Source organism: Aquarana catesbeiana, linkage group LG01 (genome assembly GCF_042186555.1).
Source record: "Aquarana catesbeiana isolate 2022-GZ linkage group LG01, ASM4218655v1, whole genome shotgun sequence".
In the NCBI taxonomy this organism is placed as follows: Eukaryota; Metazoa; Chordata; class Amphibia; order Anura; family Ranidae; genus Aquarana; species Aquarana catesbeiana.
Genome location: NC_133324.1, coordinates 712828616 through 712972794, shown reverse-complemented (window position 1 = coordinate 712972794; position 144179 = coordinate 712828616).

The window sequence follows — 144179 nt, the reverse complement described above, 5'->3', positions numbered from 1 at the left end:
AGAAGAAAGAGCAAAAAAAAAAAAAAAAAAAAGCATAGGCACAGCACTCAAGTGACTGGATTTAAAGGGCTGAGGCAAACTGAATGTAAAACCATTTGAGAAGTACTTACTGGTACTTATTGGACTGTTGGGGATGAATTAAAACAAAAGTCATTGCAGGTTTAGAGGAGGAATTAGAGTCTTGTGTCAGATGAGCCCATGTCATTCACCAGGAGGACCTGCTGCTGCACTTATTCAGCTAGTCAGTGGGAGCCTCTCTACTGCTATAGTTACTGGTTTCTAAGCCTGACCCCTGACTGTAACAGGGGAATCCTGTTTTATAAACTATATTGCCACTAAAACCAAAGATTGTGTTTAAGGGAGCCCCAAACCCTTAAGCCTCGGATTTTCCGATGGGAAATGTGTGATGACAGGCTGTTGGCGGAAAATCCGCCCGTTTGTATGCTCCATCGGACAATTGTTGTCTGATTTTCCGCGGACAAATGTTGGATAGCAGGATTTAAAATTTTCCGCAGACAAATGTGTGTTGTCGGATTTTCCGAGCGTGTGTACACAAGTCCGTCGGGCAAAAGTCCAAAGTACAAACACGCATGCTCGGAAACAAGGATGAGCCAGAAGCGGTCGGTCTTGTAAACTAGCATTTGTAATGGAGAATTAACATTTGTGACATGGCAAATTATGAAATCTCCAAATGCTGCGCACAATTCTCTTCTTCTTTAATGGGATAATAGTGAAGCTGCTTTGCTGGTGATGCTGATGGAGTTATTGCAAACAAATTTTCAAAGGCTTTTTTTTTCTAGTGATATCAAGAATAATATTATTATGCTTTTTTTTTATTATTATTTGAGCAAGTTACCATAATACCATTATCCCCTAGTTTTTAAGATTAAAGATACAACTATGTTGGTGTCCCTTGTCAATTTTACGTTGTATTTTTTATATGTAACTGCCTACTCCCAAACTGTCATTTAAAGTAAAACACATAACCAAGTATTATTCTCCACAATATTTTTATTGTGCATTAAAAAATTAGACATGCTATCTGCCAATAGAACTTAACCAAAAAGTGCATTCTATGCATCCAAAAATATAGAAAATATACCAAATCAAATCATTATTCAACCAAAAAAAAATGCCAAAGCAATAACTCCAAGGCCAATAATAAATAACACATTATCTCCTCTGATTCGGCAACATGGTTGTCAGTGACATCACTTCCAGTTCCACGGTTCACATGATCAGTGTGAAGCTTCCTGGTTCCTGGAGAAACACTGTGACCCATTCCAGCCAGCTGCCTAATCTGTTCAGTTCACACCAGAACTTGCGAACAGGAACAAAATTTGTACGAACACGCGAACACCATTAAAGTCTATGGGACATGAATGAAAATGAAACATTCCTTTAAATATTGTGCCTGGAGGGTGTCTATAGTATGCCTCTAAAGTAGCGCAACTTTCCTGTGTTTAGAACAGTGCCACAGAAAAATGACATTTCTAAAGGAAAAAAATTCATTTAAAACTGCTCGCAACTGTAATGAATTGTCAGATCCCGGCAATATAAAAATCATTGAAAAAAACGACATGGGTTCTCCCCCCCAGTCCATTATCAGGCCCTTTGGGTCTGGTATGGATATTATAGGGAACCCCACACCAAAATGAAAAAAAAAACATGGGGGTCCCCCCACAATCCATACCAGGCCCATTAAGTCTGGTATGGATATTAAGGGGAACCAAATTAAATAAAAATGGTGTAGGGGTCCCCCCCAAAATCCATACGAGGCCCTTCAGGTCTCGTATGGATTTTAAGGGGAACCCTGGGCCAAAATTTTTAAAAAATGGTGTAGGGACCCCTCAAAATCCATACCAGACCCTTATGTGCGCATACAACCTGGTAGGCCGCAGGAAAAAGGGGGGGACGAGAGAGCACCCTCCTCCTGAACCGTACCAGTCCACATGCCCTCAACATGGGGAGGGTGCTTTGGGGTCCTTGTTGATGGGGACAAGGACCTCATCCCCACAACCCTTGCCCGGTGGTTGTGGGGGTCTGCGGGCGGGGGGCTTATCAAAATCTGGAAACCCCCTTTAACAAGGGGACCCCCAGATCCCGAACCCCTCCCTATGTGAATGGGTATTGGGTACATTGTACCCCTACACATTCACAAAAAAAGTGTCAAAATGGTAAAAATGACAGTAGACAATTTGGGACAAGTCCTTTATTAAAAAATAAAAAATATAAAGTGTCCAGCGATGTCCATTCATCTTCGATCACAGCATCTGATGACCCGAGAAAAAAAAGGAAAAAACTCTGCCTCCATGGGAGGCTCCCACTGACTGCAGGCTTTCTGCATTGACAGCTTTTATATAGCTGAGGGTGGGGCCACCTGGTGACATCATGTGATGTCATGTAACATCAGAGGGGGGTGGGGTGAACCCACTCTCAGCTATATAACAGCTGCCATTGCAAAAAAGGCTGCAGTCAGCGGGAGCCTCCCTTGGAGGCAGAGTTCTTTCCGTTTTCTTTTTTTCTCGGGTCATCGGACGTTGTGTTCGAAGATCAATGGACATCGCAGAACACTTTTTTTTTAAATAAAAGACTTGTCCCAAAGTGTCTCCTGTCATTTTTACCATGTTGACACTTTTTTTGATGAATGTGTAGGGGTACAATGTACCCGAAACCCCTTCACATGGGGGGGCGGGATCTGGGGGTCCCCTTGTTAAAGGGACAAGGTGCTTTGGGGGGGCACTCTCTCATCCCCCCTTTTCCTGCGGCCTGCCAGGTTGCATGCTCGGATAAGGGTCTGGTATGGATATTGGGGGGGACCCCTACACCATTTTTTTTATTTTGACTCGGGGTTCCCCTTAAAATTCATACCAGACCTGGAGGGCCTGCTATGGATTTTGGGGGGACCCCTCGGCCATTTTTTTTTTAATTTTGGCGCAGGGCTCCCCTTAATATCAATTCTAAACCCAAAGGGCCTGGTAATTGACTGGGGGGGGACCCATGCCGTTTTTTTCAATTATTTTTATCTATATTGCCGGGATCCAGCAATACATTACAGCCTCAAGCTTTTATCTTTCCAAATGTCATTTTGCTGCTCTCAAAACTATGCACGGCTGCTGTGTAAGCAGCCTTACATAGTGTGGGGCGTAGACTCAGCCCCCTGAGCCATGATTGGCCAAAGGAACCCTGCCCTTGGCCAATCATGGCTCTCGAAGAAGAGCGGTCTCTGATTGACCAAGGCATGCAGGTCAGGTGCATGCTTTGGCCAATCATCAGTCGTCAATGCACTGTGGTCTCGCAGTGCATCCACGGTCTCACCGTTGATTATGGCGCGTTCCGCAGGTGCTCGAGTTTCCCATGAACACCCCATAATGTTCGGTATTCTGCGAACACCCGATGTTCGAGTTGAACTTACATTGGACTCGAACATCAGGCTCATCCATATTTTCCAGCTATCTGGAACAGCGGTGGGACCCGCAGAGCCATGTGGAATGCCAGGACTGCACTTTACTTTGACGAGCATGCATCTTCTATCATCTTGTAAGTGTTTTTAATCTTTTCCTATTAAAGTCATCATTTTAATACTACAGTCAGGTTAGTGCCTCCCCCTCCCTGTTTTTTCCTAACAGTTGATGTTGGCAGTCCTGATCTCAGTGAAAGACATATTTGTAACTTTGCATTTTATATGTTGTAACTTTGTATTTTATTGCAAAGCATCAGACACCAGAGACTCTTGTTTGGGGTGAAGGACAGATTGGCAACTTTTTATTTTATCTGTACAATATCAGACATTAGAGATAGAGAGCTCCTTTGCAGCTTTGAAAAGGACACTTTTGTTGGAGTGATTATAATACACAGGTTGTGACAGTCTGGATAAGTTGCTGTTGGGAATCAGGCTTTATGTTGTTTTGTTAAGAGTGAGGAACAGTATATTATATTTATGTGTCTGAATGTCATGTGTGGATGGTAGAAATGCTTTCTAATAATTTCATGCTTTATATACGCAAAGGTCAAGAGTTTTGATATATCTGCATGTATGCGTGGTGAGCACAAACCTTAAATTGATAAAGGATCACTGGCAAGTTGTTGTATATACTAATACGATAATTTTATGTAAACAAACTATAGTTTTTTTGTATAATTTACTGGTAAGACATTATGTAAAACACAGTATTTGCAGAAAAGTTCTTTATTTTTGGGAATACAAATAGAGAAGCGTACTTTCACATAGTAAACATATTCTGGAATTGTTGGCTGATGGGGCTGGTTTTTCGGGCTACAGATCATTAGGGATGGGCCAAACGGACCCCTGTTCGGTTCGGACCAGAACTTCTGAATACTGCGAACGTTCGGACCCGGACACTGAACCCCATTAAAGTCAATGGGACACTAACGTTAAATATCAAAAGTGCCCATTTTGAAGGTTTAAATGCAAGTAATTAGGCATACAATGGTTATAGGGGTCCAGGTCCCTGAGGGACATGGATCAATAAAAAAAAGTTTGTGAAAAACGCAGTGATTTTTTTTATTTTTAAAGTGAAAGCCTAAAAATGAAAAATCCCTTCCAATATAGTGCCAGGGAGGTCCTCTTAGTCTACCTGTAAAATGGCAGATCTGTACCATGTCTAGAATCTGCTGCAGCACTAATTGAATTTATAAAGCCAAAAAAATGAAATTTTTCCTGCAAGCTGCCTTTTTTTGCTCAGCAACAGCTGGGGAGCCAGTGTGTATGATGAGGCCACAATGTAGTGCACTGGGAACAAGATTAGAGATTTTTTGGATACATTCTGGTGTCACTTTGACTTTGGATAGAAGCAACGAGTGCGTTAAAATAGGTCTTTGGGTGGCACCTTCCCACCGTAACCCTATAGAGATAATCTTGATGAAAGCAAGAATGTGGGTGGCAGGGACTGTATTTTTTTTTTCCACTGCAGAAGATGGGGCAGAGATATTTGCCGGCTACATTCTACAGCTGGTGGTGTACTGCTGGTAGATGAGCTGCTATGACCTTGGACACCCTGTGCTATACCATCATCCCTGTCAGTGGAGGCTGCTGAAAGGTAATGACTCAGTATCGCAGGGGCTGACTGAAGTGGGTAAGGAGGAGGAGGGACAGATTTGTGCCCCTTTTGTGTGGCTTTTAGGTGCTCTTGCCAATGGGCTGAGTGGTTGGATGTTAAATGCCTTGTTAGGCATGTGGTACCCAAATGGTTGGTGTTTTTGCCACGTTTGATGTGCCTGTGACACAGTTTGCAGATAGCAACAGTGCGATCTGCTGCAGATGTGCTGAAAAACTGGAGATAACAGCTGCAGAATGTGATGGAATAGGGTGGCTGCTCTCTACTCTTTCTTGATGCTGACCTCCTTGGGGTTGTGCCGCCTCACCTTCAGTTTCCTCCTCTGCTCTATCTGGCACCCAAGTCGCATCAGTGACCTCATCATCATCATCTCCTCCATCTTCATCATTACCACTGGAGACAACTCGGCAATACAATGCGGCTTGGGGAACATGAATGCCAATTTGTCTACCAGTGTTCCTCCCTCTCTCTAGGCTCATATTCCTGTCATCCTCAACTTCAGAACCATCATCTGAATCCAGTAATAGCTGGGCATCATCAAGGAGCAAGTGGCTGACGTGTGGTCAAATAACTCAGCTGACTCCTCAATGGCTGATGTTAGGGCTATGGCAGGAATAGATGTGGACAAGGAGGCAGGTTTATCCACTCTGGCAACTGCAGGGGACTGCACACTTGTTTCTGATTGTGTGACAGAGGATGAGGAGGATGAGGAAGGTTTAGTAAGCCAGTCCACCACCTCCTCTGCATGCTGTGGCTGTATAGCATGGGCAAACTCACTAAACAGAGGAAATGATACCCTGCCTGAAGACTGACCACCACATCCACCTTTGCCTGTGGACACATTTGTTGCTGACCCCCTTACAGTGCCAAGGGAACGTCTGCCTCTCCTTGTTCTCTTCCCAGATATTATTGGGAGGGAGGGAGTGGTGCTTATAAGCAAATGTAAAGGAGAAGTTGAAATCTGTATGTAGATGCACTTTAATCAATGTAAAGAGGTGTTTGGTGCCCTTTAATTTGAGTACTCACACTACACAGACACACTCCATGGATACAATATAATATCCTGAAATATAATGCGCCAAACATACAGTGATGCACAGAACTATATGGCGTTAAACTAGCAGTAACCCACGCAAAACGATATGGCGTTAAACTGGCAGTAACGCACAAAACTATATGGGGTTAAACTTGTAATAACGCACACAGAACTATATGGCGTTAAACTGGCAGTAACGCATGCAAAACTATATGGCGTTAAACTGGCAGTAACGCATGCAAAACTATATGGCGTTAAACTGGCAGTAACGCACGCAAAACTATATGGCGTTAAACTGGCAGTAACACACGCAATACAATATGGCGTTAAACTGGCAGTAACGCACGCAAAACTATATGGCGTTAAACTGGCAGTAACACACACAATACAATATGGCGTTAAACTGGCAGTAACGCACACAAAACTATATGGCGTTAAACTGGCAGTAACGCACTCAATACGATATGGCGTTAGACTGCCAGTAACGCACTCGAATAGACAGTGTTCAACCATCACTACACTGAAGCTATCTGAACTGTCCCTACTCTAGCTATATACTAATGTCAAGATTACTGACACGGTCTCACTACACTACACTGAAACTATCTGAGCTGTCCCTACTCTAGCTGCACACTATGAAAAGCTGAATGATGGTCCTCCTCACTACACTCACACTATCCCTAGACTGACACTAAACTAATATTCTACACTGACAATTGAAGCAAAATATCACAGTATAGCACACTAACTAATAGCACTAACCAGAGCCCTGTTTTATCTCTATCCACACCAAAATCACACTGAAAATGGCTGTGATTGAAAGAATACTTTTATACTGTGGGGCGGGAATGAGCCATGATTGAATAAAGTCATGATGACAGTGTCCAATCATGACTCTGACAGTGCTCTGTGCTCTGATTGGCTGAAGCTTTCACTGCTTCAGCCAATCAGGGCTTGCAATGCACTGTTCAATGGCACAATGCATTGTGGTCGATTCGGGGGGCCGAAAAATGGTCGAATGTCCCGTTTGTTCAGCTGTTCTCCAAATGTCCGAATAACGAAAGTTCGGCCTGATTTACGCAAAGACTTGGTTTTGCTATAGCTACTTTCTATTGAACTGGTTGTGGAGCAGTTTGGTGTTTCTTTCAGCAATAAGAAGGTTAATTTTAGATGTCACATAAAGGAATGGTAGTGGCCAATTAACAACATGTTTTTATAGATACCATGTTTGTGTTTGTTCACAGGAGGAGCATCCTGTCTTAAATGGATCTTTTTCATACTCTGGAGTGCTAAGAGAGCTGATGTTTGGCTGGACAAACAGCAACCCAAGAACCACTTGCACTTTTTAAAAATGATCAAGGTGAAACACACTTTCCATACAGGTCATTCTTTGAGGATAGTACTGTTCACTATACTTAAACAATTCCTATCTTTTTCTCTCTTTGTATTATACAAAATTGTAGATAAATGTTGCTTAAAGTGTATGTAAACAGTGAATCCTTGGAAGACTAAATAGACCAGCTACGTTATCCCTTAGTATAAGGAATGGCCTTCTTATATAAAAGATAACAAACATATTATACAGAAAGTTGAGAAATGTACAGTACATGGGATGAGATTTTAAGCCGTTGGTGTGTGATATCTCAGCGTTATATTCATGCATTCCCCACAGGTTAGTTTTGAGAGCCTTAGAACATCTTTTAAAACATAACACAGAATATTCAACAGACTTGATCATTGTTTGATGGGAGCTGGTATCTCTAGGGGAACCATTCAGCTCCTGAGCTTCCAAGGCTTCTACAGCTCCATAGGAGTTCCCAGTAGAAGCAAATGTAAACACTTTGCAATATTAGATGGTCTGGGTGACATTTGCGGTTTTTGAACAAGTGTCTTGTTCAAACCAACTTATCTTTATATTACACTAAAGATTTACGCAAACTGTTTTTTTTCCCTGTGTGCATCACTTTGTAGCGGTGAAAGGGGAATAAAACACTCTTAAAGTAAAAATGCATACATTCACTTTGAGTTTTACCTTCCTACTACATTGCATAAAAGTCTCACTGTTGAGTCTCACACACAAGTTTCACTCATGTGATATTATTTTACTCAACAGACTTTGTTGATTATATCTTGCTGTACAGATACGGGGGGAACAAATTATGCAAGCTATACACTGGAAAAAATAGCAGAATAACACAATGTTTTGAAATGTTTTTATCCAAAAAATAAAGCCCTAACTGTTCCAACATCCCCAACCCCCCCCCCCCCCCCAAAAAAAAATATATATAATCTACGTTAGGGTAGACTATAAGAAAAATGAAGGATTTTGGGGTTGATTGGGCAAAAAGGAGAAAGGCAAGGAGCTGAGTGGCAGGTGGCTGGGAGATTTACTGGTCCCTACTAAACTACCGATCCAGAAATACAGCTACATAGTTGTCCTTTTTTTTTTGTTTTTTGTGCTTGATCTTCTTAGCCTCTGTGAGTGTATATATATATATTTTTTTTTTATTCAATATTTTTTATTGAAGAATGTGTATGTTACAGATAATAAAACATCAAACCAAGCATCAATACCATCTTGGAGTACATTGCTAACATTGGCATACAGTAAGACTTCAAGAGGTGTAAAGAAGTCAGAACAATAAGAAAGAGAAAAAAAATAGAAAATCCATAACAAGACAATGCATATAACAATCATTTAGAACATTTAAAACTGTAGAAAGTTCTAGATCCGTAATGGGGCAAGTGGACTTGCTAAGGAAAACGTAATTGATTTCTGCTATATGTATCTTCTGGATATCGGGTATATTGCCGCATCTCCCACATACCCCTGTCGGGAACTAACTGTACATGGGGAGGGCGTCATCTGTCTGATATAGATTTGCCAACATGCCGGTATCTCGGATATGCAATGTGTGGTATATGAAGTGTTATGCCGCGTACACACGGTCGGACTTTTCGTCTACAAAAGTCCAACGGACGCTGACGGACTAAAGCTGGCTGGTAATCCGATCGTGTGTGGGCTTCTCCGGACTTTCAACGGACTTTTTCAGCCTCAAATCCGACGGACTTTAGATTTGAAACATGCTTCAAATCTTTCCGACGGACTCGAGTCCGGTCGAAAAATCCGCTCGTCTGTATGCTAGTCTGACGGACAAAAACCCACGCTAGGGCAGCTATTGGCTACTGGCTATCAACTTCCTTATTTTAGTCCGGTGTACGTCATCATGTAAGAATTCGACGGACTTTTGTGTGATCGTGTGTAGGCAAGTCTGTTCGTTAGAAAGTCCGCCGCAAGTCCGTCGAAAGTCCGTTGAAAGTCTGTCGGACAGGCTGTCGGACTTTTGTAGCTGAAAAGTCCGACCGTGTGTACGCCCCATTAGGGTATTTGCATGAGTCCCATTATTATTGCAAGTTCTTGGTGCAATGGTAGTCCACTAGACCCTGTCTGTAATACTAGTAGATGGGTAAGGGGAGGGAGGCAGTGATGGAAAGAGCGACTGAGGGGAGAAGGAGGAGGAAGAGTTACCATGGATAGATGTTTGTTTTGTTTGTTGTTTAACAATGCAAGGCCCCAGGTCAAGCTATGAGGAGTCTGTTAGGATGTTACGGTATTCCGTCGATTCTTTAAAGTGAAGCCAGCAAGCCCATGTTTTATGGAATTTTGCTGGAGTGTCTCGAGCTTGATGGATTAAATCTTCCATCTCAGCTATTTTCCCGTCTCTGCAGAGCCATTTGGCTATACTAGGGGGGAAGTAGTCCTCCAGTGAGTGGGTACACAGAGTTTTGCTGCATTGATGAGGTGTAGAGTGAGTGATTTTGAGTAGACCGATTGGGGAATGGAAGTATGGTGGAGTAGATATTGGGCTGGAGTGAAATCCGGGGTGTATGTTGTGATTTGTGAGGTAAGACGATGTACTTCCTTCCAATAGGGTTGGATTAGGGGGCATTCCCACCAAATATGCAATAGAGAACCATGAGCGGTGTTGCATCTCCAACATAAAGGAGGGATGCTGGGGTGAAATTTATGTATTCTGTCAGGGGTCCTGTACCACCTGGAGAATGTTTTGTATACGTTTTCTTGTGCAGATACATTCAATGACCCTTTATGTATATGGGTAAAGATTTTATTCCAGTCCTCTTGCGTGAGGTCTGTGATCAATTCTCTATTCCATTTTTGGCAGGACACATCATCTTTGATGGATATCTTGGTGAACAGTAAGGTGTACATATCTGAGATTATATGCCTTCGGGGTTCAAATCCATTGCATATGGCTTCAAAAGGTGTTTGGTCTCTGCACCACTGAGAGTGTGGAGTAGAGGTGAGTAGAAGGTGACGTATATGAAGGAAGTTGAAAAAGAGGATGTGTGCGTCAGGGAGTCTAGATGTGAGGGTTTTGTGAGTATATTTTTAATGTTGCCTAATAAAGTTATTTAAATGGTATCACATTATGCAAGATTATTTTTGGCTTCTATATGCTCACCCTGGGATTACTAAGTGGAAGGTGAAGGAGTACTACCCTGAATAAGGAGCTAGTGTAATTTCTATCTGGATTTAGCATGAATAAGCTTTGTTTGCCTATTCTTTAACAAGATAGGCATGCACTTTTGGTAAGTACATTTCCTAAGTGTAGTGAAGGGAACACTTTGGGATATATTGATGATTCCTATGGTGATGGAAATTTTAGGACAATATACAATTGGACTATACACGTATCTTGTTGAAGTAGTGTTTACATGGATTTTTGATTGTGACTTTTCAGGTTTGCAGGCTTTTCGTATCACAATTTTTCTCACTTCTTTTTTAGGAGAAATGTTATTGTTTATACAAGATCCTGTGAGTTACTGTGGCTATTAAAGTCTCATACCTCTACTCTTAGATGGCGCTGTATTTGTTTCTATTTTCTTCACTGCAGATACTTCTAGCTCCTCTACAGCGTCTGCCACTTATAGCATTTTGGACTTTTCTTCACGTGACTGTTTTGTTGTTTTATATATTTACCTAGTTGTTTTGGGACTGATAGCTTCTAGTGTGCTGGATCTACTTCCTTTTGCTAATTATTTATACATGTGTTGGCTTTGATTATCAGCACCGTATAAATTGAAATATATTTGTTTAGTGGTTAACTTTATTATAGCAGCTGAAGTTTTTTCTTAATAGCTTAGTGTTATTTACTGTATATATTTATTCATTGATTGTTTTTACCAATACACACCTTTTTAGGTTTTGAGCCAAAGTGTGGCAGGGTTGACACATTTTCAAATTGGCTGTTAGCTTTGCGAGGAGATTTTCACTTTGCAAGGGGATCTTCCCTTAGCTTAGTGAATATAGTGAATAAGGTCAAGCTCTTCTGACTTCTATAATCCAATCAAATGTAAGCATAATTTTTTGAAAAGTCATTTTTTTTACCAGATTTCCAAAGCTAATTGAAAATTCCCTTGCAAAGTTAACAGCATGTTTGCATTTAGTAAATCAACCCAATAATGTGTAGAACCAAGACATTCCTGAAAAAAAAGTCTTGAGAGTCAAGGGAATTTAGGGAGGAAAAAGCTTGGGGACTTAAGTGGTTAATGTGGTCTACCATTCAAAAATAGTGACAGCCAATAGCATTGTTTGTTTTGCTGAACTAGAACAAAATTCAAAAATAGCAAATATAGTCATGAACTTCATTCATTAAATATGAAAACATAGGGGTTGAGATACTAAAACTGGAGAGTGCAAAATCTGGTGCAGTTGTGCATGGTAGACAATCAACTTCTAACTTCAGCTTGTTCAATTCAGCTTTGACAACAACAACAAAAATGGAAGCTGATTGATTTCTATGCAGAGCTGCACCGGATTTTGCACTCTCCGGTTTTAGTAAATCAACCCCATACTGTTCAAAATTATAATCTACATAATCACAATCATGATCTAAATAAACAGAATCAACATCCTTTTTCATTAAATGTAAGTAGAATTGCAAATTTCATATTGTACCATCAATAAGTTATTGTGCAATAACAGCACAATAGGTGAATTCTGTTTGTGGCTAATAGTTGAATTAATTCTTGCAAATATTAGCTTTAAATATTTAGACTAAGAGATGGTGTGTAACTAGGCATGAGCATGTGCAGTCCAAGGTGGACAGAGTTGTGATAGCCAGGAGGCTAAAGAATTTAGGTTTTGTTGTAATGATGCTGAAAATCCCTGTTAAGAGATCTGTATGAATTTTTTGGAACTTTGCTTTTAAAGTCAAGCCAACAGGCCCCCCTTGCTCTCACTGGTGTTTTATATAGTGACCGTCCGAAGGACCATTTATAAAATATAAATTCTCAGAAAAATAGTAAACCATTTTGCTCATACACATGACTCCAATCTAGAGTCCATAAGGCAAGCGATAGGTGATGCTCTTTTTTTTTTTATTCAACCAGTGGTTTGAACCAAAAAAAAGCATTTGATTCCCCCATCAACATGCTTGGTGTTGATGGGGTAATCCCTCCTGTGGAGCTATTGTATTCTGACAGTGGGGAGAGTTTCCCACCATCAGAATACCATGAACAGTGTTACCAGCTTTAGCTTTAGCGGCACTGATCAAGCAAAAAAACATGACAGGCTGGTTGTACAAAAATTGATCGAGAAATCAACTACTATATAACCAGCCTGCCTATCTATGGCCGGTTTAAGAGTACATATTATGGAAAGAGTGAGTATTCCATTCAGAGGATGGTATTGTTTTTCTACTTTGAATAGAAAGGAATTTGAATTTTTAATAAACACTCATATACACCACAGATTAATTTTTAAATTGGCTGCTTCCCATTATTTTGAGTTCAAAGTAATGATTTTTTTTTTCATATTCTATACTGCCACGATTGGATATGCATTGCACAATGTCGGTTTTCAAGTTGTGATTGACAAAGATTTGCATTAATGGATGCCATCATTGGCAATAGATTTACATAGCTGATTAACATGGATTTACAATGGGATACATAAATATAATGTATTTTTGTCTGTAATGTACCCCTGTATTAATTGACCCGGGAGAAGGTAAAAATCTTTCCACCCCCATATTATATAGGTGCCTCCCAGATTCCAAGGTCCCTGATACTACCTCTACCTCCTTTTTGGGGCATTGGAGGTAGGGAAGGGGCCCTTGTCCCTCAACATTAGTACACAAATGTCTTGCAAGGATGAAGGCTTTGCCACTCCTCTTTAAAGGCATATTGCATGGTCTGGCACATGCCACCTGGCCACCCATGGAAGCTTTTGGTATCCCCCAAGAACATTATTTTATGGATTTATGGATCTTCAATGTTGCCCTTTAAGCTGCATGAAAATACTCTGTCCCGTATTTTTTACATATTTTTCTGCATTAGTACATGCCCTCCATACCAGTGGCCAACTCCCCATGCCGTTTTCTTAAATCATTGGCACACCCATCTAATATCCATAATACATACACGCTAAGGCTATTATTATTTTTTACTGAGTGAGTAAACCATTTAATCATGGGGAGGACATATAGTATATGCTGATGTTGTCCCAAGTTAATATTCCAAGAAGACAGAGCAACAATAAAATCTCTCAATGACACTTCTGCCTGTTGAAATAACTTCAGAATAGTTTAACATTTTAACAAATAAAATATACTTTTTAAAACAGTTATAATGGCTGGGCTAGGACTGTCACATATTATGAATGTGTTTGATGCAGTCATGTGGCATTCTCCCTGTGCATGAAGTGTGAATAATCATGCAGGTGCACCTCAGGACACCAGGGATGCTTCAAGGTATTTGATAGGCGTGAATGTTCCATCAGTTCAGTTTTGCAAGAAATGAACAGAGGTAATCCCATATTGCCATATAGTTACATTGCCATACATACAAGTAAATTCTTGCACAATGCACTGATCATTTTTAGTTTTCAAACGGATTACTCTGTGTATATTTACTTCAAGAGAATGTTTACAGCAAGGAAGTACATGTGAAGAATTATTTGACACAAGCTAACCCACAAAAATGGTTTGCTGGCAGTATGTTGGCTAAGAGGGTATCTCTTTTTAACTTTCAGGTTTAGGGTTCAATTCCCACCAAGAAAATTGTCTACACGGACTTTGTGTATTATCTCCATATTTTCATGGTAAACTCAGGCTACTTAAAAGGCAACATACAGGTGATGGCAGACAACCATCATATTTTTCACATCATTCATTTAAAAAAAAAGAAACTTCAGAGAGAAAAGTATTCTGAATCCCACTAATTAGACATTTTGTAAATCTATAATGTTTTTGGGTGTAGTCACAAAAATCAATTAAAAAAAATAAATAAAAATAATTCAACTGCAACGGTCATCCACTAGCTCAAATGTTGTGGCTACTGCCAATTTCTCTTATAGCAAGCTACCTTTCAGATACACTACATATGGGTGTTATGCTACTTAGGATCTCCATGACTTTCACATCAGAGTATGGTGTCTGGGTAGTGTAGATGAGCACCCTATTGAAATATTTAGAGCAGAATTAAAGGTGACACTATCTAAGTGTAGATGGTATTAAGGAGAGTGCAGAAGTATACTTCTAGGTATCAATGCCAGGTGTAACAGGAATCACTTGTGCATTTAAAACAGTGTGTGTGTGTGTGGGGGGGTGTACAATAGGGCCAAGGTATTTAAAGTCTAAACAAGATCAGGAGAAGCAAGGTCAGCAACAATCTCAATCCAAAGCATTAGCCAGAATCACTCCCTCTAACCACTACAACAAGCTACCAAATGTGGACCCTAGTGACATTGTAAAGGTGTATGTACCAATCCAGAGGTGTGCCAATTCACACTAGGGCTGGGATACACATAGCCATTGCCCCTAACGTGCAACTTCACCTTACGAAATAAGCAGAGAAAGTGTTCACATATTAGGACACAGAAAAGGAGTTTACAGAGCAAAATAATGTTACAGGAAGGGAGCAGTGGAAACAGCAGCACAAATAAAACACAGAGTAGGGCACAGGTGTAGCAGAAGAAGAAGTGGGAAGCCCAGCCTGGCCATGCCCCCAATGTATTATGGAGTAAAGGAATGTCATCAGCACACCAAGGATTCCTCAAAAGGGTCCAAAGCTTTTTTTTTCGTGGTCACCAAATAAACATACAGCAACATTTCGGAGCCACGTAGGGCTCCTTCGTTAGGCCTCACTTGCCTGATGAAGGGGCCCTGCATGGCTCCAAAACACTGCTGTATGTTTATTATGTGACCCCAAAAATAAAGCTTTGGCACTTTTGAGGAATCCTTGATGTGCTGATGACATCCCTTCACTTTGATCATCCACGGTTTCCAGTCTGTGGTCATTACAGCACCCAGCACTACTGAATAGCTGGTTTCTTAAAGTGTGCATGGGGAATATTGCATCTGGACCCAATGGACTATAATCCATTGCCACAGACAATTGCTGACTTTTCTCTCCATGAAGGTAGGCCCATAGCACTTATTATTGCTTTCAATCCCCCCCAAAAAAATTGGTCCTATAATTAGTGTATAATTATGACATTAGACTAAGCTAAGCTAAGCTACTACAAGCCATCAACTAATGCAAATATCTCAATATTTTCTTTAAAGTGCTACAGAAAACATATAAGTGATTAAAATAAACTTTGCAAACAACAGCTATCATCAAACAGCAGCTATCAAAAAAGGTAGCATAGCTTAATGAAGTAGAGAAGCCCTGCGCTGTACTTTGGTTTAATGTGAACATTAGGCTTCCTTATTTATGTGTTTATATCCTTAATAATTGAAAATTCATTTAAGTGCACACCTGTCCTCATCATAATACTTCGTTTACAGAATACATTTAAATTTGTTTATTTTCATGCCTTGAGGGAGTACAAATTATTGTCAGTCACATATCAGAACAGACCTTTAGAACTTCACCGAGAAACAATGTTTTTGCAACAAATTTATTTATGTTCTAATTGCATGTTAATGATTTTATACGGAATTAAACACTGATGAGGTAGACCATTTTCCAATTAAGCAGCAACATTAATTAGGCAATTGCTGAACTGAAAAGGAATCATTTCACAGGGATCATTGCTTTTCTTCAGAGCATAATTTACTAGGTTATTGCTGCATCACCTTTCTTCTAAATAGAAATTTACTCCCTGTACTAAGCAATCTCATGAGAGTGCCGCTCGCCAGAGACAAGCTGTGAAACACCTTTGTATTTTAACTGCCCACATTACTGTTTGAAGGTACTCTCCCTTGGCTTTCAATTATACAAAGCTGGAACTAGTAAAACCAAACACTCGGTGTGATGACACAGTTCAAAGTATAGAATGCTAAAGTCTATGTTCAATAATGGAAAGTAACAGTAGGATTTTGGTCTATTTAAGAGACAATTATGGCTTAAAGAATATCAATTTCAATATCAGTGATGGACAATATATGCAAAATATACACATGAAACACTCACCACATCATAACTGTACAGCACGGCCCCACCACTTTTAGCTATATAATAGACGATATTTTTTCACAATGTGGCTGTTCATAATAATATTTATTAATGTTCATTATGTTAAATGTTATAATCCAACAAGACAGTTGTTCTCAACCCTGTCTTTAAGTATTCCCAACAGGCCATGTTTGCAGGTTTTTCTTTATCTTCCACAGGTGCTTTAAATCCGAGTCAATGGCTTGGTATTTTGGACAGCTATTTTATCAAATGCTGCATACACACGGTCAGGATTTCCGTAAAAAAAAAGTGTGATGGGAGCTTTTGGTCGAATATTCCGACCGTGTGTATGCTCCATCCAACTTTTTCTGTCTGAATTTCCACCAGCAAAAGATTGATAGCTGGTTCTCTATTTTTCCGAAAAAGTTCTTGACGGAAATTCTGTTCGTCTGTATGCAATTCCGTCGTGCAAAAAAACGCACATAGTTATTCGACTCATGCTCGGAAGCATTGAACTTCATCTTCTCGGCTTGTCGTAGTGTTGTACGTCACCACGTTCTTGCCGATCGAAAGTTCAGAGATCTTTTGTGTGACTGTGTGTATGCAAGCCAAGCTTGAGCAGAATTCCGTTGGAAAAACCATCCAAGATTTTTCCGACTGAAATTCAGCTCATGTGTACGGGGCATTAGAGAAATTCCCAAAACATAACTTGTTGGGGGTACTTGAGGACAGGGCTTGGAACCACTACAACAAGACAGCAAATATTAAACCATGTTCCGTTCATAAACAAATGCACAAACACTCCCTAGTGCTCTCTTCCATTATCCTAATGCGGTTGATTTGCTAAAACTGGAGAGTGCAAAATCTGGTGCAGCTCTGCATGGTAACCAATCAGCTTCTAATTTCAGCTTGTTCATTTAACCACTTTAAATCTGCCCTATAGCAGTTTTACTGCTACATGGCAGCAGCTGTGTGCCGAATCACGTATATATATATATATATATATATATATATATATATATATATATATATATATATGTGTGTTCTGACACTTCCGGGTAGGGGGCACACATGTACAGAGCGAAAGCTGATCAACAAGTGTTGTGTACTTGATGTTCGCCAGCATCTGCCGATCATTAGGCAGAGAGACAGAACTGCAATCTGCCTGTGTAAACCAGGCAGATCACTGTTCTGACCGGTGGAAAGGGATGGAGTTTTTGTCCCTGCAAAATAAATTCCATCCCTTCCCCTAGAAAAAACACCTCACACAGTTCACATAAACACTGGTTAGGCATACAGTTAAAGAGGTTGTAAACACCAAAAAAAAAAACTAATAAAAAAAAGACAAAGGCATAATGAGCTAGTATGCATCGTAGTATGCATGAAATACTTACCTTAAAACTAGGCTGTTGCAGCGGTGCCCGCACACTGCTGAGACTGCTGACATCTTTCCCGGAGTTACTTCTGGGTTTGCGGGCTCCAGCACTGTGAGTGGCCGGAACCACAATGACGTCACTTCCGCACATGCGTTCACGCCACAGGGCTCAGAAGGAATACCACCCGCGGCTGTTCCTTCAGAGTGCATGAGCCAGTGATGTCACTGGCTGCTTGTAATGTAAATACCTTGTAAATGGTACACGTTTAAAAGATATTTACACTATCTATAGGTAAGCCTAAGGCTGGGTTCACACCGCAGCACAGAATGGCTCACAGCAGGGGTCCGGTGTGTCCCCGTTCACCGTTTCAGGTCCAATTTAAGCCCAAATTTTTGGCTGAATTCGGACCTTAAAAAGGCCAGAAGACGCACAGGAGTCCTGTGCAATTTGCACCAGAGCAACTCCGGAGATGTGTAAAGAAAAGACAGAAAAAGCAGGGTGTGACGTCAGGAAGGTCAGTTTGTGTTTTCCCCTGACCTTGCTGACGTCACACACTGCTCCCCGATTGGATCGTCACCATCTCCTTCGGAGGACACAGCCGGCTTCCTCTCCAGCTCCTTGCGGCTTCCACAGCCTGGATTTGGCATCACTCGGGACACGATCCAGACATCAGCCATACCTCATCATTTATGAACACATCTGTACTTACCCACATGTAAGTGGTGAGTACTTTTATTATGTTGCATTAAAACATTGCACTCAGAGGCACTGTTTCTGTCTTTTCTTTCCATGTTGATTCTGAGTTAGCTTCATTCCCGAGAAGAGCAGCCCTTTGTGCCTGTTTTGCTATAGGCTCCACCATCATCATCCAGTTCCCAAGATCTACTATTTATTGCCCCTCAGAATTGATTGGACTCTTTATCTAGCCTTGTTTTTACTACTGGATTTTTTGCTAGTTCTCATTTCACTAATTGTGAGCCACTATGCCGGTACCGTGAGCACTATCATCTGCTGTTGTGCTCCGGAGATGTGTGAACCAGCTCCATAGGGAGCCAGTCACAATCTCCTAACATGCGAACCGCAATAGTGTGAACCCAGCCTTATTATAGGCTTACCTATAGGTAAATGTCAGCAGAGGAAGTTTACGTCCTCTTTAACCCTCTGATTGCCCCTGATGTTAATTCCTTCCCAGCCAGTGTCATTACTACGGAGACAGTGCATATCTTTAGCACTGATCATTGTATTAGTGTCACCAATTCCCAAAAAGTGTCAAAAGTGTCAGTTAGGCTGGATTCACACCTAGGCATTTTTAGTGCTTTTTGCATTTTGCAGATTTGCACTATAGTCCATTTACCATGGTTTCCTATGGAACACGTTCTACAAAATGCAAAAAGCACTAAAAATGCATAGATGTGAATCCAGCCTGAGTGTCAGAATATCCGCCACAATATCGAAGTCCCACTATAAGTCGCTGATCGCCGCCATTACTAGTAAAAAATAAATAAATAAAAATAAAAATATCCCATAGTTTGTAGACTGTTTTTTTTTTTTTTTTTTTAGCAAAAAATATGTAGCAGAATACATATTGGTGTAAATGTATAAATACATTTGATCCTTGGAGTTTTTTTATTGGATATATTTCATAGCAGAAAGTAAAAAATATTTTTTTTTGTTTTTTTTTTCAAAATTGTCTGGTTTGTTTTGTTTATAGCACAACAAATTCAAAACGCAGAAGTGATCAAATACCATCAAAATATCTCTATTTGTAGGAAAAAAAGGACATAAACATTATTTGGGTAGAGTGTCGCACAATCGCATAATTGTCAGTTAAGGTAAAGCAGTGCCCTATCACAAAAAAAAATTCTATTCAGAGCTGCACCAGATTTGGTACTAGTTTTAGTAAATCAACCCCACTGTGTCTGATCAAAAACAACCAACCTGGATATTTTATATTAAATATATGTTGTTTTTTTTTTAATTTATTTAAAGGGACACAATCACAAAATATATTACTTTACGTATAAATAGTTAATACATGTAGTCATAATCTTCCATATGAAATTTCCTTACAGTTACATTTCCGAAATATATGTTGAAAGGAGTCCGTGGTTGAATAGCCACAGAAATATGAGCTAGGAACATCTGGGAAGATAAAATGGAGCCTTTGAGGTATATAATACCATCTTGTGTGTAGTTTAATTGCTGTTTCTCAAACTGTTCGAGAGCAGGAACACATATGCAGGTTATTGATTATGGTTTTTCATTGATGGGATGTAAGCTGTTGTTCACATACCATTTGTTTTCCCATAAGAGCATTGATGGAGTCATTTTAGGCATTTATTTGTTGAGACAGAGATATATAAAGAGCAGGGACATTGGGGCTGATTTACTGAAGATGAATAGGCTTTTCATTTTGCAAGAGAAGTTGAACTTTGCAAGGGATTTTGCCCTAGAGTTAGTGACCGAGATGAGGCTCTGCTGACTTCCATCATCCAATCACGTGCAAGCAAAAATTTTGTTTTATTGTCCTTACACATGAGTGGGTATAATTGCAAAGTGACACTTTGCCACATTCACGAAACTCGAGGATTCCCTTGCAAAGTGAACATAATCGCCTTCATTTAATTAACCCCAATGTCTTTGTTTCTAGAAATGTTGGACATATAATATAAAACTAAAATGTCTTTGTTTCTAGAAATGTCGAACATATAATATAAAACTGTGTTGGGAGTTGAGTGGCGAAAGAGTGGGTCTGAGGAGAAATAGAAATGTTTTATTTGGAGATATCAGCATCTTGTGTCCAGCATCTCATAAATGCAGATATTTTTGCAAATGTGCGTTTAATATATATATTTTTTTTTTTACTAGAGCCTGCAGAACATTACACCTAGATCAGAAGATCACATACAAGAATGTGCTGAAGAGTCAGTTGATGTTTGGGGAAAGGAGGGTGGGAGGATGGAAGACTGAAAGATTTATGGATCTCATATTTCTAGAAGTATTGCATCCCTTGCTAGTTTAAAAAATATATTTCTGGACTGCTGTTGATTGTTTTAAGAAATAAAGGGTATAGGCAGGTTGCCTACTCTTGGTTAGTCAGTTTACAAGTTGGGAGGGAATGGGTTAATACTTGTACCACCTTCCCTTTTGTGTTTATGGGTTTTCCTTAAGGGTCCAACCTCTCTCCTGTGTGGGTAATGTAGGAACCTTAAATGTGCTCGGCACGTACAGAGGCTCCGGATTGTGTCTTAAGAAGCTTGTTGGAACACCAATCTATCAGAATACTCCCAAAGACATGAACTCCTTTGTTCAAGCTATAACTATAATGGACTATAACTATATAATGGACTTCTCCAAAAGATGCTACACCCATACAGATAACCTGGGGCAGCTACGGTTAAGTTTAGTTAGAGAAAGGAAGTTGTTGTATGTTGTACATGTTCTGTCAAATGTTCGGTAAAGTTGTTTACATTGCTCAATGCCTGGTCTGAAATTACTCAAGAGGTGCAAGAAACCTGGGTCTGAATTAGCACATTGGAGTCTGTGAAACATCACTATAACCAAAGGATAACATGCAAAGAATTTGCTATAAGTAACCAGAAGGAATAACAGCAAACAGTCATTGGCATGGTACCTGAATAGCTGAAAGGTTCTCTGGTAGTGAGGGGGATCAGTATTTGGCTCCCTCCCTAGATGTCTGTCTCAGTCAGTCTCCAGGAGTGGATTAGCATTACAGAGATCTAATAGAGAAAATTGAGTACTGTCCGTGATACTTTTTTTATTTGTACTAACATACAATTTTTCAGGACAAGCTTTTGGGGTATGTCCCCTTCTTCAAGGTCCAAGCAGTACTACTTGGACCTTGAAGAAGGAGACATATCCCGAAAGCTTGTCCTGAAAAATTGTATGTTAGTGCAAATAAAAAAAGTATCACGGACAGTACTCAATTTTCTCTGTCACAATTGCACTAATACGGCTACAATCAAATCAAGAGATCTAATGCCTGGTCACTCGGTACAGAATGAGAAGGGTTACGTGGAGCACACATAAGGTCCGCACTTTTTGTACAGTGGAACCCCATTCTGTTACTGGGAGTGAGGTAACAGAGGTTCGCTGACTGGTGGAGTGGGCATAGAATCTGCATATATATAACAAATACTAAAGTGCTGATATGTTATAACGTTGTGACCCAGTGTTAAAAAATACAATACAAAGTGCATACAGTGCAAAAATAAGAAGAACAAATGCTGAAAATTTTTTTTTGAAAATTCAAATATGTATCAACAATCCAAAATAAAAAATAAAAAATAATAAATAAACGTAGGAAATACCCAAATGATTAAAAGCTGCTCTTATGGGTAAGTGCTCTGATAACCACTCAAGATAATAATTATGAATATATATTATAAGTGCATTACTAATCAACTCCCTACTAACCAAATGTGTATCCGTGAGAAACTAATAAAAAGATGCTTAATCAATGTAGAGAAATAAGAATTAAATATACTGCCCAAAAATAAATAGGATATCTTGTTAGAAATGTTCAATATAAAACAAATTCAAAACGTGAAAGAAATACCAGCATAAAGACACAGTCTCTAAAGTAAAACACTTGTTTTCTAATCATCAGCTGTATTGGGAACAATTATCTTCAGTAAATCGAAAAAGGTGCTGCACAGATCAGCCCTGCAACTCTCAGGTTCGCTTGATAATAGGGCGAAGTTCTCCCAGATCGTATTAAATAATGCAGAGAGAGAGGAAAGAAGATATCATTGCGCAATGACCATATACAAATAAACAGTCTGCATCCGCATCAAAAATCACTCACATAGTACAAGTAGAAAAACAGCGCTTCAGAAGCAATCAGACCGCAGTGTAAGATTCCGCTCACCGCTCACACAATGTGTCAGGTGACGTCACTGGCTCCTCCCAACGCGTTGCATCACATGTCACGTGACTTTATCAAGGGTAGCCATGTGGTCACCAAGTCTCCATTTATATGCTCATTCAAGCATGCCGGTTGCCAGGGTGACCTGCGGTGATCAACGGGATCATCATATTGATTCAGCGCTCCTTAAAAACTTTATTACAGTTAATTCATATACATATTTAAAAACCTTTTTACAAGTGCATCTTTTTACTAGTAAAAATACATAATAAAAACAAGCTACATAGCAATGAACAAATACAGACCAATTACTGAATATCCAATAATTTCTGAAACAACTCCCTCCAGTGGCCGAATACAAGTATTACCCATCCTAAACAATTAATAACATTATAGATCCTGGCACTGGATGTTAGGTCTCCATATAATAAATATAATCACAAAACGATCATGCTGACATAAAAAATATATGTGTACAATCCCAATTAAATATGGACAATAAATAAGGAGACTAAGAATATAAACAAGAAGGAAAGTTAGTAATATAATCGAATATATTTATTTAAAATATTATTAATATTAAAAATATTAAAAAATATTAAAAAATTATATTTTATTAAAATAATTATATTTAAAAATCAGAAATAAAACAATTCAAATCAAATTCAATGTTTAAGCCTCTGGGGGCAAAAGTGTCAATCTCGTATATCCAACGAGACTCACTTTTGCTCAATTCTCTTATTTTTTTGCTTCCTCTCCAGTGAGGCTTGTATTTGTCAATTGCCCAAAATTTGAGTGCTGTTGGGTCCTTATTATGATATAATGCAAAATGATGAGATACGCTGTGTTTGGGGAACCCACTTTTTATGTTTTTAATATGTTCTCTTAAGCGCTTCCATAGGTGACGTTTTGTTCTCCCTATGTACTGTAATTGGCTTGAACATTGAAGGATATAAACTACTCCTTCTGTCCTACAAGAGATAAAATCTCTAATCACATGTTCCTTTTTGGTACTGGTGGATACGAAACTAGTACATTTCTGACCATTATAATTCGTATTAGTGCATGCATAGCACCTTTTGCAGGGAAAGAACCCCTTCCCTGAAAAAAGGTCATCTGGTTTGATCCATTTGGGGGGTCCTTCACGTTTTTAGCTAACAGATCTCTAAGGGTGGGGGCCCTCCTGTAGACAAAATGGGGTCTCTCAGGTAAAACTGATTGTAATTGTCTGTCAGCCATAAGAAGTGGCCAATATCTCATAATAATCCTTTCAATCTCCTTATGTTGGATGTTATAATTCATTATCAAGGGGATTTCCGGAAGCTTATTTGTTGTCCTGTTTTTATCCTGAATTAGTTCTTGTACCCTTTCCAAATAAATTTAGTACCTATTTGTTTGGCTTGTTCCAAAAAACTTTTGTCATCAGTACAATTTCTTCTTAGGTGTACCAACTGGCCTTTAGGAATATTTATTAGCCATAGTGCATGATGGCAACTATCAACTGGAAGATAACTATTTCTCTCCACAGGTTTGAAATAGGTTTGGGTACTGATAGTGCCTTTTTCTAGTTTTATTGTTAAATCCAAAAAATTTACCTGACTTTTACTAATCTCGTAGGTCAAATGTATATTATTTTGATTATTATTTAGTTTTTCAAAGAAACCTAACAGGCTGTTTTCGTCACCCTTCCATATCAGGAAACAGTCATCTATGAATCTCCTGTAAATGACCAATTCTTCCGGTATGTCCTCATAAATCATCTGCTTCTCCCATTTGGCCATAAATATATTGGCAACACTCGGTGAAAATTTGGCCCCCATTCCTATGCCGTTGAGTTGTCTATAATATTCACCGTTATGCCAAAAATAATTGTGTTGAATACCATAAGCCAAACATCGTAGAATAAAACGCTTTTGTTTCGAGATAAGGTTACTGAAACGGTCCATCGCCCATTTGGAAGCAGAAATAGTTTCTTCATGGTCTATTATGGTGTACAAAGATGCTACATCTGCTGTAGCTAGGAGATATTTATCTTCTGATCCCAATTGTACACTGCTTAAACCTTGTATTAAATGCTTAGTATCCTTCAAAAAGGATCTTGTTTCCAGCACCAGGGGTTGTATGAAGTTATCCACATATTGGCCTATTCTAGAATTGATGGACTGTATACCATTAATAATGGGACGTCCTGGTGGGTGTATTTGATTTTTATGAATTTTTCGTATGGTATATATTATCGGGATCCTACATGTATCAGGTACCAGATATTTCGCCTCTTTTGCAGTAAGAATATTTTTTTGGGTTCCTCTCAATATTAATTCTAAAAGTTCTTTCTTGTACTCCTTTGTTGGGTTCCCCCTTAATCTGATATAAGTGTTCGTATCATTTAATTGATCCTGTAATTCTTTCTGATAATACTCCTTTGACAGAACTACAATTGCGCCCCCCTTATCGGCTGGTCTAATGATTATTTCTTTATTCATCTCCAATTCTCTAATTCCTCTTTTAATACTCTGTGGATCATTTTTCCTTTTAACTTTGAGTTTTTCCAAATCCTGTATAACCATCCGGTTAAACACCTCTAAGTGATCATTATTTGGATTTTGTGGATTGAATAGCGATTTGATTTCCTTAATTTACTATGTAGAATTCTTCCAGGTGTATCCACTTTATCTTGTTGGGTATTAGGACTTTGGTTCATCAGATATTTTTGAATATTCAATCTTCTTTTAAACTTTTGAATGTCCACATCCTCAAATGTATTCAAATTACGTTTAGGTGCGTATTTCAGTCTTTTGTCAAGAGTTAATAATTCAGTCTTTGATAGTTCAGTACCACTGAGATTATAGATGCCTTCCCCAGTTATTCTCTTTTTTTTTTGCGTTTCACGTCCTCCTCTACATCCCCTCTTGCGTTTGGGCTCCTTGCATTTATTTTTTGTTCGTATCGTGGTGGAGTTCGCACATCCCAGCGACAATCTAAAAAAGGTCTTGTTTGATCCTGATCCCTATAATCCCTTAGGGATTCATACCTATTATAGGTACTCACTGGGCTCCTTCTGATCTCATCTTGATAATGATCAACTGAATCATCTTTAGCCCGGTAATGATCTTGATGGTTATTATACTGTTGATTTTCACGATAATCAACATGGTAATTATCCCTATTATGTTGTGAATATTGGGAGTTATAGTGATACGAATCTCCCCTATTTCCATTCGAATACTGACGTCCCTACTGATCATATTCCCTCCTTTCAGAATGATTGTATGTTTGATAATTGTACTTATTGTCACTTCTGTTGCCCATATTCTTCCAGTAGGGTTGCCTTGGAGATTTGTTTTTATTGCTTTTATTTCTCCACCATGGCTTAAGGGTTCTAGGTCCATTTTCTTCTTCTCTCTGAGTTTTTCCTTGTATATTATTCCCTCTATCACCTCTGCGTGATTCCGGTGTTCTTTGTCTATAATCCGGAGTCCTCCGTCTGTTTTCCCTGCTAGGTGAATAATTCCTGGAGACATTCTCATGTGCAGTTGGTCTAGCTTCCCTTGCTGGGGATACAATCCTCACCTCCCTATCTGGGGATGAGACTATTGATCCCACTATCCTTTGTTGGAGCTGAATTTGCCAGCTCCAACAAGGGTAAAAAGATGCACTTGTAAAAAGGTTTTTAAATATGTATATGAATTGAATGTAATAATGTTTTTAAGGAGCGCTGAATCAATATGATGATCCCGTTGATCACCGCAGGTCACCCTGGCAACCGGCACGCTTGAATAGCATATAAATGCAGACTTGGCGATCACATGGCTACCCTTGATAAAGTCACGTGACATGTGACGCAACGCATCGGGAGGAGCCAGTGACGTCACCTGACACATTGTGTGAGCGGTGAGTGGAATCTTACACTGCGGTCTGATTGCTTCTGAAGCACTGTTTTTCTACCTGTACTATGTGAGTGATTTTTGATGTGGACTGTTTATTTGTACGGTATATGGTCATTGCACAATGATATCTTCTTTCCTCTCTCTCTGCATTATTTAATACGATCTGGGAGAACTTCGCCCTATTATCAAGCTAACCTGAAAGTTGCAGGGCTGATCTGTGCAGCACCTTTTTTGATTTACTGAAGATAATCGTTCCCAATACAGCTGATGATTAGAAAACAAGTGTTTTACTTTAGAGACTGTGTCTTTATGCTGGTATTTCTTTGACGTTTTGAATTTGTTTTATATTGAACATTTCTAACAAGATATCATATTTATTTTTGGTCAGTATATTTAATTCTTATTTCTCTACATTGATTAAGCAACTTTTTATTAGTTTCTCACGGATACACATTTGGTTAGTAGGGAGTTGATTAGTAGCGCACTTATAATATATATTCATAGGATCTGCATGCCCCTCTTAATGCAACACATACACTTGTTCAAGTGTGTAGGACAAGGGATAATATCTTTTGGAGGAACTCATCTGATCCCGGGCATTGGTGAGCACACCTTCAGGTAAGTTTTTACCCCTGTACCGATGAGTGGCCCCCTTCATTGCCTGGCGGATCCCAAAGTACCCACTCTTGGGTAGGTCACCTACGTGACCCACACTTGGCACCCAATGAGTTAATGGGGAAAATATGAAGGTGTCATTCACCTATTGCAGCATGCTTCCTACCCTTACAAGTGGCATGCCTGCAAGTGTATAATCAACCATATTTATGACTTTCATTAAAAAAAATTTTAATTCAGATTATACACTCATTCAGTTATTGTTGATTCTTACTAGACTAGATTTAGGAAACATACACTTCCATGCATGGGGAGCACATACCAGGAAATCAGTTGTAAAGTATGTGCGGTTTCAAACAAATCCTCATCTTTTATAGTCGGGTTGCTCATCTGTTCCTGCTGTTATCTATGAGCTAAACTGAGAACACCAAAAATTGGACCCATGTGCAACCATGGTGAATTTAGTTGCATTCTTTCTGTTATAAGTCACTCATCTCTTATGGGAAAGCTTTGAATGACACCCACCCAGAGCAGGGGTCAAGCCTAGAAATTATATACAAATAGCAATGATTCTCTATTGTGAAGTGGCGAGTAAAGGAGGGTGAAGGGTGGCAGTCTGTGTTCCATCCAATCTCAGAAATGACTGCACCCATATGCACAGCACTTATAATAATAATAATAATAATAATTATAATATAATAAAGATAATCACAAAATGACCACCACCATTTATCTAAATGTAATGGGAAAACACAATAAAACTAGCTTTTAACCAAGAGAAAAGGATTAAATCAGAGATATGTAATGTTAAAATGGCATTTTCTGGACAGTTATCTTCATTGTAAACAGCCTTAGGCAAGATGTAGTTCAACAAATATATATGACATAAGAACATCAACAGAAAAGTACAAAAAAGAAAAAAACTCTTACAGTTTTAATTCAGTATATCTGACCTATCTCCAAGCTGTGTGCATTGAAGAAAAAGAAACATGTCACTGTTCTGAAAATGTCTTTTCTAATTCACTGAATCCGTATATTGTTATAAATCTGTTTCCTTGTCTTGCCCAAGTCACTAAAAGATACAACCACAGGAGAACAAGTGCCATCATCTTAGATAATGAAAAGGTTCTCCACCATTAAACTGTCAGCTTTGTGAAAAGGAGGCATGCAAGGATTTAAATAGGCGAGCAATTCATACATTAATTATGTCTAGAATAGCAATAGACTGGCAAGACAATTCTTTCAATCTATTTTAGCAGTACCTGCAGGCAAAGCAGTATGCCAATTCACATCTGCTACTTTTAGGGAGGTCTAGGGATCTGTCTGTTTTGAAATGTGTTGGGAGGATTGTGATGGGTCTGCAGGTAAAATTCCATCATACACGATTCAGATGCTACCCATGTAGGCATAAGAATCACAGACCGTACTTGGGAAAATGTAAGCTTCTACGAGGGGATCATTTTGTTACAGCAGTATAAGAAAGATTCTGTCAATTCTATCCAGTACACAAAAAGAAATCAAGATGTCTAATATAAAAGGCTGGTTATGTTCAATTCAGACATTTTCTTTTGTACAGGACAATGTAAAAAGAGACATGCTTTTTATCACTAGCTATCTCCCTCTCTTTGTTTAAGCATAAAGCAGCATTTATTAAGTGGTTTAGGTAGTATTTTATAATGTTTATTGTTAACAATATTTTTATTAAGGAATAAGCCACGGTATAACATTATGGCAAAGTGAGAAAGCCATGTAGTAATGTGCCAAATAGATTCACACAAACAAGAGAGATATTTGCACATGCCCAGTTGATAAACTCTAGTAAAATGTCAATGTTAGCAAACGGCTCATCAGGGATAGCGGTATGTGTATACTCTCCATATTTCCATAGCCTTGCAGTCATAGCTCATTTTGTTAAAGCCCAATATGTTTTTTTTCACTTTTGTAAAGAGTGAGAACTTCTGCCAAAGTTTATTGACAATTGTTTCCTCATTGGTGAGATTTTCTCCCACTCTCCATACTGGTGACAGACATGAAAGGTGTCATTAGGATATAAATATAAAAGCCCTGGGTGCCATACTGGGGTGGAATCCTGTCCTTCCTCTGCACTGACAGCTCAGACTTGCAGATTGCATTGGGAAATTGCGACTACCCCTGTGTAAGCAGCAATACTCCACTCCACCAATAGTAGGGTTGAACTGGAGAGTGCACAATCTGGGGCAGCTGTACTGGGAGTCCATCAGTTTCTAACATCAGCTTGTTCAATTAAAGTGTTACTAAACTCAGGACCCTGCATTCACTATATATGGTCCTCTACAGCAGTGGTCATCAACCCTGTCCTCAGGGCCCAATAACAGGCCAGGTTTTATGTATTACCTTGGGGAGATGCAGACTAGAATACTGCAATCACTAAGCAGTAAATTATATCACCTGTGATGTATTTCAGTTATCTTGCAAACCTGGCCTGTTAGTGGGCCCTGAGGACAGGAGTTGATGACCACTGCTCTACAGTACACAGAACATGGAAATGCAATTATTTTAGTAAATATAAACTGCTAAATACCTTTTCTCATAAGCAGTATATAGCAGTCATGTGACTTCTATCAGTGTCCAGACAAGCACTTGTCAAAGCTTGTAGGAGGAGTTTTCTGACTGCCCTATGAGATTGCAAGGCCCATGACTCTCTGTCTGGACAGTGCTGATTGGCCCTGTGCCGATCACATACACTCTTCCAAAAACAAATAAAAAACCTCTCTAGCAATACACACCAAACTGAGTATGCACAGCCTGACTCCATTAGGCTCTGTGTTATCAGGAAATTATCAGGGGGCAGTGGAAGAAGGGGAGGATCTGTGCATACAAGATCAAACAGCCTTTTTACACAATAAGAAGGATTAACATCTTAGGTTCCACAGAGAGTATAACAAGCATGCTTTACTGCATATACAGACTGATTTTATGGTTGTGGGTTTAGTAACACTTTAGGCTTTGACAAAAAATCCTTGAAGTTGATTGGTTTGTATGCAGAGCTGCACCAGATTTTGCACTCTCCAATTTCAGTAAATCAACCCCAGTGTAACAGCCATCTGCCAGGGAACAGGAACTTTTTTGTTCACAGTGCCCAGCTGTCATAGAGCTCTGATGATTACACAGGGAGAGATGTGTTCTCCCTGTGTAATCTGCAGGACTGAGATAGTTTGAGAGCTTGGTTCATGCTCTGCATTCATGTACTGTATAAATTAATTCTACTCTCTTAATTTATAAATTACTGCTATGTGTAAAAAATATTTTTTATAAACAACATTTTAGCCACTTATTAGACCTTTGTGAAGCCTGATTCGTTTGTATTAGCTTCTTCTTCACTTAGGCCCCTTTCACACTGGGGCGGGGGGCGGCGTCGGCGGTAAAGCACCGCTATTGTTAGCGGCGCTTTACCGTCGGTATTCGTCCGCTAGCGGGGCAGTTTAACCCCCCGCTATCGGCTGAGAAAGGGTTAAAAACCACAGCAAATCGCCTCTGCAGAGGTGTTTTGCCGGCAGTATAGCTGCGCTGTCCCATTGATTTCAATAGGAAGGAGCGGTGAAGGAGCAGTGTATACACCGCTCCTTCACCGCTCCGAAAATGCTGCTAGCAGAACTTTTTTTCCCGCCCTGGTAGCGCACCACTACAGTGTGAAAGCCCCAAGGGACAGCAGCGGCTGTTTCGGGGCGGTTTGCAGGCGCTATTATTAGCGCAATAGCGCTTGCAAACCTCACCAGTGTGAAAGGGACCTTAATGTTTTTTAACTAATTGTTTTTTATTGTTTGTATGTAAACTTTTAAAACCCTTTATACCAGAAACATAACTCCAATGCCCTTATAAAAGGGACAGATTGCAAAATAAAATTTGTGGTTAACCTTAATTAGTTAAAGGAGTTGTAAAGGCAGAATGTTTTTTTGCATTCTATGCATTAAGATAATGTGTAGCAGCCTCCCCAGCAACCCCTAATACTTACCTGAGCCCCATATCTCTCCAGCAATGTCTACTAGTCCCTCGGCCGTCTGTGACTCTCCCTCCTGATTGGCTGAGACACAGCAGCTGCGCCATTGGCTCCCGCAGTTGTCAATCAAAGTCAGTTAGCCTATTAGGAGAGAGAAGGGGCAAGGCCAAACGGCAGCTCTGTGTCTGAATAGACACACGGAGTTGCAGCTCGGCTCGGGTGCCCCCATAGCAAGCTGCTTGCTGTAGGGGAACTTGATGGGAGGAGGGGCCAGGAGCAGCAAAGAGGGACTCGAGAAGAGGAGGATTCAGGCTGATTTGTTCAAAATCAACTGCACAGAGGAGGTAAGTATAACATGTTTGTTATTATTATTTTTTTTAAACGAGACTTTACAATCACTTTAATAACAATAATAATGTTTAACCCTAAAATATGTAGTCAGCATTTTAGTTAACCTTATTATTGTTATGAACTTCTCCAGTCCTTTGTTTTAGGTTTTGTTTACCATTTATAATTTCTGTTTTTGTAGCACAAAATGAAAGCTTCTAGGGAGGGGGTTGCTCTTTGACATCTTCTCCTTGAGTGTCAGAAGACCTTGTCCTGGCACTGCTAGGACCGGAAATACAATTTCATTTCCGTTTTCCACACAGGTAGCATTAAAAACTTGAGAAGTATTTTAACCCGTCAGTGCTACACTAAGATCCCTTTCACACTTGTGCTGTTTTCAGGTGCTTTAGCACTAGAAAAAGCCTCTGCTAAGCACCTGAAAACTGCCTCCCATTCATTTCAGTGTGTCTTTTCATACTGGGGCGGTGCGCTTGCGGGATATTCCAAAAAGTCCTGCAAGCAGCATCTTTGGGGCGGGTTGGGAGCTCTGTATTTAGCGCTCCCAAAATGCCTTGCCCATTGGAATGAATGGGCAACACTTTCAAAGCGCCTAAAAATCGATTTGAAAGTGCTGCAAAACGTGTGTTTTTTTGAGGGTTAAAAGCGTCCCGCTAGCGGACGAAAAGTGGAGCAAAAGCACCACTTAAACAGTGCTAAACCTCTGCTAAAACGAGTGTGAAAATTAGTGTGAAAGCAGTCAAAGACCAGAAATGGTACTTAGGCCTTGCTGTTCTAATGCTGCTTACCATAACATTAATAAGTGGTATTGCACATTTTGTTCTATTTGTGTGTTTTCAGAGTGTGCATCCCCTTTGTGCTTTTTTTTTTCTCTAACTGTATGTGCTCTGTCTGCTGTGTGAGTTCTCATACTGTGCATACCCAGTGTAGTGTGAGTGTTTTCAGACTTTACATGCCCTGTGTGGTCCCAGGCTATGTGTACCCTGTACACTGTTTGTGTTGTCAGTCTGTTTGAGCCCTGTATGTTGTACCTGTTCTCAAAGAGGGCATTCCCTGTGTGTTGTGTGCTTTCTCAGGTAGTATGTGTCCTGAATTGTATGTGTATATTGCGTGCTGTATGTGTGTGTTCTCAGGTAGTATGTGCCCTGTGATGTGTATTTTTTTCAAGCATTACGTGCCATGTGGGTTGTGTATGTTCTCAGGCTTTGTGTGCTTTGTATACTGTGTATACGCAAAATATATGTGCTGTGACTGCATGTGATTTGTGCGCTGTGTCTTTGTTTAATTGTTGGAGTCCAGACTGCAATGATCAAATATGCTTTCACTACAAAATCATGCTTTATGTACTCTAGCTATGTGTTTTTTCTCTGTGTGCTCTGGCTGGGCTTGCTCTGTCTGTGTGCTCTGTCTATGTGTTCTATGAGTGTCCCCTAACTGTGTGCGCTTTGATTGTAAAGACTGGGGATTTGATTTACTAAAGACAAATAGACTGTGCACTTTGCAAGTACAGTTGCACCTATTTTTCCCAGAGCTTGGTGAATGATACGAAGATCTGCTGATTTCCATCATCCTTTAATGTGCAAGCAAAAATGCATTTTTTTTATTGTTTCCCTTGCTCCTGATTGGGTATTCTTTACAAAGAGAAGCTTCACTGCATTCAAGAAGCTCTGGAGAAAATTAATGCAACTGCACTCGCAAAGTGCACAGTCTATTTGACTTTAGTAAATCAACTCCTGTGTGTGCTCTGTGTTCGCAGTGTAAATGTTGTGCCTGTGTACTAATTGTGCAGTGTGTGTACACTGACTGTACTTGTTCTATGTGTGCTCTGGACTTGACTCAAGAGTCTTCACGAGAGGAAGAGAGTGAGCATTGCAACATCACATAGGAGAACAGGTAGTTGGAGAAACAGTGCAGACAATTAGGTGATGTATGGTCCTACTCAGGGCTGCTGATAAGGCAGGACAGCCAGTCCTTCTGTACCAGGCCCCATCAGTTCAAAAGTGGGGCCCGGGCACCTGCTGAGCAGGAGGACCAGCTGTACTGTCTTAATGCAGACACCAATCTTCTTCTGCCCCGCCTGCAGTGCTGCCAGCTCCTCTTCCTATCTCTCCCTCCAGCTACACTGTGGGGGGATTGGTTCTAGCACATGCCCCCCTTCCATCTGCTGTCTAGGCCCCCCTGGATGCCCCTTTCCCCTGCAGCACTTTCCTCCTCTCCCACCTGACAGCTGCTGGGGGCACACAGGGTGATGTTTCAGGAGAGCGGGGGGGGGGGGGCAGTTAATATCTAATTTTCTGAATGAACACAGTGAGCAATTGGTACCAATCACTTCTGTGTCCATTCATCACTGTAGCATGGGGAACTGTGTTTCAGTTTGTGAATGAGCAGAAAGCCCCTATTCATTCTTCTGTGCAGCTGAGGCTGTAGAGAAAGGGACTGATAAGTCGATGTCCTCAGTCACTTTTGGCCAGGGGAAGAAGGCCCTGTCAGATAGATTGTATGGGGCTCTGTGATTTCTAACAGCAGCCCTGATCCTACTTGTTCTACTATACAGACATCATCATTCTAGGACAGCAAATGTAACAAATTGTCTATATGCAATAGACTACAAAGAGACACTGAGATGCATTCATTTCTGTACTGCAAATCACAGGCAACAAAGGAAAATGGAAGTAAGGTACAAGTATTCAGACCCCCTTAAATTTTTCACTCTTTGTTATATTGCAGCCATTTGCTAAAATCATTTAAGTTCATTTTTTTCCTCATTAATGTAAACACAGCACCCCATATTGACAGAAAAACAAAATTGTTGACATTTTTGCAGATTTATTAAAAAAGAAAAACTGAAATATCACATGGTCCTAAGTATTCAAACCCTTTGCTCAGTATTTATTAGAAGCACCCTTTTGATCTAATACAGCCATGAGTCTTTTTGGGAAAGTTGTAACAAGTATTTCACACCTGGATTTGGGGATCCTCTGCCATTCCTCCTCGCAGATCCTTTCCAGTTCTGTCAGGTTGGATGGTAAATGTTGGTGGACAGCCATTTTTAGGTCTCTCCAGAGATGCTCAATTGGGTTCAAGTCAGGGCTCTGGCTGGGCCATTCAAGAACAATGACGGAGTTGTTGTGAAGCCACTCCTTCGTTATTTTAGCTGTGTGCTTAGGGTCATTGTCTTGTTGGAAGGTAAACCTTCGGCCCAGTCTGAGGTCCTGAGCACTCTGGAGAAGGTTTTCATCCAGGATATCCCTGTACTTGGCCACATTCATCTTTCCCTCGATTGCAACCAGTCGTCCTGTCCCTGCAGCTGAAAAACACCCCCACAGCATGATGCTGCCACCACCATGCTTCACTGTTGGGAATGTATTGCACAGGTGATGAGCAGTGCCTGGTTTTGTCCACACATACCGCTTAGAATTAAGGCCAAAAAGTTCTATCTTGGTCTCATCAGACCAGAGAATCTTATTTCTCACCATCTTGGAGTCCTTCAGGTGTTTTTTAGCAAACTCCATGCGGGCTTTCATGTGTCTTGCACTGAGGAGAGGCTTCCGTCGGGCCACTCGGCCATAAAGCCCCGACTGGTGGAGGGCTGCAGTGATGGTTGACTTTCTAAAACTTTCTTCCATCTCCTGACTGCATCTCTGGAGCTCAGCCACAGTGATCTTTGGGTTCTTCTTTACCTCTCTCACCAAGGCTTTTCTCCCCCGATAGCTCAGTTTGGCCAGATGGCCAGCTCCAGGAAGGGTTTTGGTTGTCTCAAACATATTCCATTTAATGATTATGGAGGCCACTGTGCTCTTAGGAACCTTAAGTGCAGCATAAATTTTTTGTAACCTTGGCCTGATCTGTGCCTTGCCACAATTCTGTCTCTGAGCTCTTCAGGCAGTTCCTTTGACCTCATGATTCTCATTTGCTCTGACATGCACTGTGAGCTGTAAGGTCTTATATAGACAGGTGTGTGGCTTTCCTATTCAAGTCCAATCAGTATAATCAAACACAGCTGGACTCAAATGAAGGTGTAGAACCATCTCAAGGATGATCAGAAGAAATGGACAGCACTTCAGTTAAATATATGAGTGTCACAGCAAAGGGTCTGAATACTTAGGACCATGTGATATTTCAGTTTTTCTTTTTTAATAAATCTGCAAAAATGTCAACAATTCTGTGTTTTTCTGTCAATATGGGGTGCTGTGTGTACATTAATGAGGAAAAAAATGAACTTAAATGATTTTAGCAAATGGCTGCAATATAACAAAGAATGAAAAATTTAAGGGGGTCTGAATACTTTCCGTCCCCACTGTAAATCCTTGCAACAAACATGGCAATTCAAGCAGGCCATATGTTCAAATTATTAACTATAAATTAATGTATGTTTTACTTGGTAATATCTCATCGTAATGATTAGCTCAAACTAACTAAATATCCATAGGTGCGGAATTGTCATTTCTGCGCATATTTAAAAAAAAATGACATTAAAAGCCTTTATTTTGCATTAATCTGTATTGTATATAATAAAGCATTAGTTTATCCCTTTCAAAAAAATGATAATTTTTCTTCTCCTCTAGGTAGATTCTGTATAGAACTAGAAGCTGATGATTTTGTAAGGACTTGGAGCAATAACCTGAAAATCCTGCAGAATCCAGTGGTTCTGGGAGTTTCATGGTCCCCTTACTGTGCTCAGTGGTTTGATTCCCCAAACCCAACATTACTGCCATGGTTTACTGTAAAGCAAACCTATGTGAAGAGCACGGAAATGCCCACCACAGCCCTAGTGTTTATAAAAGCACCCCTGCACAACTCCATATGTTCCCATTTCCAAACTGCACAGCACTGTTACCACAACATAGCTTTGGAAGATCTCTGCTTGCTGTACCATAGTACCCCCCACAGATAAAAAGCCTGCTTCCCTCTCTCTCATCCTGCCCCTGGTGTGCCACCCTAGACCATCTCTTTACCACAGACTATGGACCTGCCAAGAGATCTCCACCTTCTAGGACCAGGTATTACAGTTTGATGACAAAATCCAGCAAGTAGCCCTACCCAAGGACCCCTTGTTATGTCTGTTTAGCTGTGACATTCTGTTGGCCCCATCGTCCACTTGTGACTCTCTCCCTCATCTGTCTCTTAGCAGCCCACAGAGTCATCATGCAAGCCTAGATACACCCCACTCTGTCTCAAATTACTTCAGTGAAACAAGTGCTTTAAACCCTTTTTCTCATGGAGACACCATCACCCAAAACTTTGTCTTTTAAGCGTTTTATTGCCAGATGGCGCCGTTACATGGAGTGTTACATGGAGCGCTCCTTTTCTCTACACATGAAACCCTTCCACTTCTCGGACTGGTATCTACGAGCAGACCTCACCAACACACTGGGCAAACTTAAAATCAAAGATACCTCTGACCCTCAGACCTATCCTGACCCTCCCCCCTAAACATTCCAATTGTTCTATTTAATCCATTACTGCCTTTTAATTAGAGATATAAATGTATCTGCAACCTTTCCATTGTGTCATTGTCATTGTCATTGTCAGGGTATCTGGTTAGATTTAAGTAACTAATCTCGGATTCCACCAAAGAAACGACCTGAGGAGTGGAAGCATGTACACACAATGTGCACACAATTCGTTATTTCGGATAATTCGTAACTTTGGATACATTCGTATTCGTTACGTTCTCTAACAGCCAAATGTGAAAGGAAATTCCAATACCTATAATTTAATAGTTAGTAATAGTTAAGTTATTATTAGTTAGTTATTATTTCAGATTTTAGAATATTTGGGTTTTCGTTCTTATTTTCGGATTTTCGTTCTTTTAAATTTTCGTTCTTAGTTTCGGATTTTCAAATTATCGGATTTTCGAATTTCCAAAATTTCGGATTTTTGGATTTTCGAATTTTGAATTTCCGAATTTTTGAATTTCCGAATTTTCAAATATTAAAATTTACGAATTTACGAATTTTCAAATATTTGAATTTACAGATTTTCAAATATACAAATTTACGAATTTTCGAATATTCAAATTTACGAATAATTGGGAAATTTTGTTAAACAGGTTTTCGTTAATTTGGATATTTCCAAATTATTAATTTGTCAAAACCACTTTGAAACATACCCCCTAGAATTTCTAGCTGTGGCCATCTTGAGTAAGGGCAGATAATTCATGTGACATTTACTTCTTGGATTCCTGAAATCCATCTGCCCTTAGGTCAGGCTTGCAGGCAGGAGTGTGTACCTAACTGAGAAAACCCCTCCTCCCCACCTCCAAATGAGAGAAAAAAATTTCCATGAAGACTCCTGGAAGGTATGACATAATTTTGGCCTAGGCCAGAAACCAGGAAGCAACTTAAGAACTGTAAAAAAAAGGTTAAAATAAGTAAATAGGTAACACTGGTTGAGAGATTTTAGTTCCAGATCAGCTAAAAGAATGCTATTGGACAGTACAGACTTACACATTGCCTTACATTTTGGGAATGAGATTTAAAGTGGAATTTTATCATAAAGGGGAAGTTCCGCTTTATGCCCCCCCTCTCCTCTTCTTTTGTTGCCACTTTGTGGAGGGGGAAGTGGGCACCTGGTTTTGACAGGTACCGACTCCCCCTTCTGGTCAAAACGCCGCAGTGATCCACTGGAAATCCCCCCCCCCAACCATCTGGGATATGCCCCAGAAGGCTGTGGGACCATGTGCAGTGGGCAGACAGCTGTGAGGCTCCATCCACTTTGCATATTATTTTATATATACTGTGATTCTGTACTTGCCAAATATGCAGAAATCTCCCTCCACTGAGTCTGGCTGCAAACATTTTAACTGTGGGCAGCGGAAGCTGCTGCCTATTCACTTCCTGGATTTACACAGACACACAGAGGCACACCTCCAGCTCTGCAGCTCTCATTGGCCCTCTTATGACTCATCCCCCCTCCCTTCCTAGGAAAGTCTCAGGAGAGTGAGAGCTGTGCATAATGGCCGTATAAGGTATTTACTGGTATCCAAAGTTAAAACAACAAGGACAGAAGATTTAATAGATGGAAAGTTGAAAAAATGACTGAAGTTCTGCTTTAAGTTTGGACCGTTGGTTCATGTGAAAACCAGTGAAGAAAAAGTGTTGAAAAGCAGAGTGATGATTACACTCTCAGATCCCACTTGTGCGGAGATTTTTCTGCTCTGGGACAACAATCTAAGAACCAGCAGATTAACAGTGATCGTCACTGGAGCAGGTTAACCCTTTCCGTACACACACAGAGTAGCCACCTTCATGTGTTTTAACAGGAACATATCATCCGATGTTACAATGCTGACCTTTAAGAGATGTCTGTAACACTCTCTACCATGCCCAGACAGGACTGTAACTTTTTAAATAAAGTGAGCCCTTGGTAAAGGCTCTTTAAAGCGGTAGTATACCCGCTGTCTTTTTTTTTTTTTTCTACACCTGCAAGGGAAAAGGCATAATGAGCTAGTATGCACCGCATACTAGCTCATTATGAGATACTTACCTTAGAACGAGGCGCCGGCATCTCATCTGGTCCACGCCGAGGGAGCTGACATCTCCCCTCGGCGTGTCTTCCGGGTATCGCGGCTCTGGCGCTGTGAGTGGCCGGAGCCGCGATGTTGTCACTCCCGCGCATGCGCGCGGGAGACTTCTGCCCGGCAAGCTCCGGAGTTTGCCGGGCTGTCAGCCAAGAATCCCCTGTGCGCATGCGCCACTGCAGTCAGCGGCTCATTGCGAGGGGAATATCTCCTAAACCTTACAGGTTTAGGAGATATTTTTTTTACCTACAGGTAAGCCTTATTATAGGCTTACCTGTAGGTAAAAGTTAAAAATAAAGGTATACAACCGCTTTAATGTCCAGTTAGAGCAATCAGATATTCACCTTAAATAATAAGTATAATTTTAAAGAAATGAGGATGATGGAGATACTTACAGAATATATATTACAAAACAGACAATAACAACAATAAAATAAAATTGATTAAAAGTGGAAAATAATTCTGAACCTGAACTAATTCTGAATCTGAACATTTCTTTTACAAACTTGTGCATTTTGCGGCAAACAAGGGTGACACTGTGTTCAGTATAACTTTCCCATTTCCTTCACACAGTTTGGGGCTTGTCAGACCTCACTGCCATCACAGGCTACATTCCCAGAAACAGGCAGCTGTGTGCTCAACAAAAGCTGCCACATGCATGGTGCAGAGAGTATCTTGGTAATGTCTGCTAATTATCTGAAGTATTTAAATATTCCTTTAGATCAGCCCTCAAAATTTCCATTCGTCTGCTCGCATTAGGGGAGTGGAAATAAGCTGAGGGCAAGTGTTCCGGTCAGCTCGAGCGGGAAGGGCATGTCCGCTGGGCTCAGACTGGGGGCAGATTCGGTCCCCTCGGGCTGGGAGGCGGACGGGCAGGGGGTGGGTCTGCTTGGCTTGGACGGGGGGCGGGTTGGCTCCCCTCAGGCTGGGAGGTGGTGGGCCAACTCAGCCTGGCTGGGGCGGGATGGTGGGCTTGCTCAGCTCAGTGGGAAAAGGGAGGTGGCCAGAACAGTTTATCCACCCTGCAACTTTGTTCATTCATCTCTATCAGCAAAGGAAATATCAGCCAACTCATGCCATTAATAACTATTTTGGCCACAGAAATACAGCCAAGTGGATGTCAGTTTGGTGATGGAACATTCCAGGTAAACATGCTTTTGTGCTATGAAAAATCAGAAGCTCATGACGATGAATTAAATTCAAAACCCATCTTCAGGCTTTGTGCCTCCCTCAGACCTCCTTCCCTTCTTGAGGCCCCCACCAGCAATCATATTTTTTTCTCCACTTACTTTTTGTTGATGAGTTTTGGACCAGTGCACAAAGTAAGGTCCACAAATACATGGATGAGTGAGTTTGGGGTGGAGGAACTTGACTGGAATTCACAGAGTCCTGACCTCAACCTGATAGAACACCTTTGGGATGAATTAGTGCGGAGACTGCGAGCCAGGCCTTCTCGTCCACATCAGTGCCTGACCTCACAAATGTGCTTCTGGAAGAATGGTCAAACATGCCCCTAGACACACTCCTAAACCTTGTGGACAGCCTTCCCAGAAGAGTTAAAGCTGTTATAGCTGCAAAGGTTGGGCCAACTCAATATTGAACCCTGTGAACTAAGATTGGAATGCCATTAAAGTTCATGTGTGTGTGTAAAGGCAGGCATCCCAATACTTTTGGTAATATACAGTTGTGCTCATAAGTTTACATACCCTGGCAGAATTTATGATTTCTTGGCCAGTTCATGCAAGACAGCCCAGGAATTTACAGGAACTGGAGGCTTTTTGCCAAGAGGAATGGGCAGCTTTACCATCTGGGAAGATAAAGAGCCTCATCCACAAATACCACAAAATACTTCCAGCTGTCATTGATGTTAAAGGGAACAATACACTGTATTAAGAACTGGGGTATGTAAACTTTTGATCAGGGTCATTTGGGCAGTTTCTGTTGCCATTATGATTTAAAAAGAGTAAACACAGTTGACTGATAATAAATGGCTTCAGCCAAACACTAACCATGAGTGAAAGAAAAGTTTTTGTGTTATCATTCATATTCTCTGAAAAATGGCAAAGAAATCATAAATCCTGCCAGGGTATTTAAACTTATGAGCACAACTGTAGTGTAGATCTGGGTGTCGTCAGCATAGAGATGGGGTTGGAGGCCTTTATGTCCAGCTCTATAAGGTTCCCAACACCAACACTGCAAGGATTGAAAATCTGAAGTTGATCTTCCTCCTCACTGTTTCAAGTGCCATGACAATGCCATACTTACCAGTTGTTTGACATTAAAGGCTCCCTTTCTCCTCATAGCTTCCTTCAATTAAGTGTAATTACATCACAGACTTTAGGCTCAGTTTACTAAGCTGTAAAATCTATTTTATTTGCCATAATGATTGCTTTTTCAGACATGCAATGGCTGACTCTGATTGATAAAACTAATGATTGTTATGGCACATAATGATCAATATAGCTTAATGAATTGAGCCTAATGAGAGTTTCAAACTTTTTTCCTTATCCTCTTCAAACCAAAACTTCCATAAATTAAGAAAAAACATAGTTTTTTTAAAGCATCACTTTAACTTATGACAAAAGCATGCAACTAAGAACAAATAGGCATTGAAATGATACATTTGTGCTCAGAGGAAGAGTGCTTGGAAAACGCTAGATAGAGAACTAAATGACAGCCTTAAAGATGTCAAACCATCAGATTCATTAACCTGCTGAAACAGCCATTAAAAAAAAAAAAAAAAAAAAAAAAACATCCAGCTCACTTTACTGCAACAAGTTTGGAAAGTGACAATGTCTTTCTACTGCTGCGTTGCCGACACCCTTGCTGCTGCTGTTGTAGATTTTATCAATGTCCCACTGTATTTTTCTGTATTGAGGTGGCAATGGAATAGAATTTCTTAGTGCTGGCTTGTCTATTGGCATTCCATATACTGTAATGTTTTTCAAAATGATTGGCTACTCACCTAATGTACTGTATCATAGTATAATTTACTAAGGTAGCCTCAGATCAATAGCATATACAGTAAGTTACAGTACAGGTCTACATTTGACTATTATTATACAGGATTTATATAGCGCCAACAGTTTGCACAGCGTTTTACAACATTGGGGAAGACAGTACAATTACAATACAATACAGGAGGGATAAGAGGGCCCTGCTCATTAGAGCTTACAATCTATGGGGGATGATCAGATGGAAAAAATGAAAATACAGTTGTTAGGTGTGGGTAGGGTAGGCTTCTCTGAAGAGGAGGGTTTTCAGGGATCGTCTAAAAGCTAATAGAGTAGGAGATAGACGAACAGATTGGGGTAAGGAGTTCCATAGGCTTGGAAAGGCTCTGGAAAAGTCCTGGAGACGAGCATGGGAGGTGGTGATGAGAGAGCTAAAGAGCAGGAGGTCTTGAGAAGAACAAAGAGAATGATTAGGTTGGTATTTTGAGACTAGGTCAGTGATGTAGCTGGAGGCCGAGTTGTGGATTGCTTTGTAGGTAGTTAGTTAGTATTTTTAATTGAATTTGTTGGGTGAGTGGAAGCCAGTGGAGGGATTGAAAGAGAGGAGTAGCAGAGACAGAGCGGTTGGACAACAAAAATTAACAAAAATGACTACATTTTTGTTCACCCACCACCCCACCCAAGTTGTTTACTTCTGTAGCACTGCTGAGACCCGTTTGTCGAAATTCTCTTCTGAGCCCTCATTGACTTGAACATAGCCATATACAGAGGCTCTCCAGTTTTCATTTATGGTCATTTGGGGAAGGGGGGATGCATTTACGCTAGGAGGGATAAAGGGTTTAGCTAAAGTTTAGTAAAAAATCAAATTGTTTTTCAAAGTAGAGATGTTAGTGTAGCGCTGCACCAAGGAAGGAAGTGAGGAAGGACAGATCTGTTGGTTAAGTGATGCATAGAGAAAAACAGATGGATTGTGTGGGGAAAATAGGCCTTATCAACACATCTCCTAAGGTTCTGAGATGAGAAAAATGGACACCTTTAGAGCTATATTATCTGCAAACAATTCTTATGCCCCGTACACACTAACGGAAATTTCGCCAGCAAAAGTCCGATGTGAGCTTTTGGTTGGAAATTCCGACCGTGTGTATGCTCCATCTGACTTTTGCTTGAGATTGAGAGCAGGTTCTTTATTTTTCCGACGGAAAAAGTTCCTGTCGGAAATTCCGATCGTCTGTAGCAATTCCGACGCGCAAAATTCCTACGCATGCTTGGAAACAGTGAACTTCATTTTCTCAGCTTGTCGTAGTGTTGTACGTCACCGCGTTCTTGATGGTCGAAAGTTCAGAGAACTTTTGTGTGACCGTGTTTATGCAAGCCAAGCTTGAGCGGAATTCCGGCGGAAAAACCATCCAAGGTTTTTCTGATGGAAATTCCGATCGTGTGTATGCGGCATTACACTGATGAACTTTTTAAAAACAGAACAAAGACATATTTTAGCCCAAAACATTTCATTTAAATGAAATTCATGCCCTTTTACACGTGCTGTTACAAAAGAAAAATAAAATGCTACACTACTGTATGTAATGGATGCAGTTTATGATATCCTGTTATGATATATGCAATTGTCACTACACAAATAATGCATAATAGGTTGGTCTAGACTTTCAGTCACTAAATAACAAAGCCACATGGGCTGCTATGACTAAAGTTTTACCCTTGGCTTACGAACAAGATTTTGTAGTGTTTTTGCCAACAAAGGAGTGAAGGCATTGGAGAAGGTGCCGCCAACAACAGGATTACTAATATGACATGGTCCTATGCGTCAGACTCAGCAGGAACAATCCAGGCTCATTTGGAAGTCAACACATTTCAATATATCAGAGGAAAACATGCAGAATGAATAATGTTCGTTCCATCATACATTTCTACCTCAAGTCTTCAGTCAAATCATTTGTAGTTTAATCAGTCGTCAGAAGTCTTTCATTAATGTTTGAATATTTCCATGCTTGGGCAAGAATCAGAAGGACTTGACTAATTGAGTCATTTTTCAAATGTATTTATTTTTATTATGCTTTACAGTTTTTGTTTGTTACGTTTACTATCCAATTTAAACACTAAGCTGCTTAATTGCCAAATAAACGAAGACAAACAAGCTGCCTGCAAATACCGTCAATGCACTGTTTATATATTGGATGTGTTTTTGACTCATCACAAATATGCAAAATATTTTGATGGGAAACTAAGTCAAGGCTTTGATTTGCTGAACATATGCTAATTACTTGACTGTTTTCAAGTCCCCATAAATAAATAATGGCAAAAATAACAAATTATAACTTACTCCATAGCATTTTGTAGAGCGTGTTGCTTGAAAATGAGTGTAGTCATATGGAAAATGTGACTGACAAGTTTGTCTTTTTTCAGATCTATAAAGAATTTCTGTGCAGCTATGCCTTGGGCTTTACCACACAAGACTGTCGGCCAGTGGAGTTTCTGATTAAATTACATTAAGTCTTTCGGCTTTAATTAAAGGTCTCTTGAAAATGATAAATGACAGTTGGTTATGGTTAAATTATTAAAATTAGGGATTGCACTTTATTTAACTGATGACTATATGTATGTTTCATTATTTTTAAGGTGTACAACACAGACCTATAACTGAAGCCTTCTGAGTTTGTCTGGTGTGACATCTTATAACACTGATGGGCCTTTGTAAGATTTCAGATTGTGATGTTGTCCAGGATGACCAGATTTATCATGAGATGATGTATAACATCAACAAGTGCCTTTTTATTAAACACAATCTGTAAATTCAGCTGGTATACCAAATGTTTGGATTCCACAGATTACCCTATTTGTGTGCAATATATAGCCCAATCTGTTATAGATTTGGCCAAGCTTGTCATGAAAAAGAACGCACAGACAAACTGATTACTTAAAGTGATTGTAAATGAAATCTTTTTATTTAAAAAAAAAAAATAACAAACATGTCATACTTACCTGCTTTGTGCATTGGTTTTGCACAGAGTAGCACCGATCCTCCTTTTCTCGGGTCTCCCGCCAGCGCTCTGGGCCCCTTTCTCTTGCCGGTTGCCCCCATAGCAAGTCACTTGCAAGGCTAGCTCCCTAGCCAGCTCTCTGCGTCCATAAGACACAGGGAGCATGGCTCAGTCCCTCCCCCGCTCCCGCCTCATTGGCTGTGATTGACAGCAGCGGGAGCCAGTGGCTCCTGATTCTGCATCTCAGCTAATCAGGAGGGAGAAACCCGGGAGAGCTTTGGGTCTTGTGCAGATGGCTGGATGGAGATCGGTTTAGGTAAGTATTAGGGGTGGCTGAGGGCGAAGCTGCACACTGAAGGTTTTTAAACTAAACAGTTTCTGTATTCTTCAAGGGTAAACCATGCACACCCACTACTTAATGGCCCTGTTATCTGTTTTTCATTAAATTGTTTCTTACAGTGTTTTTTTGCCTCCTTTTGAGCCCCCAAACTCCTCAGTTTCCCCCTCACTTTTTTGGGAACAAGCAGTATTAGCACATTAGTTGCAGTCACCACACATACCACAGTCTGTAGTTCATCTCAGGAGTGAGCAAGAGAGGGTAGCTTTGTTCTACATACAGCGCATCAATGGATAAGGAACATAGCCACCCTCTAACAGGAAGTTGGATCAGAGCACAAAAAAACTTTGAAGATTTGTGAGAGGCTAAGAGAAGGTACTTTTGTGAGTTAAGACTACACACAGAGGGGGTTATTTACAAAAGGCAAATCCACTTTGCACTACAAGTGCAAAGTGTACTTGAAATTGCACTGAAAGTGCAGTCACTTTAGACCCGAGGAGGACATGCAAGGGAAATAAAAAACAGCATTTTAGCTTGTACATGATCGGATAATAAAATCAGCAGAGCTTCCACTCAATTCAGATCTACCCCTCAGATTTACAGCGACTGCACTTCCGAGTGCACTTTCAGTACAATTTCAAGTGCACTTTTCACTTGTAGTTTGTATTTGTAGTGCAAAGTGGATTTGCCTTTCGTAAATAACCCCCAGAATATATATTTTTTTGTGTGTTTAGTGTCACTTTAAGTGGAGCAATTGAACTCCCAGCAAGTAGGTAAACACACAACTGAAATACATATTAGAAGGCCAGTATGGTGGCCTGAATTTATGGGAGGAGCCCGGGGGGGAGGGTATTTAAGCAGCCCACTTACCTGTGTTCCTTGTCGGTTCCAGTGTACGATACTCTACTCCCATGCCCTTTACAGGGCACATCCTTCACATCCCTCTTCTACAATCAACCATTACTTATCTTCGGTATGCCCACTTTTTGGATTTTACCTAATTTTGAGAGATCTCCCCTCACTTTCAATTTTGACCTTGAGTCTGGATGATAGAAAATCAACAGTAACTAAAATAACCACTCGTTACAACCAAGGTACGCAGAATACGATCTCTGAACGCACAACACATGGAACCTTGAAGCAGATGGCCTACAGCAGCAGAAGACCACACCAGGCACCACTCCTGTCAGCTAAGAACAGGAAAATGAGGCTATAATTCACACAAGCTCACTCAAATTGGACAATAGAAGATTGGAAAAATGTTGCCTAGTTTTATAAATCTCAATTTCAGCTGCGACATTCAGATGGCAGGGTCAGAATTTGGCGTAAACAACATGTAAGCATGGATCCATCCTGCCTTGTATCAATGGTTCAGGCTGGTGGTGGTGGCGTAATGACGTGGGAGATATTTGCTTGGCACATTTTGGGCCCCAAAGTACCGATAGAGCATTGTTTAAATGTCATGGAATACCTGAGTATTGTTGCTGACCATGTCTATCCCTTTATTTTTATTACTATTATTATTTCAGGTACTTGTATAGTGCCGTCAATTTACGCAATTTATATATATATACACATTCACATCAGTCCCTACCCTCAAGGAGCTTACAATCTAAGGTGTTATTACTACAGTGTACCTATCTTCTGATGGCTTCTTCCAGCAGGATAATGCACCATCTCACAAAATTCAAATCATCTCAAACTGGTTTCTTGAACATGACAATGAGTTCACTGTACTCTTATTGCATCCACAGTCACCAGATCTCAACCCAATAGAGCCCCTTTGGGACGTGGTGGAGAGGGAGATTCGCATCATGCATGTGCAGCCAACAAATCTGCAGCAACTGCGTGATGCTATAATGGCAATATGCACCAAAATCTTTGAGGAATGTTTCCAACATCTTGTTAAATCAATGCCATGAAGAACTAAGGCAGTTCTGAAGGCAAAAGGGGGTTCAACTCAGTACTAGCAAGGTACACCTAATAAAGTGGCCGGTGAGTGTGTATATATATATATATACACACACACACTATGTTGTCAAAAGTATTGGGACACACATGAACTTTAATGGCATCCCAGTCTTAGTCCGTAGGGTTCGATATTGAGTTGGCCCACCCTTTACAGCTATAGCAGCTTCAAATCTTCTGGGAAGGCCTTCCACAAGGTTTAGGAGTGTGTCTATGGGAATGTTTGAACATTCTTCCAGAAGCACATTTGTGAGGTCAGGCACTGATGTGGATGATTAGGCCTGGCTCGCAGTCTCCGCTCTAATTCATCCCAAAGGTATTCTATCGGGTTGAGGTCAGGACTCTGTGCAGGCCAGTCAAATTCCTCCACCCCAAACTTGCTCATCCATGTCTTTGTGGACCTTGTTTTGTGCACTGGTGCGCAGTCATGTTGGAACAGGAAGGGCCAACCCCAAACTGTTCCTACAAAGTTGGGAAATTGAAATTGTCCAAAATGTCTTGGAATGCTGACGCCTTAAGAGTTCCCTTCACTGGAACTAAGGGGACAAGCTCAACCCCTGAAAAACAACCCCACACCATAATCCCCCTATTAATGTCATTAATGTTCATGTGCGTGTAAAGACAGGTGTCCCAATACTTTTGACAATATATTGTATACTGTGTATATATAAAGAAAAAAAGAAAAGAAAAAAATTGGGACAGACCTGAAGGACCACTTGGTCTTTTTTCTGCCTTCATTCAATACAAATACAGTTGGTCACTCTTGCTGCCAATGAACATTTAAAGTGCATCTAAATAAAATATATATATATATATATATATACAGTAGAGAAAAGTTACCTGGCTATCTGTTTCCCTGCTGGCCAGATTCCAGTTGTCACTGGTACAGTGGTAGGGCAAAGTCATTCAATGAGGACAACTTGTTTTAGTGACAGCTGTCAAGTGAGGATTTCACTTAATTTGGAGCGATGTCCCCTCACTTCCAATTTTGACCTTGAGACAGGAAGTGAACAAAAATCTTTCTGATGAGACATAGACAGCAAAAAGTAAATACCGCATTTATCGGCGTATAACACGCACAGGCGTATAACACGCACCTTCATTTTAAGAGGGAAGTTTCAGGAAAAAATGTACTTTTTAAATAAAGAACTTTGAAGCAAAATTAGGGTCACAGCTCCTTAATGCAGCCTCACCAGTGCCCATCTGCAGCCACTAAATTGCCCAACAATGCAGCCTGTTCAGTGCCCATCTGCAGCCACTAAATTACCCAACAATGCAGCCTGTTCAGTGCCCATCTGCAGCCACTAAATTGCCCAACAATGCAGCCTGTTCAGTGCCCATCTGCAGCCACTAAATTACCCAACAATGCAGCCTGTTCAGTGCCCATCTGCAGCCACTAAATTGCCCAACAATGCAGCCTGTTCAGTGCCCATCTGCAGCCACTAAATTGCCCAACAATGCAGCCTGTTCAGTGCCCATCTGCAGCCACTAAATTGTCCAACAGGGCAGCCTGTTCAGTGCCCATCTGCAGCCACTAAATTGTCCAACAATGCAGCCTGTTCAGTGCCCATCTGCAGCCACTAAATTGCCCAACAATGCAGCCTGTTCAGTGCCCATCTGCAGCCACTAAATTGCCCAACAATGCAGCCTGTTCAGTGCCCATCTGCAGCCTATAATTTGACTAACAATGCAGCCTGTTCAGTGCCCATCTGCAGCCTATAAATTGACTAACAATGCAGCCTGTTCAGTGCCCATCTGCAGCCTATAAATTGCCCAACAATGCAGCCTGTTCAGTGCCCATCTGCAGCGCCTATAAATTGACTAACAATGCAGCCTGTTCAGTGCCCATCTGCAGCCTCACCTTTCCCATCATTGCAGCCTCGCCGTTGTTGGATTACAGTGTTGGATTATCCCTGCTGTCTCCGAGGGAAGAGGAGGAGCGAGCGCCGCTGACTTACACATAGCCGCAATCCCCTGTGTACCCAGCGCTCCGTCACACACAGCTACGCCTCCTGGCCCTGCTCTTATGATAGACAGAACAGTGGCCCAATGCGGGGCCAGGAGGCGTGGCTGTGAGTGACGGAGTGCCGGGGACACAGAAGATCGTGGCTCTGTGTAATTCAGCGGCGCTCGCTCCTCTTCCCTCAGAGACAGCAGGGATCGGTGTATAACACGCACACATGGTTTCCCCCTGATTTCCAGGGGAAAAAGGACGTGTTATACACAGATAAATACGGTAAATAAATAAATTACTTGACAGGTGTTTTAAACTATTCTCATCTCTTTTCATGTTTTAAAGCTTTAGTTTAGATAAACAGTACTTGTGCTTATTTTTCTTGACTTAAAAACTGCTGTTACTTTTTAAATCTTTCCGGACTTCACCTTTAATATGTTGTTTAAAATCCGCCAAAATTCCATCCAACACCAGTCCCCATAGTAAAACTAGTAAGACTTCCTTTCTTGAAATGTTGTTGTTCCTACCCAAGCGACAATTTGACAAGCACAGAACGATCTATAAATAGCGAGCTGCTTCCTACCTGCCATTTTAATGTGCACAGGTTAAGTGTGCCTTTATACTCAGCAAAAAACAAGTCACAATTTCCTCTTAATAAAGTAATAGTGGTGAAAGTGTTGCAACAATTACCAATGCCAAAATGTACATAAAAGCTAATTATTATCATGGGAAAAAAAAGGTCACAATGCTACACATGGGTTCTGAGAAAATATAGGTGAAGCAAAAATATATTCCTTAATATTAGAAACTGCAATTGTATATTAAAAAGGCTTACATTAATGCACAATTAGATGTTTATATTACAACAACTAGCAAAATGCATGTCTTAGGTTGCAAATGCAGCAAATAAAGCTCTAGACAGTGATCTAACAAAGAAAAATGTCAACCATTGAGAGCAACTTATAACTAATAAATGGAAATGTAGGCCATACAAAGAACAACACAAAACACTCCCTAGCATACTCTCCAGTTGGTTAGTAAAAACTCCTAATTAACTGTTACAACATTCTAGATACAGTAAGGACCTGTGCTGACAGGTATTTGCTTTCCCGGGTGGTAGGAGGACTTTGAGTGACGTTATTTCAGTGCATCATATAGTTTACAGTTTTTTAAAGTGATAATAAAGGCAAATTTTTTTAACAAATAAATAACAAATATCGTACACTTAACCTGCTCTGTGCAGTGGTTTTGCACAGAACTGCCCTGACCCCCCGCTTCTTGGGTTCCCTGCCTTGTCTCAGCCAATGAGGAAAAGAGACCCAGGAGAGCTGCTGCTTGGTGCACATTGCTAGATCGAGATGGAGCTCAGATAAGTATTGGAAGGGCTGCTACACACAGGAGGTTTTTCACCTTTATATATAGAATGCATGAAGGTAAAAAACCTTGAGCCTTTACAACCATTTTAATATCACTGAATGTATACAAATACACAGTGCAATGTGCTGCGGTGCAGAATCCTAAAGTGCCATCCAATGCGCTGTCGAAGAATGCAGTATATTTTCATTTTAACACAGCGCACATCACCGCGGTGTGGTAGTGTAAAGGAAGGCACAGTGTAAAGGAAGTGTAAAGGAAGGCACATATGAAACTAGCAGTAACCTGTGAAAAAAAACTCACCATGTTTAGAGAGAACAAGCCCTAAGAAAACTGTAGGCGGAAGGATGTACATGGGATGTCAGAAAGTTCAGGATGTCTCTTTAGTTTTGGTTGGTGGACGGTACAGCATATAGTGGTTCGCCATATAAATAAAGTTTAGGTGCGTCTGTCTTTGGATTTGGTTTTGGTATAAAGTTTAGGGGGCCCCACAGAATAATAAAAAAAAAAATGACATGAGGTCCCACCAAAATTAATACCAGAATCTTTCGATCTAGTATAGATTTTAAAAAGGTACCCAGAGCAAAAAAAAATAATGAATAAACTATAATTTTTGGTCTCCCACCCCAAATTCATACCAGACCCCTTATTCTGAGCACACAGCCTGGGAGGACGAGGGGGGGCACATGTTGATTAGAACAATGGCCTCTTCCACAAAACCTTGGTCCATTGGTTGTGGGGGTATGGGAAGGACTTTTTGAAATCTGGGCACCCCATTAGGATAAGGGGATCCCCAGATACCAGCTCCTCCCTCATCAATGAGTAAGGGGTACATAGTACCTCTTTTCAATCCCAAAAATTTAGCTGTAAATAAACGCACACGTTTTGACAAGTACATGTTGAAAAACCTAAAAAAAATCCAGCATTTTAAACCCACTAAACCCACCATATTGACTGTACACATGATCGGACATTGATTGGACATTCCGACAACAAAATCCATGGATTTTTTCAGACGGATGTTGGCTCAAACTTGTTTTGCATACACACGGTCGCACAAAGTTGTCGGAATTTCCGATCGCCAAGAACGCAGTCACGTACACCACGTACGACGATACTATAAAAGGGCAGTTCAGAACCAAGAGCGGCACCCTTTGGGCTCCTTTTGCTAATCTCGTGTTAGTAAAAGTTTGGTGAGAGACAATTCGCGCTTTTTCAGACTTGTAGCTTTCAGATCGTTTTCTGCTGTTCAGTTTGTGCTTGTGGGTTTGTATCTGATCTTCAGTGCGTGCAGTGAGTACAATTAACTTGTCATTGTGTTCGTGTTCGTTCGTTACTGATTTTCAAGTCGCTCTTCACAGGCCTTGCTGTTCTTCAGTGCGTTCTGTTACTTAGTTCTGAGCAGCCGACCGTTTTGTAGCCACGTTGCATATACGTACTCCTCATAGAGTTCGTGCTGTGTGGGGGCTTGGTGTTGGGGTCCTTATCTTGACACAAGCCCAGTCCATGAACAGGGTGGGGAGGAGTTCATGGACCAAGAATTGGTTGCTCCAAAGTGATCAGTTCTGTTATATGCCTTTGCTCCGTGAAATCCGTGAGAATAATCCTGATGATTTCAGGAACTTTCTCCGGATGACGGACCCCGTTTTTCACCGTTTGCTGGCTTTGCTGACCCCTTATATCAGCAGGCAGGATACCTGCATGAGGCAAGCCATCACTCTGGAGCAGAGGCTAGTCGCCACCCTGCGGTACTTGGCAACGGGGAGAAGCCTGCAGGACCTCAAGTTCTCGACAGGCATCTCCTCCCAGGCTCTGGGGATCATTATCCCGGAGACCTGTTCTGCCATCATCCAGGTCCTGCAGAAGGAGTATATTAAGGTAAGATTTATCCTTTAACATCACATTTTATTGTATTTAATGTTTGTTAATATATTTTATTGCTTTCCTCATTCCCTAATTACCATGATTGTAATATGCTGTGAATGTCCTCATGCATGCTGGATTTTTATGTAATTTTTTTTGTCCTTCATACATATTTGCCTTCACTTACCTCCCCAGCATGCTCTCCTGGCCCTACATTCACCTAGTGTAGTCACTTAACAATATATTTTGTCAGCTCCATAGTAGTGCTTTACCCTAAACACCCCCTAAAATGTGTAAAATTGTGATTTGTGCTTTAAATTCAGGCAGAGTGCCAGAGGCTTTTTTTTTGGTGTCCCAAAATCATTTGGAACCCTCCCTCCCCCCAACTGCTAACTCAGCTGATACCAACCCTCTATCTGCTGACTTTGCCAAACCTATACACACTATACCCACCTCTTTTGTGGTCAGATTTATGGATGAATTTCCCAAAGCATGTAGTGCAAGGGTCTGCCTGAATACTTTCAAATGGTATTGTTTAAAGTTTTTGTATCCTATTATTATCTTGATAGGTAATATCAGAATGTAAAAATGTGCTAAAATGTGTACAGTGTGTATTTATATCTTTGTATTATGACACTTCTTACCTGTCCAGTGGGCTGCTAATAGTGTAAGTAAGGAGGGGCTGGCCAAAGTAATACACATTATTTAGGCATTCATCTTCAATAATGTGGAGAGGGTTACCTATCCAAAACATCTCCCCCCCATAAAATTTTACAAATGGCCCATGAGAGGGGGAGGAATCTGATAGGTGGACCTTATACCTTTGTCTTAAAATACTCCCTAAAATAAATGTTATACTGCTGCTGGCCAAGAATGTTTGTGTCTAATCTGCTTTCCATGTTTATGTGCAAAATTATTAATTTTATTTTCTTGTTTGACTCCACAGTTTCCTTCCAACCCACAGGAATGGCAGACTGTGGCCTCCCACTTTGCCCAGTGGTGGGACTTTCCTAACTACGGAGGGGCAATTGATGGGAAACACGTCCACATAGTCCCACCACCCAACTCGGGGTCATACTATTACAATTATAAGGGGTTCAATAGTATTGTGATGTTGGCGGTGGTGTCGGCTACTTATGAGTTCCTGTATGTGGACGTGGGGAAGAATGGCCGATGTCAGATGGTGGAGTCATCACCCAGACGGAGTTCTACAGGTGTCTCCAGAATGGCAGCTTGGACTTGCCACCTCCAGAAGACAATGTGGAAGGACTCCCATTCGTCTTCGTTGCAGATGAAGCATTTGCACTGGGGGGCCATCTTATGCGGCATTCCCGATGAGGACCCTCACCCCGGACCAGAGGGTTTTTAATTACCGGCTGGCCAGAGCCAGAAGAGTGGTGGCGAACACGTTTGGAATCATGGCCAGCCGGTTCCGCCTATTTCTTACACCCATACACATGGCGGAGTATAAACTGAATCACATCATCCTGGTGTGCTGTGTTCTCCACAACTTTTTAAGGAGAAATTCTGCCAACTATGCTGCCTGAGGCCGGAATTCATGTAAATGAACCAACCCTGATGGCGCTTGAAGCTGGCCGTCCTGGCTTGCCCCCCCTGAGTGCCCGCGAGGTCCGTCTAAGATACCTTGAATACTTTGCAGGTAGGGGGGCCATCAATATGCCAGACAATGTCTGAGACCTTTTTTAAATATAAAACTAATTTTAACTATTAAATATTTGCTGACATTTACTGCTTGTGTTTCTTTTAGCTGACCCTGACTGAAATGTGGGTAGTCCTGAAAATGTCGTGATTGTGTAACACTATAAAGCACTGTTGGGTGTTATTTACTAAAGGAAAATACACTTTACACTACAAGTGCACTTGAGACTGCACTCAAACTGCACTTGTAGTGCAAAGTGGATTTGCCCTTAGGAAATAACCACCATTGTCACAGAAAACACCAATTTGAACACAAAAAAAGTTTTGGAGCATTGAAACAATATTCCACACATTCTTGATTATCATTTTTTTTTAATACCAGCACAATCACATGTGCATTTAGAAAAGGTTTTTAAAACAAAGCAACATGTTTGTTGTATAACAATTTTTTGGGTCACATTAATAAAAGTAGAAATGTCCATTTAAGGTAAAACAGGCATGTTTAAAAGCAACAAGAAATACACAAATCTGGAACTTACAAAATTCAACTTTGTTATAAATTGAAGGCAATATCAGACCTGAGTATTTATAAACTGTGTTTGATATTGTGTTCAGATGGGGTGAAGTCACCCCTGGAAAAGCCAAATTTTGAAGATGCACACAAATTGCCGAATGTCAACATGTGCTAGCTGCCATCACGGGGATCAAGGGAAGTGTTTTGTGGGTGCAACCCCTTCTCTCAGCTACTTTATTATTTAGGAAGGGGTTGCACCCACAAAACACCTACATTGATCTCCCATGACGGCAGATAGCACATGTTGACACACTGTGTGCATCTTCAAAATTTGGCTTTTCTCGAATATGTAAAAAAATCTGAAAAATTTTTCGATTCCAAAAACCAAAAAAAAGTAAGGGATTTGGAGGTGTTTTAAATTCTCCCTAAAACATCAAGGATGCTCTTCATTTTGGTTTTAACATCATTGATGTTTTCCTGGATGTTTTCCAAGTCCCTATTACACCCCATGATCTCCCCGATCAGGATCTGGGCACTCTCACTGGTGAAATGTCCTTCATCCACAACATCACGATCACCTAAAAATATAAACACAAAAACACACCATGTATTATAAATATGCAGGCATCCATCTCTTACCTAAACCTGTGGTTGCAGACACTCACCTGTTGTTGTGACTATTACCACCACGTCTCCCTCCTCCTCCTCCTTTTGACTTTGGTGGATTTCCACTTCCCCATGAGGTGGGGGGTCTGTGGTCTCCTCGGATAAGTGGTGTCCTCCGAGTCTTTTCTCCCCTATGTGAAAAAAAAAAAAAGTATACTTAGCACACAGATATCTGATGGCAGAAATAGGAACATGAAACATTGCTTGGAAGCGGGGTACAACTATCTTTTTTGGCAGAGTTCCAAGATGAAGAAATATTTTTGTCACTTTGTCAAGCTTGAATACTTATCTGTTTAGTACAAGCTTCACAGATGGAGACACCCCTATAGTATACACTGGAGAACCTGTGTGGGACCCCATAATAAAAAGGGTGTTCTGGTGTCCCACACTAGTGCTACAGCATTTAGATGTGTAAACAGCTGCTGAGTGTCCTCTCCTTACACAGAATCTAGTTTGCATTTCATTCTAGTTAACAACCCATCTAGACAACAACATTATTTGAAGAGAAGTAGGCTAGCAAAAATGTATTCAAATGCATATGTCCAAAACATGGTGTTTTCTATGCCGAACGAACAATGTTTCATACGAACAAATAATGTGGCCATGAACATGAAAGTTGCCATTTTAAACTGTAACAGTAAAGAAAAGCACATGGAGCAGCACGAACGTTAGAAAAATAAAGAATAGGAACACAGCACAACTACTTACTTTTTTGCAGCACTCTCCTGATCCTTCTGTACTGCTCGTGCTCCCTTAATTTGAGGTCCGACCACCGCTTCCTGAGTTGATCTTTCGATCGACGTACCCCAAAATTCTTCTGCAGACTCTTGACAACTTTCGCCATGATCTTGGCCTTTCTGACATTGGGGTTGGGGTAAGGTCCATACTTCCCGTCATAGTCGGCCCTCTTCAGGATGTCGACCATCTCCAACATCTCCCCAAAGGACATATGTGATGCCTTAAATCATCTCTTCCGGGATTGGGACGTTTCTGGCTCCGGCTTTCCTCCTCCTCCTCCTCGTTGCTGTAATTAGCACGCACCTGCTGTGTTTCCGCCATGTGCTCTTCCCCCACTGCGCCGAACAAGAAGGGAGAAGGGGCAGGGAATAGACTAGAAAGAACGTCAGGGGCGGGCAGAGTTTCACGCATGCGCGGTGTATATAAAGTGTAACACGCGTGTGTAGTACATACGATCTGTGAGCGGAGGAAGGAGTATCAGAGGCGCTGATCATGATAACGAAGGTAAGATTTAAAATTGGGCCTATACTGCTTCTAGATTGAGGCCTATATTGGGACAAGATTAGGAGACTTTAGCCTGACATTAGGGTTTGTCTTGTGTTGTGTCTTGAAGTGTAAATGGATATCTTGAAGAATCAGGATTTTATATGCATATTCATAGATATGTTCAGGGAGCTGCCTTGTCTGTGGCAGGTGAACCACCCTGATTATAAGAACCAAACAAAGAGGAAGGCAGCGCTGGATAATTTGCTGGAAATTGTGAAGCCGGTGATCCCCACGGCAGACATCACCTATTTGAAGATCCTAATTGGTGGCACTTATCTAAGGGAGCACAAGAAGGTCCAGGATTCCCAGAGATCAGGAGCAGCAGATGACATTTATGTCTCCAGGCTGTGGTACTATGACAGGATGCATTTTCTGACAGGTCAGACTGAACCCAGGCCAGCACTCTCCAATCTTCCTTCCACGCTTCCTTCCCCCCAGCTGAGGCTTCTGATGTCCAACCTGGGCCTTCCAGGCAGCAACATGTGGAGGAGCCCAGCTTGAGCCATGTATAGCATTCTTCTAAATATTTCTGGTTGTCAAATTAATGATGTTAAATAGATGTTAGTTTGGAGTACTAATTTCTGATTGTGATTGATGAACCACAAACTAAAACCATGTCCCTTTTTCATACACAGGGAAGTCTCAGCCAGGAGGTGGCCGGGCCAAGCAGGCTGGCCGATACCCAGGTCCCTCCCCTTCGCCTTCAACCAAAAAGTGGCAGGAAGAGGAGTAACCTGGAGGAGGCTGCAATAGACCTATTTTGGAAGGCCACTAAGGCCCTCAGAACCCCCCACAGTGTGGAAGAGGATTTTGCTGCCATAACAGCCTGCAAAATGCTGCAAATGGAGGAGGGCCAACGCCTCTTATGTGAGTATGTCATTTTAGAAGCTCTACAGAAGGGGTTGAGGGGACAACTCACAAGCGAAAGCCACATTTGTCAGCTCACCCATGGTCCTCCTCCTCTTCCTCCAGGTCCTCCTCCACCAGGTCCTACTCCTCCTCCTGCCACACCTCCAACACCAGAGCCACAGCCGGGAAGGAAGCGTGTAAGGAAGACCAGAGAGTGATGACCTGGATTCAGTCTGGTCTGGCAAAAGATGCAGGCTCTTGTATGACCACATAAAATAATAGCAAGATAAATTGTGAAAAAATAGTGTTTTGTATGTTTTGTGAAAGTTCATACATAAAAGTCACTCATGTTATAAACCCTTAGGGTCACCAAACGTGATGACAAGATGCAAACAATGGCAATAAAGTCCAAAGCTAAATATGCAGATGCCGTGAGCATAGATGTTGCAATGGTGATGAATTCCAAGACATATACTCATGAAAATTTCTGAATATAATCCAACATGTGCTGATAGACACTTGTGCAAAACCACCACCCGAGATGACTGGGGGCTTACCAGAAAGTTGGGACCCACCGAGCATACGCTATATGGGTCAAACAGGCTTAGGTTGCTCACTGGCAATGGAGGTAGGATACCAAGGGCTGGTAAATGGTGGAGTTGTAACGTTGCTATCCCAAAGCAGTCTTCTCCATACGGAAGCTCGGACATCAACGGACATTACCCACATGTAATGAAGAAGGGGCAGAAAGTTGGAACCCACCGAGCATACGCTATATGGGTCAAACAGGCTTAGGTTGCTCACTGGCAATGGAGGTAGGATACCAAGGGCTGGTAAATGGTGGAGTTGTAACGTTGCTATCCCAAAGCAGTCTTCTCCATACGAAAGCTCGGACATCAACGGACATTACCCACCTCAAACAAGAATTGGAAGACTCTTGGCTGGCTACAAAAAGCGTTTACAAGCTGTGATTTCTTGTATGACCACAGCCTGGAGACATACATGTCATCAGCAGCTTTCATGATTCTCTTGGACTTCTGGACCAGATTGAACTCCCTTATATATGGACTCCTCAGGCCACCAATTTAGCGGTCAAATAATTGATGTATGCCCTGGGGGCCAAAGGCTTCACCAATTTCTGTTTATCCAGCGTTGCCTCCCTCTTTGTTTGGTTATGAGCCCTTAATAAAGGAATTTGTGTTTCAATTATACTTGCCTATGTGTATTTTCCTTCAAAAAGGACAGTTTGTTTGTGAGGAGGCAGGTACATTTCAAAAATACAATGTGAAATTAACAAGAGACACCAACACCAAGCAACCTCCTTGAGGTTAAATAATACAAGATAATAATCGTGTTGTGGTAAAACACCCACAAATATTCAGGATGTAAAAAAAAAATAAATAAAAAAGATCAGGCTTGAAAAAAATAATAACCAAAACAAAAAAAATTCAAATTTTGAAGTCAGATGTGACAAATACAAATATTATATTGATGAAATCAACAGAAATAATAAAGAAAGAAGTTTGTGAGAACTCTGTATGATTATGAGCAGCAAAACTACTCCATTTTAAAACATTGCAGCGTGACAAAAGTGCTATATCCATTCCGAACGCTAATTTTACCAGACCGAGCAGTTCCGTCTCGGAATTTCTTCTGAGCATGCGTGGCACTTTGTGCGTCGGAATTGACGCGATCGGATTTTGTTGTCGGAAAATTTTATAGCCTGCTCTCAAACTTTGTGTGTTGGAAAATCCGATGGAAAATGTCCGATGGAGCCCACACACGGTCGGAATTTCCAACAACAAGCTCCGATCACACATTTTCCATCGGAAAATCCGACCGTGTGTACGGTGCATATCAATCACAAATAATGTTGCTCGCCAATTGTCATGAGAAAAAACCTGTTGACACTCTGACCTTCCCGCTCAGGCCACACTCCTGCACTAAAAACAGCTCTCCAAAGCCATCATTAGGTTAATATATGAGTGGGCAGGAATGTGGTGAAAACACTGACCAACTATAGATATAGCCATACTTGGTCTATGGCCATTGCCATAACTGATCAGTGATGTCACCACCACCTCTCTTCTTTGCATACATGGGTGGGGATATGCAATGTAAGTAAATTGGGCCAGTAACATCACTGGTTGTTAAGGGCTTGGCTAGAGTCTTTAACAACCATTGACAGCGGGAAGCTGTGCTCTAGAATCCCAGTAGTGATACTTTTTTTATACTGTTAGTATACATGGCATTCAGAGACCGCTGAACAGACAAATGCTTGGACATTGTGTTCGGACCAAACCTTAAAGTGTAACTAAAGGCAAAATGTTTTTTTTTTGTGTTGGATAGAGTTGAGAGGGATTAGGACACCTGTTTGTATTCCTGCCTGTACACTCATTAGGGATAGACACCCTCTCTATTAGTCCTGTCTACCATTATCATTGAAAGGTAAAGCAATCGAAAATCCCAAATGTTGGGTTGTCCCCAGAAAAGTAATAGGAGTAATCTTCCAGTAGGGACACTAGTTCTGTTGGCCTGTTTGCAGGAATTTTCTCTCACTTCCTTTTTGGCTATGGGACAGGAAGTGAAGGGAAATCTCCACAATGGGACACGGATGGCAAAAAAAAAAAAAATTGTCAGGGGTTATGACCCTCTCTTACTCTATACAAAATGAAAAAAAAAAAGTTTTGCCTATTGTTCTACTTTAAGCTCATCCTTAGGTACAATCAACCATGTTTTTAGTAATGCCGCGTACACACGGCGGACTTTTCGACGGACTTTACAATGGACTTTACGAATGAACGGACTTGCCTACACACGATCAACCAAAGACCGACGGATTCGTACGTGATGACATACGACCGGACTAAAACAAGGAAGTTCATAGCCAGTAGCCAATAGCTGCCCTAGCGTCGGTTTTTGTCCGTCGGACTAGCATATAGACGAACTGACTTTTCGACCGGGCTCGAGTCCGTCGGATAGATTTGAAACATGTTTCAAATCTAAGTCCGTCAAACTTTTGAGAAAAAAAAGTCTGCTGGAGCCCACACACGATCGAATTGTCCGACGGACTCCGGTACGCCGGACCAAGTATGCCGGAAAGTCCGGTCGTGTGTACGCAGCATAACACTCATCTTTTGCCATGTCTCCCAATATGACATACTTTGAATGGCAAATCTGCCTCTACTATAAAAGGGCTAGTTTGTTGGTCTGCCTGAGGCCAAAGGTTTTCAGTCTTCCCCCGAGTTCCACCCACTGATTAATACAATCTGGCCACACCTACTACTCACCACAGCAATCTGTCCATTACACAGAATTCTATACTACACTTTGCCCATGGGTTCATTTGGCTTTTCACAATCCTAGCGGGGCACTGCAGTACATATACACTATATTGTCAAAAGTATTGCGACACCTGCCTTTACACGCACATGAACTTTAATGGCATCCCAGTCTTTGTCTGTAGGGTTCAATATTGTGCTGGCCCACCCTTTGCAGCTATTACAGGTTCAACTCTTCTGGGAAGGCTGTCCACAAGGTTTAGGAGTGTAGATCTTTGGAAATGTTTGACCATTCTTCCAAGAACGCATTTGTAAGGTCAAGCACTGATGATGGACAGTCTCCACTCGAATTCATCCCAAAGGTGTTCTATGACCTCTATTGAGGTCAGGACTCTGTGCAGGACAGTCAAGTTTCTTCACCCCAAACTTGCTCATCCATGTCTTTATGGACCTTGCTTTGTGCACTGGTCCAAATCATTTATTGGAGGGGGGATTATGGTGTGGGGTTGTTTTACAGGGGTTGGGCTTGGCCCCTTAGTTACAGTGAAAGGAATTCTTAAGGCATTAGCATACCAAGACATTTTGGAAAATTTCATGCTTCCAACTTTGTGGGAACAGTTTGAGGATGGCCCCTTCCTGTTCCAACATGACTGCGCACCAGTGCACAAAGATTTTTTATATCTACAGTGCCTTGAAAAAGTATTCATACCCCTTGAAATTTTCCATTTTGTCATGTTACCACCAAAAACGTAAATGTATTTTATTGGAATTTTATGTGGCAGACCAACACAGGGTGGCACATAATTGTGAAGTGGGAGGACTAAATAAATAAATATCTGAAAAGTGTGGCGTACATTTGTATTCAGCCCCCTTTACTCTGATACCCCTAGCTAAAATCTAGTGGAAACAATTGCCTTCAGAAGTCAGCTAATTAGTAAAAAGAACCCACCTGTGTGTAATTAAACCTCAGTATGAACAGAGCTGTTCTGTCAAGCCCTCACAGGTTTGTTAGAGAACCTTAGTAAACAAACAGCATCAAGAAGGCCAAGTAACACACCAGACAGATCAGGGATACATTTTAGGAAGAGTTTAAAGCAGGGTTAGGTTATAAAAAAATATTCCAAGCTTTGAACATCAGTTCAATCCATCATCCGAAAATGGAAAGAGTATGGCGCAACTGCAAACCTACCAAGACATGGCTGTCCAAGCCATTGTTGAAAGAAAGCCATAAGAAGCCCCATTTGTAGTTTGTAAGAAGCCATGTGGGGGTAACAGCAAACATGTGGAAGAAGGTGCTCTGGTCATATGAGACCAAAATTGCACTTTCTGGCCTAAAAGCAAAATGCTATGTGTGTCGGAAAAGTAACACTGCACATCACCCTGAAAACACCATCCCCACCGTGAAACATGGTGGTGGCAGCATCGTGTTGTGGGGATGCTTTTCTTTAGCAGGGACAGGGAAGCTGGTCATAGCTGATTGGAAAATATTTGGAGCCAAATACAGGGCAATCAGAAAAAACCTGTTAGAGTCTGCAAAAGACTTGAGACTGGGGCGGAGGTTCACCTTCCAGCAGGACAACAACCCTAAACATACAGCCAGAGCTATAATGGAATGGAATGGTTTAGGTCAAAGTGTATTCATGTGTTAGAGTGGCCCAGTCAAAGTCCAGACCTAAATACAACTGAGAATCTGTGGCAAGACTTGAAAGTTGCTGTTCACAGATGCTCCGTCCAATCTGACAGAGCTTGAGCTATTGTGCAAAGAAGAATTGGCAAAAATTTCACTCTCTAGATGTGCAAACCTGATAGAGACATCCCCAAAAGACTGCAGCTGTAATTGCAGCAAAAGGTGGTCCTACAAATAATTGACTCAGGGGGGCTCAATACAAATACACACCACACTGCGATATTTATTTGTAAAAAAAGATTGAAAACCATTTATCATCTTTCTTCTACTTCACAATTATATGCCACTTTGTGTTGGTCTATCACATAAAATCCCAAAAAAATACATTTACATTTTTGGTTGTAACATGACAAAATGTGGAAAATTTCAAGGGGTATGAATACTTTTTCAAAGCACTGTATACACAAATGTTTTGCCTTTCAGTTTTATTTTAAACTACTGTAAATGGTTTGTTTTACAAGGTGAGGGGTTACATATACTTTAGGAATATTAACTAGTTCACCACCATTTACACTCCTCAAGTAGTCTATTTACTGGTGAATCATTACATTTTTTTCCTCAGTCTCTTTTTGGGGAAACAGTTCCTTCTACATACTACACTCCTACTAGTTATTAAGTAGACCTCTCTTAGAATCCAATGTACTGTATGCGCTTCAGTATTTGTTCAGGAATTTTAACATCTTCAAAACTTTTTCTTTGCACTTTAATTTTTTTTATCTTTTCCTCTGTACCTATTTACAAAGAAGTACACAAATTGTCACATGGTCTAGTCCAACCTCCCTACATCCAGTTAATGTGACCTTTAGGGCTCTTTCCCACAGATGTCCAGGGCTCATCCATATGACAGCCTGTCTAAACAAAGATATGCTTAAGGTTGTACACATACCGTGGCCACGAGAAGAAATGGAACACTTATTTATTTGAACAAGATCTGTTTAATCTATCTTAAATGAATTTTCTGTGATGCTCCTTCATATATAAGAGCAGTATTATTTTCGTTATGTTGTAAACAATTTTTTTTTATAATTGAATTTAAATAAAGAATGTTAAAAAAAATGAAACACCCTGTCACATTCAGTGGGCAGTAGGGATGAGCTTCGAGTTCGAGTCAAACTCATGTTCGACTGGAACATCGGCTGTTCGCAAGTTCGCCGAATAGCGAACAATTTGGGGTGTTCGCGGCAAATTCGAATGCCGCGGAACACCCTTTAAAAGTCTATGGGAGAAATCAAAAGTGCTAATTTTAAAGGCTTATAATCAAGTTATTGTCATAAAAAGTGTTTGGGGACCTGGGTCCTGCCCCAGAGGACATGGATCAATGCAAAAAAAAGTTTTTTCAGGAGCAGTGATTTTAATAATGCTTAAAGTCAAACAATAAAAGTGTAATATCCCTTTAAATTTCGTAGCTGGGGGGTGTCTATAGTATGCCTGTAAAGGGGCACATGTTTCCCGTGTTTAGAACAGTCTGACAGCAAAATGACATTTCAAAGGCAAAAAAGTTATTTAAAACTACTCGCGGCTATTGCATTGCCGGTCCGACAATACACATAGAAGATCATTGATAAAAACGGCATGGGAATTCCCCATAGGGGAACCCCGAACCAAAATTTTAAAAAAAAAATGACGTGGGGGTCCCCCTGAATTCCATACCAGGCCCTTCAGGTCTGGTATGGATTTTAAGGGGAACCCCGAGCCAAAATTAAAAAAAAAAAACGGCGTGGGGTCCCCCCAAAAATCCATACCAGACCCTTATCTGAGCACGCAACCTGGCAGGCCCCAGGAAAAGAGGGGGGGATGAGAGAGCGCCCCCCCTCCTGAACCGTACCAGGCCACATGCCCTCAACATTGGGAGTGCTCGGATAAGGGTCTGGTATGGATTTTTGGGGGGACCCCACACAGTTTTTTTTTTTTTAATTTTGGCGCGGGGTTCCCTTTAAAATCCATACCAGACCTGAAGGGTCTGGTATGGAATTTAGGGGGACCCCCACGTCATTTTTTTTTTAAATTTTGGCCGGGGTTCCCCTTAATATCCATACCAGACCTGAAGGTCCTGGTATGGAATTTAGGGGGACCCCCACGTAATTTTTTTTTTTAATTTTGGTTCGGGGTTCCCCTGTGGGGAATTCCCATGCCATTTTTATCAATGAACTTTTATGTGTATTGTCGGACCGGCAATGCAATAGCCGCGAGTAGTTTTAAATTACTTTTTTTCTTTGAAATGTCATTTTGCTGTCAGACTGTTCTAAACACGGAAACATGCGCCCCTTTACAGGCATACTATAGACACCCCCCAGCTATGAAATTTAAAGGGATATTACACTTTTATTGTTTGACTTTAAGCATTATTAAAATCACTGCTCCTGAAAAAGTCTGTTTTTAAAACTTTTTTTTGCATTGATCCATATCCCCTGGGGCAGGATCCAGGTCCCCAAACACTTTATGTGACAATAACTTGCATATAAGCCTTTAAAATTAGCACTTTTGATTATTCTTGTTCGTGTCCCATAGACTTTAACAGTGTTTGCGTGTTCGAACAAACTTTTTTCCTGTTCGCATGTTCTGGTGCGAACCGAACGGGGGGGGGTGTTCGGCTCATCCCTAGTGGGCAGTATTGCCACTGAATGCTACCCATTAAAGTTAATGGGGCTGTGCCACAAATGCCTTGTAACCTTGTTTTTAATGCATTGTTCAACTTTTTAGGGTTAAAACAAGTGGTAAGGAGGTGACATAATGCTTCCCAGCCTCCTGCCATCAACCCTCTGAACAGTGATCCTCCCAATCAAGGGCTGGCATGCATGAGAACAAGGCCTTAGGGACTAGGCCAGGAAATTGATATACTAGCATATCAATGGTGTGAAACACTGAAATTACTGTCAGGAATAATATGAAGCTTTTGGTACCCCATAGCTTTTGCCCCTATCATCACATGAGTGTAGATTTGCAGCAGAACCAACAACCTTAGCAGGTATAAAAAAAACACATGGAACACAAAATACAACAATGAGCCCAAACACTGGCCTCTTCAAATCAAGGCTTAGACGTAGTTCCATTGGAAAAAAGGTCAATCATGAAGTCATAGACTTAGAGAGAGGGGATAGAGAATGAACAAGGAGGGAACAATGGGAAAAGAGGTAAAAGGGCCAAGGGAGAAGAAGAAAGAGAAACTTCCCCATGGACAAAGAGGAGGAGAGTCAGAAAGGGCATCTTATGTGGAGCATTCTATCTCAGTAACACAAAGCTAATCGGTATAAGGGTCATATCGACAGCAAGGAACAATGCAGATCCAACTGGTCGTTGTAGGTTATTCAAAAGTCCAAGACCTTCAGAAACTTTGTAAGGCTATCCATGAGGATGGACCATCCATGAGGATGTACCATGATGTACCATGATGCCCATAAGGTGTTGTTTAACCTCAGGTTAAAGCCTGGTTCCAGGCCTTAGCTATTGTTTGTCGTCCTGCCAGAAGGGCAAAACCCACTAGCGTCCTCTGGGCTAGAAAATAAAAGGTAAATAATATTTTTTATTGCAGCCTAGTATAAATGCCTGAATTTGACTTAGCATCGGCCTCTTTCAGTTTCCCTACAGTAGCACACTTTACTGGAAGAGGGAGGGGGAGGACGGAAGTCAATTGTTTTAGCAAGAAACATGCTGATAGGAAGAGAGAGAGCAGAGTGCCCAGATGACCTCATCATCCTGCTCCTGCTCCTTTACTGTCCAGTCATCAGGATGAGGGTGGAGAGAAGACAGCACTACATTCTTTAACTATTTGTGGTGTTATTCACTTGGATGTACGGTGTAGCAGGGTCATGTATACCTAAAGGCTGGGGGAGGAAGAAATATTTATACTTTGGAATTTAAATTAGCTCCCATATATTATTTCATCTGTGTATTTAAATGGTTGCCTGGTGTATAGATTTAATGTTCTCACAGTTACTAGTATACACATGTGCATGTCAGCTTTATGTGTAATCCTTTACATGTCTTGGACATCTCGCTAGTCAGTTGTAATCTTACAGTAAATCAACAACCCTTTCAGTGGAAAAACACTTTAATGTTCATTAGGATCCACATGATTTTATGGGTTACACACACAGTATATGAAAGAAATAATAGGATTCTGTGTGTTGCCACTTTTTCCTGCTCAGCATGCCATAAATAGACAGGTCTGAATTGGTCCAGTTCATTCCTCAGTCCTGATTCCTTACTTGTCAGCTCCAACCTGCTCTGCCTGCTGTGCTGAATGTAATGGTGGGAGGTGAGCACAGATGTAGCATAGCTCCCTTGTAAGGAATGGTGGACACAATACAATTCTGGATTTAAGGATGTGTGGTCCAACTAGTATGAATAATAGCAGTCTTCCTGTCTTCAGGAACTGTGACTAAATTATTAATATGTCATATATTTTACATTTTAATATTATTCTATATTACTGTATATACCTTAATACTTAAGTTCATAATTAAAATATTATCCTACATAGTAGAATAAAGGTTTAATTTGGACATAATCATTTCTGCTTTTAGCATCTAAATACTATGCATTTATTAGCAAAAAGCAAAACGAAAGTTTAATAGATAAATAGCCCATTTTTGAAAACTTTATCATGTAAATTATATAGCATAGGTTCAGTACATGACATTACCATAAAAACACGTTTGCATGGTAAAGTTATTGATTGTATATGTGTGTTTATTTTGTAAGCTGCAGTGGCTCTTAACTGTGCATCTTCTATCATTTTGTACTCATATTTGATTCCGTACTTACTGCTTTCATTGTGTCCTTATGGATCCAGAATGAGTCAGCTATCAAAGCATCTGACCTAATCGAGCCTTTGTTTCATATCTAAACCATATGAATATTTTAAGGCCACAAAATGTTATAGCCAGCAGGACCCAAGAAAAAGTAATTTGTTTTATACCGGGTGTGATAACAGTAATCAACACTTTCTTCCAGTGCCTCACTTGTTTTCACAATTCTGCAGCCATACCCTGCACAGCATTATCTCAGTGATTCATGTCTGTTACACATGGCGCTGTCCTGCAGAAAAAAAGATGAACTATTAACTTCATAGGTATATATATATATATATATATATATATATATATATATATATATTGTATACATATACATACTGTACATATATATCCATATAAATATATATACATGTGTACATATATATCCATACACTCAATATTTCTATGTTTACCCCCTGGGAACCCCTATAAAAATTAAGTTTTTGTCTTCTTTTTTTAGAAGGCTTTTGCCAGAAACAAAAAATATGTCAGGCTTCTCTGAAAAGGCTGCATTGCGTACTATGGCAAACAACTGTCCTCTACTATGAATACATTTCTCTTAGTCAAAGACAGAACCTTGCAGAGGTATGATAAAAAAAAATTATAGCTGTAGTCGTGTGAGTGTTAGTCATATGAGTAGAACTGACTCAGACTTTATTCTCAGAAAGCCACATCAAAGATATCAAAATATCAGAGAGAAGAAAAAGGGCAGTGCCTGCGCTTTAGTCTCCTAGTATACTTCTGAGTAGGAAATACTGTATGTAGACTGTGCAGACTTAAATACATTACAGAGAGATGCCACTGCACCTTTCATATTATTTTATCCTAACTTTTATCCTTTAATAAAACGGTACAAGATGACTTCAGTCGAACTGGCAATTTGTATGCTACCGGTACCTTCTTGTATTTACAGGATCAGACAATTCTCAAATTTACCAAGCAAAGTTGGTTGTTCCTTAGAGCTTTTCAGTCAGACCTGTTATAATAGTACAGAAAAGGGCATTACTGCATGAACACAATCTACCCTTTGTACAGTGGAATCAACTGCTATGTTAGTACCCATAATCATGGAAACGTTTAGCCATAAATAGTCAAGTAAATAATGTCAGTTGTCTTGCTTTAATATCTAGTCCAGTACTAACTATCAAAACATGTGATGGCATATATCGCATGTTCTCCAACAGGGCCAACCACAGAGAGGTTGGAATAGCTATGAGGACCCAGTTGTCTCCTATAACACAGGGCTATATAGTAAGATCTGCAACCTCCATGTGTCTAGCCTCCTGAAACTCATCTCATTATATATTGACTCATATGTAATAGAAGTGTGTAAAGGCTGAGACATGTCACTTTTTTCAACACCAACATGGGCAACATTTGAGGATAAATCAAATAGTACAAACCAGGCAAATGGGAAATGTCTGTTGCACAAACTTCTGGAGATGTCTGTAAATATTCTTGTTTGAACCTGTAAGTAAATGATAAGGGTCATTAAGATTATATGTATCTTTTTACATTGCTCTGTCAATCTTTGGTTAAAGTGAAACTATGCATAGATCATGCATACAAAAGTGTTTACATATTCTAAACAAGAAGTAGAAGCACTTTAAAACAAGCCTTCTATTTGAGCCCAAAATATACTGGGTTGATTGCTCCATTTAGGAAATCCTCCAGCTTGTCAGACTTTCTACCCCACATTGGGGTGATGGTTTGATGCAAGCATGTTAGAGGTGATGCGTTATTATATTATTGATTATACAGTTTAGGCTGTCCCTTCAAATGATATTTTGTACATGTATCGGATGTGCTAAATGCTAAGTTAAGCTTTCCTCATGTCTTTCCTCCTGTATGTCCTAACTTATAATTAGGGATGAGCCCCATGTTCGAGTCGAACGTAAGTAGGGATCACAGATCACGACTGCCCGATAAAAAAATAAATAAACTGGAAAAAAAACACCTCCATGGGAGGCTCCTGCTGACTGAAGCCTCTTTGCGATTGCAGCTGTTATATAGAATGGGTGACCCCACCCCCTCTGACGTTGCGTGACGTTGCTTCAGTCACAAACACTTTTTATGACAATAACTTGCATATAAGCCTTTAAAATGAGCACTTTTGATTTTTCATGTTCATGTCGCATAGACTTTAACGGTGTTCGTGTGTTCTTACAAATTTTTTGCCTGTTCGCAAGTTCTGGTGCGAACTGAATCAGGGGGGTGTTCGGCTCATCCCTGCTTATAATGTTAAAGGGCTATTCTCATCTGCCACAAGGAGTAGAATCTAGGTTGAACTCAAACACGTCAAACCCCATGGTCTAATGCTACAAGAGATGAAGAGATGCACTTTTTTCCCTCTCCCCCCCCCCACCTTTGCCTAAATATTTCTACAATTTATGGTTCCCAGAAAACTCAGCTCTTAAGAAGTTGAAAGGCATTGCAATAGCCATCCATTACTCTTGCCCAATCTAGAAGGTCTAGAATGTGGTCATGGAGGCTAAATTAAAATCTGTTGAAAGATTTGAGAGTGGTTCCTAATATTAAAGATAATCTCATGCTATACCCAAATCTCCAAACACATTGCCAAAAAGAGCAGCTGTATAATAGGACAAGGAACAAAGCCGAGAATCAACTACTGCAATTTTTATACTCCCAACTACAACAGGATCAACAAGTTCACTGAAAGCATAGATTTGAATAACAGAGGTTTTATGAACATGAGAAAAAAAGTGGGAAGATGCTTGATAGAGCCTTGAAAAAACACACTGAGAATACCTACATACATAAACTGTTTAGACCTTCTAAAGAACAGGTGACACAGGTTCCACACATAGCCACACATACTTTAAGGAACTTTGCAATATTAGGAGGGGAGAACAATAGATCAAGCAATATCTAGAGAAAATCTCATATCCTAGACTTATAGAACAAATGGCCCTTTTCCCTTGGACAAGATCTAGAGAAAATCTCATATCCTAGACTTATAGAACAAATGGCCCTTTCCCTTGGACAAGATCTAGAGAAAATCTCATATCCTAGACTTATAGAACAAATGGCCCTTTCCCTTGGACAAGATCTAGAGAAAATCTCATATCCTAGACTTATAGAACAAATGGCCCTTTCCCTTGGACAAGGTATAATGAAGTCTGAAAAACTCAGGTGATTCCATGTGAATGGCTGTTGGTTAACTATTATTATTATTTATTTATTTTTGTGAGAACTGCTGCCCCTACTAATACAACTACCTAATCTGAGTCTGATATAAAAAATATTTGAGGGAAGTAGGTATGGCGCTGCTCTATTATTAATATGTGGTTCCCTTTAAATATAAGTGAAAGAAAAGTAAATCTCTGGTGCTCTATTCCAATTTGGTATCTAAACCTCAGTGTTACCACAAGTTTTGTATTAAAATATATATTCTATTTGTTGAATTTGTAAAGTGACAAGTGCTCTTATTATTTGGAAATAAATAAATAAAATGACAAAAATTGATAACATTTGATGTGCTAAATAATCCTTAAGTGAACAATACTTGCAATTTAAAGTGACTGGTGCTCTTTAAATTAGGTAAATTAAAAAATATTAAAAATAGTCCTTAAATGAGTAATCAGTAAACCATGTGACAGTTGTTGTTCAATTGTGCATTTATAATGAAAATAGTCCTTAAATGAATAATCGGTAAATCATGTGACAGGTTCTCTTCAATTGTGCAAATCGCAAACTTATGCTTGTGCTGGTGCTTCACTTTTGCTCCCCCTAAGGTACTGCACTCACCAGAAAGCTCTCCCCTCTAGGCAGTATCTCACATTCACAGTTTTTGCCACTGTGTAGCAGACTCATATCCATGCCTTTATGTCTCTCTCCTCTCCTTTATCCTTTAGAAATTCAGACCCTCTGTCTCATCCACATGCAGAAACTAATTACATCCCATAGCACAATAACGTTTTTACTCTGTTTTTTCATTCAGACAACTGGAAATATACTCACAATTTGTCTGCATTCAGAAAGCATTAAAAATCAGGAAGATTATGCGTTCCACGGCTTTTAGCAGGAAGTTGGAAGCTCCACCCTATGCACCACTCCTGATGATGTTGTGCTGACGAAACGCGTAGGGAAGAGATATTTGGTTTAGATACCAAACTGGAAATTAATAGAGCATCAGAGATTTAAATTTCTTTCAATTCTATTTAAAGGGCACCACACATTTATAAATAATAGAGCAGCGCCATACCTACTACTCTCAAATACGATATAATGAAGGATGAGAAAGCTCTGATACTGAAAGCCATGGTGCCCGTAAAAAGCCTAGGACTGATCTTACTATTATCACACATTTTTGACATTCTGTTAGAATGTGTAATTATGATCACTGAAGGTGAAAAGATGCCCCCAGAATCCCTTTTGGCACACATCACGCTTATACCAAAAGAGTGCAAAGACAGTATTCTATGCCAAAATGTTAGACCTATTTCACTGTTAAACATAAAAGTACTCCCCAAAATATTATTTAAAACATCTTTTGAGGATGGACTTTATCCCTAACAGAAATAACTCCCGGAGGGCAATTTCTGTCATCCATTGAGTCAAGGCCCCTTTTACACCAGCGGACCGTTCGGGTTAGCCTGTCCATTTTTCAGGCGGGTCCCAATCGGACCACCCATTGTTCTCTATGGGGCAGCGGAAGTCAGCGGACAACCATCGGATCTGGTCCTCTAAAAACAGATGAATGGGGAAATGTTCCCCATCCATCCAGCGGATCGGATGATATTAGGATGGAAATGGACAGGCAACCCGTTTAAAGTGGATGTAAACCCTCACAAATACCCAGTGAAGTAAACAACCTCAGATGATACATAGAGATGAAACAAGTCTCCCTACGTTTTACATAAGTTTTACATGTATATCTGCTGTCTTCATCTTTACTGTTTAGAAAGTTCAGATCATGTTAGGAGATTTTCTCTTGCTGTTCAACACTGCAGTGAAGCCTGGGCATACAGCCAAGACAACTGATTGGAGGAAAGGCACAAACCCCTATCCTCATAGAGACTTTCAGCTCTGCTTGTTGAATCGTTCAGGGCTCTGCTAATCTATTTATAGCATCCTCTCCAACACAAAACTCAGGCTGCTTTTATCATATGTGATGGAGAACTTGTCAGGAGTTATCATGCTGAACAGAAGAAAGGAGCAGGAGAGAGATAAGAAAACACTGCAGATATATGTGCCCAGCTCAAATTTCATGATTTGGGTTTACATCAACTTTAATTGTACAATAGAATTTGTTTGATTCTGTCAATAGGTGCAGAATAAACATTAAACAGAATGGACTGAGCTTATAAAGATGAGGTTTCGCAAGGCCTGGGCTTGTGAGATAAAAAACTCGTCAGGGGATCAGCGACTTTTATAAAAGTTTAATTAATTAATTAATTTATTTGTTATAGGTACTTATATTGTGTCATCAATTTACATATGTATTGTACATTCACGTCAGTTCCTGCCCTCAAGGAGCTTACAATCTAAGGTCACTAACTCATATTTGTAAATACACTATAACAATACTTCTTGAGAATTAAGGTTAAAAATACAATTTTTCCGCCCTTTCTATATCTGAAATGGCACAAGGGAGGAGCACCCCTGTCTGTCCTAATCGTTGTACTTCTCTTAGGGGCTTTACAGAGGAAAATCAGACTCAACTATGATATCCTTGCAGTACAAAACTGATGTGTTCAGAGATAACATCCTCCTTTTATATCACAGCCACATATTATGGCTAAGCGTACACACTCCCCAATATTATGGCTAAACTTACAAGGTTTCATGATCTAGGAAACGTTAAAATAAACCTTACCAAATCTGAGAGCATTACACATCCAAATGGAGCTTGTGATGTGTACAATGGGGTATATTACCTTTCTATTTTTTTCTTAACTGGAAGACTTTGGTGTACTGTTATTATTGGAATTTTTTACAGCATAAAATCATTTTTGAAAATTCAAATCTGAACAAATATTATAAAGTAACCTGGTATCATTTCAGTGACAGCAAATTCTCTATTGTTTGTCTTTTAGGAGTATGGACTAAAAATATGACCTGGAATATAAACTACATTCAAAAATATTATTTTTTAATGAAGCAATTCATTTTTTTTTCAAATTAGTACCCCCAGAAACCTCACATAGCTCTAGCTGCCAAATGAACAATACTTATTTCTGACTTATTTCTGTATTGTTATGGGGTTGATTTACTATAGGCAAATGGACAGTGCACTTTGCAAAGTTGCCCCAGAGCTTAGTAAATGAGCAGAAGCTCTGCTAACTTCTATCATCAAATCACGTGCAAGCAAAAATGCTGTTTTTTTTAATTATTTTTGATTGGGTATTCTTTGCAAAGTGAAGCTTTACCTCGTTTACTAAGCTGGAGAGTTCAAAATCAGGCTCACTTCTGCATAGAAACCAATTAGCTTCCAGATTTTATTGCCAAAGCTTAATTGAACAAGTTGAGGTTAAAGCTGATTGGCTACCATGCACAGCTCCACCAGATTCTGAGTGCTCCAGTTTTAGTAAATCTCCCCTTATGTGTCATTGGAACATGAGTAGCCTTTATGATCTCACAAGTGTTCTCAAACCTTCTTTTCTACATTGCTCCTCTGGTCTATGTTACCTGTGTATCATTACATCTACTGTTCCATAAAACCAATACTACAGTTATTATCTTTAAAGAATACACTCACAAAAGTCATAGAATGGTGGTGACTTGTGATATTTTTAAGTAAAAGCTTCAGCCAGAATGATAAGTCCCTGTATACATTAATGAAATCTAAAAGCTGATTGGCTGTATATTACACATTATTTTTGCTTCTTTTGCTACATGAATTAATGAATGCATATGGTTTGAAGATAAGAGTGTTGTTTATTAAAAATGCTTTTTTTTCCATTTTTATTTCTTTTTCTTTTAATAAGCTGGCATTTTATAACATATTATACACAATTTTCTGACAATTTTAAGGAAAAAAAAGTTTAAACATGATAGGCATGTGTCTTTTTGTACCTAACTACATGACTATATTACTAAAAATGTTGTCACAGAAAGTATTGTTTTTGCTCTTTTTTAAATGTCTGGAGCCATTTGCAACCAAACTACTGCTGTTCAACCTTCTGACACTAAAACAGACTAAATACATCCTGTCACCAAGTGACAACTGTAACTGATGAGCCAGAGGCAGCAACTACAAAGAGAGTGAACATCTTTTAGAGCAGAAGTGTTGTATTACAATGAAGCATTGTTATTAGAATGAATAAGAAGGTGGCCTTCCTACTGGCATTGTTCTGATTAGTAATAGGATGCCTATGGCTCTAATGGTGGTCTTCGTGACTTGGAATCACTTTTAAACTAGTTGTCTTTCCATTCCATGTTTGTTAAAGTATAACCAGTCTTACTGGCAACATTGTTTTTTGAGCTTTTTACAATTGCCCATTCCTGTGCCCACACCTGCAAAAGTGTTTGCTATACACAATGGCTTAATATCTACTTGGTCTGTTTAACTTAATTTAGAGTTCAGTTGAGTTTAGGTTCAGTTTCACTGCTATACACATTTTTTGAGAGGCTTGTTTTTCTATTTTTTGTAACTATTTAATTTTAACATAAAATAATCCTGTGCTTGGTAAAGAGCAGTAGATATTGTAAAGCAAAGATATCCCTTTGTAATGAGGAATCATCACTAATAGAATGAATTGGCAGGATCTCCTTCCAAAGTGTTCAACGTATTTAGAAAGCACACTTGCCCAAAGCTACAACAATTCTGAAAAGACGTACATGACGATATTGCAAAGATAACTACTTACACACAAGACTACATTCTCTTGCAATATCTCCTCCACCACTCTTCCCTCCCCAAATCCACATATCATAGGTCACTAGCTTTACCATGCCTCCATCACTTGCGGAATGGTTTTTACGCGTACCACATATCGCGGAAATAGAAGAATTAATCAATATCGCGAAAGACACACCAACTAGATTTATCCATGCTTGGGCTTGCTGTTTTCAGTTCCAGGACTCACCAGAATATTCTCGGTATCAGTCAAACCCCACATGAGTTATGTAGCTGGCTACACTTGAGATTAGGACCATATGACCTTAGGCGGAAGGTAACTGTCCCCATCACACTTTCTCAGAATTCCTCCATTTTCCCCCTTTTTCTACATGACCCCCCTTTTTTTTCATATATACCCCCTCATGTCTCTCTTAATCCTCCTTCCCCACAACCTCATCCCACTTTTTATACCACCCCCCACCCCATGTCCGCTAATCCCCTCCAGAGTGCCTAAGCTACACTCTATAGGTCCCATACATGAACCTACTACTTAAGAAAAAGAGATGGTACACCCTATACTGTTTCTTACAATTTGATTTAGTTATTACACTTATTGCTAGATACTCTACAAAAGACTGAATATGACTTTCGTTTTCTCTTTTAGTTGATACCTAATCATATAACCATTTTGTAAACTTAGACAACCTGTATTGTTCTCCTGTCGGAGCAGCCCTTTCAGGTGTACTGAGGATCAGTTGTTTGATATTGTTGACCATTTCTAACCTACTTGAGTTACCCTGTTCAAACACTCCTCCTTCGGTATACTAATGGGAGATCTAACCTCCCATGCCATAAGTGATTTACTTCTATTGTTTTGTTATGGCCATTCATGTAAAAATTCAACAAAATACTTTGAAAAGAAGACAGAAAACATACTTGCCAGAAAAAATAAACCCTTTCAGATTGTGTCTACTTCGTATCCTTTATGTTTTTCTAAACTATATAAGTTCACTTCACTTACATCTTAAAAAAAGTAGATGAGAGCCCTAACTGAAATGTTTCATTTGCTAAAGTACTATCTATGAAAAAATATTGTCTTTTTTTTCTTTAAAACAGTTTTTATGTTTTTGCATGTTTTTACATTTTTAATTTTTTTTTTTTTGGATCTCAACATTGCTGATCTCCTCCAGGCCTAATTGCAGTGACACTTTATCTACATACTTCAGCAGCAACTGCATGCTATTGCTCAGGGTAGGCTTCTTATAAGTGATAATGGTGGGCACACCTGTGTAAAGAGCATAGGCATGGCTGCTTATAGTTTCTACTAAATGTGCATGTAAAAAGGTGGCAATTGAGTGTAGCAGTTGAGATCATCCCATAACTGGAAGTAGCTGAACAAGGACTTAAATGATCGGATCACCAAAATAATGTTCATGAAAGCAGTAGATTTAAGAAAATTGCAAAAAAAAAAAGCTTTTAAAACAAAGTAAAACAGGTAAAAAAACAAATTCATTAATCTTATAAAACAGTCATGGGTGCTGCAATATTGAGCTCACTGTGGATGACTCTGTTCTACTAATGCATTTATATAATGCATGCACATTAAACATTTTAGATTTAATACAGGCAATGATGTAACTTGTTTCAGAGCAGATACATTTTTCCTCAATGCTATGAAACAAATACAAAGTAATACTGATTATAAAATAAGCAATTTGTGCTCTCTACATTTAAAATATAAACAACCCATACTTGTTTTCTGTATCTTGCTCTCTCTGTTTTATGAATATATTTTCGGTGAATAAGGCCAATGATATTCCCAAGTGTCCATTTCTGCTGCTCTGCCCCATGACCACAGATTATTTTAGCTGCACAGTTTCATGCACATTTCATAAAATAAATAAGTGCAATCTCAGCGTAATGAAATATTTATTTGTAAGTGTTTCAGGCTTAATGCAGGATTCTATAAGAATGAAGTAACATAATGAAACAACAATAAGGGCAGCCTAATGTTACCCTCAGTTAAGGCTATTGTGTCCTTTCTTGGAATATGTTATATGGTTAAATGTTAGTTTATGGTAAATATTCCTAATTAACTCCTTGCAGACTGCTTTGCACCCTTACATATTTCTAGCACATGTATGCATGGGGATACTTGGTTTACATATGTTGCAATACATTCAAGCTTGCCAACTGCTTTACAGTGATCCTCCTCAGATCAGTCGCTACTATATTTTGAAAAATAGCAAAAACCTATACTATCTTGCATATGCTAGTTATTATTATTATTATACACGATTTATATAGCGCCAACAGTTTATGCAGCGCTTTACAATGTAGAGGGGGGACAACACAATTACAGTACAGTTCAATACAAAAGGTACAGGAGGGCCCTGCTCGTAGAGCTTACATTCTAAAGGGAGGGGGTGGTGGTACAAAAGGTAATAGCTGCAGAGAATGATTTGATGGGTGTGGCTCGGGTACAGTTGTTAGGTGGGTGTGGGATAGGCTTCCCTGAATAAATTAGTTTTCAGGGATCTCCTAAAGGTGGACAGGGTAGGGGCTGATTGGACATAATGGGGCAGGGAGTTCCAGAGGATGGGAGAGGCTCTGGAGAAGTCCTGAAGGCGAGTATGTGAGGAGGTAACAAGGGAGCTAGAGAGCAGGAGGTCCTGGGAGGAGCGGAGGGGATGATTTGGGCGATATCTGCAGATGAGGTTGGTGATGTAGATGGGTGCGATGTTGTGAATGGCCTTATATGTTATGGTTAGCATTTTGAATTTTACACGATGGGGTAGGAGAAGCCAGTGAAGGGATTGGCAGAGAGGAGCAGCAGTCAAGGATCGGTTAGTAAGGTGTATTAGTCTAGCAGCAGAATTCATAATAGACAGGGGGGGAAATAATCAAGGAGTGAATAAGTTGCTTTGTGGTGTCATTAGTCAGGAAGGGTAGAATTCTGGAGATGCGGAGGTTAAGGCAGCAGGATTTAGCCAGTTATTGGATGTGGGGGCTGAAGGAGAGGTCAGAGTCAAGGATTACACCCAGGACCCTGGCATGTGTGGAGGGACCAATGGTTGTGTTGTTGATATAAATGATGAGGTCGGGGGGGGGGGACCGTGAAGGAGGAAATATAACAAGCTCAGTTTTAGAAAGATTGAGTTTGAGGAAGTGGTGACATGCATATCAATATGACATTCAGTAAGTTTGAGATCTGTGAAGAGATTGAGGGAGTTGAGGAGTAGAGAGATAGATCTGGGTGTCGTCGGCATAGAGGTGGTATTGGAAGCCATGGGAGGTTATCAACTGGCCCAGGGAAGAGGTATAGAGTGAGAATAGGAGAGGCCAAAGGACGAAGCCTTGGGGTGCCCCAACAGAAAGAGGAAGGGGAGTGGAGGAGATTTCCATCAGATTATCAGAGAGTGCAGGATTTCCCTCAGATTAACCGGCTGTGGTAATTACTAAGGCAGTGAAACTGATCAAATCACCTGTGCAAAATAATGGAAAGCCTGAAAACATGACCTGTTGGGGGTACTTGAGGACTGGAGTTGAGAAAACATTGTGCTAATTTATGATCCAGGTGAGGTCATGTACATAGAAATTTATATTATATGGGTTTAAAAATGTAACTTGGTGATATAATGTACATGCATGTATATGTTCAGCCCAAACGTTCTTGTTTTAGTTTTAGATTGAGTGCGGAAAAGTTTTTTTCAGCTATATGGGGCCCCATTAGATGGATTTACCCCCACTCCGGTTCTGCTAACCTCCTGTTATGTTGACATCACAGAAGTCAACTTTTCCATTTCTCTTGTGATGATTAAATGAAACACATTTTTTTCCTTTTCCTATAAGAAAAAGGAGCAGTCTTTAATCGGTCACTGAGCTTTACTAATATGGAACACTTCCAACTCTTTCACTCATTTCTTAGATGTTAACCACTACATTGACCCGGCTATTGCTACTGAAGGTCATAGTGAACATTGGGAGGATTTAAACCTGTCTACTATGTGCATTAAAACTGTTCTGACAGCCAAGGACAAACGTATTGCTTACTAAGAAGATATGTTCAGGGCGTCCATATATTCCAAACTGCATCAGCAATATCATACATTGAATAAATACTATGCTTAGTCTCTCGTACAGTAACAACAGTATATAAGATCAGAGCCTGGATAACATCTAACCTATTTATTTTTATTTTTATGAATGTATTTTTCTGCTTTATATTATTCTTGAGATATCCCCACTCCTTTGTGTCTGTAGTAGTACACACACTTTCAAAAATCCAATTTGAACTCTTTTGTTGGATGAATAACATGCAAAGCTACACTACACTATATATATGGATTGCTAAATCGGGGACTCAGAGGTTCAAAGAGTTTTGGCTGGGAAGAACCTCCAAACCCTAATTACAAGGACTGTGGTCTGGAAGGACCCTTAAAACAGACAGGTAATCCCAGAAACCCCAGTGTGGGACAGTATAGTGGCAGTGAGCCATTACCTTATTTTCCATTGAGCCAGAGTTATAGACTTTTTTTCAGTTTGTTTGTAAGCTGTTTTGTTTTTCTGGAATTATTTGCGAGTTTAATAAAGATTATCAATTTTCAAAGTGGCTGGTGTGTACATTTATCCACTCAACATTCAGAACTATTTACATCAGAAACATTTAGATAAAATTTACAAAAAAAAAAATGTGTATGGGTTGGGTACAATAAACCAGCCCGTTGATGGATCAAATCATGGCTGCTGAACCTGCCAAGATTCAAGTCAACTTGAACCTAGCTTAACAGATACAGAAACAACATTTATATGCATTTATCTGCAGTATGTTTATCAGCAAAACAGAGGTAGTTATTTTTTTATTTTGACTCAAGAAGTTTTTTCCTGACATAGTTAGAGGAAGTGCATGCTTGTGCATGCATGTTGTTAGTTCCCAGGAGTGCAGTTGATTTGTGTACTATGATTTTATGGCAGAGATGTCTCCCATAGAGATCTTATTGTAACAGTGCAGCAGAAGCCTTAGCTGTGGAATATACAACATCCTCTATGCTCTTAATGAGCAAAGAGACAAGGGGGTTGATTTACTAAAACTGGAGAGGGCAAAATCTGGTGCAACTGTGCATGGTAGCCAATCAGCTTCTTACTTCAGCTTGTTCAATTAAGCTTTGACAAAAAAACTGTAAGCTGATTGGTTTCTATGTAGAGCTGCACCAGATTTTGCACTCTCCAGTTTTAGTAAATCAACCCCAGAGGTTTGATTCAAGGTGTACAGGGCTTCAACTCCAGATTGGGACATCATCAGTGCAAAGGACATAGAGATAAGTGGTCATTTCAAATTAACTTGTTGTGACTTGTCCTTGTATATTATTAGATTAAATCAGAGCCAAAAGAAGAAAAAAACACAACTATTATTATTATTATACAGGATTGATATAGTGCCAACGGTTTGCACAGCGCTTTACAATGTTAGGGCAAACAGTGAAGTTACAATACAATTCAATGCAGGAGGAATCAGAGGGCCCTGCTCATCGTTAGAGCTTACAATCTAAAAGGGAGGGTTAAAAACCAAAAGTTAATAACTGTGAGGGATAAGCCAGTGGGAAAAATAAAAGTACAGTTGTTAGGTGGAGGCAGGATAGACTCCTCTGAAGAGAAAAGTTTTCAGGGATCACCTAAAAGTGGATAGAGTAGGAGATAGTCACAACTATATTTAAGTTGGCTAGGGACAGGCAAAACAGAGGGTAAAATGGAGGGTAGGATCACTGGTATAGTAAGTGGCCAAATTCACGTAGAGTATTGGCACAGGTGGCTGACGCTGAGGCATATGACAGGTTTTTTGACTGCTGATAAACAACCATTAGTTGCTCAGTGAGGTGAGAATTGGAACATTGGTGAAATTATTATTATTATTATAAAGCATTTATATAGCACCAACAGTTTGTGCAGGGCTTTACAACATGAGGGCAGACAATACAGTTACAATACAATTCAATACAGGAAGAATCAGAGGGCCCTGTTTGTTAGAGCTTACAATCTAGAAGGGAGGGTCAAGTGATACAAAAGGTAATAGCTGTGGGGGAGGAGCTGATGGGGAAAATTAAAGTATAGTTGTTAGGTGAAGGCAGGATAGGCTTCTCTAAATAGATGGGTTTTTAGGGATCATCTAAAAGCAAACAGAGTAGGAGACAGTTGAACAGATTTGGGTACGGAGTTCCATAGGATGGGAGAGGCTTGAGAAAAATCCTGGAGGCAAGAATGGGAGGAGGTGACAAGGGAGCTAGAGAGCAGGAGGTCATGAGAGGAGCGCAGAGAACAAATTTTGAGACTAGGTTAGTGATGTAGCTGGGAGCAGATGGATGGCTTTGTAAGTTAGTATTTTGAACTTAATTTGTTGGGTGAGCGGGAGCCAATGGAGGGATTGGCACAGAGGAGTAGCAGACACTAAATGGTTGGCAAGGTGGATGGGCCTGACAGCAGCATTCATGATGGATTGAGGAGAAGTGAGTTGCAGTAGTCGAGGAGGGAGATGACCAGGGAGTGAATTAGGAGCTTTGTGTTGTCACTGGTTAGAAAGGGACGTATTTTGAAGTTGTTGTGGAGATTAGGGTGGCAAGATTTGGACAATGATTGGACGTGGGGCTGAAAGAATAGTTCAGAGTCCAGGATTACACCTAGAACCTTGGCATGCAGGGATAGGCTGAGTTGTGCCATCAATCTTGACAGAGAGATCAGAGGAAGGGGCACGTGGGGGAGGAAAAATTATGAGCTCAGTTTTGGAAGGATTGAGTTTGAGGGAGTGTTGTGACATCCAGGCTGATATGCCTGTTAGTAAACTAGTGATACATAAGGATAAAAGAGAAACGGGGAACACCAGGTAGGGATACATCCATGAATTTTCATATCCCTATCCTTGACATGCTAGTACATATTGTACAATTTTTTTCAAAGTTGGATCTATTTGCCTAGAACAATGTGGAGTTTACTCTACTAAGGGAGCGTACAACTCTGGAAGTAAGTATGTCTAGAATTGAGCATTGTGGGCCTCATTTTTCAGGGCCCCCTGGATATATGTGTAGCACCCTCTACTTTTAGGTAGGTGCTATAGTGGCATTTTGGTAGTGTAGGTCTTAGCTGCAGGTAAATTTGGCCAGGCCTGTGGTTCTTTTCTAGGCCTGGTTGTTTTGATTCAGGAGTGGGAGTGTTAGGATAGCTGGGGGTGTGGCTACCTACACTTAGGTTAAGAGATACCTTCTCTGCTAAGACTGGAGATTGTTCTGGAAAGCAGAGGATGGACTGAGACCTGAGTGGCAGGGAGCTCATGTGAGAGTTCTGACCAATCATTGATTTGCTTGGTCGAGAGGAGGTCTCTCATATAAGCTGGGGTCACATGTTCTGGAGAGAGGTGGTGGAGTGCAGAGTTCGAGAGAGGGCGAGGCCAGGAAGGCCGAGGGCCTGGGGCCCTGGAGGAGGAGAACCTTGAGCAGGTTCGGGGTGGATGCCTGAAGCACAGAGAAGCCAGCATGTAGCGCTGGGGAAGAGCCGGGCATTCCCATGCAGGGAATGTACCATGCAAGCGAAAAGGAAGTAGGAGTGAAGCGGAGGAAGTGAACTGGTCGACTGTCTGTGACCAAAGAACACAGAGCATTGATTGTGGAGAACAGATCAGTGAAACTTAAAGAAGCAAGTGCAGGAGCGAGTGAAGTAATGTGCTGTGTGGCTATGGGACATGGTACAAGGAATAACAGACTAGGGAGCACTTACAGGGGAATTTACAGAGTGGATAGTCCGAGTAGCCCAGAGAAGCAATAGATTCCAGAAGGGGTCTACAAGGGTAAAGTTCAGTAACCCAAAAATAGCCACAGTTATGGATTATACCCTCATAAAGTGGGGTCTGGTGAAGCATCTCATATCTACCCATAGATAACCCAGAACATCCTCGTAAATAAAGCACAAGAAAAAAACTAACTATTGACTGTTTGGTGTGTTATACTTGGTGATGGGGAGGTTAGAAGCGGGGTGAATGGCAAATTGTTATGAACTACTCAGCAGTCCAAACGGGGGTACCGCTACATATGCATGTATGTTTAAAAAACATTCATGATTTAAATATGTCTTGCAAGTTAATATTTTAGCACTCAAACTTTAGGAGGAAAGGCAGTCTTTAAAAGATGGATCAGTCATAGCAAAAAAGTGACACCACCCTAAAAATGCAACACAAATAAATACATTACACATAGTTTGTAGACATTTATTACATTTGCTTACATTAAGGTTACCAAAAGATGTTCCTCTATAGAAATGCTCTTTTTAACTCCCATTGGCTAAAACACTGTCGGGGAGATTTATGAAAACTGGAGCACTCCGAATCTGATGAAGCTCTGCATGGTAGCCATTCAGCTTCTAACTTCATTCAATTAAGCTTTGACAATAAAATCTGGAAGCTGATTGGTTTCTATACAGACCTGCACCAGATTTTGTACTCTCCAGTTTTAGCAAATGTCCCCTTGTCTAACAATAGCCAACAAACTTTCTATGGTCTCCACAGTCATTCAGGTAAAATTCATAAATGCGTCAGGGTACCAGCATAACTTTACAAACATAAGGTTAACAAAGCCAAATGACAGGCTCTGGGATGTGAGCAGATGCACCTAATATTGTCGTCTTCGGTGACTCTCCATTTCCTCCCGCAGCCTGATTCTTCTTCTCAGCAGCAACATAAACTTTATCAAGTCAAGTATGTCCCTGGTATCCATCTCCTCCAATCTTTCCATGTGACACCTTTTTCCAAAACCAGATTTAAGTTTACAAAACTGTTACATACTTTACTATTGTTTATGCTATATATAGCATCAGACCAATTAAACTGTCAAACTGCTAGCTTTCACTTCCAATTAACTAGTTGCCATCACCAAATCAGCAAGCTAAATGCAATTTTTATCTGGGACACATGATGATATATGAAATGAAAGTGCATTCCTTTCTACAATAATCAGTGAGTTAATTGCATGCAAAAAAGACAGCATAACTGATGAAGCATTTGAATGATAAAGTTAGTTTTTTCTGCAGTTAGCATAGTTTATAATATTTTATGATTGCGACCCTTGAAAACAGGGTGAATCATACATCACAATCTGCAGCTTTAAATCTGTATGCATTAAAGAATGAAACAAAATAAATGATCTGTTTTGTAACTCACTTAGAGGCAATTCCCAAAAATATCAACTGAAATTAGAAAAATTAGTTTTTTACTAGTTGAGTATGGAGATATGATAGACAATAGTAGACATTATTGCATAAACGTTAGGAGGATTAGCCCATAATACATGCTGAGATACACATAATTTGAGCCAGTACTGTCAAGATAATTAATGCATTGGGTCACCTTATTTGTGCCATGGAAATAATTCACCAAAAATGTGTCCTTGGAAAATGAGTGTAACAAAATGGAATACATTGTTTTCATCATCTGTAAAATGCAAAAGAGTAATCTATGAAATAATGATTGGGATGTGTAGGAAATCTTTATTGTGCTGGGTAAAATATCAAAGTGCCTCTATATAGTTCAAGCAGATGATTATATAAATAGTGATTATGTACAGAGCAGATAGATAGATAGATAGATAGATAGATAGATAGATAGATAGATAGATAGATAGATAGATAGATAGATAGATAGATGTCTCATTTGTTAGCACTCTGATTTAATATACTGGGAAATCTGCTCTGAGTACATTTAAATATATTTAAAATTGCTAAATCTGCTCCTCACAAAATTATTTTTGTGTGTGTACAGTACATGCTATGCAATATTTACAACCATAATGGTTTAGTAAATACAGTTTGATAGATCCTGCATTAGTCCCCACATTTTTTGTTTTTAATCCATATGGAATTTGTACTCATAAATGACTGAAGCGACTGTAAGTTGCAGAGGCGGAATTAAAGGGGTTGTAAAGCTTCATGTTTTTTCACCTCAATGCATCCTATGCATTAAGGTGATAAAACACCTGGAAGTGACCGCCCCCCCAGCCCCCCCGTTTTACTTACCTGAGCCCTGGAACTTGACCCGACGGGGACGCGCTGTCTCTCTGCCCAAGGCTCTCGGCTCTTGATTGGATAGATTGATAGCAGCGCAGCCATTGGCTCCTGCTGCTGTCAATCAAATCCAATGACGCGGGCCGAGTCATACATTCGGCGGCTATGGACACCAAATGCTGGACTCAGGAGCGCGCCCGCAAGGTACTCCCTTCTGGAGAGAGCTTCTCCTAGGGAGTTATCTGATGTGGGGAGGAGTTGTGAGAGCCGCCGGGGGACCCCAGAAGAGCAGGTTCGGGGCCACTCTGTGCAAAACGAGCTGCACAGTGGAGGTAAGTATGACATGTTATTTAAAAAAAAAAAAAAACCCTTACAATCACTTTAAGTATATATGAACAGTATGTATTTATATGAACTATTATTGGTTTCTGCATTTGCATTATTGAGAATTGATATTTTCCCTACCCCTGAGGAAGGAGATAAAACAGACTCTGAAATGCATCGGGTGAAATATATCTCTTCTGTATTGTCAATCATGTTAGAGTTAGTGCATTTTCAGTTGTTTATTACTATGTACATTCCATGTTACCAATTTTAATTATGTAATAAATTATTTTTCTACTTTACTTTACGATTGTTATATGAGTCTAAGTACCTTTAAAGTCCAACTCCAAAGGGAAATTTGCTTCTAGTTTCAAGTCTAAGATGTGGCACTATATGAAGTAATCACTGATATCCCCCATAGTCTTCAAATTGATCTCCTCGTACCTGTGGAACTCCTTTTAACTCAACTCCCAGGCTACACATAGAGCTTACAACTTCTGCCAGAATAAGACTAAGCCCTACCCCTACATGTAGTATCCCTAACACCTATCATTCATCTGTCAAAAGGTAAACAAAAGAGTAGAAATCAGTGCTCAGAAGGCCAGCTTAAAGCTGTGGTAAACCCTTACGTATACCCAGTGAAGTGATTGGTTTCAGGTGATACACTGAGATGAAACAAATTCTCCTACACAAGTTGTACCTGTTTATCTGCAGTCTTCTTGTCTCTACATCCCTTCAAAGTCTAGAATTGATTAAGCATGTCTAAGCTGCCAGAAAAAAAGGGAGGGGGGCAGAGAGCTGAAGTTACACTCAGTGAGGAGAGCTCTGACAGCTGAGTGAAGGCAGGGGACACACACCCCTTCACACAGCACACCGGAAGAGAGCTGAGGCTTTCATTTTTCTGGAGATCCCTCCACTGTCACCATTTTTCTCTTGGTGTCAGAAAGAATTAATTCATGCTGATAGCAGAGGAACAAGGCAGCAGACAGAAATTAGACTTAGTGCTCTTAAATGAGACCAGTACACACTATAGAGGGATATGCTTTGTTCATATTTCATGTCTGAGGTTTACAACCACTTCAATCTCAATTTTGGAAGCATTGGTGGCCCCATGTACAACCTGGGTTTAGGATCCAAAAGTTCCATAGCGACACAAGAATCCCTGAAGAGTTTGCCATCAGTAGGTTAGACCAGCCTTTTTCAACCAGGGTGCCCAGGGGTGCCTTCAGGTTTCTTCAGGGGTACCCTGGCAAAATGCCTAAAAATTGCCCAAAAATTGTATACATACCAGTGGGTGGATTACGACTTTTAGTTACACAAAGCCGCAGGCTTTTATTGTGCACCATTACAACCTTCTATTGTGCACCATTATGACCTTCACCATTACGACCTTCTAACAACCAATGACGTCATCAATTGAAAAGGAGGATGTCAGTCGCCTGCACAGAGACTCTTCCCCACTCCATCAGAACTGATTAGCTGAGCGATGGGGAGAAACTGAGGAAGAAAAGAAACACTAAAATACTAGTCAGTACCAGTGTGCAAAGGTGAAGAATAAATCATCTCTAACGATGGGTGTCCCATGAGTGTGGCTGTTGCTGTGTTATGTAAAACTATTAGAATAGTTTTTTTTACATTTTAGAATGGGGTACCTCAAGACTGTCTAATTTTAAAGGGTGCCTTGACTGAGAAAAGGTTGAAAAACACTGTATTAGACCATGCTTTAACAAATATACTTATGGAAGGGTTTTTTGCTTTCAAGGCCAGTGCTTGAGTTTAGAGTGCTGGACTGAGGCCTTCTGAGTCTAAAACATATTATCTAATCTATGAAGACCTGCTTATCCTATAAAAGCTGGAGCCAATGAAATATGCACAGAGAGATACAGTATACTTATGGAAGGGTTTTTTGCTTTCAAGGCCAGTGCTTGAGTTTGGAGTGCTGGACTAAAGCCTTCTGAGGCTGAAAAGTATTATCTGATCTACGAGGACCTGCTTATCCTACAAAAAACTGGAGCCAATGAAATATGCACAAAGGGATATACTGTGGACTGTAGTTCCATATTTCCAGCTATAAGTTGTCATGGGATCTTACAGCAAAGTGATGCAGTAGTATGGATGTACAATACATTACTGGGGAGATATAAGAGAAACATCTATGCAGAATTAGTTATAGAAGAAGAGGCCACTGAACTACAAGCCTGCTGCTTTCCAGGGGCCACAAATATATAAACCAGTACCAGAATGTAATGGTCACAGGAACAAAAGAGGAACGTTTACACACAGTAACCAATCATGTTTTTATAACTGAAATGGAAAAAAATGAATCCGGTTGCTATGGGTGAAGGCTTTTATTCTACTTGTTGTGAATCCAATTCTCTAAAGCTGAAAAAAATGATTTTCATTTGCCAACACAACATCTGGTGTCATCTATATGCATCTCTGATACAAACTCTTAGAACAGAATAAAGAATATATTTGCAGACATTTTTATGAACTTCATTATACAAAGCAATAAGAGTTTGTATATTTGTTTATATTAATCAGCCAACTAACATACACATTCCCAGTACTTGCAATTATACAACTCCAAACTAATCCTTAACATTGCAGAGCAAAAGCAATATTAATTAATCACAATGACAACCAACTTACATAGCAGTTGGAGAAAGTATAGACAGACATACAAAGACACAAAATAAAAATTTATCAGGCAGCATAAACAACACAGCTGAAGTTCAAACGTCACCCAGAAGCTAAAATAATCATTCAAGGAGTAAGAGAATTAACAAAAATAAATCTGATTACTATTATTTTAATGGTGAACCCAATGATAACATTCTAAGACATTCTAAGACTCAGTAAAGCAGTGCCAAAGGACAGCAACTATGTGTAAAATGTAGTGACCCAATTGAACTAATCAGAATTTAATATACTCTACTCGCATAAATTAAGCCAATTTTTTGGATTAAAAATAATAATTAACTGCTGCTAATATAACTTAATGAATTTCGCATCAATAATGGCTCTTTGCCTTCTTGATTGCTTGCATCATATTGTCCAGAACTACAGACTGCTGGCCAGCACACTTAAAATTCAGCATGCACTATAATGCAATTATACTGATAGGAACAGACGCTATTGAAAATAAAGGTTTTTCTGTTGTCCATGCATTTTGCTTGTGCTGTAAAATGCAGCAACATGTATGAAAATGAATCTAGTGGAAACAATCCCTGAGGGCCAGTTCACACCACATGCAGTCCAGTGCGTTTTTTTCCTGCATTAAAACGCATGGAAAGTAGGTTATATGGTTTTCAATGAAATAGTTCACACCAGTGCAGTCAGTTCCAGTGCGTTCCAGTTCCAGAAAAAAAGTAGAACATGCTGCATTTTTTCTGCACTGGACTGTACTTGAATGCATCAAAAATGCACCGGAACGCACCTAAATGCACCAAAACGCATTGCAACACACTTGTCCTTATTTAAGGTTAAGAAAAAAGAGGGGGGAAAAAAAGCACTGGACTGCATCAAAAATGCACCAAAAAACGCATCAAAAACGCACTGGAACGCGTCAAAAATACACATGCAAAAAAGCACCTGGAACGCATCCGGACTGCGTTTCTATGGTGTGAACTGGCCCTTAAAGCTAAACTAAGCAAGCAACTTAATACACTCCCCTAGTATGAGTGCTGCTGCAAGAGGCTGATACCGAGTCAAATTCAGGTACTTACACTGTATGTATTTAACCATCTTCTGGACCGCCCCACACAGATATACTGCGACAGGGCAGCCCCCCTGCACGAAATCACGTACCTATACGTGATTTTGTGCACTGGGCCTGGGGCTCGTGCGTGCCACACCCGGCGACCCATTACCGCTGTACTTGGATACAGCAGGAGCCAATCGGCAGGTATGGCGGACCCGATGTTTTCCGGCACCCCGTGATCGTTCTCAGGAGAGGCAGAACCGTGGTCTGCCTATGTAACCAAGGCAGACTGCCGTTCTGTGAGAGGGGAAGATGGAGATCTTGTGTTTCCTCTAAATATGAATATGGATCTCTGTCTTTCACTAGTCAAAGCATCCCCCACACAGTTAGAAAGCACTCCCTAGGAGAACATTTAACCCTTTGATCGCCCCTGATGTTAACTGCTTCTCTGCCAGTGTCATTAGTACAGTGACAGTGCTTTTTTTTTAGCACTGATCACTGTATTAGTGTCACTAGTCCCCAAAAAAGTGTCAGAAGTGTCCGATTTGTCCACTGCAATGTCGCAGTGCCACTAAAAATCGCATATTGCCGTCGTTACTAGTAAAAAAAAAAAATTCCATAAATACAGTTGTGCTCATAAGTTTACATACCCTGGCAGAATTTATAATTTATTGGCCATTTTTCAGAGAATATGAATGATAACACAAAAACTTTTCTTTCACTCATGGTTAGTGTTTGGCTGAAGCCATTTATTATCACTCAACTGTGTTTACTCTTTTTAAATCATAATGACAACAGAAACTGCCCAAATGACCCTGATCAAAAGTTTACATATCCTGGTGATTTTGGCCTGATAACATGCACACAAGTTGACACAAAGGAGTTTTGAATGGCTATTAAATGTAACCATCCTCACCTGTGATCTGTTTTCTTGTAATTAGTGTGTGTGTAGAAAAGGTCAATGGGTTTCTGGACTCCTGGCAGATCCTTGCATCTTTCATCCAGTGCTGCACTGACTTTTCTGGATTCTGAGTCATGGGGAAAGCAAAAGAACTGTCAAAGAATCTGCGGGAAAAGGTAGTTGAACTGTATAAAACAGGAAAGGGCTACTCTGACATTCTCTATCATACCTACTTCCAAAGGAATCTACAGACTGGGTCATTTCTCTCACCATGATTGACTCAATGATGAAGTGATTGTTTATCTGATGTACAACGGTATGCCAATACTCTGTAATTCTTTAATGCTTTACCATTGTTTTTGTCTTCTGTACTTGCTCACCTTTTTCTCAATAAAAGAAAATTACCTAAAAAAAAATTAAAAAGGGAAAGGGATATAAAAAGATATCCAAGGAATTGAGAATGCCAATCAGCAGTGTTCAAACTCTAATCAAGATATGGAAAATGAGGGGTTCTGTTGAAACCAAACCACGGTCATGTAGACCAACTAAAATTTCAGCCACAACTGCCAGGAAAATTGTTCGGGATGCAAAGCAAAACCCACAAATAACTTCAAATGAAATACAGGACTTTCTGAAAACATGTGGTGTAGCTGTTTCAAGATACACAATAAGGAGGCACTTTAAGATGCACAATAAGGGAACCCTTGCAGAAACTTGGGCCGCATGCTCAAGTCGCCAGAAGAAAACCATTACTATGCAAATGCCACAAAGTATCCCGCTTACAATACGACAAACAGCACAGAGACAAGCCTCAAACCTTCTGGCACAAAGTTATTTGGAGTGATGAGACCAAAATTGAGCTTTTTGGCCACACCCATAAACACTTAATTTGGGGAGGAGTCAACAAGGCCTATGATGAAAGGTACACCATTCCTACTGTGAAACACAGAGGTGGATCGCTGATGTTTTGGGGATGTGTGAGCTACAAAGGCACAGGAAATTTGGTCAAAATTGATGGCAAGATGAATGATTGGCTACAGCAGAATAAAGTGAAGGTTCTGGAGTGGCCATCTCAGTCTCCTGAACTCAATAACCTTGAGCCACTCTGGGGAGATCTCAAATGTGCAGTTCATGCAAAACAGCCCAAGAATTTACAGAAACTGGAGGCTTTTTGCCAAGATGAATGGGCAGCTTTACCATTTGAGAAGATAAAGAGCCTCATCCACAAATACCGCAAAAGAATTCATGCTGTCATTAATGTTAAAGGGGGCAAAAGACAGTATTAGAAACTGGGTTATGTAAACTTTTGATCAGGGTCATTTGGGTAGTTTCTGTTATGATTTACAAAGAGTAAACACAGTTGATAATAAATGGCTTCAGCCAACCACTAACCAAGAGTGAAAGAACATTTTTTGTGTTATCATTCATGTTCTCTGAAAAATGGCCAAGAAATCATAAATTCTGCCAGGGTATGTAAATTTATGAGCACAACTGTATATCCCATAGTTTGTAGACGCTATAACTTTTGCACAAACCAATCAATATACGCTTATTGGAATTTTTTACCAAAAACATGTAGCAGAATACACATTTGCCTAAATTGATGAATACATTTAATTTTTTACATGTTTTTATTGGGTATGTTTTATAACATAAAGTAAAAAATATTGTTTTATTTTAAACAAATTGTTTTTAATTTTTTCGTTTATAGTGCAAAAAATTAAAACTGCAGAGGTGATCAAATACCGCCAAAAAAAGCTCTATTTGTGGGGAAAAAAGGACATCAATTTTATTTGGGTACAGCATTGCATGACCGTGTAATTGTCAGTTAAAATAACGCAGTGCCATATTGCAAAAAATGGCCTGTCGTGACGGGGGGTAAACCTCCCGGGGCATAAACCTTCCATGGCTGAACTGGTTAAACAATATATTTCAGGATATATTCATGAATACAGAGTGGCTTTCATTTGAGCCTTATAGTATATCTGCTTGAAGTTCAGCTATAAAGTATACATGTTATGAGAATACAAATTCAGGAGGACTCTGCTGTGTATGATTGTCTGAAAAGTCCCAGAATTCTTTATCTCTGTACTTGCTCTGCTTTAGTGACTTAGAAAATATTAAAGGCAAGTCGTCAGCATGACAGCCAGGCAACTCGCATTTTCATGAAGAGATGTCAACCCTGCAGCAAATTCAGCAGTGGTTTAATAGGAATGCCAGCACCCCAAGGAGATTGATGAAGTATCAACAAGCAGAAACTTGGGAAACAAGGGTTTTTTAATCCAACTTTACTGTTTGAGAAAGTGAAAGATAGGCATTTGGATAAATGAAATATCAGTTTTGCATTTGCTAATATGACAATCTACAGGCATACCCCACTTTTAGTACACAATGGGGTTTATTTACTAAAGCTGGAAAGTGCAAAATCAGGCTCACTTCTGCATAGAAACCAATGAGCTTCCAGGTTTTATTAACAAAGCTTAATTGAACAAGCCGAGGTTAGATTTTGCACTTTCTAGCTTTAGTAAATAAACCCCATTGTGTACTTAAAAGTGGGGTATGCCTGTATATGACATCTTAAAGAGGAATTGAAATTTGGAAGCTGTGTTCAAAAGAAGGGTAAGCTGAGTTCACAGGACTAGTCTTCAATATTGCCTATGGTCTCCCTGCAGCTGATCCTTTCACCATTACTGATTTACCATATTTTGTTTGCACTGTGTTTTCATGTGGAGATGGCAATTTTGGTAGCGGCAGGGTTTTGCTGCCTCATTTTGGAGACTAAAATACAGCTTTAGTAAATAAGCCCCATTGTGTACTTAAAAGTGGGGTATGCCTGTAAGGAGAACCGTGACAATAATAGTAATGACATCATCAAATGACCCTTAAAATCTTGTAGGACTAGCAGTCAAAGCCAATAATCTCTTAGATATAACATTGCATAGTAAACTATGAGGCTATAAGCATAGGGGTGCCTAGGAACCCTCTTATACCAAAAGTTGCTCTGCTATTTTTCAGGAGGCATTTAAGACAAAGGGCAAATTGTAAGGGTCCTGCTTAGGCACAATTAGCATTTCAAAATGTTCCCTATAACATGACAAATATACATTTTTTGAATTTTGGTTCACTTTAATCTGTTAGTAGCCCACGTAAACTATCATGATGCAAACCAGTTAATTTTTTTTTTTTAAATCAGTTTTATTGTTTTTTTCACACAGTATAAAAAACACAGTGTAAAAATTAATTTTATCACTCTTCTAGCTGAAATGTATTTTTATCTTGTGCTTTTTTCTGAAAAAAAAAGAAAACAGGTATTTTTCTTTCTTCATTTAACAGCTTGCTTAGCTTTAATGGAAGAATCTTTGTAAGAAAATAACACTCTTAAACATTAGTTTTAAAAAAATAGGGAAAGGTCTATAGCCCCATACACACAAGTAGAATGACGGGAGACATTTGCCGGTACAAAAAATCCTGGCTGACATTCTGCCCGTGTGTATGTCGGTCAGTCCAACAGAAGCTGGCCATTCAGCCAGCTTCTGTCGGATATGCATGTGGAAAACCAGAAGCCGACCGACTCCGAATCAGCGCTCTCGGCCAATGGCAAAGAGTGTTGATCGGAGTGTTTTCTGGCGGGGGGGGCGTCACCCTGTCAGAACACAACAGCTCAGTGGAGGAAATCGCTGAACTAACCTCACATGGTTAGTACAGTGGTTCCCGACCGGAGCTGTCAGGTATTTTTTTTTTTGCGCAACCCGGGGGGTTGCATGAAAAAAAACCTGTAATGTGTGCCTGGATAACATATAACAGAAGAGACTATATACTATATATACTTTATACATAAAGTGGGTGAATAAGGTCCAGAAGGGCAGATTTTTCAGCATGAAGCCAAGATTAAGAACACAGGGACACAACTTCAAACTAACAGGAGGAAAGTTCAAAAATTATCTTAGAAAGTATTATTTTACTGAAAGAGTAAAAGATGCTTGGAATAGACTTTCAGTAGAGGTAGTGAGTCAGCCAACAGTAAGTGTATTTAGACATGCTTGGGACAAACGTAAATCTATACTGAGACAAAACAATTAACAAAAAAACCCCCCAAAAACACTAATAATACAAAAAATATATTTAAATACAAAAAAAGAAAACAAAAGGGCAGATTGGATCGACCATTTGGTGGGTTTTTTTCCTGCCATCATTTTTCTATGTTTCTATATTTCAAATATTTCACTGTACAGGTAGTCCATCACAACAGAAGGAAAATAGAAAACTTCACTTTGCTTCCAATTCAAAAAACCCTATGTTTCTTTAAACGTGCCATATTGCCTGATTGACCGAGTTTGAAGTAAGGTGAAATTAACCCATCTTCGCATTCAATCACATTCAAGAGAAGTTACTACACTTTTTTAATAGTGGCTTGGCTGTCTCTGGCATTAATATGCCCCAGAAAAATAATGCAGCTTAGAAAATGGGATTTAAGTCAGAATTATTCTGCAGACGCGTTCCTTGTTCCTTAGACAGGACTGAAATCTCTGGATCAACATGACAACTAGGCAAGTCACATTTTTAGAACAAGAGGTTAGTAATGGTTCTTTCCATGCTCTCCCAGTACATGTTTCTGCACACAATTGCTTTGAAGTGAACATGCTTGAGACACTTTTGAACCTCTAAAGATATTTTTTCCGCTCCAGCACACATACTGTAGATTTGAGCTCCAGTGTTACATGGCTTTAGGAGTTGGCAAAACTCCTATAAACTGAACAGACATGTAGTCGTGGCTGTTAATTAGGCAGATTTCAAATCCCTGCTTCAAAAACAATAAGCAATCATGATAAATGGACATGACTGAACCCTTTGAGTGATTTGTTGACAAAGAAATTGTATATTCAGTGTGTAAAACCTGTGGCGTTCACAATACAGAATTTATTTGGCAAAAAAATTGAAAAGATTGAGCTGTAATACATTCCCTTTGGTACAATGATAATGAGTAGAAGTTAGGCCCCATTAATTACACATAGCACAATGGCTCCTTAAAGCGGGTTCCACCCAAATTTTGGACATTATCTCTATGCATTCTCTTCCTTGCCTAGATGCTGACATGCCTAGATGCTGACATGCTGTGTTTTTTTTCTAATCTTCTTAGCACTTCCTGGTTTTCCTCCCATGGGAGTAGGCGTGTTTCTAGCCTCTCCCAGACCTCCCACAGTCCCCTGGGAGCTAGTCTCAGGCTTCCCAGCATGCATTGTGCAACAGCATCATCACAACATCTCGGTGAATGCTGGGAGCACAGCATTCACTGAATCCAGGAAATACATGCTTGTTGGCTTCAAATGCCCACAATAAAGATGGAAACCGCCTTCAGTGAATTTTATAAGTTATTCTTTACAACAAAATCGGACACAGGCGGACTTATTACACAGAACATGTGAGTAGATAATGATGAGAAGAAAAGTTTTTGAATGAACTCCAAAAAAAAAAAAAAAATGATAGATAGGTGGACCCCCGCTTTAATCTTGCTACTGCACAGTAAGACCAGCTAACTGCAATTTAACCAGCACAACCTTTATGTAACCAGCACTTACAAAGTGTTAGTGGTTGTTTTCAACTAAAATAAACAGGACTATTGCTACACTGGTGGCCTCAGGCACGGGAATCACACGAGACTCAGAAACTGAATGTTGGCAATTTGAAACACTTCTAGCAGAATCAGGTGGTTAACAACATGAGCTTTGTACATTCATTTGACAATCCAGTCTCTTATAAATAACTGTACATTTAAAACTATTGAAGGCCCCTTGACCCACCCCCCTTCCTATGGAAAGGGAGCCTTGACTGCTGAAAGCTTGGTAGCTATGTGGGCATTATCCAAAACAGGGAAGTTAAGTGTCTCAGATGAGATTGGCCACTGAGGCACGAGGTGACTGGATGGAGCCCGAACTCTAGAAAAAGGCTATGCAAGGGCACGTCCCACTACTCTGAAGAGATTCTGATGTCACAAGAGTTGCCCGCCCGTTTTGAGTTTCGTCACAGCTTTATTGTCAATTTTACCTTACCAGCGATGGATATTGATTTCTGGGCCATGCCTTCAAGTTTAATTCTGGGATCACTTTAATGCCTGTCTCGCACTGATGGTGGAGACAGGCCTCTTAGACTATCTGTGTTTTGTTATGGATGCTCACGGTATAACTGTTTCTGGCATTGTTATGTGGTATTTGGAATATTGTTAAAGTTGGTAAGTTCAATAAAGCTGTGGCCTTGCCCTAATTCCAACTTAAATCAGTTTGGTGTCCTTTTGGGGGGCAAGGTATTGGTTTGTAATAGACCTATTGCACCTATGCTTCTCAGCAGTCAAGTTTTTTGATTACGCTCCCCACCACCACCCACCTCTCTGTACCGCCCTTTACAGAGAATACAGACCCATGTACCATTATGTTGTGATGGAATTCGGCAATGATGCAATGTACATTTAAAACTATATAACAAGATATACAGTCAGGGTTGATGCTAGGCTATTTTGCACCCTAGGCAAGACCAGTTACTTTCACCCCCCCAAAAAAAAAAAAAAAAGTAAAAAGTTGGAAATGGAGCCTGTGTAGGGATGCTCCAGCTAACACCATTCAATCCTGCAGTGGTATGCGGAAGGTCAGTTCAGTGTATGGGGAACAGGGCAGCTGTCAGAAATTATGGGGCAACCTAACACAGGTGGCTGCCTAGTTCGCTTAGTGGTAGCACCGACCCTATATACAGTTCTACAGAAATAACCTGAACTTGAATTGGCACAGCCCCACACAGTTCAAGTTACCAGCATAGGTTCACAGTTTCTATTAAGTATTGTCTTCCAGAAGCTGTGGCATAAATCTCTCCATGCTGCAGTTAGCTTGACCTAAAGTGGTTCTAAAGACTCCAGGTTTTTTACCTTCATGCATTCTAGGCATGAAGTTAAAAAGCCTTCTCTGTGCAGCAGCCCCCCAAGCCCCCTCAATACTTACCTGAGCCTGATCTTCCTCCAGCAATGTGCACGAGAGCCTCAACTCTCCGGGGACTCTCTCCCTCCTCCCTGGCTGAGACAGCAACAGAAGCCATTGGCTCTCACAGCTGTCTATCACAACCAGTGAGCCAATAAGGAGACAGAGGGGTGGAGCTAAGCCACAGCTCTGTGTGTGAATGGACACACAGAGCAACGGCTAGGGAGCAAGCTGCTTGCTCTGGGGGCATTTGGCAGGAGGAAGGGGCCAGGAGCACCAACGGGAGACCAACTGCACAGAGCAGGTGACTATGGCGTGTTTGTTTTTTTTGTTTTTTTAAGCCAAGCCTTTAATATCCCTTTATATTTCTGAGTACTGGGTTAAGCATTCATTGCCTGTTATCCCCCTGCAGCTGATTTTTTCCCCATTACTGACATTCCATTCCTTCTTCTACCCTGTATCTCTATGAAAAGGCAGCCATCTTGGTAAAAACAGGACTTTGCTTTCTCATATCAGAGTCTTCAGCAAGGAGAACATTAAGAAGCATAATAGTGATATCATTCCATATCTCTTGAGAACAGCAGTTAAAGACAGCAGTACCTTAGATCTCACATTAACGATATACAGCTTTGAGGCTGCAGGTACAGGAGTGCTCAGGTACCATCACATACTAGGAAGTGCACTGCTATTATTCAGGAGGAATTCCAGGCAAAAGATATAATTTTCAGGGTACTGCTTAGCACTACCCATCTCTGAGCACTGTTTTCTGACCCCACTCACCTCTCAGTATCTCCCCTTTTGGAGAATACAGAGCCAAGTATCATTTTGTGGTGATGGAATTTGGGAATAATAACAAGTAAAGCAGTAAAATAGATCCCCTGCAGCCAGCAGCAATAGACAATCCCAAGCTACAATAGATTTCCCCCAGCAACAATGGACCCCTGCAAAAAAATACTACCCCAGCAAAAATAGACCTTGAGCAGCAACAATAGAACTCCCAGCAGCCAGCATCAATAAACCTCTCCCTCAAAAGCAGATCCCAATAGACCTTCCTAGCAACAATAGACCACAATGCAAAAATGGATCCCCTCAGGTAACAATAGATCCCCCAGCAGCCAGCATCAATAGACCCTCCAGCACCCCTTGCCAATACATCAAGTACACTACATTCAGTGAAGGTGCCAGAACTGCGTTCCCCCACGTTCCCGCTGAAAAAAAGCCCTGCTGCTTAAGCACAATTAACATTTCTTAGAGCCCTTTTTCCCATGGAGCCGCCTGCCCCACTAGCGGCCGAAAAAAGGGTTAATAGCGCCTGTGTAGCGCCGCTGCCGAAGAGCTTTGCAGGCGCTTTGGCAGGGGTGCCCATTCATTTCAATTGGCAGGGGCGGTGGAGGAGCGGTGTATATTCGTTTTTTTTAACGTCCTGCCAGCGCAGCACCCCAGTGTGAAAACACTCAGGCTTTCACACTGGGGAGCATTGAGAGACCTTTTTCAGGCATTTTACAGGCAATATTTTTGGCTCTAAAATGCCTGAAAAATGCCTCCAGTGTGAAAGGGGTCTAAATGTTCTCTATAGCATAGCAAATCTTCACTTTTAAAGTTCAAGTTCAATTTAAAGAAGTGCACTAATTTGTGTCTGTAATAAGGGTTCACCTATATGAATAGAGGTTCAGGAGGAGAATCCTTAAGAATCATTTTGGCTTTCAAACTTTAACCTCCTTGGCGGTATGATTTTGTTAGATTTTTGATGCTGAAAGTGGTACATTGTTTTGCATGGAAATTTGGCGTTTTATATTGCAGGCCTGTAATTCTTAGGAATAACATACTTAAATCTGTCCAAACAAGAGTCTAGTAGACATCCCGGGTATGATAAAGTTTGAGACACAAAATCATAAATTATAATATAATAAATAACTATAAATAATTATAACAAATAATAATATAATAATAATAAAATTTATTCAATAATGTAATCAAATTTGCTCAGTTGCAGAATTGACGCTGTCATTATATTCAGTGTTTGATGACGAAGTTCCACACAAATCATTATCGCTGCAAGTGATTCTAATTTACTATGGCTGTTTTCCAGCTGGTCTTAAACCGCTTTTGAGGTAAAGGTACACTTTTTGGTTGCTATGGACAATCTCCAGTTTCCAGGCAGGAAGAACAGTATATATAAAATAAAACTGCATGCAGGGCACTGGACAAAGCATTAGGGACAAAAGGGAGGTGAAATGATTTCATACAGTAATGTATTCTGTAATATTACAGTGTACTGTATGTGTAATGTGTTTTTAACTTTTTGAATTTGACGCCGTGCTCCATCCCCGTGTGCATCACGATGCTTGCAGGGAATGGAGCTCGGCACTATGATGAATCGAGCGGAGGACGGCTCGCACACACAGCGGGAGGACATTGCAGGATCCTGGGGACAAGGTAAGTAACTTTGCCTTTATACTGTGATGCAGTCAAGTGTGGCTTGGGGTTACCGCTTTTGGTATGGAAAATTCCCCCTGAGCCGCACTCGGGAATACCGCCAGGGAGGTTAAAGGGATTGTAAAGTCTCAAGGTTTTTCACCTTAATGCATTCTAGCCCCCCTTTTTCTTACCTGAAACCAATCGTTCCAGCGCTGAGCACAAGCCCAGGAGCTCCTGCCACTGTCTCCATCCTCATTGGATAGATTGATAGCAGTGGGAGCCATTGGCTCCCGCTGCTGTCAATCAAATTCAGTGACACAGGAGCCGGGTGTGGGGCCAAGTCATACTGTCCGTGTAAATGGATGCAGCAGCAGGACTTGGGAGCACAACCGCAAGAGTGCCCCCATGGAATGCGGCTCTCCGTGGGGGCACTCAAAAAGAGGAGGAGCCAGGAGCGCCACCAGGGGACCTCAGAAAAGGAGGATCGGGGCCGCTCTGTACAAAACCCTTGCACAAAGCAGGTAAGTATAACATGTTTGTTATTTAAAAGAAAAAAAAAAAACCTTTACAATCACTTTATAATGAGCTTCTGCTATTCTAATACTACAGCTATCATTGCAGTAGACTAATAAAATGGTCAGTCAACCCAGAGGTGATCTTTTACTGATATGGAGCCCAGTGAGCTGAGTCAGGCCGCGGTTTTTCCAAAAAAAGTCCCTGTCACAGTTCCTGAGTCTATCCACTTTAGAGTTGTGGACGTTCCCACACACCTTTACATGTTCCAGAGTTTTTTGCTTGTTATATTCTTCATAAGTGAAGGAAATTAACCACTTGCTGACTTCCAAAAGTAGAAGAACATCCTGTCAGCAAGTGGTTTCTATTTGGGTGATCAGCTGTTTAGTATAAGTGATCTTGGCAACTGCAGAACCGCCCGGTCTCTTTTACAATGGTGAGAATGGCCAACAGCCTGTTAAAAAATGCTGATTTTTAACATGTGTGTGAAAAATGAAAACAATGTATCCAGACAGCAGTCCTATAGGGAAAAAGGGATCCCTTTTAAAAGCCCCGTGAGGCATGTAAACCCAGGAACTTCAGTGCAAATATCAAACCAATAAAGTCCCCCTGAGATACAAGAAACTGTGTTACATTTCCAGAATTTAACACAAAATAAAGTATGACTATTAATTGACTGTCTCTTTCATTGCACAAGAAATTTGTATTAGTGATTCAGCTATATACACATTGATTAAAAAAAATGTATTCAAAAAAGTACTTGATAAATGATGTTGCTGCTTCCTTCCTCATTAAGCAAGGAAAAGGTGTAACATTCCAAGAGCCAACGTAATTATGTTATTGCTGGAGCTCAACAGTTATTTTGGGTGGCTTTAATCCCACTGTAGTTCAAATAATTGGGAACGACAACAGGGGCTCAGACTTCAAAAAATTCTCTTGCATTTATTTCACATCATGGGAGTATAATCTGATAAAAAAGGAACACTCCTGTCTTGTCTTTTAATTATGTCATGATGAAAAATAAATATGAGAAAATCTAAAGACTCCAGTAGTTGTTATATGTTTTTTCGGATCTAATCATTAGGCAGGCTAAAGGCAAGGGTTTCTCTGTGCCAGTGACTGTCAAAGGATTTGCATATAAATGCTATGGCTACAAATTGGGCTTTGAATTTGAACTTTTTGATATTTCTCTTGGATCAGACCAGTAATACTGGCGGTAGCTTCTGCACATCACCCAGGGAGAACTCTGATAAACATTTCTTCTTAAACATGTCCAGTTTCTGATTGTATGTTTTTTTTTTTTTTATGGAGCCATCAGTGTCACTTACAAAGCAATTTTCTCCACATCTGAATATGGAAATACAGTGGGCTTTCACTCAATAATAGAGGAAAGTCATCCATCTGAAATTGTAATTTACATTATAAAATATAAAATGCATCCAGGCAGTGGACAGACAGCTTCTTGAGCGTTGGCATCTCTGAATTTTTTATGAAGACAAAGCATGCTTATGATAGATAAATTGCTGGGAAGGGCTGATATGTCACCTGGCCATTATCTTGTTGATCCTATTGAATGTGCGGTTTCACTTCAATAAATGTTAATTTGAACAGATGACAGCATGGAGTTAATGGAATCCCTATATATACCAAGAGTTCATAACCAAGTGAATATTATCTATTGTCTGTGTACATTAGACTTTTTGTGCTTATTATCCACACATAGAAGCGTAACATTTAATCAATTTCCATGAAGAGAGACAGTAAGCTATAACAAGGATTTATGACAGTAAACCTGCTCTGATTTAAAATAGCCACCATGAACATTTCACAAATAAAGTCACCAATGTTTTTACAAGAGCACAGTTGCTAAGCCTATAAATATTGCCTGAAAAATAATAAGATTAATAAAATAATTAGCAAAAATCTATTTCTTAAATGAGGTGTTTTGATGCTAAGTTACCCCCTCCATGGCTAAGCTTCAGTTTCCATAGATTGTAGCATTGCCTGTTGTAAAATACATTACTCTATCTACAGTTGTCCTTGCAAGGTGACAGTTTATATAAGCTTTGAATCATATGCATTACAGTCTTCCCAATATAACCATAGGTAAAAAGGACACAGATTTTCTTTATCAAAGTTTTGGTCATGGTTTTATGATTGTTTATCCAATCCTGCTGTAACCAAGTAATTTAAAGTCACCTAAAATCAGATATACCATATCTGTCATATTAGGTGCATGCTAAGTAATATGTAAGTTTAACACTTACAGAGAAGTTCTCCACTATCATCTGCTTTTCTTTCCAGGATGAAGGTGCCATATTTTTTCAGGTATCATCCAGGATCAGCGACTAATGTCTGGACTAAGATGCTGGCTCAAAGATGTAAACCCTGGTGCCTCTGCAATTCATGGTTGTGTTCACAAAAGTCTGACACAGATTAGCCCTTTACTTTGTGTTTTTGTGCGATTTGTCTGATCATTGAAGGAGAGGAGGCTGAGGAAATCCTTGCTCCTCTCTGCTGCAGTCTGATGACATTTTTTCAGCCTAGACAATGCCACCTGGCATGAGCCTAAAGTGATACTTAACCCTCCAAGTCTTTTTTTCCTTTTTTCTTCTATATGTTCTTGGGCTCTTCTCAAACATAACATTGTCCTGCTACTGTTCAGGTGCCAAACCTGGCGTTCTGTGCTGCCATCTTGGTCTTCTCCCAGGTGCCAGCCTTCGGATCCAATGACATGCGAGCCTGTCCCCTGGCCTGCTCCCTGGCTCACCCCCTTTGGCCTGCCCCTTGGCCGATCCTGTAGCCTCCTGGGAGGTTTGATATAGGTATCTCAAGAGGCTGCATAACCAGTGGCATGTCATTCTAGCCTAGGCCAGAATAGAGGCATGGGGTAGGGACAAATATTAAAACTAAAAATTTAAAATGTAAAAAAACAACCTGCATTTCTGTTTTTTGGAGGGGTGGGGTGGGTGGTGTTAAAGTGGAACTAACTCCCTTTTGGGAGTTACGTTCCACTTTAGGGACTGCTTATTGAAAACAAGAGGCCCCTTTTTCAGAAATTATATTATTGTATATTTTGAAATTTCAGTAATTTCTTCATGCAGACCTGTGGATTTACTGGTGGGTCCACTTTAACATGCTGCATAGCTACAGGTATTTGCCTCTTTACTGATATTGTTAACCCCTTTGTGCGGTCAGCAGCCAGCATTTTAAAAAGGAAGTGATGTCATAAGCTGGTAGGAGGACAAACAAGATATTTGGGGGGCACACCCTAAAAGATGTATTAAAGATGGTGCAGCCATAAGACCATACAAACAGAACAAAATATTACAGTGCACACATGCAAAAAATACATTTACCTCCTGCAAGGCTATTTAAAACACCTAAACTTTTTCAAAAATATGGGGATTTGGTCACACCATATTGCTATATGGTGCTTAAGCCCACTTACTGCGACAAAGTACCCCATAGTTAGTGGGTCCTACGCTATCCATAGAATGGGCGATCCTGCTTCTCTGAACCATGGGAGACATACACTCCTCTATATGGCAGAACTAAAGGACTCCACCTATGACACAGGTGGACACTAATGAGAGGCAATGATGAGGGAGTGGAGTGCTCCTGCTCAAAAGGATTTGGTCAGAATCCATACAATAGACAACCAAAATATTTGAGGGGCACACCCTAAAAGATGCATTAAAGATGGTGCAGCCATAAGACCAAGCCTGGTAGGAGGGTCTCCTAAACAGCACTATGATGGACCATGAGATGTCCATAAAAGTTCAGTCACAGTTCTGGGGACATGAATAGCAAACAGAAAAAGAAAACAAGACAGCAGCACATATATTCAGTGATGAGTGCCATCTGCTTTACTACCACATACAGTATATGCATATTGATGTCATAAAAGGAGTTGAGATACCAAACACATATTGTATATCTCAATAAAGTCAACACAATGGATGAATGGTAAGGATGATTTGATTGTTACAAATCCTCTGGTGTAAATGGTGTAAATTTATGTTATGTGCATATTTCATATATCTTAAAAGAAATTTAAAAAAAAACAAGAATGTACTTTATATTTTGCTAGAGCACTATGTTGTTGTAAGTGTGCCACTGTCATAAATTAAGACCGTGGCAAATACAATATGATTTTATTTTATGGTTTCACAATGGAAATCAGCCAAATTGCTTTTAGATGACATATAATCTATCACCTCTAAAAGGGCTTTCTGAGAATTCCAGACCCTATCTATAGACAGAGTGTTTACAAAGTTTGTTTGATGTCCCCACACATGAAACATTGGCACTACAAGAACAAACTTGTGCTGTTTTAAAAGTTTCTTCTTGTAGCGACTGGGAGAAACAGAGAGCAAAGTCTGCGACAACATCAATTTTACTTACAGACCACAGCCAGCAGAGAAACCTCCTTATGTCGGGAAATATGTTGTCTCTTACTCCTCTTGCTCCTGAGTAGTAAGGTGTTCTATGCTCCACTGTTAAATAACATTTCCTGCTAGATAGTATATTGGATTATAATCTAATCCCTATTAGGGATGAGCCAACCCTACTCTGATTGGCAAAATATACTAAAGTTCAGGGGGCCCAATGAGATTTTAATAAAGCTTATATAGCTAGTCTTGCGCTCCATGAATATTACACAATAGTGTGATGTCCCTGCGGCTAAATATTTTTAGAGGAGGGGTGATTTTTATGGTATTAATATGTAAGCAATGTCCACTTGTATGTCTGTATCCCTTGGTCAGGATACAAATGTCATGCTTTTAATTGTAATTCAGATGTGAGTAAATTAAAATGATCTATACCCTTGGGTCTGTACTATTTGTGCTTTATTTCGACCTGCAGTGCATACTAACTTCAGCACCTTCAGTCCATTACCAAACAGGGAAGCCTGTGAATGGATATGCTACTGGAATTGTGGTTGTACTGACAATGTGTGGATTCATAGATCTTGGATTCCACTTAGCCTAGCACAGGGTAACACTTCGCCCAAAGGCATGTTCACCAATGCCCGAGAGCAGGCAGGAGCCACAGTATGTGAAGAATCAAACATTAAGGAGATTTCCCAACTGGGAGATGAGCCACATGTGTGCAGTACCTAAACTACAGGGTTCACCTTTAAGCTGCTTCATTCCATGTCCTACACACTTGTACTAATGAATGTGTTGCATTCGGAGGGACAGGCTGAGCCTCTATCCACTCCACCAGTCAGACCTCTGTTACCTCACTTCCAGTATCAGAATGGGGTCCTGCTGAGCATATAGCGCAGACCTTATACGTGCTCTCACTTAAAGCGGGGTTCCAGCCGGAAAAAAAAAATTAAAAGTCAGCAGCTACAAACATTGTAGCTGCTGACTTTAAATAAGCACACTTACCTGTCCTGGGTGCCCGCGATGTCGGCTGCCCGAGGCCAACCCATCCCTCGGCTCTTGGGTCCCGGCACCACCATCCTAACTAAGGCAAACAGGCAGTGGAGCCTTACGGCTTCACTGCCTGTTTCCTACTGCGCATGCGCGAGTCGCACAGCACTTTGTGAATGGGACGTGATGTGTTGTGGGACACACACAGTTCCCATAACACACCGCGCTCCATTCCCCAGAAGACAACAGGGGGAGGAGAAGACTGAAGATCACCACGGCGTAGGAAGAGGCAGATTAGGAAGACTGCCTAGCAACATCCATTTCAGGTGAGTCAAAAAAATTTATTTTTTTTTCCTCCATTTTTTTAGGATTTTTTTTATGCAATTTTTTTTTTTTTTTAGGGTGGACCTCCACTTTAACTCTTCTCTTCCCATACCTAGAGACCAGGCCAAAGATCCCTGTAATACTAGTCCACTCCCGTAGACTGATGGAGACGGACAGCTAGGGAGGTATTCAAAGCACTGACCCCCTCGCTGCCGGAAGAACCTGTCAACTGATTAGTTGCTGTTTCTCCTTGGGATTACTCATGAGCCTTTGTTGAAATGATCTTACACATGTCCCAGATCGTGGTCATGAACCCAGGTTCTTTAGTGATACGCCAATACACCACATGAATGACTTGTCAAAGTTTGACAAACAAATGTCAAAGGTGAGTTACTGCGCTGTCTGTGAACCACTCCACGTTTATAAGTAGAGTGATAAAGAATACATAATGAACTGCTGCAACTTCAATGTGAGATACACACAATAAATCAATTGTAATAAAATAAGCTGTGCTATAATAGTAGAGAATAGAAAAGATATAGTGTATAGTGAGGGCTACAAACCTTCCCAATATAAAAATAGTAATACAATACCAAAAATTAGTAACAAAATCAAAACATAAATATGTGAATCACACAAAAACACAAGGACTAAAGTGCCATATGAGTGTCCATGTCACTCTGTAGTTGCTATGAAGAAAAGTGTTCCACAGCATGCACAATTTGAAAAAACAGTTCATATGGAAGTTCCTCAAACGACTGATCCACAGTGATGTATAACGAAAACACCCAAGAAGATGTGACAGGATATGTTAGGAAACTTCCTCCACCTTAAAACACGCTGCGGCTTACAATCTAGGTAGATCTCTTTTTTAAGGTGATTGCATTCGCTTGTGGCTTATACCCTAGCCCCGGGTCTCTGTGAGTAGCGGCAGGATGTCACAGATCCTCTATTCTAGGTGTCCTCAGTGTTACCATCAGTCAATGTTTTCCCACGTAAGGATAAAAAGGGCTTCCATAGTGTAATTGTAAAAACGATTTATTAACTTAAAAGACAAGGTAACACTTACAATTTGTTGTAGTAAAAATAGCGTGTAAATACATTCGAGCCGGCCGGCTCTCGATAAATGCCTGTTCCTTCCGGGACTTTGCATTGTTCGCAGTGACGTCAGCACGCCGCTCCTCCCTACGCCGTTTCGTCACAGATGACGTCGTCCTGGGGCACAGGCGGCGTGCTGACTTACTGCCATATATACTCTACGACAAAATAGGGAACACCCAGCTCTGAGCTCCGAGTGTCCACTCTGTAGAAACCACCATTTTGGAATGGGGCAATTGTCCACAAAGTGCGGAACATTGAGCCTAGCTAGAAAGTGCATCGAAGCACCTCCGAGCCCTGCCTGTGTCCGCATACTTTAATAAAGTGTATCGACACTTCAAAAATTAATATGGTCTAAAGATGAAAATATGAGGCTATTGTAGACAAACAAACCTCCTCCTACAAATTCAAGTGCTTGAGGAATAGGTGAAACTACATAAATAACCTATTTAAAATTAAAGCAGCTACCACATATGCCTGCCGATAACAAGCAAATTCAATTAAAACAGACAAAAAACATTCATCAAGGCAGCGCTATATAAAACACATCAAACTATTACAAATGTGCTGTCATGCAAGTGCATATAAATATTAAAGTCCAAAAATAATCGTTGCAGCAGTGTGATCGCTTCACATTAAGGTTTAAGTAGAGTCCAACAAAGATAGAGTGCTTAATTACGTCCTAGATATAACCATTCCACCATTACCTCCACACGTGTAGAGTTGGGGGGTAAAAAATCCCCCTATGAATCAGACTCTTACCGGACTGTGCTGGGTAACAGGCACAGCAAACAAACTCTTATGTTCAATACTCTCACTGGACAATTGATCACGAATCCTGTTGCAGCCGGGAGGATGGGTCACCCACTAATGAGCTCATTCACACATAGAAAGAGAGAAATTCCCCCTAGTAGGACATACACTTACAAGATTGCAAAATAAAATAGACATATGATATAACTGATATAAGTGATATCGCCAATGGGGAGCGTAGCGGTGTCTTCTACTGACAACAACACAGCTTTACAAAGTTGTTGGTATCGCTAGCGTGTCCACTTCAATGTTGCTCGTCGTACAGCCCCATGCTGACGCGGTTCGTAATCTGTGACATCATCTGAGGGTGTGGCTAAACGACACAATGATCCGTTATATAGGTACATCATTTTGCAATCTGTTAACCCCTTCAGTAATACCGCTTCTATGCTTAAGGTAATAAGGCGGCTGTTAATTAGTATCAACATGCATCAGGTAAAAGGCAAGCAAGCTATATATCACCCGCATCCATCATATGTCCGCAGGGCTTTTTTTCAGGGGGAACTTGGTGGAACTTAGTTCCACCACCTCTGGCTCAGACCCTTTGGTGCCTGGTCACCACAATCACTTGTAAACACAGAAGTCTGTTTTCTGTGTTTACAAGTGACAGCTCTGCACTCTGTGTGTAACCCCCATGAACTCTGACCCTTCTACTGTTTGTGAAATATGACCACACCCACTATTTGATGTGATTTGGAGGGTGTGTGTGGGGGGAGGGGTTTTGGGGGGTTGTGGTTGAGTTCCAGCACCTATTGTTTTAGAAAAAAAGCCCTGTATGTCCGTATCGGGTAAGTAACCCGCAACATCACAAACACTCTGATGCACGTTGATCGGCCGTCGGCTTAGATCAATCAATACCCTACATGTATGCCTTGGATAACTTAAAAACAAGGTTCTAAATCAACTTTTACTGAAAACTTGGTACAACATGTATAACATGCAATAACGCATTTTTCCTAACTGCACCTTATTGTGGCTGCCCCAGGTTACCTGCATAGGTGAAGTCTCTTTGAGGAAATTGCAGGCCAGGCAATGCTCTAACAGAGAAATCCATGTTCCAGGGTTTTTCTGGGGAATAGACGTTCCAGAGCGGACCATAGGTCCCAGCAAGTCTTTAGTTGCACATGTCCCTCATGTGTTTCTCCAAGTGTTCCCTGGAGCCCCCATGGGATCCAGATCTCTTCCCCTTTATAGAACATGGGAGGGTGGCTGGACCCCAGCAAAAGTCTGCAAACACACAGGGGAAAGGCAGCAAAACATTAATCTTTTCCCCTTGACCTGGGCAGCTAAGCACTAAATACACAGTAGGCTACCTGCCTACATATTCACCTATTCAACAAGCATCTGTCAGTGCATGAGTCTACTGCACACCCACAGCTGAGCTCTGTATGGTCAAGAGTTTTAGCTGCACAAATTTAGGATTAAGTCAAGTGCCCGATACGTGACTTGCATATGACCAACTTCACAACTGTAAAAAACATGTCTGACTAATCCACTCTTTTTATAATTTTATCTGACAGGATAGTTGGAATTAATGGATGTTAATAATTAATGGTTATCACACAGGCATATTTATGCTTTCAGAGGCTGTGAAGTGACATTGAAGTTGACACCCTGCAAGCACGGCAAAGTCAATATGAATGACAGTGAGCATGATGAAGTTATATCTTTCCCCAACATACATCGACATCATCACTAATGATGCAATGATGGCTTCATGAATAGCATTATGTGGCTGTCATGAATTCATATTTAAGGGCATTTGATCAGAGATGCTGATTAGGAACCCTACATTTTTACTTCATTCCTGCAATTCAGCTAAAACCTAAAAAAGAACTGTCAAAAATGACATTTCCCTATATAATCTATTCAGCTCGATTATAGATGACTTACTTGACAAGGGATTTGTATTTCTGTCCTTGCAATTCTGGGATTTACACAGCTCTGCCACACAGCACAGCCAAGTCTTGCAGGGCAGGAGACCTGTTTTTTCTCTGCTGAAGTTAGTATTAAACCCAAAAACATTTACAGTATTATATTGCAGCTTACCAATTCTTAGTTGTGGTGTCTGCAGAAGTTTTCTTTTTTAGGCTTTCTTTCCTTTCACCTTGGTAATCTGGCTGGGAAATCTGTTATTTTTCAACAGAACAAGAATATTTAACAGTGATGCCGTGTACACACAATCGGAATTTCGGCCCGCAAAAGACCAATGAGAGTTTTTCGTCGGAAAATGTGACCGTGTGTATGCTCCATCGGACTTTTGCTGGCTGAATTCCAGCCAGCAAAAGATTGGGAGCATGTTCATAATTTTTCGGTTGGGAAAAGTTCCTATCCGAAAATGCGATAGTCTGTGACAATTCCGAATCACAAAATTCCTATGCATGCTCGGAAACAATTCGACGCATGCTCGGAAGCATTGAGCTTCATTTTCTCAGCTCGTCGTAGTGTTGTATGTCACGTGTTGTTAGTGTTGTACATTCAGTGAACTTTTGCGTGACCATGTGTATGCAAGGCAAACTTGAGCGGAATCCCGTCGGAAAAGCCGTCATATCTTTTTCCGACAAGAAGTCCGATTATGTGTACGCGGCATTAGAGGGTTGGGACAAACCATTTACCACTGACAGGGGGACTTACAATGATCAGCTTCTATTTTTTTTTTTTTTTTTTTTATGTATTTAAAATGTTTATTCCAAAATGAACAAAACTGTTGCTTGTGTAACTGCAGTGTTAATTGGAGATTGGCTTCAATTTGTTAGTGTATCTAAATCTGTATCTGTACCCCCGGTGCTCTTTCATCCAGAGTGGGAGCGCTTTAATATAGGAGGTGTGTGACTGGCCAGATCACCATTTGAAAACAGAAGGGAAAAAGACCAAAAAACGAATGCAGCCACCACAGCTAAGGATTGGTGAGCTGCAATATATTACATGTTTAAGTGGCATTTACAGGTCTTGACCCACTCCCAGCCGGCTGTTACTGGACAGGCAAAGAAGAAGCAGAAGACTGATGAGCTCATCTCTCTCTCACTGCGCTCTGCTATCAGTATGCCCCGTGTTAGGTACATGAGCATTACAGCCAGTGGCAGAACTACCGCCATAGCAACCCATGCAAACGCTATGGGGCCTGCAGCTGCTATGGGGCCCGGTGAGGATGACAGCACCGCTGTTCCCCATACAGCGTGACCTGTGCACACCGCAGCCACGGGAAGAGAGAGGAGAGGAAGAGGCGAGCTGTCTGTATCAGCAGAGAGTGTGATTGCTCGCAGTAATAGCTTTCATTTGAATTTCCCATCTTCCCGGGGCTCACATCACATAGCTCCACCTCTTGGCCCGGCGCCTTTGATAGACAGAACACCGGTCCAATGCGGGACGCGTGACATCATCAAAGGCGTCAGGCCAAGAGGTGGGGCTATGTGACGATGAGCCCCAGGAAGAAATTAAATTCAAATGAAGGCCATTACAGTGGGCAATCCTGCTCTCTGCTGATCCGGGCGGTTTGCCTCTTCCTCTGCACAAGTCACGCCGTGTGGGGCACAGGTCACGCTGTGTGGGGCACAGGTCACGCTGTGTGGGGCACAGGTCACGCTGTATGTGGCACAGGTCACACTGTGTGGGGCACAGGTCACGTTGTATGGGGCACAGGTCACGCTGTGTGGGGCACAGATCACGCTGTATGGGGCACAGGTCACGCTGTATGGGGCACAAGTCATGCTGTATGGGGCACAGGTCATGCTGTGCGGGGCACAGGTCACGCTGCATTGTGCATAGGTCACGCTGTATTGGGCACAGGTCACGCTGAATTGGGCACAGGTCACACTGCATTGTGCATAGGTCATGCTGTATGAGGTACAGTTCACGCTGCATTGGACACAGGTCACGCTGTATGGAGCACAGGTCATGCTGCATTGGGCACAGGTCATGCTGCATGGGGCACAGGTCACGCTGTATGTGGCACAGGTCACGCTGTATGGAGCACAGGTCACGCTGCATTGGGCACAGGTCACGCTGCATTGTGCACAGGTCACGCTGTATGGGGCACAGGTCACGCTGCATTGATACTAAGGCGCTGTGGGGGGGGTGGCTGTTTGCAGGGGGGCCCCATACAACATTTTGCTATGGGGCCCTGTGATTTCTAGTTACGCCCCTGATTACAGCACAAATGAGCTCTGCCGCAATATCGCAGTCCCGATAAAAATCGCAGATCGCCACCATTCACCATTACTAGTAGAAAAATAAATAATAATAAAAATTCCATAAACCTATCCCCTATTTTGTAGACGCTATAACGTTTGCACAAACCAAAAAATGTGGGATATTTATTATATTTTTCAAAATTGTCGCTGTTCTCTTGTTTATAGCGCAAAAAATAAAAACCGCACAGGTGATCAAATACCACCAAAAGAAAGCTCTATTTGTGGGAAAAAAAAGGTCAATTTTGTTTGGGTACAGCGTCGCATGACCACGCAATCATCAGCGACGCAGTGCCAAATTGTAAAAAGTGCTCTGGTCAGGAAGGGGGTAAAATCTTCCGGGGCTGGAGCAGTTAAGAAAAAAAACTTTTTATGATATATTGTTTCACTGCCAATGACATGTACTATACATCATGGGATTGTGATACATCATGGGATTGAAAGATCTCAAATGAATTCATGGATGTAATAGAACTGAACTGAACTTCTTCTAAATTCTGTACTCTATCTGTTACGACACAGTTCATGGGAGACATTTATCAAAAGCTGAAACAGACAGAACCTGGAGCAGCTGTGTATGGCAACCATGCAGCTTCTATCTTCAGCTTGTTCAGTTAAGCTTTGAAAATAAAAACTAGCTGATTGTTTGCCATGCATAGCTGCTCCAGATTCTGTCTGTTCCAGTTTTAAAAAATTCCCAAATGGGGTTTCATAGACCCCTGATCTCTCCATAAAGAGAACCTGTCACCTGCACAAATATTATCACATTGAGGGCCTATAAACTCCAGTAAATACATTTAAATGAAAAATAAATAAAATTAGTTTAAACAACTAATAAAATTTAATAAAAAAACATTTTAGGAACCCTCATCCCCCTCAAAATACACATGCTTAACCACTTCCGGCTGATAGGATGTCTTATGTCCTGAACTTTGAGTGGTGATACCAGGATGATGCCTACAGCTACAGATATCATCCCAGTATGTTGTTTTAAGATGCCGATTAACTTATATGTTAAAGCAATTTTAGTGGTTAAATAGCCGCTGGATTGCTTTTACATGCCGCGAGAGGGGATTAAACCACCTTCCGGTGCCTTTCCAGGCTCTCCTATCCAACCGGAGAGCCCAGACTAAAGCCAGCAGTTCCGCCAGCTTACAATGGAGATGAGCAAGGACCAGAATGTCCCAGATCATCTCTATGGTGTAGGAAACTGAACGCAATGATGATTTTGTCACTTCCGGTTTCACCAGGATGTAAACAAGCCATTACTGGATTGTAAAAGCTTCTGATCAAACTGATTTTGGTTTGATCAGATGCTTTTAAGAGCAGAGGAGAGAACCGGGGTTAAATGGACTCCAGATGTTTCATTAGGGAGAACTTGTCACTGCCCATGCTATCACAAGGGTTGTTGTTCATCAAAAAATAAAATGAATAATAAAATAAAAGAAATGAAAGCATCTCTGTTCCACTGTGCTCACGCACAAAAATGAACGCATATGTAGGTTGCGCATGCATTTGTAAACGGTATTCGCACTACACATGTGAGGTATCGTCGTGAACATCATAGTGAGAGCAATAATTCTAGCACCAGACCTCCTGTGTAACTCTGAACTGGTAACCTGTTAAGGCTATTAAATAGTCGCTTATGGAGATTTGTAGGTACGGTAGTTTGGCACCGTTCCACAGGCGTATTAAATTTTAAAGCATACCATGTTAGCTATCTATTTACTCAACTTTTATATTTTATCATATTATACACTATTAAATTGTGTTTGTGTGCACTAAAACTCATTAAAGTGCACTTTTTCCCAAAAAATTGTGTTTAAAAAAAAAAAATACTACATAAATACCGTGTGACATAAAAAATAGCAACACCCACCATTTTATTCTCTAGGACCTCTGCTTAAAAAAAAAAAAATATATATATATATATATATATATATATATATATATATATTTATGGTCAGAGCCCTCTGCCCTGAGAGATATGAACCACATAAACACGTCACCATACTAACAACATAAAAAAGACCTGAAGTGTACCCTGGTCTGCTGGACGGTAAGCCCTGGTCTGCTGGACGGTATGCCAAGAGAAGGGCGCATACCCTAAGAAAGTAAACGGATGTTTCTGTAGAGAAATTGTTTTAAGAGAAGTTCTCTGAGACGGGGAATGGGTGGGTGGGTACTGTGCACTGGAACTGACACAGACCATCATGGGTGGTCTGGTTAAATACCCCCCAGGCTCCTCCCATAATTTCAGGCCACAATACTGGCCTTCCTATTTATGGTCGGTGCCCTCTGCCCTGAGAGATATGAACCACATAAACACGTCACAAGACTAACAACATAAAATAGACCTGAAGTGTGCCCTGGTCTGCTGGACGGTAAGCCCTGGTCAGCTGGATGGTATGCCAAGAGAAGTGCGCAAAAGACTTGGTTAGGGAGGTAATTATTTATTTAAGTTTAATAACACACTACAGGGCAACGTTGCTGAAGGCTCGTGACATTTCTGCTTACGGATTGGGGATGTATCGAGCGAAGCAGGTGGATTTCCACCTGCTCATCTTCTTGATGACGTGGTCCGGGACCCTGTTTCGTGAGGCTGCTGATGCTGCTCCAATGCAAAAAGAATGTCCAGAAAAACGTCCGGGGTCAAGGTCTAAGTTGCGCAAAAGGATCCTGACGTGTCTAGTGAACTGGTTGCTACTTAGAGGGCTAATCGGAACGGTAGTAATGGGCTGTCCTCCGAGGGATCGGACAGATGAGCTAATAACTTACCTAGAATGGCCACGGGGCACCAGGCGTTGCGAGTTTGGAAAAGTTTGATATCAACCCCCGTACCGGACTGTTGTGTTTTGGACACCCGGAGGTGCAGGATGAAGTAACGCTGGTGGCGTGTGAGGTGGCGTCTATGTAACATCTTACAACTGGGGCTGGTGACTGTGAATTTTCTGGGATGTAAGATGCCATAGGAGGCCAGATAGATGGCTTCTTGAATGACCAAGCTGGGTAACAACCCAAAGGTGAACATGAGAGGATGGTAAACATGTCTCAGAATATGGCGCTGGTCACAGGTAGGCGTTTACTACTGATTTGGGGCTGTTCCCTGTGAATACCTCGCAGGATGGTCTTGACCGCATGGGCGGCGAACAAAGATGGTTTGGTTGGCTCTTGTAAGAAGATGAAATGCTGGATTCCAGCTAGGTAGAGTCTAATGGTATTGTGCGACAATACTAACTGTGTGTGGTAGTATGATATGAAGGCCAGGATGTGATAGAGATCTCCTGGTACTGCCCCGGGGTTTGAGGCTAGAAACCTGTCAAAGATCTTCCAGGCAATACGGTAGGCCTTCAGGGTGTTTTGAGATACTGATAGGTTAATGAGACAGGTAGCGTTGTGAAGGTATCATTTCAATCGTTTCAATCCAAGGTTAGCTGCGACCAATGTGGGATAACAGACATGGTCGGGTCGGCTCCAGGTTCCTGCGAAAAGATAGTTGCAAAGTTAAAACGAGATGCATCGGCCAAGGTATTGCATTTGCCTGAGATGTGGATGCAGAGGACATTAAATTGGTGCTTTAGACAGCCAAGCGCATGCTCCTACACTAATGATAGTTTGAATAGCTAGGTCTACAGATGAATATTTAAGGGAGAACGCCTCTGAGGGAATTTAAACTTGGTATGTGAGAACAATGAGGCGCGGACATAGACTAAACAAAGTTTATTGGAAAACTTGCCCTTGACAAGCCCGATAGGGCTTTCTCTCCATACAGAGAAAGGTGATTGTGTAAAGGGGCCAATCATGTACCCCGGTCTAGTTCGGTCTGCAACAAGGTGCTGATGGCTTCCTCATCGGTGGTGGCTGAGAGCAGGTTCTTGCACTCGTGGGTTGTGTTGGGAAGCGTGATAAGTCTGGTGTGTAATCCTATAATAAACCCCTGCACGAGGAAGGCGGCTAGTGAGGGTGTTGGGTGTGAGGATAGGTAAAACCCGAGCCAGCCGACGTGCACGCGGCCTAGTTATGAGGAATTAAGCTGCTTGACACCGCAGGTGTTTCTGGGGTGAGCTTTATGGCATGCAAGGCAGATATTGAGGCGTTTGCAGTGAGGGAAGTTGCAACCCCCGAAGTTGAAATTGTTGCAGATAGCTGCGCCCTCTAGTGCACGGGTGGGTGATCCTAACCTGTCCGCCTGGAAGGGCTGTGTAAATGCCATTGGATTTTGAGCTGCACTAGAGATGGAGGAAAAGTTGGGGAGGCGTCTGCCACCTAACTCAGAACACCAGCTAGCCGTATGGGTGGAGGACTGGCAGTTAGCACAGAGTGGGAAGCGTAGGCCAGCTAAATGGCGACAGAACAGCTCTGTATCCATGGTGCTCCAGTTGGTAGTCACTTGGAACTGAGAGAGTCTGGCTGCTGCCTTAGCTGAAAATGACTGGTGGCAGTCCATACTTGTAACCTAGATCCACTAGTGCATGCAGATACAGGTCCAATTCTTCCCTCCTGTTGGGGTTGACTATGCATAGCACATCTCTGAGCATCCCAAAGGCCAGCACAAACTCTGTGACAGTGAGTTTGCAGGTAAGCTTATGGTCTTTTGCCTTCCGGATGATGGAGACGTCCCCCCATGAATATGACTTGTTTTCAGCCAAGTCGTGTACTGATATGAGCAGGGATGCTAAGTTAACGTCCTTGCCATCCAGGGTGTCCTTCCTGATGCCTGCTGGGACGAGATGCGCAGAGAAGACAGTGGTGCAGATGTCGGGCATACCTGTAAGTGAAGGCACGGGGGTGACGTTGGTGACTGGAGATGGTAGGGGTGCAGCTTGACGTACCTCCAGGGCTCCCACTCTGGCCTGGACGTATTGCAATGCATACTAGCACATTATGACATTACCTTGCAGGGTACAAAGAAAAAAAGAAAAAAAAAACACCCAGCGATTTACTACCGCTTTAAACAGTACAGCTTTGCCACTGACCCACCTGCCACCTGCTTACTGGTCATCACCACATGTGTTTCATTTCTCTTGTTAGCGAGTTCCTAGTGACAGATTGCCATTACTTGTCAATTCAATTGAAAAGCTCAGAGTGTTGTCCCTCCCCCCAGTTTTAATTTTGCTAGGATGATTATTACAATATAAAAACAGGTTCACTACCATATATTAGCTGGACTAAAAGGACATATTTAAAAATGTTTAATGAGGGCATAGCTGGATTCAATTATACTTTATCTTTTGCCCTGGATTCTGCTTTAATTGGCAACTGCTGTGGCTCTTGACTTATGTCACTGTTACATAAGCATTTTGTTTTAAGCATGCTGCTTTGTACTTGGCTACCGCAATAAGCATACCATAAAATCACAGCGAAAAGCTTACTAAATAACATCAAGGATGGACTAAATTCCCAAAGATATCTCCCATTAGAACAAATCCCCAGTATGATCTACAGAAGACAACCAATCCTAGCAATTTAACCTTTATTGCAATAATTAAAAAAGACCACTATGACATATTGGATATATAATTAGATCTGTAAAATAAAGCCTGTAAAATCAATAAAGTCAGGCTAATGTCTTAATATGGCTTTAATTAATATAATAAAGGTTATGCTTTACATGTAAGTTTCTTCTTTATTGAACATTACTCTTATGAAGTGCACTTTATAGAATATAGCTTATGTTTTCAGTGATGTTTCTCTTGGTTTCAAAATATGAAATGTGAGAAGATGCACGCATATCTCCATTTCTACTGCATGGTGCAAGTTAGTAATAAAAAAGGCAGGGATGACTGGGGTTGCTATATTATTTTGGAAGAGGCTATACGTTTATGCTCCCTGTGTTGTAACCCCTCTGTATTATATATTGAATATTTTGGTGTTTTTTGTGGGGAGAAAACACCTGGTTATATGCATAGATAACTATTTTTACATGTTGGCACTGTCCAACCTCCTAAACATTGTATTTTTTCCAGGGCTGGATCTAGCCTATCTGATATGGGGGTGCAGTAATCAAAGTCAGGGGGCATTATGTCAATAGTGTGACAGAGACACAGGAAACCAGTATTCCCTGTTTCCTGGGCATACTTCTATACTACAAGTCACAACTAGTATCTAAGTAACATCTAGTATGTATTAAGCTGTCTTTAGAGCAGGATGATTAAAGACAACCTGTCTCCCCTATATCTGGTGTGCCATACACAGTCCTCGCTCACATAAAGAGTCATCATTAGATCCCCTCTTTGCATTAGTTGTCCCTATATGAGTGTCACTTACATCAATTGTCCTAATCAGAGTTGCCCTTTACATAAACTGTCCACACCAAAATGTCCCTTACATCAATTGCCCCATCAGAGTCCCCTAACATCAAATGTCCCCAGCAGAGTGCCCCCTTAAATCAATGTCCCCATCAGAGCCCCCATTATATTAGATGTCCCCATCAGAGTGCCCCCTTACAGCAGAGTACCCTTCACATCAATTGCCCCTGTCAGATCAGTGCATGCACTCTCTGAGACCTGGGGGGTGGGCGCAACTAAAGTCTGGGGGGGGGGAGACAGCCCACCGTCCAGCACACCCCTAGATACGGGCTTGATCTTTTCCCATTGTGGATGTGCATCACTTGACCTTGGTCTAGAGCTCATTTCATCTCCAGCTGTGTCTGCTTGCCCCACATTGGCACTATATGTCCACAATCTCTAGAGCAGGGGTCTCAAACTGGCAGCTCTTCAGCTGTGGCGGAACTACAAGTCCCATCATGCCTCTGCCTGTAGGAATCTGTCAGAAACCATGAAATCAGGCCGAGACAGAAGTACAGTTAAATCACACTTGTTTAACCGGTTCAATACCAGGCAATTTCACCCCCTTCCTTCCCAGGCCAATTTTTAGTTTTCAGCGCTGTCGCACTTTAAACGTCAATTGCGCAGTCGTGCGATGTTGTACCCAAAAGAAATTGACGTCCTTTTTTTCACCACAAATAGAGCTTTTTTTTGGTGGCATTTGATCGCCTCTGCGGTTTTTATTTTTTGCGCTATAAACAAAAGAAGAGCGACAATTTTGAAAAAACACAATATTTTTTACTTTTTGCTATAATAAATATCCCAATTTTTTTTTTTAGAAACACATTTTTTCCTCAGTTTTGGCCGATACGTATTCTTCTACATATTTTTGGTAAAAAAAATCGCAATAACCGTATATTGATTGGTTTGTGCAAAAGTTATAGCGTCTACAAAATACAGGATAGATTTATGGCATTTTTTAAAAAAAAAATTTTTTTTATTTTTTTTAGCGGCGATCGCGATTTTTTTTGGTGACTGCAACATTATGGTGGACACATCGGACACTTTTGACACATTTTTGGGACCAATCACATTTATACAGCGATCAATGCTATAAAATTGCATTGATTACTGTGTAAATGTGACAGGCAGTGAAGGGGTTAACCACTAGTGGGCGGGGAGGGGTTAATATGTTTCCTAGGGAATGATTCTAACTGAAAGGGGAGGGGACGCACTAGGGGAGGAGACCGATCAGTGTTCCTCCGTTCTGGGAACACAGATCGCTCTCCTCAGAGCTGACAGGCTGTGGATCTGTGTGTTTACACACACAGATCCACATGCCGGCCCGGTTAACGGGCAATCGCGGGTGCCCGGCGGACATCGCGGCCGCCGGGCACACGCACCGGGTCCCGAGGAACGCGGCGGGTGCGCGCGCGCGCTCCCGGCGGCACGCGCGTGCCCCCTAGACGGCCGGGAATCCCAGGACGTCATATGACGTCCACCCAGGATGGGAGATCCCATCTGTGGACGTCATATGACTATGGGTGGGTAGGGAAGTGGTTAATAATAAAAGTAAAACAAACAAACGTAGTCAAAACATAGCCAAAGTTCAGTAACGGGAATGGATAGTCAGCCAAGCCAGAAGTCAGGGATCAAAGTATTGGAACAGCAAGCAGGGTCTGGAGCCAGAAGGGATGTCAGCATAGCAAGCCTTGAACAGGATCGCAGGAGATAGTTTCTGTAATGCTGACCAAGGCGAAGGCATAGAACCTCTGGACTGGACGGCTTAAGTAGGCAGGACTGACGAGCAGGATATCATCAACAGCTGAGTAACTGTGGAGAGATAGGAGCTGGCAATTAGCCGACAGCTGAGAGGCCAGCTCAGAGAAGGAAGAGCTGAGCCCAGTCCTGACAGAGTCATGCTTTTAACTGTCAGCCTCGCAATGCCTCATGGGACTTGTAGTTCTGCAACAGCTGGAGGGCCACCAGTTTGAGATCCTTGCTCTAGAGTATGCTATTTTAGCAAATAAGAGTTTGCCAAATCTGCAAGATAGAGTAGGGCCTTGCCACAGAGGAATTATTTTTATGCAGTTGGCCAGCTTTAACATGTATTGCGATATATGCAAACTAAGAATCCCAATTTTATAAGCAAGAGTTTACTCTATGTAAGGGATTATAAGCGGTTACACCTCTTTAGTATCTCAAGTAGGGATGAGTTTCGTGTTTGAGTCGAACCCATGTTCGACTCGAACATCGTGTGTTCGGTCGTTCGCCGAATTACGAATGATATGGGCCGTTCGCTCCAAATATGAGTGGTGCGTCATGGCCCATAATTCACTGCGGCATCGCAGTGCATTGCTGGCTGATGATTGGCCAAGCATGCACTATGACCCGCATGCTTGGCCAATCACAGCGCCGTCTGAACAGAGAGCCATAATTGGCCAAAGCCAAGGAGGCTTTGGCCAATTATGGCTCAGGTGGTTTAGTACACGCCCCACACTATATAAGGCCACCTGCATGGCGGCCCTGTGTAGTGTGTTCCGGCGTTCAGATAGAGAGATAGAGAGAGAGAGACAGACAGTGTCATTTGATTTAAGTTAAATAGAGTAGGCAGGTCGAGTCAGTTAGCTGCAGTTACAGTGTATTTTGTATATATATGCATCCCAGGTGTTGTGTATATATATATATATATATATATATATATATATATATATATATATATATATATATATATATATATATATATATATATATATATATACACTGTATTCAGTTTAGCTAGATCCTTTTCTTCTCTTCCTAATATACTGACAAGCAGGCAGGTGTTTTTACATTATTTCCAGCTAGTGTACTGTGTACCCCGCACAGTCTCACCTACAGTATAGCAACCTGCAGCCAGGTGCTTGTGTAGGCTCATTGAAGTATTTCCAGCTACTGTACTGTGTACCCTGCACAGTCTCACCTACAGTATAGTAACCTGCAGCCAGGTGCTTGTGTAGGCTCATTGAAGTATTTCCAGCTACTGTACTGTGTACCCTGCACAGTCTCCCCTACAGTATAGCTACCTGCAGCCAGGTGCTTGTGTAGGCTCATTGAAGTATTTCCAGCTATTGTACTGTGTACCCTGCACAGTCTCACCTACAGTATAGCAACCTGCAGCCAGGTACTTGTGTAGGCTCATTGAAGTATTTCCAGCTACTGTACTGTGTACCCTGCACAGTCTCGCCTACAGTATAGCAACCTGCAGCCATGTACTTGTGTAGGCTCATTGAAGTATTTCCAGCTACTGTACTGTGTACCCTGCACAGTCTCACCTACAGTAAAGCTACCTGCAGTCAGGTTCTTGTGTAGGCTCATTGAAGTATTTCCAGTTACTGTACTGTGTACCCCGCACAGTCTCACCTACAATACTGCAGCCAGGTGCTTGTGTAGGCTCTTGATGTATTTCCAGTTACTGTACTGTGTAGCCTGCACAGTTGCACCTACAGTATAGCTACCTGAAGACAAGTACAGGAGTTGATTCTCCTAGCTGCAGTATAATCGGTATATATATATATATATATATATATATATATATCCTAGTTTTGTGCAGCTCACTGCAGGCCAATAGTATGTCTGGAAGGCCAACAAGGAGAGGCAGACAGTCACAAGCCAATAAAAGAGGGCAAGCAGGCTCTGTGTCTAGAGGCAACAGAGCTGGTTGTGGACACAGTGCATCCTCATCGGCAGCTGGCCGTGTAGAGCCGAAACATGCGGAAGACTTGGTCGAGTGGATGACCAAGCCATCTTCATCCTCCTCCTTCTCTCTCACCCAGGCTCAAGGTACTTTGTCTGGCAAAGCAGCTGCCAACGTGGCCTCTTCCCTTGGCTAAATGGCATCAGTGACTCCTTCCCTAGCCCCACCATGGCCTCCTGAGGAGTCCCTCGAACTGTTTGACCACAGTGTTGGGTACATGCTCCAGGAGGATTCCCAGCATTTTGAAGGCTCTGATGATGATACTGAGCTAGATGAAGGCAGTAACATGAGCACGGACAGAGGGGGTGCCCAAGAAGGACAGCAATGTGGCAGTCTCGTTCCCCCTGCTGCAGCATACTGCCAGGTTTGCTCCAGTGATGAGGAGGGAGGGGATGTTGAGGTCACTGACTCAACGTGAGTGCCTGATAGGAGAGAGGAGGAGGAGGAGGCACATCACCAATGAAGCAGGATGCCCTCCAGGGGCCAGCCTAAGGGCAGCACACTGACTGCATCACACCGCAGAGCTCCGCATGTGCAGGGCGCTACTGTCTTTGCACGTTATTCCAAAAGTTCTTTTGTGTGGGCCTTTTTTGAGATGAGTGCATCAGATTGCGCCGCTGCTATTTGCAACATATGTCTCAAGCGTATCTCGCGTGGCCAAAACATCTCCCACTTGGGCACCACATGCTTGACCAGACATATGTTGACCTGCCATGCAGTTCGTTGGCAAGCGTACCTAAAAGACCCACACCAAAGAACAAAGAGGACCTCTCCTTGCTCCTCATCAGCTGGGATCTCCAACCCCACTATACCTTCAGTCCTCTCTGAGACCTGCACTGAGAGGAATGAAGGTGTAGAATTAGGTGTGTCACAGCCAAGTACTTGCGGGCAATCTGCTATCGGTACAGATTGTACCAGGCAAATTTCCCTGGCCCAGCTGCTGCACCGTAGAAAGAAGTTCGCTCCCAGCCATCCACATGCCCAGCGGTTGAATGCTAGCTTGGCAAAATTGCTAGCACTTCAACTGCTACCTTTTCAGTTGGTAGACTCTGCCCCCTTCCGTGAGTTTGTGGAATGTGCGGTTCCTCAGTGGCAGGTTCCCAAACGCCACTTTTTCTCACAGAAGGTGATTCCGGCTCTCTACCGGCATGTGTAAGGCAATGTCTTGGCCTCGCTGGACAGGGCGGTCAGTGGTAAGGTGCATATTACCGCTGACTCATGGTCCAGCAGGCATGGACAGGGACGTTACCTAAGTTTCACGGCACATTGGGTGACTCTGCTGGCAGATGGGAAGGATGCAGGCTGGCAACCCTCCTTGATCCACGTTAAAAGGGTAAGGTTGCGGACCTTATCTTAACGTCGCAGAGAGAGCAGAGGATGAAACATTTTCAGAGGCCTTGCAGAAAGGTCTGTGCAACGCATTCCCAGAGACTGGGAGGTTACAAACTCCTATTCCTGGAAAACGTGTTGCTGAGGCTTTGGTCAGTCAAAGAAGGAGCAGTGGAGAAGGTGGCCGTCTGACCAATGCGTTCAGACAATTTTTTAGTCCGCAGCCCCAAGGTATGATCGGTTCAAGTAACCATTGCCATGGTCTGTTTCACATGGTGCAGGAATACCTAGGGGCAAGATCTGACTTGGACACATTTCCCACCGAAAATCCTCTGGGTTACTGAGTCTTGAGCATGGATCACTGAGGGGTTGCAGTGTTGTGGCACCAGCACCAGTGCCTAAGGCCCAATTTTTCAGCCCCTGTTTAACAGGGGCGTGTAATTACAATTTTTGATGCAATTCTTTGCAGCAGGGTAGTTCCTGCACTCCAACTAGAGTATTTGTGAGGGGTTGCAGTGTTTAGGCTCTAGGACCAGTGCCTAAGGCCCAATTTTTCAGCCTCTGTTTAACAGGGGCGTGTAATTACAATTTTTGATGCAATTCTTTGCAGCAGGGCTCGTTCCTGCGCTCCAACTAGAGTATCTGTGAGGGGTTGCAGTGTTGTCGCACCAGTGCCTAAGGCCCAATTTTTCTGCCCCTGTTCAACAGGGACATGTAATTAGAATTCTTGATCTAATATTTCACAGCAGGGCCCGTTTCTGCACCCACCAAGAGTAACTGTGAGGACTTACAGTGTTGTGGCACCAGCACCACCACCACCAAAGCCCCAATTTTTCTGCCCCTGTTAAACAGGGGCATGTAATTACAATTCTTGATCTAATATTTCACAGCAGGGCCCTGTGAGGGCTTACAGTGTTGTGGCAACACCAACACCTAAGGCCCAAATTTCTGCTGAGTATATAGGGCAGGCCCTTATTTTCAAACATCCAACTTACAAACGACTCCTACTTGCAAACGGATGGAGACAACAGGAAGTGAGATGAAATCTACCCCTAGGAAGGGAAATTCTCTCCTGTAAGAGTTAATATGGGAAAAACATTTCTCCTTTCCACTGATGCTTTATCACCAATCCTTGTTTCACTAACAACCCCAAATTTTCAAAAAACATTTGTCATTGGGACAAAAAGTGAGGTGAAATCTTCTGAAGAGGAGCACAGACAGCAAAACAAATGTCACAGGGGTAACCCTTCCCTATGTTTTCCAAAAAGTTTAAAATAGATTTCTTTGCTGGATCTAAACACGTTAAAAATGTACCAAAATCACAAACAGATTCTACTTAACAACAAACCTACAGTCCCTGTCTTGTTTGCACCACCTGTATACTGCTGTTCAGAGTATATATGGCCTGGTGGCCCCACACCTTTCCTTTTTTTAATTTGGGTGTGGGGTTCCCCTTAATATCCATACAAGACCCAAAGGGCCTGGTAATGGATTGGGGGGTACCCATGCCGTTTGTCTCACTGATTTTCATCCATATTGCCAGGACCCGACATTACATTAAAGCCGTTTTAAATGACTTTTATTCCTTTAAAAATGTGATTTTGTGCAGGGACTGTTCTAAGCACGGGAAACACGCGCCACTTTACAGGCATACTATAGACACCCCCTAGGTACGATATTTAAAGGAATATTTCATTTTATTTTTTTTTTTTACTTTAAGCATCATTAAAATCACTGCACCTGAAAAAAACTGCCATTTTTAAAACTTTTTTTGCATTGATATATGTCCCCTATACCATGCAAATTAGCCTTTAAAATTAGCACTTTTGATTTTGAACGTTCGAGTCCCATAGACGTCAATGGGGTTCTAACGTTCGTGCGAATTTTCGGTCCGTTCGTAGGTTCTGGTGCGAACCGAACCGGGGGGGTGTTCGGCTCATCCCTAATCTCAAGTGTTGTCAATATGGAAGCTATTTATGATCTAAAGATTCATATCTCCATTTCTATTGCATGGTACAGGTTAGCAATAAAAAAGCAGGGATGCCTGAAGACACAATATTATCTTTTTATGAAGTTATACGTTTATTCTCATTCTCTGTAATACGGATTATTTTGGCTTTTTTGGGGGGGTAGGGGGGACACACCTGGTTATGTGCCTAGATAACTATTTTAACATGCTAGTACTGTCCACCCTTCTACTCTTTCGATTACTACAATTCATACAACATGGAGGGAGAGTCTTTCCCACCAAGTACAATTTTTGTCTGTTTTTTTTCAGGTCTGGTTCATCTTGACATGGTAGCTTGATAGTGAATCAGTGCACCTCTCAAGGTGACATTGGTATTCTCTCTCTGGGCTAAAACTGGTAACAAGCTCTGACTTTTCAGTGGAATTCTAGTACTGGAACAGGAAAAGGGGAGGCAGAAAAGGAACATGGCCAGCATGGTTGGCATTCTACAACATGGCGTGTCTCAACCTCCCACTGGGCAGCTAAAGGGCAGCATGACTCAGCTTCAGGATGGGGTTCAAGTGGGTCAAAAATATGATATGAGGACTCTGGAGCCGAGTGCATACAGACCTTGGCTCCAAAGTCAGTAGGGCTTAGTAGTGATTTAAAAGTTTAAGCTCTTTAATAAACATGGGTTCCACTATTTTGCCATAAAGTTGACTGACTTTATTTGAGGTATATTTTGGAAGGAGAAGGGATGAAATGGGTCATCCAGACCTTAGAGGCAGTTTACTCTGCCATTGCTGAGCTTTTATTTATTTTCCTGACTTCATTTTGTTAGGGCTTGTTTAGACTTGCTACATCAGACAGATGGCCATTAATGCACCTATTGAAGACAGGACTGGGGTTGGGGGGAGGACTGCTTTTGAAAGACAATTCTCTTGCATTTCATTACATCGTATTCTTTGTAACTTGATTTGCTTGTTTTGATTAAGTGACATCACTGGCTTTCCTGTACTTTCACTAAAGGGAAGAAGATTACATATGAAACAAAGTGAATTAATTAAAGTCCTAACATAATAGATTGCCAATTTACCTCCCACATTCAGTTATTTTATGAGAAACAGGCAGTTTTTAGCCCTAAGCTAACCTCATTTGGTCAGTTTGATTCCACTGTTATGTTTTTTTTTTAAGCTAGAAACCCACACTGTAGCCATCTTGCTTACAATATATGTTATTCTGTGTTTGATTAGATCATTTTTTGTAATATGTTAATGCATGTTGGATATGGTTAATTGAATACAAAATATGTGATCTGTGATGATTGACTTTTAGCCAAATTGCAGTTAAAGCATGTGTTTTGGACCTGTTTTGTCATATCTTTATTATTAGCTATATCCCCCTGAGGAGATATCATCGTTTTTAGCCCCAAAAAAACAAGGATGGGAAATGAGGGAAGAGATGTCACTCGAGTATAAAAACACAAACAGTAAGGAAGAGCTGAACAATAAGAAGGGTGTGGGGTGCTGGATTTTTCAGGAATTCTGGTTGAATACTAGGTCTGGTTTGGGAGGAAGTCCACTTTAGTTGGTTCTCTAGAATGTGACAGCTGTGGGTCAGCTCAAATCTCATATTGACTGAGGTTGCAATGAGAAGGGGATATAATTTATTCTATCAGGTCTTTATTAGTGAGGATGCAAGGAGGAAAGAGACAGACAGGTTGTGTGGCATCCACAAATTAATAATATTAAAAGTCCCATTCAGTAAAAAGCCAACCTGTTTTGGGCATTCAAATGTTCCCCCTTTCTCAGGGCTATAAAAGATTAATAAGTCACCCATTCAGGTGGTACACATAAGATAAGCATGTATTCAGTAGAAGTGTATAGGAATGAATAAAGGATTACCACACTAAATATAGGACAAATATATAAATATATAATTTATACCTTATTCATTAGTTCTGTATTCATCTTGTACACATGTCTACTGAATACATATACTAACCTTATGTGTACCATCTAAATAGAGTGCTTATTGAACTTCCTATGTAATCCTTTGTAGTCCCTATTAACAGGAACTATTTGAACCACCAATACACATTGGCTTTTCACTGATTGTAGAATTTGATAAAATTCTGAACCACGCACAACCTTTATGGTACTTTCCGCTTTGCCTCCTCTGTAATAAAGACATGACAGAAGTTCTAACCCTTCCTCAAATGTTTTTATCGCTGTTCCGGTAGGAGATGGTTTATTCCTGTCCCTATGACACCCTGTTATAGAGACTAGAAGTTAGAGGATTTCTCCCCAAAAAGTTAAACTGAGAGCAATAAAAACCTTACAAAAGCTCTGACTGTTTCTACTCTACCAAAACTGAAAAAAAAAATGTTGATTATAGATTTTTATAGTCATGTTATTTGGATCAAGATTGGAGAAAACAATGAATGTAGGTAATAGCAAGCAGGACTGACCTAAAACTTTATACTTCTTTTTTTTAGCATTTTTTTAAACGTATTTCTATTGAAAATCTATGTAGTGACAGTATAACCATGAATATATAATCAGCCACGCATATAACTGGTTATTCTTTGTCAAACAAGCAGAATGTGTATATCATAGTGATATTGTCACAAAACCTAAGCATGCATTTTAGAATACAAAAACATTTTTGAATAACAGAAAAAATAGCACATTGGAGTTGATTTATTAAAGGAATAGCGACTGTTCATTTAGCTGAGTGAATGTTCACTAATCTTAGTAAATAAGCTCAGTAAATAAGCACTTTCATTAACCAATCATGTGCTAACAAAACTCTGATTTGTTTCATTTCCACTTGCACAGGATTGTGTATTCAACATGAGCACAGGTTGACCCCTATTTACTATCATTCATTTTGCAAAGTGAACACTCTATTTTTCAAAGTGAACATTTACTTTGCTAAGTATAAAGCCTCTATGTTGCATTGCAATTCTTTATGCTACATTTTAGGTGTCTTGACCTGATTTTTTTGAATCAAGATGACTGAATCAAGTATATTGTACCACAGCAGTCTTTATGGTGCTATTCAAGCCATAAACATGTAAAGCCCTATATTTTTTAAATCCTACGCTGGATTTTAGAGATCGTTTGATACTTTTCATCTAGTAACACAAACTAAAATAAGATGTGTACCCCTGGGCTAGTCTACAGCAATGCTATCGTTATATTTTATGGTCAGGTTTTTGTTCATTTATATTTCCTTTTCAGTTTTTTTTAGTGAACACCTTGAAGCCTGTTGGGCCATTATTCCATCCTGGCCGGCTTGGCGTGCCAGCCCACCTTACCAATTGGGTGCTTGTTTTGTTATTTTATCATCATGCTATGCTCTTATGTATTTTATTGTCCCCTCTTGGGAAATACTTTTATATCATGTGACGAATAAACTTTGTTATATTTTATACCTTGTATTACTTTTTCACACTCCCCTAACCTGCCTATAAAGTTCACGCTGGGGCAATTTCTTTTTTAGAGAAAAAAAAGAAGAAAAAACGCGCAATGAAAATTAGTAAATGATATTGACCTTCTATGCTGCAGAGTCCTATATGTGACACAAACACACAAATTTGAATGGGAAAAGAAGTTGACTTGCGCTAAAACAAAAAAAAAAAAAAAAAACTAACACATGTATGGTTGCAAAGGTGCAAAGGTAAACCTTATGTGAACATATAATATAATGTGACAACACCAAATTAGGGTGATGAATGAAAACAACCTCCCCTTAAGTAAAAGCTAAAAAAATGGATTATAAAAATTATATATAAAAAAAATCCATGTACAAAAATTATATATAAAAGTCCATATACAAGAAGCCCCCCAAAAAAGTGCAGTAATGTGCAAAAAAATTAATTGAATGAAATCCCAGATGTGTGAGTCCACCACCATAGATGAAGTGCCTGGCCGCTTACCGGAACCCCATGACCCCCCGTTACAGAGGGTCTAACTGGGCATTGTAGTCTTGTTGCTTCGGAGACACATGGAGACAGGATGTTAACATTCCATTGAGAGCTGGGCTTTATCTTTCCCTGTGGATCCATTCGCACCACAGCTTCTGAGGTTTCATTCCGGTTCCATCCTGATTCCTGGGTTGCCCGAAGCAACAAGACTACAATGCCCAGTTAGACCCTCTGTAACGAGGGGTCATGGGGTTCCAGTAAGCGGCCAGGCACTTCATCTATGGTGGTGGATCCACACATCTGGGATTTCATTCAATTAATTTTTTTGCACATTACTGCACTTTTTTTGGGGGCTTCTTGTATATGGACTTTTATATATAATTTTGGTACATGGATTTTTTTTATATATAATTTTTATAATCCATTTTTTTAGCTTTTACTTAAGGGGAGGTTGTTTTCATTCATCAACCTAATTTGGTGTTGTCACATTATATTATATGTTCACATAAGGTTTACCTTTGCACCTTTGCAACCATACATGTGTTAGTTTTTTTTTTTTTTTTTGTTTTAGCGCAAGTCAACTTCTTTTCCAATTTCTTTTTTAATTGCATTTTGGATGTTGGCAGGTTTCTTGGGATTTCTACAGTGCTCCTCCCCCTTCAAATGGTGGGTAGATAGGTTAAGTGAAATAAAACAACATAAAATATCTAGTATATAGTAGCATATAATTAATTCCTGACCGATTACACACTGACCGAAATTAAATATCATTAAACATTACAATACAGGCATACCCCACTTTTAAGTACACAATGGGGTTTATTTACTAAAGCTGGAAAGTGCAAAATCAGGCTCACTTTTGCATAGAAACCAATGAGCTTCTAACCCCAGCTTGTTCAATTAAGCTTTGGTAATAAAACCTGGAAGCTCATTGGTTTCTATGCAGAAGTGAGCCTGATTTTGCAATTTCCAGCTTTAGTAAATAAACCCCATTGTGTACTTAAAAGTGGGGTATGCCTGTAAATATCACAATAAATGTCACAATAAAAATGGGTAAAAATGAAAGAATAAAAAATAATAAAGAAGAAAAAAGAAGGAATAAAAGGCCGAAAATTGCATCTATATTTAAAAACAGTCTCTCTGATTATATCATTGTCAGTGTCACCATTTCTGACTGTATGGTTTATTATTCCAAGCTTGACCTTGAGTAATGTTGTATGTAAAATCTGAAATTGTTTCTGCATGTCCCTCCATGCAAATAAGAAATAAAAATGAGGTCTAATTGTTATTTCCCTAATTAATAGTCTTAATTTCATCACCTTTGCCATGAATCTGACACAAATATTACTTAGGGAACATGTTTTATTATGGCACTTTATGTATATGTTCACTTGAACCAATGCAAAGCATTTATAGGTTTCCTCTCCCATTTCACAGAATTAGATTCACAAAAGGATACATTCTTGTTAAGGTTTTCCATAGTAATAGTTTTGATCATTAAGTACAAAATGTTCTTCCTAAATAAATAGTATGAAAGATGTAAATATGATATTTTAAACAGAACAGAACCTCTTAGCTGAAATTGTATTTTGCTTACATTGATCTTGGAGGGTCCTCAACAGCTCGTCTTATTTTACAATTATACTCAAAGATAATTAATATTGCATGCTGCCCTGAAGATGAAATTATCCACAGGAGACAGAATTGATTCTCACATCAATTGTTTTTCCATGGCACACAGAGTTTACTTTATTTGAAAAAATGCACGGATCAGTTAAATTTGTCATGGGTCTGAATGAAGAAATGTACACAATCACACATTGAAGAAAATAATATTGGGAAGGCCAAGAGCAATGGCAGGCTATATGTTCAATACTGAGATGAGCTCTGGGTGAAAAAACCTCACTAAGGCAGCATAGCTAATATATTTATAAATATCAGGTAATGTCACTTTAAGAAGGAAAAAAATGTTATAACCAAGGAAGACAATAGTCAATCTAAAGGGGATATGCAGCATAATTTCTTGCTCCATATCTTAGTTTATGATTATCACTTTAAGGGCTCGTTTACACTTGCTCATAATACTGACGCTTATCAAACGCGCCTATAGCATTAATGCGCATTATAGGTGTGGGTTGATAAGCATTTAATGAGCATTAAATACACTCCCCCAAATGCCCTATGTGCGTTAGCAGTGTGGTTGGCAAGCGTTTTTGGCTTGTTAAAACTGCAGCCTACAATAGCTGGTTGCAAAGAAGCAGGCCAGGAAGACGGAAAGCCGGCCACCGCATCCTTAACAACCGATGAGTCATCAGCCTTCAGCTGGCTTCCCCGCTGATGGCTGAATGTAAAATAAATAATTGTCAGCAATAAAAAAATCGGGGAAAAACCGGCGCGGGGTCCCCCCTCCCAATTCATACCAGGCCCTTCAGGTCACAACAAAATGTTTTTTAAAAATGCCATGGGTTCCCCCCAAAATCCATACCAGACCCTTATCCGAGCATGTTGCTCGGCAGGTCAGGAAATGGAGGGGACGAGCGAGCGAACACCCCACCCCCCCTCCAAAACCATGCCCTCAACATGGGGGGAATGCCCCCCCCCCCAACCCCCAAATCACCTTGTCTCCATATTGATGGGTACAAGGGCCTCTTCCCCACAACCCTGGGCAGTGGTTGTGGTGGTCTGCAGGCAGGGGGCTTATAAAAATCTGGAAGCCCTCTTTAACAAGGGGACCCCCAGATCCCACATCACCCCATGTGAATGAGTATGGGGTACATTGCACCCCTACTCAATCACCAAAAAAAGTGTAAACAATAAATGGAAACACAGACACAGTTTTTGACAATTCCTTTATTAAAAATAAAAAATAATGTTCCCCGGTGTAGATCCATCAGACCTGAAAAAAGAAAAAAAGCTCCACCCACAACAAAAGCTACCACCGTCTGCCTTCTCCGCAGTTTGACTGTACTTGAATAAGTACGGAGCAGGGCTACCCTGCAACGTCACCTAGTGACACCGCCCTCTTGTGATGTCACCGACCCAGCATGCACCAGAGTGGTTGCGGTGAGTTACCAAAGACTTCAAAGGAAGGCATTGAAAGGCTTCAATTTTGAAGTGAAGTGACGCGAAGTGATGCTAGCGCTTCATGTTTTTATAATGCGAACAGCACTGTGTGCTGTCCATTGTATCATTTGCTTAGGCGTTCGAGGGGCATTTTTTAACACCCCTCAAATGCCTTCTTTTAATGCCAGTGTGAACTTAGCCTAAAGCTGGCCCTACACTTTGAGAATTTTAGCAAGTTCCTGATGAACCAGTTGGAAGCAACGGAGCCAGATGCCAAACAGCAGATGGTTCCAATCATATGCTGTTGCCGTTAGTTTATTCTGACAGCTGCTAGTGTTGGCTGTCAAAATATAATAGCCACAGTGAGAGATTCATCGAATGTATAGCATTATTATAGTATTATTATGGCAGGCCTTTATATAGCCAAGACATTTTATGCAGCATTTTACATACTGTATATTCACAGCAGTCCCTGCTTTCTCTTGGGAGCTTACAATTCTAAGGTCCATATGTTACATGCATACTAGGGCCAATATAGAAAAGATCCAATTAATCTACCAGCATGTCTTTGGAGTGTGGAAGGAAAACAGAGTACCTGAAGGAAATCCACTCAAGTACAGGGAACTCAAACTCTATGCAGATAATGTCCTGACTGGGAGTCAAACCTGAGACCCCAGTGCTGCAAGGCAGGAGTGCTAATCACTAATCTACTCAGCATACAGAAAGATTGTTTCTGGGTATAAATGCATAAGGCTTGCAATTCCCGAACCAGCAACTACCCGCAGTAAAAATACACTGATAAGCAAAAATGCACGGGACAGCCATTCATTTTGAATGGCACCCCCATGCATGTAAAATCACAGTGCCGGTGCTGGAACCACAGGAAAATTGCATGGTCAAACAGACCATGTGATTTCCCTGTAGCTGTGTTTTCAAAAAGGTGCATGCACAGGCACAGCAGCCCATTCATTTGAACGAGCCGCCATGCCCACACAAACGCGGGCCACAAAAACACATAGGTGTGAACCTAGTGTAAGGGATGAAAAAAAAGAAAGATGAATGTGACCACAGGCTTGGCAATGTAAGTAAATGATTTTTTAAGTAACAAAAAAACATGAAAAAAGCAAGATCAAAGTAACTACAGGTTTGAAAATGTAAGTAAATGATTTTTCAAGTAACAAACATAATAGTTATGTATATATTTTTTGCCATCGTGCTTGCAGTGAACCTGTGCTTTTCCCATGCAGAGCAAAGTAACAGATTCAGTTTATCTTGTCCCCAGCAGAATCCATTTAGCAGCCCTGGTATGATGGCCACTTTGTTCAATTGCTTGGTATGAGGAAAAACAGGCTGGTGACAGCGCCCAATCGCCACCAATCAGCCAAGCAGCACCACTGTCACATGAGTTGAATCGCATACTCCTACATGCCTGGAAGCAATGCTTCTCCTGGCAGTTGCACAGAACAGCAGAGGTGTGAAGGAAATGTGAGTATATGATGCTGTGTAGATGTGTCTTTTATCGCCTATGTTTAGGTAAAAAATACATTTTTAAATTCAGCACAAAGGATGATACTTACATTTAATAGGAAGTGTTTTTTTAACACAGTACAGTGTCAACAGAGCAGCCAGCTACGCTCCCTGATCACTAGCCATCCCAGCACAGTGTCACCATACCAGTACAGCCAGTCAGTGTCCCTGATTGCTAATCTCCCCCATACAGTGTCATCATACCAGTGCAGCCATTGTCCCTGATTACTAGTAACCCCATTACAGTATCACCACACCAGTGTAGCCAGTGAGTGTCCCTAAACACCACCACACCAGTACAGTGTCACCAGACCAGTGCAGCTAGCCACAGTGTCCCTAATCACTACTACACTAATCCCAGTTCTGGCAGATCGGTGTAAGCCAGCAACCTTGTTCCTGAACTCTGGTAATGAATAAGCGCACGTGAAGTGTGCGAAACGCGTCTACCCAGCATTCTGATTCCTGTAGTTTTTGGGATGTCCAAATAAAAAGGATTCTGATCTACAGTGGTGTGCGGCCATTTCTTCTAAATTAATTGTGTGCAGAGGTCGAGCACCTACTGGATCTTACGCTTCCTGGTCTCACCTGGAGCGGTGGGTGTGTCTTTTTCCATTCCTGAACCCTGCCACACCAGTATAATGTCACCAGACAATTGTAAGCCAGAAACAGTGTTTCTGATTACACCCACACAAGTTCAAGTGTCATCAGACCAGTGCCTCCAAAAACAGTGTTCCTGTTGGATGCCACATGAGTCCCAGTGTCACCAGAGCAGAGTAAGCCAGTAACAGTGATCCTGGTTGCCATAACACCAGTCCCAGTGTTACCAGACCAGTTCAGACAGCAACAGTGTTCCTGATTGCCAGCACACCAGTCTCAGTGCCACCAAACTAATGTAGCCATCAGCACCATTCCTGATAACCACCAGACGAGTCCAAGTGTCACCAGACCAATGTAAGCCAGCAACAGTGTAACTGATCATCACCACACCAGTCCCAGTTTCACCAGACCAGTGTGAGTAAGCAACAGTGTTCCTGATAACTAGCCACACCAGTCCTAATGTCACCAGATCATTGTAAGCCAGGAAATTAGATGCCTAATTTATGTCCTTGAAAACCGGAAGGCGCTCCTTGCATTTTGGGTCCCTCCAGGTGGCTAGGATGTAAAAAAGGTCTCACATATGTGGTATCCCCATGATTGGGAGGTATAGCAGAGAGTGTTTTGGGTTTAAAGTCTAAATTTACGCACGCTGTGTGTGAGAAATGTCTTATTTTTTCTTTTTTGACATGTGTGTGTACAATACAATACGAGTGTGTAAAAAATTCAATTTAATTTACTTTCACCATTTTTCAAAAACTTGAGGCAAAAATGTAATATTCCAAAGACTCACCCTGCATCTAATTAAATATACTGGAGGGTTTACTTTGCAAAATGTGGTCATTTTGTGGGTGTTTGTCTTCTCCTGGCACATCAGGGTCTCAAGGAGTATGACGTAGTCAGAAAATCAGAAGAATTATTAATGTCCCTTAAAAGCCTGAAAGAGTTTATGCCTCTCTATGCATACTCTGGAGAATTAGAAGAATGTGTTTTAGGGCGTAATTGTAAATATGTCAATGCTACGTGGGATAAATCACTTGTTAAACTGACAACTGTGTGAAATAAAACCAAATTTGATCTACTTTCTTAATGAAAAAAAAAGTGACAAAAAGATTACAACTTCAAAAAACTCACCATGCTTCTTACTAAATACCTTGTAATGCATTAGAGTTATCAGCTGAAATCCCAACCATGGCACTACCTGCCTGGAGTTTGTATGTTCTGCCTGTGTTTGAGTGGGTTTCCTCCGGGAACTCGTTTCCTCCCGCACTCCTAAGACATGCTGGTAGGTTGATTCGCTCCTGTCTAAATTAGTCCTAGTATGTGTATGTATGAATGTGAGTTAGAGACCTTGGATTGTAAGCTCCTTGAGGGCAGGGACTGATTTGAATGTAAATTAGTCATGTAAAGTGCTGTGTAAACTCAGGTTGCTATATAAGTAGCTGCAATAAACAAATACAATGGGGTTGATTTACTAAAGGCAAAAAGACAGTGCACTATGCAAAGTGCAGTTGCCCTCTGCAAGTGAAGTTGCCCCAATGCTTAGTAAATGAGGTAAGGCTTCACTTTGCAAAGAATACCCAATCATGTGCAAGGAAAATAAAAAAAAACAGCATTTTTGCTTGCATATGATTGGATGATGGAAGTCAGCAGAGTTTCTGCTCATTTACTAAGCTCTGAAGCAAGTGCACTTGCAGATTGCAACTGCACTTTGCAAAGTGCACAGTCTTTTTCCCTTTTGTAAATCAACCCCATTGTGTATACCTTTCATAAAAGGGATCATTTTGGGGGTGTACGTGAATGTACCTTTAATGAAGTATTTAGTTAGCTTAGGCGGGCAGCACAGTAGCTAAGTGTTTAGCACTTCCACCTAGCAGCATAGGGTCATCGGTTTGAATCCTAACCACAGCATTACCTGCCTGAAATTTGCCTATTCTTCCTGCGCCTGCGTGGGTTTCCTCCGGGTACTCTGGTTTCCTCCCACAAAGACATGCTGGTGGGTTAACTGGCTCCTGTCTAACTTGGCCCATGTATGTTTGAATGTGAGTTAGGCACCTTAGATTGTAAGCTCCTAGAGGGCAGGGACTGTTGTGAATTTACAATATGAACGTGTAAAGCGCTGTGTAAAATTGATGGTGCTATATACAGTAAGTTCTATAATAATAACTTAAAAAAACGTAAATAACGTAAAAAAAAAAAAATTAAACTGCATTCACTTTATTTATCCAATCAAGAACTCTGCAAAATCTTATTTTTAAATACCTCTCTACTTAATTTTGTATTCTGATAAAACACAGCTTTACTTTATTCATAAAGATAAATGAACATTCTCTGCTCCCAGGAAAATCAAGCTCAGTGTCCTAGAATGTTTATACAGCCAGTGATGTGCTGGGACACCTGACCTGCATACTTGTTCCAGGTCAGTGACTCACTAAGTAGTAAAACAAAGATTAGGATGACATTCCCATAGAATGCATCTTTAAAAAAACAAGCCAGCAATAGCAGATTCTGTATTTCTATCATGACAGATTTCTTTAATAGGGGTGTGCAAACAGTTCAGCCCGAGCATAAGTTTGGGCCGAACTTTCGCTGTTTGGCGTGTAGCCCAACAAATGGGTCGTTATACTGTTTGCCCCCCCGAACCGACCACAATACATTGCGGCGTTGAACAATGCATTGTAAGCCCTGATTGGCTGAAGCAGTGAAAGCTTCAGCCAATCAGGACACAGAGCACTGTCAGAGTCATGATTGGTCGCTGTCATCATGATTTTATCCAATCATGGCTCATTCCCGCCCCACAGTATAAATGTATTCTTTCAATGGCAGCCATTTTCAGTGTGATTTCGGCGTGGGGAGAGATAGAACAGGGCTCTGTTCAGTGCTATCATTTAGTTAGTGTGTTATACTGTGCTATTTTGCTTCAATTGTCAGTGTAGAATATTAGTTTAGTGTCAGTCTAGGGATGATGTGAGTGTAGTGAGGAGGACCATCAGTGTGCAGCTAGAGTAGGGACAGCTCAGATAGTTTCAGTGTAGTGTAGGAAGACTGTGTCAGTAATCTTTACATTAGTATATAGCTTGAGTAGGAGTAGGGACAGTTCAGATAGCGTCAGTGTAGTGATGGTTGAACACCGTCTATTTGATTGCGTTACTGCCAGTTTAATGCCATATAGTTTTGTGTGCATTTCTGCCAGTTTAATGCATAACAACCAGGCAACCAGCATTTTCACATGGAGTTGAGCATTGACAGCGCATTTATTTCTCATAGGAAAGGATTGTCATAAGTGTGCTCATCTTCCCCATCTCTTCCTTAGGAATCAGTAGCTCCAAGTAATGTCTCTTACTGGTTTCACATCTTGATATAACTGAACATATAGTTGAATCTAAGCAAAAATGCAAAGTATCTATTCAGGTTGTCTGAGTATGCTGAAAGCTTTGTAGAGACATTGATAACATCCATGGCCTGTCATGATAAAAGGTTTTAGGCAATCCATAGACGGTGTACATTTCTTTCCTGCAAGCACGGGTGCCAGGAAAGATATTTGCACGATTCCCCCATCAACAAAGACAGGGGGTGCAGGACGGGCAGGGGAAGTCATCCCCACCGGGAGAAGACAGTAATTATTGCTAGAGGCTATAGCAGCCTCTTGTGATTATCGGTAAGCTGGTTGTACCCAAGTTGATCGATCAATCAACTTGGTACATTCAACCTGCCAATTAATTGTTCGAATCTTGGCCGGTTCCTGCTGAACCAGAGGAGATTCAAACTGTCTATGGCTGGCCTTTGGCTCCTGTATACAGACCATACTTAGCTAGAGAAGGCAAAAAGTATTGTCAAAGTGATACTTTTTAGTAGCTAACTAAAGCTGCCTATACATTGTTAGTTTGCTATCATTCTGCTGGCAGACTGAACGGAAAAAAAATAAAAATAAAAAACAGATTCCTCCATCCACACATTCATCCACACAAAGAAAGTGGATGGAGGAATTTCCCCTGCAGAGACATCATATTCTGGAAGCAGCATCCAGAGCCACCAGAATACACTGCTCAGCGATGACGCGTCCCTTCAACAGAATTTTATTAAATTTCAATCCTTGTATGACCAGCTTAAAAAATATTAACAAATACAATCTTCTGAATGTCAGGTTCCTTCTATAGGTATGTTGAAAAATTAAAGCTGAGGTGTCAGAGTACAAAATATATACAGATTCTGAACAAAGGCACTGTATGCATTGCTACAAAAGCTTGAACTTTTTAATATTGTTAAATTCCAACTTCAGTAAAACTAACCCTTCTTTGCAGTAGAGTTGCACCCCTACTGGAAAGGTTCACTTGCTCGCTCATGTCTAGTGGACAGAAAAGCCATTTTGCTTAACCACTTGCTGACCAGCCGCCATTGTTATACGGTGGCAGGTCGGCTCTCCTGCGCAAATTGCTGTAGCTGCACAGTGGCTCGCGCCGGCGCGACATCGGGCGGGAGCGTGCCTCTGGGGGCGTGCTCTCACTCCTGCTACACACTGTGGGAGCGTGCCCGCAGGTTGGGTGGACTCCATGTCCGCCGGCGGCACGCGATCGCCTATTACACAGGGAGAACAGAAAACTGTCTTTGTAAACAAGGCGATTCCCCATTCTGACAGGGGACATGACAGGGATCTACTGTTCCCAGTGATCGGGAACAGTGATATCTGTCATGTCCCAGGCAGGATATGGTATATGTATTATAGCAAAAAGTAAAAGAAAGTTCCCTTCAGTGTCACCTATCAGTGCCCATCAGTGCCACCTATCAGTGCCCATCAGTGCCATCTATCAATGCAGCCTCATCAGTGCCTCCTCATCAGTACCCACAAATGCCACCTCATCAGTGCCACCTATCAGTGTCCATTAGTGCTGCCTATCAGTGCAGCCTCATCAGTGCCTCCCCATCAGTGCCCTTTAGTACAGCCTCATCAGTGCCCATCAGTGCTGCCTCATTAGTCTCACCTTGTCAGTGCCCATCAGTGCAGCCTATCACTGCCCATCAGTGCAGCCTCATCAGTGCACATTAGTGAATGAGAAAAATTACCTGTTTGCTAAATTTTATAACAAACTCTGAGCAACTTTTTTTCCCCAAAATGTGTGGTCTTCTTTCGTTTTTTTATTTGTGTGAAAAAAATGATATGATATTTCATATGGGTACAGTGTTGCATTACCATGCAATTGTCATTTAAATTGTGACAGCGCTGAAAGCTGAACATTTTGGCCTGGGCAGGAAGGGGGATTAAAGTGCTCAGTAGGCAAGTGGTTAACAAAGTTTTAAACAAGTAAATATGATATACTTTCCTATCTATTCACTAATCCTAGTAACATAATGATTAAAAATAGTCAATGCTGATTGAGGGAGTTCCTCTTTAGGAATATATATTTTTTATATATATATATATATATATATATATATATATATATATATATTAGCTAGCATTTAGGGTCACTTTAATTACAGCAATAGCAAAATAGAAAACAAAACAAATCAATGATTAAATACACTAACAAGACCCCTGGATGAACATTGAAGTTTAGTTCGCACCATTATACAATTTTCCAAGCAGCTTGTCCGCCCCTGCCATGTATTTTGGTTCCATCAGCCCAGGCTCCAGCAATTACACTGGAATCTCATTCATTTACAATCAATTTACAGATGTTTCCAATTGGATTGTCTGACCAAGAGAGTTTTTTCCACGATAATAATAGTTGATTATTGCTTAAAAAAAAATACACTCAATTGAAATGCAATTGTTCCAAATGACCTCCAGATTTTTCAGAAGCAGATGCTCAGCAATTTGCACCCCCTCCTCCCCATTCCACACCACCCCAAAAAAAAATCTTTAGAAATGTCAGTTTTAGGTCCTATCTTGATGGTGCATTGTGATGGAGCATTTGCTTGTATTGAGTGTAATAAGAGGCTATTGTGGAGGAAGAAAACCAAGTTTGATGGAGTGTGGAGTGTGAATGCAGACTAGGATCCCTCTCCATGTCCCAGGGAGAAGGAGTGGAGATTGATTTATGTTAATGAGGATTGTTGGATGCCTTTCTCTGGCTGATGGAGTTAATTGTATGAATGGTAATGAGACAGAGCAGGCGGCAGATGCTCGCGTGCCTTTACAATCCAAATCCCACCAACAAATTCCTCCAACACAAACTTTCTGCGATCTTCTGGCACCCTGGAGGTGGTGGAGGAGCCGGCATTGCTGTATGCCACCTGCTTCATCCTTTGTCACACCAGAGGACCATTATAATGCTAGAAAGGTTTGCTGTCCCGGGCAATGACTTTATGGCACTGCAGAGCAGGAGATGAAACAGAAAAGAAGACAAAACTCCATCTGATCCCCTAAAGAGGAACAAGAAGTCCTAATAATCCATTATTCGGCTTCCTGTGTGCTTATACATGTCATAAAGCACCCCCTGCATGTCTGCCAGAGATGACTTTCCCCATATAAAGAGTTCACTTTACCCATATAGATTGATAATTAGAGCACAGGCACGTGGGGGCATGGGCAACATGAGCCGCCCACATCGCCCCCATTTACAAACAAGCTGCTCCTTGTAATAACTCATAGCAGGGTATTACATGATCATAATGTGCTGCTGATACATGATACCATCTATGAAGTGCTACTTAGAGGGCTACAGGGACCAAGATAGATAAATAGATAGATAGATAGATAGATAGATAGATAGATAGATAGATAGATAGATAGATAGATAGATAGATAGATAGATAGATAGATAGATAGACAGAACCAGAGAGGGAGAGAGTCATATGGTATAAGAAGAAAGAAAGAAAGAAAGAAAGAAAGAAAGAAAGAAAGAAAGAAAGAAAGAAAGAAAGAAAGAAAGAAAGAAAGAAAGAAAGAAAGAAAGAAAGAAAGAAAGAAAGAAAGAAAGAATCAGAGAGGGAGAGAAAAAGTCATAGAGATATAAGAAGAACGAGAGAAAGAGAGGAGATAGATAGATAGATAGATAGATAGATAGATAGATAGATAGATAGATAGATAGATAGATAGATAGATAGATAATAGTATACAGTAAGAGAGGGAGACAATAGTAGGCATGGGAGAATTAGAAGTGTTAGAGAGTCTATAAAGATAGATCATAGAATCGTCAGAGATGGAGAGAGAAAGGGGGAGAGACATGTATTAGACAGTTATGATAGATAGATAGATAGATAGATAGATAGATAGATAGATAGATAGATAGATAGATAGATAGATAGATAGATAGATAGATAGATAGATAGATAGATAGATAGATAGATAGATAGATAGATAGAGAATGAGAGGTATAGAGATGACAGAAGAAAGAAAGAGAGATAGAGTGATAGATGTATTAGATTGTTATGAATAGATAGATAGCTGGATAGAGAGAGAAATAGATAGATAGGCATAGAAAAAGAGAGAAAAATATGTTTTATATTGTTATAATAGATCAACAGGTAGATAGATAGATAGATAGATAGATAGATAGATAGATAGATAGATAGATAGATAGATAGATAGATAGATAGATAGATAGATAGATAGATAGATAGTCAGAGAGAGATAATAGCGGGAAGGGAGAATTCGAGGTATTAGAGAGTCTATAAAGATAGATAATAGAATCAGAGGGGGAGAGAGAAAGAGAGAATATGAGAAATAGTAATGTAGATGTATTATAATTAGCACAGATAGATACATAGATAAAATGGAGACTATAAATAGATCACCAAATTGAGATAATTGCCCAAAGAAATCAACAAGAAAATGAACGTATAGACCAGTTGGCTGCCATTGTCAAGAACTCCTCACCACCAGGGGTTTAATGACCACCAAGGAGAGAGGGGACCAGAGACTACACATAACACAAAGTTTGTCCCAGTCCCTGGTTCTGGTTGATGAAGAGTCATAATGAGATATTTCTAGCAGGGGTACATCCAAAACTAGATGTGGTCACCACTGATAGAATAGTATATGAAAGCTGGAGTAATTACTTTAGTAAATAAAGATCTCTATCTCACCCCCAGGCAAAGGCTGAAACAAAGTATCCATAAGCTCTAGTGAGGAGTACAAACATTGTAAAACATTGTTGCTCTGGTTCTAAGTGTTGTGCTGCCCTCTGAGGACTTACAATAGGAGGCTCTCTAAGCTCCTTGTCTGTGCACGTGGTGCTTCTCTCATTCAGGAACAGTGAAGACCCTTGTGTCAAGGGGGGGCAGAGAGCTGCTAGAAGACAAGTAAACCCAACTTTCACTGAGAAGAGATCCATAGCAAACTCATCTCTCAACTCATAGCATAGAAGAGCTCCAAGCAAACTCATCGCCACAATTCTGTCACCTCTTCATAAAACAACCAGATTCTCTAAGTAGGGCACCTTGAGATGAAAATACAAACTAACATGCTAATGGGGATCTATCTGCATGAGACAATAGCTGAGGGAGAAGCTCCCTGCACCTCATGTCATTTTCTCAGTAATACATCTAAGTGCCGAATTAAAGGCTCCACTTGCTACTCTCTAGAGGTGATCTAAACTTAACACCCTTTTTTTTCACAAGCTCGCTAAATTACTTTGAAGATGCATTGAACTTCTTTCTCCCTTTCTGTCTCCAGCTTCTTATATTCAAATCAATAATTTCTAAATGTGTTTGGCAGTTGCTAAAAAATAAAAAATAAAATAAAAAATGAACTATTCCATGTGGGTATATATTAATTTACACACCATTTTAAATATTTTAGTACGTGGCACTGAAACTATTTCTGCCTATGAATAATTCATCCCACATACAGGCTGAAAAGGCAATAACTGCTTTCTTTCTTTTAACAAGAAAAAAAAAAGTAAAAAGTACCTTAGCATTTGAAAGCTTTTTTTTTTAAATAACCCAATTTTGACAATTAGATTAAAAAAAAAGTGCTGGGGATTGTTTGAGAACTTTTTTCTCTTTTAATAAAATCTGACCGTAAATTCCTAAAATGTGATTATCTTTCAGTCTTTTAGGCTGCCCATCCATTTCTTTTTTTTTGGCATTTGCAGCTTTTGATGTTTAGAGAAGGGAGGGGGGCAAAGCCTGGAGTGATAGAATTATGGGCTTGAATTGGCAGACTTTTTTTTTTTTAGGCAGATGGCTATGGGCATCCCTGGTCCCTCTTGCTGGTATTAAGCTGAGCTTTTTCTTTGCCTATAGGGTTTATATGGACTTGGGATGATCATGTAGTGAAAAGAGAAGGCAAACTTGTAAAACAGTATTATTCATGAGCAGAGGGGAGAAAAACGCTCATTGCTGTGACCCAGCGCTAAATACATTCATTAAGGCTCTGCAATTTGCCACGCGGCCATTGAAAGCAAGGGGAACAATGCTATAGAAAATGCTTTAGAATTCTTCCAGGGAGGAGGAGGCATGCTGGGCATCTACTCGCCTTTCCAGAAAAGGAAACTGCTAGCATTTCACTTGAAAAAAAAAAAAAAAATCCTGCAGAGAAACCTAGGGAAAGAAAAAAAATCAAAGGCTGTCTGAAAAGTAGTACAGTAAATGAGATGGAGGAAAAAAGACTATACAATGTATCCAACATCCAGTAAATATGTGTATGCAGGCAAGGAAAGCAGAAAAAAAAGAAAAAAAAAAGAAAAAAAAAAACAACATTGGCTTGTCAGAAATAATCTCACTGTGATGTGCTAAGTTTCTGTAGCATGGGTTCCAGGGAAATATCAGAGCCAGGCTATAAAAGTGTCTGCAGACCATGACAGAGAAAGGGAAAAGAACATAGACAGATTGTGAGAGGCTGGAGGAGGGGGGGGGGAGGCACACACCATACAGATCATTGCTGTGCATGGAGTGAAGTGAGGGAAGGGGGCTGTCAGAAGGGGAGAGCTATACATTTAGAGGAAGGGGGGAGAGAGATGGAGAGAAGGGACATAGAAGGAGAATGGGGGCAAGCAATAAGGCTGGGGAGACAAAACAGGGCAGGGAGATAAAAGAATGTGGAGGATGGAGAA